Source organism: Ranitomeya imitator, chromosome 7, assembly GCF_032444005.1.
Source record: "Ranitomeya imitator isolate aRanImi1 chromosome 7, aRanImi1.pri, whole genome shotgun sequence".
Lineage (NCBI taxonomy): Eukaryota > Metazoa > Chordata > Amphibia > Anura > Dendrobatidae > Ranitomeya > Ranitomeya imitator.
In genome coordinates, this window is record NC_091288.1 from 177,624,612 (window position 1) to 177,768,790 (window position 144,179).

At 41.8% G+C, this 144,179-nt stretch overlaps 2 protein-coding genes across 6 annotated transcripts in view; one reads left to right on the forward strand and one right to left on the reverse strand.

Annotated features, from left to right (window-relative positions):
- Window positions 1–10,483: 10,483 nt before the first annotated feature.
- Window positions 10,484–91,069, forward strand: PDXDC1 (pyridoxal dependent decarboxylase domain containing 1). 4 transcript variants are annotated; one of them, XM_069734111.1, is made up of 24 exons: window positions 10,555–10,742; window positions 22,277–22,323; window positions 33,598–33,671; window positions 36,504–36,572; window positions 40,699–40,779; window positions 44,474–44,623; window positions 45,026–45,215; window positions 53,239–53,307; window positions 54,532–54,610; window positions 55,904–55,988; window positions 56,302–56,350; window positions 56,751–56,852; window positions 56,952–57,077; window positions 62,483–62,533; window positions 62,801–62,864; window positions 63,736–63,791; window positions 63,881–63,986; window positions 67,770–67,953; window positions 74,952–75,070; window positions 80,233–80,354; window positions 81,482–81,574; window positions 81,681–81,777; window positions 83,855–83,956; window positions 90,552–91,069. In XM_069734111.1, exons 3-24 carry the CDS (start codon window positions 33,598–33,600, stop codon window positions 90,776–90,778), a joined length of 2,295 nt encoding a protein of 764 aa, XP_069590212.1. In that variant the 5' UTR covers window positions 10,555–10,742; window positions 22,277–22,323; the 3' UTR covers window positions 90,779–91,069. The 4 variants fall into 4 exon arrangements, with proteins under 4 accessions (XP_069590209.1, XP_069590212.1, XP_069590208.1 ...); XM_069734109.1 differs by having other exon boundaries at window positions 10,637–10,742; window positions 67,770–67,941; XM_069734108.1 differs by lacking the exon at window positions 22,277–22,323 and having other exon boundaries at window positions 10,484–10,742; window positions 67,770–67,941.
- Window positions 91,070–99,849: 8,780 nt separating this feature from the next.
- The window catches only part of NTAN1 (N-terminal asparagine amidase), a 49,675-nt gene continuing 5,345 nt past the window's right edge, over window positions 99,850–144,179 (reverse strand). Inside the window, exons 2-10 of one of the 2 annotated variants that reach the window (XM_069734112.1) lie at window positions 143,768–143,870; window positions 119,320–119,385; window positions 118,311–118,416; window positions 118,010–118,083; window positions 116,939–116,992; window positions 108,877–108,930; window positions 108,383–108,480; window positions 106,771–106,884; window positions 99,850–100,400 (exon numbers count right to left, since the gene is read on the reverse strand). In XM_069734112.1, the coding sequence (XP_069590213.1) occupies window positions 100,230–100,400; window positions 106,771–106,884; window positions 108,383–108,480; window positions 108,877–108,930; window positions 116,939–116,992; window positions 118,010–118,083; window positions 118,311–118,416; window positions 119,320–119,385; window positions 143,768–143,870 (840 nt within the window). In that variant the 3' untranslated portion in view covers window positions 99,850–100,229. The remainder of the gene's footprint in view (window positions 100,401–106,770; window positions 106,885–108,382; window positions 108,481–108,876; window positions 108,931–116,938; window positions 116,993–118,009; window positions 118,084–118,310; window positions 118,417–119,319; window positions 119,386–143,767; window positions 143,871–144,179) is intronic. The other variant, XM_069734113.1, reaches the window with a different exon arrangement.

The window sequence follows — 144,179 nt, forward strand, 5'->3', positions numbered from 1 at the left end:
ATCGGCTATCGTTGGCTATCCCTTTTGACCATAAAGGGACAAGCTAACAGAAAACCATCATCAACACCAATAACAATAAAGTGCTCAGTGTATCTATTTAGGAGACCATGCAAGTACGTATTAGTCAGTGATCCTCTCTAGACAGTAGCGAATATTGTTGGTTCCTTCCTTATTCGGCAAGCCTTAGCACTTACCGAAGAAGCTGCAACAGGAACCCGGATACTTGGAACACTCCCGATATTCACGGCCTACGGCGCCGCAGCTGCACGTGTGGCGGCTGTGTGACAGACAACTACCTGCCTTCTGAGAAATGCATGTAACTCTATTTTATACTTACGTTAATGGGATAATAATGGAGGTGTGCTCATGTTAAAGGGTGGGATGCAAAAGCTTGCAGTCACTTCCTGCACACCATATGACCCGTTGAAGCGCAGGAGGCACGAAACGGCTGTCATCCACTGTGTATCTCGTGAGTACCTTCCTGCTGTCATGTTGTAACCAGATGAACCGATAAAAGAAGTTTTTACAAAGGGCCGGTGAGTGCCACTATTTTTCTTAAAACTCTAAAAAGGGGACCACACCTGTTTGTACAAAAAAAAACCAAGAAACTCCAGCAAAACCAAATAAATGAGCCGAAACGTAGGTTGGCATAAGTGCAATGTGTGGGAGAACATTCTATTTAAAATCTGAAGCAAACTCATTCTTGTGTGGAGTTTCAATGCGAATTTCACAGTATTTAATGCTTAGTAAATGGAGTATTGTGAAATTCACAGTCGAATAAGCCACAAAATCAGCAAGTAAGAAATATTGATTCATTACTTTTACTAGGCTGGTTAACACCAGTGTTAGCTGATATCCAGGGAATCGACTATCAGACCAGGTAAAGGCTCTGAAGTCCTGGGGCCAGCCATAATCCTCAACCAGGGGTGTAACTACAATAGGTGCAAGGGTTGCAATTGCACCTGGGCCCTGGAGTGGCATTTGCAAACTCAGCGTACCAGCAAGAGAAACTGACATGTTGCGGATTTAAAACACGCACCGCAGGTCATTTTACAGAGCCTAAAATAAAAGTGCAATGAGTATGAGATTTCTAGAATTCCCATCCACTCTGGTGAAACTGTCGGTTGCGTTCTTTTGCGCAACAAAAATATGCAGTGTCAGAAACTCACCAAAAATTTATAGTGAAAACCTCACCTTACTTCCTATCACTTGTTAAGAAAAATAGTCAAATGACATACTGTATATACTCGTGTATAAGCCGAGTTTTTCAGCACATTTTTTTGTGCTGAAAATGCCCCCCTTGGCTTATATACAAATCATTTTCCCAGAAAGACGGCGGGGCAAGGGGAGCGGCGGGCCACAGAGGCAGGAGCCGGTGGCTGCAGCTGTACCCGCTGCTAAAGAGAAATAGCACTGGCAGTGAATATTCATGTCTCTTATAGCGCACACATCTTCCAGCACACATCCTACTTACCTTCCCTGCGAGTCCTCACTGCATCTTCTTCTGGTGCCAGTCTTCCGGCCGAACGATCACGTGTCCCGCTCATTAAGGTAATGAATATTCACCCCTCTCCACTCCCATAGGTGTGGAGTGAATATTCATTACTTTAAAGGGAATCTGTCACCCCAAAATTTGCCTATAAGCTAAGGCCACCGGCATCAGGGGCTTATCTACAGCATTCTCTAATGCTGTAGATAAGCCCCCGATGCAACCTGCAAGATAAGAAAATCACGTTATATTATACTCACTCAAGGGCAGTCCCGGTTCGGTTCAGAATGCTGTAGATAAGCCCCCGATGCAACCTGCAAGATAAGAAAATCACGTTATATTATACTCACTCAAGGGCAGTCCCGGTTCGGTTCAGAATGCTGTAGATAAGCCCCTGATGCCAGTGGCCTTAGCTTATAGGCGAATTTTGGGGTGACAGATTCCCTTTAATGTGCGGAGACACGTGATCGCTCGGCCGGAAGAGCTGCTGGCACCGGAATAAGATGCAGCGAGGGCGAGCAGGAAAGGTAAGAAGGATGTGGTTTTTTTTTAGGAATAAGGAGCCATGCATACAAGGACGGGGATAAGGAGCCATGCATACAGGGACGGGGAGCCATGCATACAACGATGGGGATGGGGAGCCATACATACAAGGATGGGGATGGGGGGCCATGCATACAAGGACGGGGATGGGGAGACATGCATACAACGATGGGGATGGGGAGCCATGCATATGACGCGCCCGCCAGGGCCGTGGGGTACCCGGAATCGGACTGGACAGTTCTATGGGGGAGGTCACGGGGCCGTGATCCATTTCCGTGGAACTGGCCGTATCATAAAATGGAGGATAATTATGTGGTGTTTGGTCATGACGCCACCCGTGGTGTTCGGAAATGGGTGGCCGACGCTGCGGTTTAGGTCCACTAGGGCTGATGGTGACGCAGCAAAGATGGTTCAGCTCCCCACGGGTAGAGCGGGGCGCTAGGGCAAATATATTTGATTGTTCAGATGGTAGTGAACATTTGGGTGCAGAGAATAAGTGAAGGACACAGAGAGGTGCAGTTTTCTTTACCTTTTACCAATTACAGATGACGGATTGAGTCCGGCTTGCCTGGCGGCTTTCAGGGGATCCTCCCAGCCAGGTGAGGTTGGGGACTTTCCTTCTGCGCTCTCTTTTAGGGTCCCTGCTGCTTGTAGTTAAGTGTTATGGTCTGGTGATTAAGGAGCGACATGTGACTAGCTCTGAGCAGGTGGGAACTATACTGACGGCAGTCCCTAAGCTCAACACAACACTACAAATAGCCGTGGGATGCTCCTAACTCTGCCTAGGCATCTCGTCACAGCCTAAGAGCTAACTACCCCTAAAGATAGAAGCAGGAAAACTATCTTGCCTCAGAGAAAAGTCCCAAAGGATAGATAGCCCCCCACATGTAATGACTGTGAGAAGAGAAGGAAATGACATACGTAGTATGAAACAAGATTTAGCACAGGAGGCCACTTCTAGCTAGATAGGAATAGTACAGGAAAGAGCACTGTGCGGTCAGTAATAAAACCTAGAAAAAGTCCACCGCAGAGAAATGCAAAAAACTCCCCACCTAACTAAAGGTGTGGAGGGCAAACTCTGCTGCCCAGAGCTTCCAGCTTAGCTGAATAGATCCATACTGATAAGCTGGACAAATGAGCAAAAACAAAGACAGTACTGAACAACAAAGTCCACAATAAGTGAACTGCAAAGGACAAGCAAGGACTTAGCTTTGCAGAACTGGTCAGAGTGTCAGGAAAATCCAAAGAGCAATGACTCCAGGCTGGAACAATTGACAACTGGCAATGAATGAGGGCTAAGGCCAGACTAATATAGCTGAGCCCGAAAGACGATCAGTGAAAACAGCTGCAGAAGTTAAATCCAAGAAGCAGCCATACCACTCAAAACCACAGGAGGGAGCCCAAGAGCAGAACTCACAAAAATACTACTTACAACCACCGGAGGGAGCCCAAGAGCGGAATTCACAACATTTAAGCTGCGGCCCTCTCCTGCATGAGGATTTCTAACCTGTATGGCACACAGCGTGAGCCTATTTCACGGGCACTGTCCTTTTCACTGTCAGCCCCGGGCTCTTGTGAATTCAGGTGTCCCGTTTCCATGACAACTCCCCTGTTTACTCTCTCAGCTGACTTCTTTCTGACTCACTAACCCCACCTGCTGGCCAGAATTTATAAGGAAGCTGCCCTTTCTGGCCTGGAGCAGGAATTGACATGTACTGTGTTACCTGGCATGGTGACCCCCCCTGCCTCCAGGCATGACATTACCCCTTAGAGGGACTCAATGTCACCATGGCAACCGGACTCTGGGGTGCCACACATACAAGGACAGGGGGCCATGCATGCCAGTAAAGGGATGAGGGGACAGTGCATATGTGGCGCCCCAGGGTCCTGGTCGTCACAGTGGTATTGCTTTCCTCTCAGGGAGAGTGATGCTACGTTTGGAGGCCAGAAAGGATAACTGCATTCAGGTATCACAAACATGCAATGCATTTCATACTCCAGGCCACCAGGGGGAACTTCTGCTCCTATTTATTAGGTCTCTCCCCATATATATAGATAACTGGTAGTCTGTAGGGAAAGTTAGTCAGTTCCTGACAGAGCTCCAGACAGGAGTTCTCTTAGTCAGTTCCAGACAGTGGTCTGAGGAGGACAGAGGGTCAACGGAGCTGTGCCTGCCCTCAGAGCTGCAGCTCCGAGAAAAAGACATTGAAAGGCAGAATTGTATTGCAGCGAGCATGAAGGAAGTCGAAGCAAAGGAGAGGATACCAGAAGGGGACCAGCCCCACTCAGGCTGCCTCCTTCTGAGGCGCAAAATCCCGGTAGCTGGAACACCGAGGGAGTAAGGACCTCTATGCCTTATTTCAGAGACCAGCAGGACAGCTAATTGCTGGTTACCTGTCCGCACCTACACCAAGGAGGCATGGTGACACCTACAGAGCTGGGTTATCTAAGAGACCCTATAAACAGGCTCAAGTCACCAGTCATACGGGTTTTGTCCTATCCTATATGGGGGACAGAGAGAGCGAAACACCACATCTGTGAGACCCTTATGTGAAGCCATAGGCAGTAAGGGACTACACCACTGCAGCGCAAGGGAAGGCTACTGATTTCCACCTGTACAAGGGGACTCTGGACTTGCCTACAAACCGGCCGGACTCTGCATACCCTGTGGTCTGGTGCTCTGGACTGTGGATGCTGAAGTCTTCAGTAAAGGTAAAGAGACTGCAACCTGTGTCCTCATTCTTCACTGCGCCTCTCACCATCCACCATCTACACACCAGGAGCCCTGGGGACATACTTCACCTGTGGGAAGGTATACCATCTAGCTACCATAACATCACCCCAGCGGACTCCTTAAAGCAGCGTCCGTCATCCTGACCGAATACCACAGGAGGCGTCACGAACATAAACTCCATCACTTTAAAGACCTGTCCCTTTTACACGGACGTCCCAGGGCCACGGACCGGGTCAGGTACTGTGACATCCCCCAGTGAACATCGGACCCTGTACTGAGTACCCCACGGCCCTTGGTAGGGCGATCTACATACCCGGCTTATACTCGAGTCAATAGGTTTTCACCGTTTTTTTGCGGCAAAATTAGGTGCCTCAGCTTACACTCGGGTCGGCTTATACTCGAGTATATACGGTAATTCAGATCCAGTGACATTATCCCAGTGACTGAGCAAACGAAGAGTATAAAATATCCATGACTTTCTTGGTTTGCAGAGTCCTTGCTCTGTTTGTTCCGCCCTTCTCTCAGACATATTATTATGGGAATATCCTCTGATGCCAGGTTGGCCCTTTGGTCAAGGACCTTTTATGTGGTCTTTTTAAAAACATTTTTTAATAGCATTAGTGTTTCTAAATTCTGCTATTAACAGTGTTCCCCGCACGAGTGTCTCAGTCTTACATTCGCTTAGTGCATTCTAGAAGACATTAAATAATTCAATACACTTCATTATTTATTACATGCTCCATAACTGGATTTGCTGTTTTTAGTTGTAAAGTTTGCCTCCACCACTTTACTAAGAGTGCATAAGATGTTATCCACCTACCACTGACTATACCGATACATCGGACATAATGATAAGTGCTGCAGGCGGTGCAGATCCCACCAGGAGGAAGGTAATCCCCTTCACGACACAAGACGGATATTTACATCATGAGTCGAGTCCCTGACTTTGATGCCGGCTTGCACACTGAGCCCGCATTTGTCCTGACAGATGATGGCTGATTTAATCAGCCATCATGCGCCTCTAACAACCGCAGGTGGAGATGAACTCAACTGCGGCTGTTAACCTGTTTAATTCTGCTGTCAATGAGACAGCGGCATTTAACACGTGCCGGTATAGGGGTGTGTCATTCTACGCGCTCATCAGCACACCCATGATGTGATATAATATATGAGTTTCACTTTTTGTAATGAAAAACTGAAATAAATTAACTTTTTGATGATATTCTAATTTTGTGAGAAGCACCTATAATATATAGATAGAAAATAGATGGATGATAGATAATAGATAGAAATTGATAGATGATAGATAATAGATGATAGATAGAAATTGATAGATGATAGATAGATGATAGATAGATGATATAGATAATAGATAGATAGATGATATAGATAATAGATAGATGATAGATAGATGATAGATAGATGATATAGATAATAGATAGATAGATGATATAGATAATAGATAGATGATAGATAGATAGATAGATAGATGATATAGATAATAGATAGATGATAGATAGATAGATGATATAGATAATAGATAGAAATTGATAGATGATAGATAATAGATAGATAGATAGATAGATAATAGATATAGATAATAGATATAAATTGATAGATGATAGATAATAGATAGATGATAGAAATTGATAGATAGATGATAGATAGATAAAAGATATAGATAGATAATAGACTGGTATGAGAGAGCCGCACAGATGAGTGATATCCTATAAGACACTGGGCAGACACGTGATATAATACACCCGTGATGAGACACCTGTGATATAATACACCGTGATATAATACACCCGTGATATAATACACTGTGATATAATACACCCGTGATATAATACACCGTGATATAATACATCCGTGATATAATACATTGTGATATAATACACCCGTGATATAATACACCGTGATATAATACATCCGTGATATAATACACCATGATATAATACAGCGTGATATCATACACCGTGATATAATACACCCGTGATATAATACACCGTGATATAATACACCGTGATATAATACACCTGTGATATAATACACTGTGATATAATACACCCATGATATAATACACCGTGATATAATACATCCGTGATATAATACACCGTGATATAATACACTGTGATATCATACACCGTGATATAATACACCCGTGATATAATACACTGTGATATAATACACCCTTGATATGAGATACCCGTGATATAATACACCCGTGATATGAGACACCGTGATATATAACACCGTGATATAATACACCCGTGATATAATACACCCATGATATGATACATTGTGATATAATACACCCGTGATATAATACACCGTGATATAATACACCCGTGATATGAGACACCCGTGATATAATACACCCGTGATATGAGATACCCGTGATATAATACACCCGTGATATGAGACACCGTGCTATAATACACCCGTGATATAATACACCTGTGATATAATACACCCGTGATATAATACACTGTGATATAATACACCTGTGATATAATACACCCGTGATATAATACACCCGTGATATGAGACACCCGTGATATAATACACCTGTGGTATAATACACCGTGATATCATAAACCTGTGATATAATACACTGTGATATAATACACCCGTGATATGAGACACCCGTGATATAATGCACCCGTGATATAATACACCGTGATATAATGCACCGTGATATAATACACTGTGATATAATACACTGTGAGATGAGACACCCGTGATATAATACACCGTGATATAACACACCCGTGATATGAGACACCCGTGATATAATACACTGTGAGATGAGACACCCGTGATATAATACACCGTGATATTACACACCCGTGATATGAGACACCCGTGATATAATACACTGTGAGATGAGACACCCGTGATATAATACACCGTGATATAATACACCGTGATATAACAAACCCGTGATATGACACACCCGTGATATGAGACACCCGTGATATAATACACTGTGAGCTGAGACACCCGTGATATGACACACCCGTGATATAATACACCGTGATATAATACACTGTGAGCTGAGACACCCGTGATATGACACACCCGTGATATAATACACCGTGATATAATACACTGTGAGATGAGACACCCGTGATATGACACACCCGTGATATAATACACCCGTGATATAATACACCGTGATATAACAAACCCGTGATATGACACACCCGTGATATGACACACCCGTGATATAATACACCGTGATATAATACACTGTGATATAATACACTGTGAGATGAGACACCCGTGATATAATACACCGTGATATAACACACCCGTGATATGAGACACCCGTGATATAATACACTGTGAGATGAGACACCCGTGATATAATACACCGTGATATAACACACCCGTGATATGAGACACCCGTGATATAATACACTGTGAGATGAGACACCCGTGATATAATACACCGTGATATAACAAACCCGTGATATGACACACCCGTGATATGAGACACCCGTGATATAATACACTGTGAGCTGAGACACCCGTGATATGACACACCCGTGATATAATACACCGTGATATAATACACCGTGATATAATACACTGTGAGATGAGACACCCGTGATATGACACACCCGTGATATAATACACCCGTGATATAATACACCGTGATATAACAAACCCGTGATATGACACACCCGTGATATGACACACCTGTGATATAATACACCGTGATATAATACACTGTGATATAATACACTGTGAGATGAGACACCCATGATATAATACACCGTGATATAATACATCCGTGATATAATACACCGTGATATAATACACTGTGATATCATACACCGTGATATAATACACCCGTGATATAATACACTGTGATATAATACACCCTTGATATGAGATACCCGTGATATAATACACCCGTGATATGAGACACCGTGATATAATACACCGTGATATAATACACCCGTGATATAATACACCCATGATATGATACATTGTGATATAATACACCCGTGATATAATACACCGTGATATAATACACCCGTGATATGAGACACCCGTGATATAATACACCCGTGATATGAGATACCCGTGATATAATACACCCGTGATATGAGACACCGTGCTATAATACACCCGTGATATAATACACCTGTGATATAATACACCCGTGATATAATACACTGTGATATAATACACCTGTGATATAATACACCCGTGATATAATACACCCGTGATATGAGACACCCGTGATATAATACACCTGTGGTATAATACACCGTGATATCATAAACCTGTGATATAATACACTGTGATATAATACACCCGTGATATGAGACACCCGTGATATAATGCACCCGTGATATAATACACCGTGATATAATGCACCGTGATATAATACACTGTGATATAATACACTGTGAGATGAGACACCCGTGATATAATACACCGTGATATAACACACCCGTGATATGAGACACCCATGATATAATACACTGTGAGATGAGACACCCGTGATATAATACACCGTGATATAACACACCCGTGATATGAGACACCCGTGATATAATACACTGTGAGATGAGACACCCGTGATATAATACACCGTGATATAACACACCCGTGATATGAGACACCCGTGATATAATACACTGTGAGATGAGACACCCGTGATATAATACACCGTGATATAACAAACCCGTGATATGACACACCCGTGATATGAGACACCCGTGATATAATACACTGTGAGCTGAGACACCCGTGATATGACACACCCGTGATATAATACACCGTGATATAATACACCGTGATATAATACACTGTGAGATGAGACACCCGTGATATGACACACCCGTGATATAATACACCCGTGATATAATACACCGTGATATAACAAACCCGTGATATGACACACCCGTGATATGACACACCCGTGATATAATACACCGTGATATAATACACTGTGATATGAGACACCCGTGATATGACACACCCGTGATATAATACACCGTGATATAATACACCGTGATATAATACACTGTGATATGAGACACCCGTGATATGACACACCCGTGATATAATACACCGTGATATAATACACTGTGATATGAGACACCCGTGATATGACACACCCGTGATATAATACACCGTGATATAATACACTGTGATATGAGACACCCGTGATATGACACACCCGTGATATAATACACCGTGATATAATACACCGTGATATAATACACTGTGATATGAGACACCCGTGATATGACACACCCGTGATATAATACACCGTGATATAATACACTGTGATATGAGACACCCGTGATATGACACACCCGTGATATAATACACCGTGATATAATACACTGTGATATGAGACACCCGTGATATGACACACCTGTGATATAATACACCGTGATATAATACACTGTGATATGAGACACCCGTGATATGACACACCCGTGATATAATACACCGTGATATAATACACTGTGATATGAGACACCCGTGATATGACACACCCGTGATATAATACACCGTGATATAATACACTGTGATATGAGACACAGGCCGTTATCACATGGATCTGATATGACAGAGGAGACGAACTGTCTCACTCTCCAGCAGTGATTGGCAGGTTGGCTCCGCCCAATTACTGACGTCATCCACTCCCTCAGCCGTTTACATTCCGGCTGTTAGGTGACAGCGCCAGTACGGTGGCCGGCAGAGGCCATATCGCCTGTAGTCGGCTATTCTGCGCGTTCATGTGCTCCCAGTAGAAGGCGCTGTGGACGCGCAGGAGCGCTGCTTGGAAACGTCAGCGCTGCCAGCGTGGAGACACGGGGCTGACCGGAGCAGGGAAGGAAGGCGGAAGTGCTGACAGGGAAATACTGCTGGGGAGAAATCCGAGGAGCCAGGCACCGGCGGAGAGCAGCAGCCAGCATGCAGAGCCACAGAGCCTTCCCTCAGGTAGAGTGCTGGGTGCCACCTGCTGCCCTGTGTGCCGGGGCACAGTGCGTGGTGTGTGCGGCCACCGTGGACACATCCCAGGGTGATCACAGTGTGATGTGTCAGGTGACCTGTGATAGATATGGGCTCCCACCGGTCGCCCCCGTACCTGAGCTGTGGCCGGTGATCTGCCTTCTTTCCCCCCAGGTGCACGTATTGTAGGTTAAGCAAATACATTGTCTTCTAGGTCACTTTTTTGTGGCTTTTCCTCTTTTTTTCAAAAAGTATATTAAATTCTTTTTATTGTGTTACCCAAACCTCAGCCCTATCTTAGGCCAGGGTCAGACGGGCATAGGAAAGAGAGTCCGGGGTCAGGCTGGCGCAGGAGAGAGTGAGTCCGGGGTCAGACGGGCGCAGGAGAGAGTGAGTCTGGGGTCAGGCGGGCGCAGGAGAGAGTGAGTCTGGGGTCAGGCGGGCGCAGGAGAGAGTGAGTCTGGGGTCAGGCGGGCGCAGGAGAGAGTGAGTCTGGGGTCAGGCGGGCGCAGGAGAGAGTGAGTCTGGGGTCAGGCGGGCGCAGGAGAGAGTGAGTCTGGGGTCAGGCGGGCGCAGGAGAGAGTGAGTCTGGGGTCAGGCGGGCGCAGGAGAGAGTGAGTCTGGGGTCAGGCGGGCGCAGGAGAGAGTGAGTCTGGGGTCAGGCTGGCGCAGGAGAGAGTGAGTCTGGGGTCAGGAGGGCGCAGGAGAGAGCGAGTCTGGGGTCAGGCGGGCGCAGGAGAGAGTGAGTCCGGGGTCAGACGGGCGCAGGAGAGAGTGAGTCCGGGGTCAGACGGGCGCAGGAGAGAGTGAGTCTGGGGTCAGGCGGGCGCAGGAGAGAGTGAGTCTGGGGTCAGGAGGGCGCAGGAGAGAGCGAGTCTGGGGTCAGGAGGGCGCAGGAGAGAGTGAGTCTGGGGTCAGACGGGCGCAGGAGAGAGTGAGTCCGGGGTCAGACGGGCGCAGGAGAGAGTGAGTCTGGGGTCAGGCGGGCGCAGGAGAGAGTGAGTCTGGGGTCAGGAGGGCGCAGGAGAGAGTGAGTCCGGGGTCAGACGGGCGCAGGAGAGCGTGTCTGGGGTCAGACGGGCGCAGGAGAGAGTGAGTCTGGGGTCAGGCGGGCGCAGGAGAGAGTGAGTCCGGGGTCAGACGGGCGCAGGAGAGAGTGAGTCTGGGGTCAGGCGGGCGCAGGAGAGAGCGAGTCTGGGGTCAGGAGGGCGCAGGAGAGAGCGAGTCTGGGGTCAGGCGGGCGCAGGAGAGAGCGAGTCTGGGGTCAGACGGGCGCAGGAGAGAGTGAGTCTGGGGTCAGACGGGCGCAGGAGAGAGCGAGTCTGGGGTCAGGCGGGCGCAGGAGAGAGCGAGTCTGGGGTCAGGCGGGCGCAGGAGAGAGCGAGTCTGGGGTCAGGAGGGCGCAGGAGAGAGTGAGTCTGGGGTCAGGCGGGCGCAGGAGAGAGTGAGTCTGGGGTCAGGCTGGCGCAGGAGAGAGTGAGTCTGGGGTCAGGCGGGCGCAGGGGAGAGCGTGAGTCTGGGGTCAGGCGGGCGCAGGAGAGAGTGAGTCTGGGGTCAGGCGGGCGCAGGGGAGAGCGTGAGTCCGGGGTCAGGCGGGCGCAGGGGAGAGCGTGAGTCTGGGGTCAGATGGGCGCAGGAGAGAGTGAGTCTGGGGTCAGGCGGGCGCAGGGGAGAGCGTGAGTCCGGGGTCAGGCGGGCGCAGGGGAGAGCGTGAGTCCGGGGTCAGGCGGGCGCAGGGGAGAGCGTGAGTCCGGGGTCAGGCGGGCGCAGGGGAGAGCGTGAGTCCGGGGTCAGGCGGGCGCAGGGGAGAGCGTGAGTCTGGGGTCAGGCGGGCGCAGGGGAGAGCGTGAGTCTGGGGTCAGGCGGGCGCAGGGGAGAGCGTGAGTCTGGGGTCAGGCGGGCGCAGGGGAGAGCGTCCAATACTCATTCAGGAAATTCCTGCTGTTTACCCCCTCCTCACCAAGTTTCCGCCTTTTACCCCCGCGTGACATTTAGTAATATGTAGACAATCCAGCTTCCTTTGTTAATAATGGCGATGTATCCATAAAAATCAAATGCTACACGGAAGCTGCAGTTTTTATCTGCTTTTTTATTAGTTTTTTTTCCTATGCATCCATAGACTTGTATAGGTGAGTCTCCTCCACAGTACAGGCGAGTTCATGATGAGAGGGGTTTTTTTTTTTTTGGCCACACAGTACGTGTAAAACCTGCCATCTGAACAGATATATTGCATAAGGTTCTTTCATATCGCGTTCTGTGTCCTCGTCAGGCATACGTTCGAAATCCCCCGCAAAACTGTGTCCGCACGCATGCGCCGACTTAGCCATAGACTCTAATGGTAATGGCAGAGCATATCTACTCTCTGCCGCACACTTTTTACGGAGTGTGCGCCTACAGGAGCAGACGTTCAGACCTGGTAGACTTCTGAGTGTCCACCTCCTGTAGACGTACACTCCCGAAAGTGAGGTACAGTAGCGCGCACATTCGCTCTGGGACCATTCCAGGTTTTTTTTTTTTTTTTTTACGAGACCAATTTTTAAAAAATCTGACCACTGTACCATAAATGTGGAAATAACTCTGGAGCTTCAACATATCCCAGTGATTCTTAGATTGTTTACATGACACATTGTATTTTATGATAGTGGTAAATAAGTTTTTTAGTTTATTTCCCAAAATATTTATTTACAAAAATATCAGAAACTTGACACAAACTTAAAAAAAAAAAAGTATTAAAAAACATTAATAAATATAATTTCCCTCATGTCGGCTTTACATCAGCACCATTTGTAAAACGTTTTTATTTTGTTAGCATTTTAGGAGGTTTTAAAATGTAGCTGCAATTTTTCCAAGGAAATTTACAAAATTATTTTTTTTCAGGGACCTATCCAGATTTGAAGTGACTTTATGGGTCCCATATATTGGAAACCCCCGAAAAGTGATACCATTTTAAAAACAGCGCCCCCTGACACATTGAAAACGGCTGTCAAGTGGTTTATTAACCCTTCACGTGCTTTTCAGGAATTTAATGCAAAGTGACATGATGGGAATGAAAAAAGTGTATTTTTACCACCTAAATGTCGCTAACTTTTGAACAGTTTGCTATAACCGTCAGTCTCTAAGGCCGCTATTTGGTCGTGAATTGCCATTGCAAACATCAGGACCACAAAATCATGATCTCAGGGTGCTGATGGGAATAAAGAAGAAGCCCCCACACTTTGTTAACCATTCATATGATGTAGCCACTATTGACAGCAGCAACTAAGGGGTTCAACCGATATGGACGGTGCTAACACTGATCGTGGTTAATGCAGCCAGTTGTCAGCTATCGTGTACAGCCGACAGCTGCTGGATTGTCACCAGTATGGGGATGCTATTCCCTTATATCTCAGGTCAGGAAAAAGACGTATTGGCGGTCATTAAGGGGTTAAATATACAATTTGGTGCAGTTTTTCCTGCAGCGTCCTCTGGATTTACTGTTGCAGCATATCCGGTCTTTGTAAATCTACCCCTGACACTCCCCATGTGTTGGATGATGGAAATTGTCAGATTTGAGTCTGCAATCCATTGACAGGTTGCCATAAACAGCGGCCTGGATTCTTTTGATGAGTTGATTGGGTAACACAGGGGCCTGTGCAGCTCTTGCATTGATATACAGGGTAGCTTATATCTGCAAGAATGGTAAAATTAAATCCCAGAAATACCTTTTAAAGTTTTTTTTCTTATTCTACAAAGCAACGCCATATTGCTAGAATGTGCTGTTGCTTCCTTTGCTGAGAATTCCCCATACTTTCTCCGTCAGTCCGGTACATTGCCATTGCTCCACTATTGACGGGGCATTTCAGAATCCTGTATTCTGGATCAGCGGTGGTCCTAGCCAGGGCCGATTCTAGTCATCCTGCTGCTTAAGGTGAAAATTGAAACGGCGCCCCTCCCTGCAGTGGATAAGTACAGTTTTGTCATTGTTTTTTGGGGGTTCGGTTTTTAAGGAACTCTTTTTATTTTAAAGATGACCGGTCAGCATGATTCTCCAGGTCAGTACGATTACAGCGATGCCAAACGTGCATAGTTTTTATTTATTTTAGTGGTAAAAAAAAATTCTTAAGTTTGTTAAACTATTTTTTTTTCTCTCCATTTTCTGCAACTCACAACTTTTTAATTTTTTTTCATTGCTGGAGCAGTGTGCCCGCTTGTTTTCATAGTACACGCAACATTTTGATCCCTCTTTTGTTTTTATTTTGTTGAGGTGACAAAAAAATGCAATTCTGAGGTTTTTATTTTTTGTATCTTTTTGCGACATTTTCCTTATGGATTAGTCATATTTTAATAGACCAGGCTTATGTAAATGTGGCAATACCAAATTTGTATTTTTTTTTTCATTGAGGGGGGGGGAAAAGGTGATTTTGAATTTTTAATTTATTCTTGAACCCTCGACCGTCAGATCACTTACTGGTATACTAGATACTACAGTACCATGGTACTGCAGGATATAGGACACATCACAGTCACCTATGAAGCCTATGGCTGAGCTTCACAGGAGAGCAAAAATGGCAGCGACTGGCAAACCTGTTGGTACCCTGCGGTTAGATTGCAGGGGGTGATGGGAGTCGGTGAACCTTGATAACTCCATTTACATACCAATGTCAGAAATTGAGGCGAAATGAGACCCTGGACCCATCAGTCGGATCCACAAGTTAACACCTATCCAAGCTTTTATTGTTGAGAATAATCCTTTAAATCAGTGGTGGGCAATTTATTTTTCCAATGGGCCACATGAGAGACCATGACTGTTGTGGAGGCCGAACCAATAGGCTGAAATTAATTCTGCTCAATATTAATATCAACATACAATATAATTAGAAAGTAATTATAGTGAATCATTTAATATTGAGCAAAATTAAGTATGTTGACAGCCTCGTATATACCATATGAGCCCGCACACCACCCCCTGTATATAGCATGCGCCCTACATAGCCTCTCGTATACAGCGTTAGCCCCCCATATACAGTGTGAGCCCCCACATAGCCCCCCATATACAGTGTGAGCCCCCACATAGCCCCCCATATACAGTGTGAGCCCCCACATAGCCTTCGATATACATACAAACATCCGATACACATGGGAAATAAAAAAATAAATCTCTTCGCTCCTGTCCCCCCGACATTCTGCTCCTGTCTCCAGTGTACTGACTCTCTGCAGTGAACAGTTGATGCGATGAAATAACGCCATCTCGTCTGCTGTCTCCCACGCTGTTTGGAGCCACCACCGCCAATATATTCACCGCTGTCTGCATCCATAAAATGTGTATAGCGGTGACAGCGGGGGAGGGCACGGTGCGGCCCGTGGACCACTGTTTCAGCCCTCCGGCTCTCTCGGACCGCGGTTTGCCCAGGTCTGCTCAAAATAGTCCAAATGACTTTGCAGGTCTCACCCTATAATTAGCTCCAGGAACGGGGAAACCAGTTCCTAATGTGCCACTTTCTGGTTTGGAAACGTCTGATTTATCGATTTTATAATCTTTAGGAATGTCAACTATTTTGACTAACCACGTTGACCTGCAACGTTCCCATTGCCTGGTATTTGCCGCCTTTGCTGACATTTTACATGGGTTTTGTTACTACGATAAGAGGTATGGCTGCAGTCACATCATGACGTTCACGTATAATGGAGGCATGACAGCTGTCCGGAGCAGTTTACAGCTACATACTTGATAATAGTGACGTATATTTGACAGCAGATCACGCTTCTGACTGCACTTTTTTTTGTATTCAATATTGCTGAACATCCTGACAGTCCCCTTGTGAAGGGACCCATGGTATTTCCAGAGTCTTGGGTGATCCGCAGGCCACTGGCAGGGTTATTCTCTTTGAATGCCGTTGTGTACCACAAAAATGAATGGCGAATGGCTCAAATGGACACGTGTATAGTAGACTTGTAGTGGATGATGGCTGTGACCAGTTAGGCTACTTTCACACTAGCGTCAGAATCTCCCCGTCGCAATGCGTCGGGCAGAGATTCCGACGCTAGCGTTTAACGCACTGCACAACGGAGGCAGCGGATGCATTTCTCCGGCGCATCCGCTGCCCCATTGTGGGGTGCGGGGAGGAGGGGGCGGAGTTCCGGCCGGAAAAAGCGGTCCGTCAGGAGCAAAAAACGTTACATGTAGCGTTTTTTGCTCCCGACGGTCCGCCAAAGCACGACGCATCCGTCGCACGACGGATGCGACGTGTGGCAATCCGTCGCAATGCGTCGTCAATACAAGTCTATGGGGAAAAAACGCATCCTGCAAGCACTTTTGCAGGATGCGTTTTTTCTGCAAAACGACGCATTGTGACGGATTGCAGTTAACGCTAGTGTGAAAGTAGCCTTATCTGGTGGCTACAGCAACCTGACCCCAGATTCCAATACGGGGCAGTGATTCCCCGATCGTTCGTTCCTGATCGCTGCTCAGTGTGAACCTGCCCATCCTGCAAACGAGAAAATCGTCCCTTGTAAATAGAGCTCGCACTGCCGAGATCTATGCGCACTGATCGATTTATTACAGATCGCTCAGTGCACATCGTTTCCTTTGGTCTGCCTGTATAAACGATGTCTACTTCCTTATGATCTTGAATATTGAGTACCGTACTTCCTTATTACTGGCACAAAGCTGTGCAGAAAGCAAGGTTCCTCAGTAATACAGGCATACATTGGAGGTTTGTACCTGGGCGCTCTGCCAGTTGGTATAAAAGGGTTACCAGTATATAAAAGTATTATTGGTCTTGGCTCATATTCACTTGGGGGTCTAGAAACTGTGGGCCTGATACATCAAAGCTTTTAATCTAGAAAACTCTCGTAAAATGCTTTGGAAAGTTACATACATGCTAGCCACCTTAGGGAGAGACCCAAGTTGGGCTAAATGTAGCGGGACGAAAGAGACCGAAAAGCCCTCTACTTAAAGGAAATACATAGTGGATGCTTTCCTGAAACGGAAAGTACTTGCAAGCAGCATAATACAAAGAATAGCAGGTTTACCCAGAATCCTTTGCAGTAGGCGGAGCTATGCAAATCATCTATTTCCACCCCAGTCTAATCCACAGCGCTTGGAATCGCCAAGCGTGCAATGCTGCGGATTAGTTTCTAAATTTACACAGCCAACCAATTCCTACCTGTGGACACGTGTTTCGGGCTTTAGGCCCTCATCAGCACAGGGCTGGAATTGGTTGGCTGTATGGAGTGGGGCTCGGTGAGCAAGCATCCACTATGCACTTTGGAAAGTTACAACATTTTTGAGTAAAATTTTGCGACTTTTGCCATTTTTCACTCTAGTTTGAAGCAGCTCTGCCAAGATAGACCGAGCTGGGGAGGGGCTGTGGCGGGACAGGGCATGGCTACACCCGGCCATCAAATTTAACAAATGTGCCAGCGTTCCTTACTCCAGTCCATAACAGTAATAGCGTTTCTGGCAAGATGCACACCACTGAAAAGATGCGGACATCTCTTCAAGGGAATCTGTCAGCAGGTATTTGCTATGTAATCCGAGAGCAGAGAAGGCTGTGCTGTGCGCCGGGGTTATAAATCGCTCAACTGAGCTCTGCTAGATCTGCAGTAGATGAAACTGTGACTCTTATCATAACTGCTGCACCCAGTCAACCGACACATTTCTGGAACAGGGTCTGTACCTCTACGTCATGGTGCTGTCAGTTTACATAGCAAAAACCTGCTGACAGATTCTCTCTAATGAATTTTGACTCCAGGGTACCTTTCATTAAGACTGGCATACGTAACGCCAGCCTTAAAAGGGCTTGTCCCACAGTCAAAGTACATTTTAATCCATAAATCTTTGGAACAATAAGGCTAGGTTCACATTGCGTTAATGGCAATGCGCTGACGGGATCCGTTACATAGCGGCACTAACGCTATGTAACGGATGCGTTAGCGCACCCATTAACTGCCATTATGTAGCGCATCGCTAACACATGTCATAATCGGCATCCGTTAGTGATGTGCCGTCATTCTGTGACGGACCCTCGGACGCAGTCTGCAGCGTTTTCGGGTCCGTCACCTCTAGCACAGATAGAGCATCTGCGCTAGCGTGATCGCATAAACGCGATCTTTTTCGGCACTTGCATTAACGCAGTCCGTTAAACGTATGCGCTGAACGGACTGCACTAACGTAATGTGAACCTAGCCTAAGTTTCACAATTGGATGTGTTAAAAAAAAAAATGTTCCTGTGCTGAGATAATCTTATAAATGTGCACCTGGTATGTACTGTGCAATGGCTGTTTCTGACTGTGCAGGGACAGAAACATTTGCTCCTGTGATAAAATAGGCAGGGTAATGTTTTACCTCACAGAAAGTAGCAGCTGCGAGCCATTACTATGTCATCTATACAATCACGTATTCCTCCTCCCCTGGCCAGGAATTGTGGTATGTGCTGACCATGTACTGGAGCAGCTGTGCATGGTCGGACACAGCCCTTACACAGTACATTGCACATTTATAAGAATCTCACTTTTTTAAATATTGCAATGGAAAATTCACAGCGTAGTACCAGACCTGCAGAAGTGATAAGGTTTGACCAAATCTCCTTTACACACTGTAAAGATTTTCAGTTCTGCATCATGCCGATTTGTTCTGTTTATTTTCATCGTGGATCTTACGTAATTCATTGTAGAGGAGTGAAATCACTAGCAAATTTGCAGCAAAACCCGCATTGTACTTGCATATTTTCTGCTGCTGATTTGCAGAGGAAATGCCATCCTATATAAATTTAGGGTGAATCCGAACTGCAGAATTTGTGGATTTCCCTTGCAGATTTGCACAGTTAAATCCGTAGTGGATTGCAGTATTTTCGCCAAGTGGTTGAGATTTTAGAAATCCAATGCACATACTGGATACCATCAGACCGGAATTGGTGCACATGGATTTGTTGCAAATGAGGTCAAAAGTGAACATATATTACGCAATTAATCTACAAATAATGTAGCATTGCAGATTTAAGGAATCTGTAGTAGTGATGTGTGAGTATACTAGTTGCTCGGGTTTTCTCGAGGATGCTCGGGTGGCCTGAGTAGTTTGGCGTGCTCGGAGATTTCGTTTTCGTCGATGACGTAGCTGCATGATTTGCGGCTGCTGGACAGCCTGAATACATGTGGGGATTCCCTAACAAACAGGCAGCCCCCACATGTATTCACGCTGTCTAGCAGCCGCAAATCATGCAGCTGCGTCGACAAAAACTAAATCTCGGAGCACTCACAAATACTCGGAGGACAGCCAAGCACGCTCGGGAAATCTCGAGTAACGAGTATACTCGCTCATCACTACTACAGATTCCGACCCGAGCGTGACGGCCTCCTAGAAGAATATGCCAGTCCGTGCATTGCAGTCTGTGATCGGACCCAGCTGTACACTCACACGGGACACCGCCACAAATTCCGGACATGGCTCGCTCATGTGCATGGCAGATGGGAACAGTAACCGCATCTATCTGCCCTAGTCTGCTGCATCAATTTAACCCCGTACTGTAATAGTTTGCCATGCGTACCTGACAGATCCATATGTATAATTTCCATATGCACTTACTGAGCTAATGAAGCCTAAATTACTGGCAAAAACACTTCTACCAGAGGAAAATGTTAAACTTAGATCTGCATATTAGGAGATCTGAAAATGAAGGAAGGAACATTGCAGACTGAAACTTGGCGTCATTTTTGTGTCAAAGGCGATCTGCTCTAAAGTGATAGACGTTGCATCTGTTCAACTCTGGGAAGCGACCCGAGTTCACTCTGCCGACGTGATCTCTGGCCGTCCATCCAGTCACGTCCTGGAGATGAGAAATAACCCTACTAGTGATGTCGCTCCATTGAAACCTATGGTATGCCTTGATGGATTACATTGCTAGGATTTCCTCCAAGCGCTTCATCTTCTACTGTCTGACAATCCACTTTGAGCTCCATAAGTGCGCACTTTCCCGTAGGTAATACTGAGCTGCCATTGTGTGCATGCTTTATGCCTGTAGCTATTCTATGTACATTATTATCTCCAAATCCATGGAATTACCCTGCAAGTGTTGCCATGTCTCGCCTTCTGTATGCCAAGAATATGGAAAGGTACAGCTGGGCTTCTTGTGATAGATATATATCCATCTATATCTCTATCTATATATATCTCAAGATCAGAACTAGGGCGCACTCCCTGGCAGTGAGATGTTATTTTCACAGCTGAACTTGAACAAGATCCAAGTACCAACCCCAGCATGACTGGCACAGCGTTCCCCACCAGACATACCGTTACAGTCAGTCATGACTTATCGCTATCACCCTGTACGTTTTCCGCACCCTGCCAGCTTGTATACATGACCTGCATATTGCAGACACCTAAAATAGAAAAAACTTCCGCATTCCTTCCCAGGGTAGTTTTGCACCATGTTCTTCAGTCTGAATAATCTGAATTATTAATCTTTTGCTCTGGTCCGTATGTAGGTCACTGTATTTTCTTCTTTGTGAAACACCTGCGATGGCCTGTTTGTTAGGAGAGGCTTATGAGTGTAGCAGAGCTGAGTGCGCTGTGATCGTGATAGGTCTATTGCGAAAGCAACAGAAAAACGGCACAAGCGATAGTCTTAGGTCTCGTTTATTTTCGGTCCAAGTACAATCCAACAAAACATCGGATCGCGCTCGCACCAATGTTATTCCATGGGGCCTTGCACATATTTTGTTTTATTTTTTTTTCTTGGACCGAGTCTGTACGATTTGTATCCATAAATTTTGATTGCAAACTAATAGGTCCCCCCCAAATTTGTGGAGAAAAAAGTATATCTTATAGTAAAAAAAAAAAATGGTAATTAAAATCTGTGGATCCTTTTTGCTTTTATGATCTCATCACTTATTTTTCAATCATCTACATATTTCCCAAATAGAACCAGTTAATGAAACCCTTAAAAAAAAAAAAAATAATAATTCTGTACATGATCATGAGGGCAGTCATCTTGTCTGCCCCACTACTCGGACAGCCCCATCTCAATCCCTGCTTTCCCCCAGTTCATTAATATCACTGATACTCCCCTCCGGTGCTGAAGCCATTCCAGTGGTGTCAGTGCGGCTTCTCTCGGGGCCCAAGTGTCATGTCACACGATTACTGTGGAAATCAGCGCTGCCTCTGTTCTCCTCTGAACATGGGATCCTTTTAGTCTGGAGATGTTCGGGGAGCGTTTTCTAGATATGCTCTGTGACCAGTGCAGAGGTCATTATGCAGGGAGGGGGAGGAGGTGAGCTGTGACCATCACCTATTGTGAGAAGTGGATCCTATGTTCACCGATCCTCCGAGTCAGGTAACTTTATTAACTTACAATAAAATCTTCACGGCCGGGGGTGTTGAAAATGCATAGTGTCCTGTGTTCTCTATATATGCATGTCAGATGCTACCGTGCCTGCAATTGTAATGAGATGTCTACAGAAAAGTGAACTGTCAAACTTTTATTGTGCTCAGTGGCCAGGGTGAAAAGCTGTCATATTTCAGCTTGGTTTTTTTTTACCTACCATAGATCATACTGTGGGAAACCCCCCACTAAATACGGTATATATTTATACGGTAAGTCATTTTCCAATGACACATTTGTTTTAACTCTTCACACACCTTTGCTGCACTCTGAGGTTGTCATCAGACCAAGGAATACTCGCTCTCATTTAGGCTGCCGTCACACTATCAGTATTTGGTCAGTATTTTACATCAGTATTTGTAGCCAAAACCAGGAGTGGGTGATAAATCCAGAAGTGGTGCATATGTTTCTATTATACTTTTCCTCTGATTGTTCCACTCCTGGTTTTGGCTACAAATACTGATGTAAAATACTGACCAAATACTGATAGCGTGACGGCAACCTAAGACTTTTAGATGATTGTAAAAAAGTAATTCTATACTATTCATTTAAAAGTTCAAATTATTTTTTTTCCCCCTTTGTTATTGTTTATTGCAGCAGCAGATGATAGTCAGTAGTGAAAACTCTGGTTATAGCATTGGCCGTGTCAGAATGACGTATGATCTGTAAATCCCACAAATAGCATTAGTTGCTTCCTTTTATAGGGTACAGATAACATTTACAAGTGTGGAAGTGTCAGCTTCTTATGTCAGCACTTCCAAAAATCCACAGCTCGCCCTCTCGCTACGTCTGGATATACTGTGGACGGATACCTAAAGAATGGAGGAAGAGATGGGACACGGGGGATTGTCTACTATAGGGTCAATCTCCAGGAAACCCCCCCATCGTAGGTGGGATGGCTCTGTACATTGTATAGTGGAAGTGAATGGTACTATAACTTCTCATAAGCCCAGTTTGTATCACTGGCCAGCGTTATTGCAGACTCGTGCGCACTGCTTTCCTGCTAGTGATTTTCTTCTGTGTTTGGCTACTATCCACGTTGTTTATTGGGAATCCGAAATGTGTTTTCAAGCTTGACCAAGGCTCAGGCTTGTGTTGTCTCTCCATGCTTTACACTGCAGCTCTGCTTGTTCAGATTAGGCTACTTTCACACTAGCGTCATACTCGGCACGTCACAGTGCGTCGGGTCGACCTACTGACGCTAACAGTGAATGTGCCGCACAACGGGGGCAGCGGATGCATTTTTCCAGCGCATCCGCTGCCCCATTGTGAAGTGCGGGGAGGTGGGGGCGGAGTTCCGGCCGCGCATGCGCGGTCGGAAATGGCGGACCGTCGGCAGCAAAAAACGTTACATGTAACGTTTTTTGCAGCCGACGGTCCGCCACAACACGGCGCAACCGTCGCATGATGGTTGCGACGTGTGGCAAGTCAAATGGGATGCAAGTCAATGCTAATGCAAGTCAATGGAGAAAAAACGCATCCTGCAAGCACTTTTGCAGGATGCGTTTTTTCTACAAAACGACGAATAGCGACGTGCAGTGCACGACGCTAGTGTGAAAGTAGCCTTAGCTGCTCTGTATAAACACAAGGTCCTCACCGAGTGCTTGGAAAGCTGATTATATTTTTACAAGTCTCTGCAACTTGTGTTTAAAATGACTGTCTTTCATGTAAGGCTCCGACCAGTGATTCCTGTTCTTCCGGGTGTGCAGGGGGCAGAGTACACCAAGATTACAAGAGGCAAATGTCCCTCTCCTGAGATCTGTCACTCTCGAATACTTTAATCTACAAGTGTGCAAAGGAAGATAATTAGAAGCCTTATATGTGAGATATACATTAGTGATTTATGTCATGTATGGAAGGCCGTCTGCGTCACAGGGCACACATGGAAGGCTTGCTGTAATGTCTGGCAAATGCTGGATATTTCCTTGAGCCTCTGTTTACTGAAGGCCGGCGGCTTTGCATGTTCAAGAAAATATTGTTTATTTGTGACCTCATGCGGATGTTACTTCCTTGCACAGCACCCTGTGCCCAACACTCCAGTGATCTCAAAGGGCGAGTCTGCAGAGACTTATCTGTGAGCCAAAGTAGTAATAAAAGCACCGAGCAGAGAGCTGCAACTTATACTGAGATACTTACACTGTTCATTCATGCCTGCCAGTTTTAATCTACACTTCAAAGTAAAAAGGTGGGTGATTGTGACCACCGCTGGGTAATACATTTTTAATAAATTCAGGCGAGTAGCAAAAAAAGGAAAAAGATACTCGCTTAATGGACTCGCGCTGCCGCTCTATACTTCACTGAGTGTCCCCGGCCAGTGTCCTGGCCGCTTCTTCTGGCAAGGAACATCAGATGGCTGCAGTTTATCTGCAGAAGCCATGTTTTGTCTGGATACAAAATTCAAAAAAGGACTGAAATGCAGCGCTTCTGGCAAAACAGAGTCGCAAAGGAACACGGATTCTTAAAGCTTACACTTTGTGAGTGGTGTGCCTGCCACTCACCCGCAGTATACCCTTTATATCTCATTCTGAGACTCTGCATACCATAATAACTATGAAGCAACCGAAAAATAACAAAAAGGAGCGCTAGCCAACCAGAGTAACAATAGATCATGGAACACAGAGAAAAGGTGACACTTCACAAGAGGCGGTGGGGCCGCAGGAGCCTTCCCCGGCGCACGCTGGGGCCGCAGGAGCCTTCCCCGGCGCACGCTGGGGCCGCAGGAGCTGATCTCTGATGAATTAATCCAAACCTACAGTGCCATGTGGAAAACAAGTGTGGTATAAAAAGTTGTCCGTGCACGTCGTACAGATGGCAATGTACAACGCTTTTGTACTGTCACGATGTGCAGGCAATGCGGGGATCTTCCTTCAGTTTCAGGAGGCCTTGATCAAGGCCCAGATATTTTGAAGTCGGGATGACCCCAGTACTTCTGGAACTGAAGGTGCCCATATTGTACCAGGGCAACATTTCACAGGAGGACTCCTTCAAACTGGAAAGAGAAGAGGGGCCCAAAAAAGTGCAGAGTGTGTTATAAAAGAGGAATAAAAAAACACTACTTGGCAATGTGACACCTTCCTTTAAATACCTATACAAAAAAGACTTTCAAAATCTACCACACATTAATGGGTTACTAAGTTTATTTCTAATTTATTCTAATTTCTTGCACAACCTAATGTATATACGGTAACTCACATATGGATTCCTGGTATATTCTACACAACTTGCATATGCCAACATATAAAATGTGCATGCCAGGGAAACACCAGATCAATTCCAATATATTGTCACTTGTGGGGGGGTTCTACTGTTTTCGCGCCTCAAAGAGATGTGTAGACTTTTTTTCTTTTTAATATTAACTATCGATAAACAGCCTAAAAATGAGCCAAATTTATCACAATGGATCATAGTAACATAGTAACATAGTTAGTAAGGCCGAAAAAAGACATTTGTCCATCCAGTTCAGCCTATATTCCATCATAATAAATCCCCAGATCTACGTCCTTCTACAGAACCTAATAATTGTATGATACAATATTGTTCTGCTCCAGGAAGACATCCAGGCCTCTCTTGAACCCCTCGACTGAGTTCGCCATCACCACCTCCTCAGGCAAGCAATTCCAGATTCTCACTGCCCTAACAGTAAAGAATCCTCTTCTATGTTGGTGGAAAAACCTTCTCTCCTCCAGACGCAAAGAATGCCCCCTTGTGCCCGTCACCTTCCTTGGTATAAACAGATCCTCAGCGAGATATTTGTATTGTCCCCTTATATACTTATACATGGTTATTAGATCGCCCCTCAGTCGTCTTTTTTCTAGACTAAATAATCCTAATTTCGCTAATCTATCTGGGTATTGTAGTTCTCCCATCCCCTTTATTAATTTTGTTGCCCTCCTTTGTACTCTCTCTAGTTCCATTATATCCTTCCTGAGCACCGGTGCCCAAACCTGGACACAGTACTCCATGTGCGGTCTAACTAGGGATTTGTACAGAGGCAGTATAATGCTCTCATCATGTGTATCCAGACCTCTTTTAATGCACCCCATGATCCTGTTTGCCTTGGCAGCTGCTGCCTGGCACTGGCTGCTCCAGGTAAGTTTATCATTAACTAGGATCCCCAAGTCCTTCTCCCTGTCAGATTTACCCAGTGGTTTCCCATTCAGTGTGTAATGGTGACATTGATTCCTTCTTCCCATGTGTATAACCTTACATTTATCATTGTTAAACCTCATCTGCCACCTTTCAGCCCAAGTTTCCAACTTATCCAGATCCATCTGTAGCAGAATACTATCTTCTCTTGTATTAACTGCTTTACATAGTTTTGTATCATCTGCAAATATCGATATTTTACTGTGTAAACCTTCTACCAGATCATTAATGAATATGTTGAAGAGAACAGGTCCCAATACTGACCCCTGCGGTACCCCACTGGTCACAGCGACCCAGTTAGAGACTATACCATTTATAACCACCCTCTGCTTTCTATCACTAAGCCAGTTACTAACCCATTTACACACATTTTCCCCCAGACCAAGCATTCTCATTTTGTGTACCAACCTCTTGTGCGGCACGGTATCAAACGCTTTGGAAAAATCGAGATATACCACGTCCAATGACTCACCGTGGTCCAGCCTATAGCTTACCTCTTCATAAAAACTGATTAGATTGGTTTGACAGGAGCGATTTCTCATAAACCCATGCTGATATGGAGTTAAACAGTTATTCTCATTGAGATAATCCAGAATAACATCCCTCAGAAACCCTTCAAATATTTTACCAACAATAGAGGTTAGACTTACTGGCCTATAATTTCCAGGTTCACTTTTAGAGCCCTTTTTGAATATTGGCACCACATTTGCTATGCGCCAGTCCTGCGGAACAGACCCTGTCGCTATAGAGTCACTAAAAATAAGAAATAATGGTTTATCTATTACATTACTTAGTTCTCTTAGTACTCGTGGGTGTATGCCATCCGGACCCGGAGATTTATCTATTTTAATCTTATTTAGCCGGTTTCGCACCTCTTCTTGGGTTAGATTGGTGACCCTTAATATAGGGTTTTCATTGATTCTTGGGATTTCACCTAGCATTTCATTTTCCACTGTGAATACCGTGGAGAAGAAGGTGTTTAATATGTTAGCTTTTTCCTCGTCATCTACAACCATTCTTTCCTCACTATTTTTTAAGGAGCCTACATTTTCAGTTTTTATTCTTTTACTATTGATATAGTTGAAGAACAGTTTGGGATTAGTTTTACTCTCCTTAGCAATGTGCTTCTCTGTTTCCTTTTTGGCAGCTTTAATTAGTTTTTTAGATAAAGTATTTTTCTCCCTATAGTTTTTTAGAGCTTCAATGGTGCCATCCTGCTTTAGTAGTGCAAATGCTTTCTTTTTACTGTTAATTGCCTGTCTTACTTCTTTGTTTAGCCACATTGGGTTTTTCCTATTTCTAGTCCTTTTATTCCCACAAGGTATAAACCGCTTACACTGCCTATTTAGGATGTTCTTAAACATTTCCCATTTATTATCTGTATTCTCATTTCTGAGGATATTGTCCCAGTCTACCAGATTAAGGGCATCTCTAAGCTGTTCAAACTTTGCCTTCCTAAAGTTCAATGTTTTTGTGACTCCCTGACAAGTCCCCCTAGTGAAAGACAGGTGAAACTGCACAATATTGTGGTCGCTATTTCCTAAATGCCCGACCACCTGCAGATTTGTTATTCTGTCAGGTCTATTAGATAGTATTAGGTCTAAAAGTGCTGCTCCTCTGGTTGGATTCTGCACCAATTGTGAAAGATAATTTTTCTTGGTTATTAGCAGTTATCATGATGGATGATCAACCAGGAAAAACTTTTACACCTTTTTAGTCTAACTTTATACCATCTATTGGTTGGCTTACTTTACACAAAAATATTTTGTCCCAAAATTGTAATGTGCTCCCTTTCTAATGAGCCATGTCCAACTCATTGGGTGAAACTTAAGGAGTACGGTATATAAAAGATGTAGTAATAAATGTTATTTATTTACTTTTTTGTAATTTATGTTGTATTTTGGTTAATATTGAGCCATATTTTTAATGTCTTCTATTGTGTCCAGTTCGTTGTCACCGTGACCTGTTGCTGGGTCAAGTGACCCAACCAGAGAAGACTACCTTACGTTAGGTGATAAGAATTCATTATATGGTATAGCCTCACCTGTGTGCACAGATGTGGCTGATGTATACCAAGGGTCAGCTAGTTGTTGGAGCAGTCTATGTAAAATGAGCACTGAGAGTATACACAGATTATGGCTGTTGGACAATGCCGGGAACCTGAGCCTGGAGTCCCTGAGCATGGAGTCGTGGCTATAGCCAGGAAGCAGGCCAGGTATCATGGTATTTGTATAGTCGTAGAGCTGATGCAGATTCTCATTGTCTACCTCCAGTGTGTTATTTTATAAAAGGAATATATATATATTTTTTACATTTTTTTTTTTCCATATTTAAAAGTCTATTGAGTTTTTGGTCCTGTTAAATTAGAATAAAAATAAAATGATCCTGCTCTTTACTGTGGTTTAGTTAGTCAAGCTTGATTAAAAAAAAATAAAAATAAATAAGTCCACATATATGGTACTGGTTCTCTCTTCCTGTGTTAGAAAGTCCCAGCTTTCCTTCATGTTGGCACTGAGAGCAGTGAGCATTGGAATAACTTAAAGCTTCAGAGTTCCAATGCAAAACCTAGAACTGCTTCCTCACCCTCCGGTATCAATGGGACCTCTCTAAAACCCATAGGTTACGTTCCCACAATGTGTTTTTGATGTTACAGATTTTCTGCAGCATTTCTGCACCTATTAGGCTATGTTCACACGTTGCGTTTTTTATGCGCTGCTCTCTTGGCAGTAAAGAAGCTGCTTTCAGGTTTTGCTGCGTTTTTTTTAGGATCCCAAAGTTCAGCTTTGCTGTCACTACAGAAGCATGAACACGGGTCACCAACGGGTCACATGCAGGGGCTTCTCAAAAAAAAATTAAATATCATCAGAAAGTTAATTTATTTCACTTCAGTACAAAAAGTGAAACTGATATTATATAGAGTCATTACAGAGTGATCTATTTCAAGTGTTTATTTCTGTTAATGTTGATGATTATGGCTTACAGTCAGTGATAACACCAAAATCATTATCTCAGTAAATTAGAATAATTAACAAAAACCACCTACAAAGGTTTCCAAAGCGTTTAAAAATGTTCCTTTAGTCTGTTTTCAGTAATAATAATCTTTATTTATATAGCGCCAACATATTCCGCAGCGCTCTCCACAATCATGGGGAAGACTGCTGACTTGACAGATGTCCAGAAGGCAGTTATTGACACACTCCACAAGGAGGGTAAGCCACAAAGGTCACTGCTAAAGAAGCTGGCTATTCACAGAGCGCTGTAGCCAACCATATTAACCCCTTCATGACCTTGGGATTTTCCGTTTTCCCGTGCTCGTTTTTTGCTCCCCTCCTTCCCAGAGCCATAACTTTCTTATTTTTCCGTCATTTTGGCCATGTGGGGGCTTATTTTTTGCGGGACGAGTTGTACTTTTGAACGACATCATTGGTTTTACCATGTCGTGTACTAGAAAACGGGAAAAAATTCCAAGTGCGGTGAAATTGCAAAAAAAGTGCAATCCCACACTTGTTTTTTGTTTGGCTTTTTTGCTAGGTTCACTAAATGCTAAAAATGACCTGCCATTATGGTTCTCCATGTCATTACGAGTTCATACACACCTAACATGACTAGGTTATTTTTTATCTAAGTGGTGAAAAAAAATTCCAAACTTTGCTAAAAAAAAATAAAAAAATTGTGCCATTTTCCGATACTCGTAGCGTCTCCATTTTTCGTGATCTCGGGTTGGGTGAGGGCTTATTTTTTGCGTGCCGAGCTGGCATTTTTAATTATAGCATTTTGGTGCAGATAAGCTATTTTGATCGCCCGTTATTGCATTTTAATTCAATGTCGCGGCGACCAAAAAAATGTAATTCTGGCGTTTTGAATTTTTTTTCTTGCTATGCCATTTAGCGATCAGGTTAATGCTTTTTTTTTTATTGATAGATCGGGCGATTCTGAACATGGTGATACCAAATATGGGTAGGTTCGATATATATATATATTTTTTTGTTTTAAATTATTTATTTTGAATGGGGCGAGCGAAAAGGGGGTGATTTAAACTTTTTTATATTTTTTTTTATTTTTTTCACTTTTTTTTTTTTTAAACTTTTTTTTTTTTCTTTTTACTTTTACCATGCTTCAATAGCCTCCATGGGAGGCTAGAAGCAGGCACAACGCGATCGCCTCTGCTACATAGCAGCGATCTTATGTTCCCTGCTATGTAGCAGAAAATCAGATGTGCTGTGAGCGCCGACCACATGGTGGTGCTCACAGCTATCGGCGATCAGTAACAATAGAGGTCTCAAGGACCTCTATGGTTACTATTCAGAAGCATCGCCGACCTCCATCATGTGACGGGGGTCGGCGATGCGATAATTTCCGGCCGCCCGGCCGGAAGCGGTAGTTAAATGCCGCTGTCTGCGTTTGACAACGGCATTTAACTAGTTAATAGGCGTGGGCACATCGCGATTCTGCCCGTGCCTATTACGGGCACATGTCAGCTGTTCAAAACAGCTGACATGTCCCGGGTTTGATGCGGGCTCACTGCCAGAGCCCGCATCAAAGCGGGGCTTCTGACCTCGGACGTACTATCCCGTCCGAGGTCAGAAAGGGATTAATGGGAAGTTGAGTGGAAGGAAAAGGTGTGGTAGAAAAAGGTGCACAAGCAACTACAGTCTTGAAAGGATTAAGAAAAGGCCATTCAAAAATTTGGGGGAGATTCACAAGGAGAGGACTGCTGCTGGAGTTATTGCTTCAAGAGCCAACTCAGATGTATCCAGGACATGGGCTACAAGTGTCGCATTCCTTGTGTCAAGCCATTCATGACCAATAGACAATGCCAGAAGCATCTTACCTGGGCACAGGAGAAAAAGAACTGGACTGTTGCTCAGTGGTCTAAGGTGTTGTTTTCAGAAGAAAGTACATTTTGCATTTAATTTGGAAATTAAAGTCCCAGAGTCTGGAGGAAGAGTGGAGAGGCCACAATCCAAGCTGCTTGAGGTCTAGTGTGAAGTTTCCACAATAAGTGATGGTTTGGGGAGTCATGTCATCTGCTGGTGTAGGTCCACTGTGGTTTGGGGAGTCATGTCATCTGCTGGTGTAGGTCCACTGTGTTTTATCAAGACCAAAGTCAATGCAGCCGTCTACCAGGAAATGTTAGAGCACTTCATGCTTCCCTCTGCCGACAAGCTTTTTGGGGATGGAAATTTCATTCTCCAGCAGGAATTGGTACCTGTCAACACTGCCAAAAGTACCAATACCTGGTTTAAAAACAACAATATCGCTGTTCTTGATTGGCCAGCAAACTTGCCTGACCTTAACCCCATAGAGAATCTATGGGGTATTGTCAAGAGGAAGATGAGAAACACCAGACCCAACAATGCAGACGAGCTGAAGGCTGCTATCAAAGCAACCTGGGCTTCCATAACTCCTCAGCAGCGCCATAGGCTGATCGCCTCCATGCCACGCCACATTGATGCAGTAATTGATGCAAAAGGAGCCCTGACCAAGTATTGAGTGCATTTACTGAACATGCATTTCAGTAGGACAACGTTTTGGATTTTAAAATCATTTTTCAAGCTGGTGTTATAAAATATTCTAATTTACTGAGATAATGACTTTTGGTTTTCATTGGATAATCATCAACATTAACATAAATAAACACTTGAAAACGATCACTCTGTTTGTAATGACTCTATATAATATGAGTTTCACGTTATGTATTGAAGAACTGAAATAAATTAACTTTTTGATGTTATTCTAATGTTGTGAAATAATTTTTTTTTTTAAAAGGGCAATTTGATCAAATTATTTAGGGGAAAAAGATTACCGGTATGTCTGAAAAACAGTGACTATTCTAAACAAAAACGTTCACATGAGTTTATGCAAAAATACATACGGTAATTACAAATGTAATCTTAGGGCAGCTGAATTGGTTGTGAATAGTTTATATAAGACATTGGCAGAGTATTGAGTTTGTAGGACACTGTTTACTTTCACACTTTGGTTGGCCACAGGTATTGTTAAATCTCACACCTTGGTCGGCCAATGTTTACTTTGTACACGACTAATTAAACTGTACTAATCCAAACTGCCATGCTAATGTGAGGAAAACAAGACATTATAGTTTAAACTTGGGGAAAGTCACAAAAATAAGTGGGTTTCACATACTGCTGTACCCGCTTGTTTTTTTTTTTTTCACTAAAAACACCGCAAAACCTGATACCTGTGTTTTTTACTGCATTTTTTGCACTTATTGCTTTCTATGGGCGAAAAAAAACACTGAACACTGACCTGCTGCAGTTTTCAAAACCATAGCAGTTTTTCAAATCCGTCAGGAAAAAACCTATTGTGTGTGCATGAGATATCTGAAATCTCATAGACTTTGCTGGTACTGTAAAACGCAGCTTAAAATTTGTAACGCAATGTGTGAATGTAGCCTTAGTTTGCTTGTGTTTTTTTCATGCGTTTTAATCACATTTTTTAAAGGGAACCTGTCACCTGAATTTGGCGGTGATCGGTTTTCGGTCATATGGGCGGGGTTTTCGGTCATATGGGCGGAGTTTTCGGGTGTTTGATTCACCCTTTCCTTACCCGCTGGCTGCAATATTGGATTGAAGTTCATTCTATGTCCTCCGTAGTACACGCCTGCGCCTGCCACTGTTTGCCCTGAGACCTTAATAGTTCAAGACATTCTTTTTTTGTTTTTTTTTGTTAGTACATTATCCATACAGAACATAAATACAATTACATTTTACACTGATGTGACCCAAATGCCTCTTACAATACAGTACAGTACAGGACGCCTGAGGGAAGAGAAGCCATTATTAATATATTACATACGTGATAATAACATGTAATTCTGGTGACAATCTATTTCTCCAAGATGGTTCATATTTCTTTTCATTATTTTCTTTACCATGAGTTTTTTACACATCACACGTTGTTAGGAAAAGTCTGTTTTTAGTTTATTCGGTGTATTGGATGTTTATTATTGGAGTTTTTTGCAAGCGTTGCACTCCTGTTTTAATCTATTTCTGTTACTAAACATTATCCTATTGGTAAATCGCCAGATTGGAAATGAGTTCAGGCTCTTTTAGAACTAATGGTGCAAATTACAGGAGGTGAAAGCTGTTGGCCATCAGTTATCTAAGAACCATGGACACCTCAAGGATAATTTTGAGTCCCCAAAGTCGCAGAGGTGACATCGTGTAGAGGCATACAAACTAAAGGATTTAAAAAAAAATCCTGTACTGTATTAAGAAACCGATGTTGTTTGGGTATTCTGTAGTTTTTCTCTTTGATATGTTACATACAATCAGCTGATTGTTACCTATTTGACAACTGATCTTGTATTGTTGTAGATGGTGGACCCAACCTTAGCGGAAATGGGGAAGAATCTTAATGAAGCAATGAAGATGCTGGAAGATGGACACACGTGAGTATTCATGGTTTATGGTTTGTCAAGTTGGCTTCAGAAATGTGTAATACCATCATTAATGCTCGTTATTTGAGGCTTGGCCTACCTGGTTTTTGATCTCGCACCGTGCAGAAATTCACTTGTATAAAACTGACCTCCTGTAGTATTTGCTAATTGTGGAGTGATGGTGGTTGGAGAACGGGAAGCGAACAGTCTAGACTCAATTTCTGCTGCATTATCCAGTCCGGCGGGAGAGCTTAAAGACTCTGGACACCCATGATGTGGAACACATAGTTTTGCATATGTTCCTTCAGTTAATAATATTGCCCTAAGTTCAGGCAGAAAGATTCTTTCTTTAATTTTCGAACCCCCTGATCCGCAGTTTAAAGCCTGTGCCAGATTTCAGATTTTTCACTTGTGGGAGTGTCTCTCCAAGTAATATAGGCTGGATGTGCAGTCTGTGTGTATCAAGGGAGATGCTCTCTTCATTATCGCATGTAACAGCACAGCTTCTATTCCGTACTTATTTGCTTTTCATGGGTTTTCCTTCTTTTCTATAACTCTTGTGTTACATACGTGTGGCATCTGTGTGCCGTCCATGTGCCGCATCAGTGTGGCACGTACCGGCACCTGGGGAAAGCGGTACAGTTCGCTTTGTTCCCAGATGCTGAAGGCAGCTCGGATCATTGTCGCCTGATCTCCCTGAGATCCGCGTGACCAGGCATTAATGATGGGAGTTGTATTCAGCACCCGCTGTGTACATCGTGTGTAAAATGATAATTATTAAAAAAAAAATTAAATAATGGTGTGGGCTCCTGTGTAATTTTCATAACCAGCCCACGGTTGGGGCTGATGTTACTAATTTGGGGAGGGGAGACCATATCATAAAAGGCTCCCTTATCAATAGCAACTCACCAGTGTTTGATTAACCTTTAATGGTTAGTTTTACAAGGGACCACAGAAAAAAAGACGTAGGGTCCCCCTATGAATTCTCATCCGCAAAGGCTAAACAGACAGCTGTGGGCTGATATTAATAGCCTAGCAAGGGGCCCTAGATATTGGCCCCTCTCCCAGGCTAACAACATCAGCTGTCAGTCGCCCCAGAAAGGGCGCATCCATAAGATGCGCCAAATCTGGCACTTAGCCTCGCTCTTCCCACTTGCCTTGGTACAGTGGCAAGTGGGGTAATAGGGTTGGTGTTGTCAGCTTTTTTGTGGCCCCTGACTTCAAGCCCAGGGGTTAGTAATGGAGAGGTGTCTATAAAATGGCCCCATTACTAAGCCCATAGTCATAGTGTACAAAATACACAGCAAGAATAAAGTCCCTTCATTGAAAGAAAGACACCCCACCCTCTTTCTCCCATTTATTACTGTAAAAATTAATCAAAAACCTATTCCTAAGGCTACTTTCACACTAGTGTCCTTTTCAATACGTCGCAACGCGTCGTTTAGGGGAAAAAACGCATCCTGCAAAGTTGTCTGCAGGATGCGTTTTTCCCCATAGACTAACATTAGCGACGCATTGCGACGCATTGACACACGTCGCAACCGTCGTGCGATGGTTGCGCCGTGTTGTGGCGGACCGCCGGCAGCAAAAAAACGTTACATGTAACGTTTTTTGCTGCACTGTGTCCGCCATTTCTGACCGCGCATGTGTGGCCGGAACCCCGCCCCCGCCTTCCTGCACTTCACAATGGGGCAGCGGATGCGCTGGAAAAATGCATCCGCTACCCCCGTTGTGCGGCGCTTTCACTTCTTGCGTCGGTGCGCCGCAACGTCGCATAGCGATATGCAGTGCACGACGCAAGTGTGAAAGTAGCCTTACCTGTCCGACGTCAATTAAGCATCCGGGAACATCGACTGTTTCCACACTCGGTTCAGTGTGAACCGGTCAATGAACTGGAGTAACATCAACATAGGGTTGTGGTTGATGTCATCTATTACCCCACTTGCCCCCGGACCAGGGCGAGTGGAAGAGCGAAGCTAAGTGCCACATTTAGAGCATCTTATAAAAAGCGGACATGTCGGCGTTTTTTGCCCACGGACACACGGTCCGTAGAAACACACTGGCGCGTGCGCAGGCTCTTTGATTTGAATGGGTCTACGTGGATAAGTGTCTCCGGTACTTGTGAAAACTGTCGACCTCACACGGACTGGAGACACTTATGTGTGAAAGAGGCGTTAGTCACGGGCATCATTGCTGGAGCGCACAGACCAGAGTGGCGGAACATGGCGGATATATTGAGCTGCTATTGGGTCTTTCAAGGCTGCAAAGTACACAGATGAAAGGGGGATGTCTGATTACAAGGTGAACATCCGCAGCCTCGTACCATTCCGAGGGTGGCAGATGTTCATAGTCTAATGCAGTGTTCCCCAACTCCGGTCCTCAAGAGCCACCAACGGGTCATGTTTTCAGAATTTCCTTAGTATTGCCCAGGTGAGAATTCCATCATCTAGGCAGGCAACAATTCCATCACCTGGACCATACTAAGGAAATCCTGAAAACACGACCTGTTGGTGGCTCTTGAGGACGGAGTTGGGGACACTGGTAATGATTGGACACTCTGTACTATTATTGGGCAGTGTCAGGAATGATCTGAAGCCCTCACCCTGCTCTGCAGGTTTCTCTTACCGAATCCATTACGTGTCATTTACCGATTTACCTAACCACATTTCTTGTGAAGATATTCAGGTCAGGCATCTCTTATCATACATGATATTATTTAGGAAGCCTAGTGTAAGCGTTTTTCTTTTTGGGTGAGGTGGAGGAGTCATAATGAAATGCCCGACCACATCCTAAATACTCGCCCTCTTTCAGGGGTTTAATGTGTTTTCATCATGTTCTAAATAGGTCGGCAGAAGAAGATAGAGACCCTAAGAAATATACAAGGAAAGATATACCAGGTCCGCTTCAAGGAAGGTGGGTAGTGGCGGTGGTGTCAGGATATTGTATTGCAGTCATAAAAACTCTGAAACCTTGGACTTTTATGCTTTATTGGCCAACGTTTTTTCTTTCCTGTTTTAATCACATCTGTTTCCTCTCTTCCCTATAAACCATTCCCTAGTACGAGGCGGCCTCTTTTAGACTTGCTTGCAATTAAAGGATTTTATTGGCAGAACACGACCAATAAAAATATTAATTTCCATTAATGTATGTGACATAATAGTTAATTTGTGGTGAAAGGTGAGAAGTAAACGGATGACAAGCATTGGAGCGATTGCTGCTTCTTCCAACCCCTTTATACGCATCACACCAAGGATTTGGCTTACTCAGTCGTTCTTTTCCCTGCATTGCAGATTTTAGTAACTTTGGGCCACCCCATAGACTGCCTGGATTGTCAAATGGCTAGGACTAGAAGTTGATATTGCTAAATGTGTTTTTTTTATTACACTGCTTCTATTTCAGCAAAAGAGGCACTTGGACCTCCAGTGGTCCGACCTGCCCCCCATGTACTGCTGCTGTATGGTGATTGCACTAGAATAAATGCCTTTTTTTAGTCGGCTCTGTCCCCCTCTTATATATTGGTTGACACACCTCCTTGAATTGTTCCAAAAGGACTTGTAGATGTAATAATGCTGGAGGCTCCAGGGAAAACTCAATTAATGGATATTTTTTAATAAAGTGCATACCTTTATATTTCTTAAAACTATTACCATTCCAGAAATTAGAGTTTACACTACGCAACTGATGCTTTCATGGAGTCCCTAAAAAATTGCACTCTTCCTAAAATATCTAACAATCGGGTCCAAATGAGTCTACTGCCAGCTGCTATGTAACACTAGTCTCATGGGAGCTTTCAGACCCAGAGGGCATATCTAGAAGAGCGCAGAAAATGTTTACTGCAAAAAGCACTAGGAAAAAAAATAGATGAATTTAATTGGATGCTGTAAGCTGCACCAAAACAACTTAAAATTGTGACATCCAAAAAAATCAAGAATTGCTAAAATATTTTGTTGTTGGTGATCAGACTGTATAGTCTGGATCCTGCATCTGTCGTTTACTTCCTTTTTTACGTTGCACGGGGTGCTCAAATCCGGGGGAAAACCTGTGTCAGAAATTGACATATAATGGATTTTATATCTTCACTACTGGTCACTCTAAAGATATGTGTATTTAGGACACAGTTAAAGCTGTGGATGCTTGGAATTAACCGAATTGTCTGGGGAAGTGCATTCGAGAGAATTGGTGCAGCATGAGAGAAGTCTTGGATTTTGGATTTAGATAATGAAACATGTTAGATCTTTAGAAGAACTGAGAACATCAGTTGTATGGTAGACAGAGATGAGAGAGGAGATGTGGGTCGGTGCAGAACTATGGATGAGACTGATTTGATTGTGATGTACTCTGTAGTGGAAAGGCAACCAGTGCAATGCAGATGTAGGGTACATATGGAAGAGTTATAAACCATAAAGAAGTATTCACAGGAAATTGTATACAATGTAAACTTTTATTGATAAAGGCTAAAACATGATTACACAACAATAAGGAAAATAAAAATAATTATACAAGACATGGTTATACAAGAAAAGAAGAGGTTAAACAACGAAATATAAAACAATGATATGTGAGAGGGTAGGATATGTCACCAAGATTGGCAAAAAAATAAATCCAAATAATACATCAATAGTAACAATCACATTTTATGGGGTCTGCTGTACAAGCATTAATCAGTATCAAATATACCTTAATTGATAATATAAAGTGCATAATGCTGTAATTAATTGATGCAAATACTAATGACCTAATGTATGTTAGAAATAAATGTATCTTTTTAAAAAGATAGTAACATAGTAACATAGTAAGGCTGAAAAAAGACATTTGTCCATCCAGTTCAGCCTATATTCCGTCATAATAAATCCCCAGATCTTGGATAATATGGCAAGAAAAGTAACTGTATGCAATTTATACATTTATAATGTTAACAAAAAGAAGGAAGGGGCATCATGCAATTGACATGTCTTATTGCACTAACAGCAGTCACCACAAGGGTAAAATATATAAAATAAAAACAATTTCGGTGGAAATAATTCATAGTAGTAATTTGATACCAAACAGTGACACACGCCACTGGCCCCTCACCGCACTCCAGCGCGTGTTTCGCTGTCGCTTCATCAGGGAGTCATTAGGTCATTAGTATTTGCATCAATTAATTACAGCATTATGCACTTTATGTTATGAATTAATGTATCTTTAATACTGATTAATGCTTGTACAGCAGCCCCCATAAAATTTGATTACTATGCATCTATTGTTTTGATTTATTTATTTTTTTTGCCAATCTTGGTGACATATCCTACCCTCTCACACATCATTGTTTTATATTTCATTTTTTAACCTGTTCTTTTCTTGTACTATGTCTTGTGTAATTATTTTTATTTTCCTTATTGTTGTATAATCATGTTTTAACATTAATCAAGAAAAGTTTACATTGTATACAATTTCCTCGTGAATACTTCTTTTTGGTTTATGCTTTTGTATTTTGGTATTCATGGTACAAATCAATTGATTCTCATTTATGGGATTTCTTTTCCATATAGGTTTTTGGCTTTCTTTTTACAGATGGAAGGGAGCCTGACTTTAGGATCAGACTGTATCTTCTTGCATGAAGACTCTATGTAAATTTTGCACGGAGTGCTCATATCTGGGTGGTTGGAGGGGTGGGGAACCGGTGTCAGAAATTGACATGCATTGGATTTTATATCCTCACTACTGGTCCGTTTTCCATCCAGAAAAATTCTACAGTAAATTATTTGCTACTTAACAAATCCAAAAATCTTTTCGGTCTTATTGTGACCTACCCGAAACCTCATCGCTCACCTAAAAATTTGCTTCTGTGACAGTCATTGAAGTCACAGCAGGGAAGAAAGAGAATCGTGAGACTCGCGCTGCAGTCCGTCATAGCGTGACTCCATGTGGGAGGGGCAGTAACGGAGACATGTGATTGATCAAAGCTCAGCTGATCATACCCAAATGAGGACTCCGCCCCCTCTGCACAGTTAGAGTGAACTGTCACTACTGCATTATGTACATGAGAAACTTTACTTTTATTCTTATGAGATGACACTGGGAAGTAAGTGTTAAAGAAATGTAATATTAGAGCCAGTGCTGCCATCTTATTGTATTTGTGACATCAAATCCCTCAAAATAACAAAAGCCCCAGGTCATTTTAAATGGATCAGTGGTTTCCTATTGTTTGCGATGATGTACAGAGCTCTACGGGACGTGCTCTTGTGCAATGGTCACAAAAAGCGCCGACGTATGTAGGAAAGATGTGACTCAAACTAAACATAATCCACCGTTTGTTTCTTTTAGGCCATTTTGATTGATTAATGCGATGAAATATGTGGTGCTGGTTTCACCAGGCTGGTAGCAACGTCTAAGGATGGCTTAGTTTTATAGCACGCGCGGCACAACGCCAGCGCTGTGATCTACAGGACTGATGTAGTCATGATATGATACTCTATTATTGGCAGCTTTTTGCTACCGGGTCGCTCAATGACAGGGGTCCAGAGGTAGCATGCATATCATTACTACATCATTTCCCTTTAAATGTGAATTTTTGGCTTTCAGCAGCTGCCACCAGGATGGATTTTGGGATCTGGCGGCGTATGATTTGTGTAGAATTAGCACCACTATCCCGCAGCAATTTACAGCACAACAGACATGGATGAGATTTTCAATGTAGCAGATAAGAAATCTGCGAACAAAACTGTATAAACTTTTTCCATGCGGATTTAACTATAACCAAGGTGGTAACATTAGCTGCACGTTACATATCCAGATTTCACTGTGAATTTACGGTATATCAAAATCCACAGCAGAAATATTCTGCATGGTCTGCAGGTTTATTAAACAGGGGAGCCAAGAGATTACTAGAATTTATCTCATTTATTTCTTTCTGTAAAGGATTTGGAGGATATTGGTTTTTTGACCAACACAAAGCCAAAAAAAATGATTCAGAAAAAGAATCTGCAGATAATAAAGTGACATTGAGCCGTACATGGCCCCGCATGTTAGTAACGTGTCTATCCTTTACCCATTTCAGTGGTCAGAACATGGTGAGCATTCTCCAGCTGGTGCAGACCCTTATGAACGAAGATGAAGAGGAGGAGTCGTCATCTGCTCGGTAAGTATCATGTATGGTCAGGCGCACTGACTTTTGCAGACCCCTTCGTTTCAGGTCTGTGATAGGTCTAGTCTTAGCCTAAGCTAATTTTATTAAAGGGAACTTGTCTGATAGCCATGGTTCGGGCAGCATGGACTATCCTGAATCAGAGCCATTTCAGCCGGGTATGGTTTTTTTTTACTGAAATTCTGTAATTTAGCGAAAAATATAGTTTTAAGAGCCAGCCGAGGACTAAAGAGAGAAGCGACTAGTCCCGCACCCCCACCATCTGCCCTCCCCACATCCATCTAGTTGATTGACGGTGTTTCCCATGTATGTACATCTGGAGGGACCTGTCAATCAACTGGAAACGATGCAGGGAAAAGCGATCCAGGGGCGGTGCCAGACCTAGTGTCTTCTCTTTTTACAGTCCCTGGTTGGCCATATTAGTACATCTTATGTCATATTCCCGTCTTTGATATCGACTCAGGAGCCAAGCTTGTATCAATCCAGACGCTGGCTGTGTTTCATAGCCATCATTTTTTTTTTCTAACAGCATCAAACAGAGCTAAGCTCCACCAGCTGCTGTTAACCACTCAGATGCTGCTATCAGTCTCTGTCCCATGTGTCAACTCTCCCTCCCCTCCCTTCCTGCAATGTTAAATCCTTCGTGCTCTTCATGCATGCAGATGGTGGACTAGTGCGGGATCTCTGTAAATCATTGGTATTGCACCCTCTGTACCAAGACTGACGTCTTGGCATGTGCAGGGAAGGGTAAGAGGAAGTACAAGTTCTTCTCCTCATCCTTTCTGCACCCGCTGGGGTGTTAGTCATGGCAAAATGGGTGTGCTCCCAACCTGCCATAGCATTGATTCATAGAGGTCCTGGTCTAGTCCGCAATATGCAGGCATGGAGGATTTAAAGGGGTATTCTTATAACAAAGATCCTATCCCAATATGGAGTAGGTGTAAATAATAATATTAGCAAATACCTGCAAATAGAAATGTAGTACAGTTCTTCTGATTTGCATTGCAGTAGTTTAGGTATCCATGGTTACGACCACTAAGAGCTAACTGTCACTATATGAGTGCTTGTAACTATGGATGATACCTAAGCTACTGCAATGCTCTACATGGGGAAAGAGACAGAGCAAACCATGAGATCTATACTACATCTAATTGGAGGTATTTGCCAGTATTATTATTATCACACCTACTACATATTGGGATAGGATCTTGGAGATGGGAATGCCCCTTTTAACATAGTTTTTTTTTTTTTTAAATGCACACATGTAGTGTTCGTGTGTAACACAGGGAACCTTAAAAGGGATGTTAGTAGGCTGCTGATAAAGCTCTCCTGATACCTCGTAGGGTAAACCCAGCTGTCGGATTCCCTACAATTACTGAATTTTTCCCAACCATTATGTAAGTGCAGGGTAATACTAATAATGCTGCGTTATTATATAGCAAGCATTAACATATTTGGTTGTATCTGTCCATGCATTTCATGGACTATCTTTTGCAGCTCTTTGCTGCTGTTCATGAGTGGCGTCCTTACCAGTGGCTCCCCCTCTATGATGTCCATATACAGTATATAGAAAATGGTTGTTCTTAAATTGACGCTCCGTTTAATAATAAATGTAGGTAAATAATCTGTTTTTACAGTTTGTAGACCGGATAGCCTTATATTGGCTATGTATCTTTTGGCAACAACTAACCAAAATTTGCCCCAAAATGGAAAAAGACTCTGAACGCCCCTATATACATTAGAGTAACATCGGTCGATCCTGCTGAAATCGATGGGTTCGGCCGACAGTCTACTGTGTATGGGGACCTCCGACAGATGATATTGGAGGAGATCATGATCCAGCATGTCTGACAGCAGATCTTTAGGTACCTTCACACTGAGCGACTTTAGAACGATAACGATAGCGATCCGTGACGTTGCAGCGTCCTGGATAGCGATATCGTTGTGTTTGACACGCAGCAGCGATCAGGATCCTGCTGTGACATCGCTGGTCGGAGCTAGAAGGCCAGAACTTTATTTCGTTGCTGGATCACCCGCTGACATAGCTGAATCGGCGTGTGTGTGACGCCGATTCAGCGATGTCTTCACTTGTAACCAGGGTAAACATCGGGTTACTAAGCGCAGGGCCGCGCTTAGTAACCCGATATTTACCCTGGTTACCATTGTAAATGTAAAAAAAACCCAAACACTACATACTTACATTCCGGTGTCTGTCGCGTCCCCCGGCGTCCGCTTCCCTGCACTGTGTCAGCGCCAGCCGGCCGTAAAGCAGAGCACAGTGGTGACGTCACCGCTGTGCTTTACGGCCGGCGTTTACACAGTGCAGGGAAGCTGACGCCGGGGGACGCAACAGACACCGGAATGTAAGTATGTAGTGTTGTTTTTTTTTTGTGTTTTTTTTACATTTACAATGGTAACCAGGGTAAACATCGGGTTACTAAGCGCGGCCCTGCGCTTAGTAACCCGATGTTTACCCTGGTTACCCGGGGACTTCGGCACAACGACTAAACCGCAACGCTGCAGCGATCGGCATCGTTGTCTATATCGCTGCAGCGTCGCTTAATGTGACGGTACCTTAAGTCCTCATAAGAGATAAGCTGATGTCTGGCAGCAGCTCTCTCATGGAGAACCCAGGAGCACTCGCTCGGCCAGATGAGTGCTCCTGTGTGTGAGACAGGTGGGTGAGAGAATTCCTGGGCAAAGCTTTTTATTAAAGTGTATGAGGGGCTTTATCAGTGCACAGCGGGGTAGTAATTAGCTGGGTGAGGGGCCTTTGACATGGCCGTGGTTCTAAACTCTACTGTTTCTCCTGGCGGAACCATCGGCCGGTGTAGGGAGTCTTAAAGGGTTGGATATTGACTAATGGGGTAACCGCCAGTAATAGGTGGCACTACAGACATCTTTCTTTTTCTGCAGGAGAGCTGATTTGTACACCCTGAGTTGTGCTGGAAATGCCTCATCCTTCCAGTATGCAACTGTTATAATAGGAGATATATAATGTACATATTGTACAGTAATAAGATTACAAGGCCGGCAGAAGGGAAACGTGACGGTATTGCCCGAATTAGATGTTGGAGATATATATGCGTGATGTGTTCATGTTTTTAAGGACATCTGCTCCTCTTTATTTCATTTGCAGTAGTTTTGAAAATTACCTCTAGTTTTTCACAGCATAGCAAATCCTGACCTGACCAGCGGCCTACCGAGAATTGCATGGAAATGTGCTAGGAATTAATATTTCAGGTAGATGTCCCATGTTGGGTTATGTCTCCTCTTCTGCAGACGGAGCAATTCCAGCATAAATTGTGCCGTTCTTGTAGCATGTTCTGCAGCCATACCGCACGGATGGCACAGGAGTGCTCTGTAATCCCATCCATTATTAGATTTGTGTGTCAGATTTACAGAGCTTATCTGCCACTCCGGTCCTGGCGGGCCTGTAATAGGTCAAGTAGTAATGATATATTTGCTGAAGCTCGGAAACGCCAGTCATCGGGGCCGTGTCAGTGACTCATTGAGCTGCGCTATTATCAGCTATATTGTTACAGCATCAGGCAGGATGAAAGGAATGTCACTCATCCGGTTGGGGCCTTGGACTCGCCGGCTTTGGTAGCCTGTTGCCGGATGTATTTTAAAAGCAGCAATATCTTATGCATAATGTAAAATGTATGTGCGTGTCATTATATTTTAGCCGAATTCAGAATGTCGGGGAGCAGGGTCACATGGCGCTGCTGGGACACAGTCTGGCGGCATACATCTCCGTGCTGGACAAGGACCGGCTCCGAAAATTGACCACAAGAATTCTTTCTGACACTACTCTGTGGCTTTGTAGACTATTCAGGTACTGATACTGTTCAGATCATTTATAAGCATGTTATATATTTATATTTTAATATGTTTATTGAGAGATACAGCACGCCGGTCAACATTGTCTTTCACCAGTGACCACATTTTATTTTTAACCTAATTTTTTGTTTTTTTATTTATTAAAATAACAGATTTGTCATTTTCTTGAGCTCTTCTGGACTCCCTTTCTCCTGGATTGCAGTTGTAGATGGTGCAACTCAGTTGTTCATTGTCCTCACTGTATAATTTTGCAAAAATGCAGTGTAGCCTAAGCCCAATGTTAATAGTCATATACTATTTTATTTCCGCATATTTTTGTCTTGGGGCAGTTAAGCCTAGAGTTTAGCTTTACCGCAGTCATGTGTATTAGTGTACATAAGTTTCTATTGTTTTACAGGTATGAAAATGGCTCTGCCTATTATCACGAGGAAGATCGCGAGGGCCTTCTTAAAGTGTGTAGACTTGTCATCCATTCCCGCTATGAAGACTACACAACCGAAGGATTCAATGTCCTCTATAACAGACAGCCTGTTGTCTATATGAGTGCTGCTTCAAGACCTGGCCTCGGACAGTACCTATGTAATCAGGTAGGAAACCTACACAAATGAAGTATACATATAGGCTGTGTGTCTATATAACCCAAAAAGGCATTAACAGTTCATTAGGCTTTTGACTAGATAAGATTGGATCTCTTTTAAATTAAAATTTGACAGGTTCCAGAGTATTTCAAAGAAAAGAAGATTTTTGTGTACTCACCGTAAAATCTTTTTCTCCGAGCTAATCGTTGGGGGACACAGGACCATGGGTGTTATGCTGCTGCCACTAGGAGGACACTAAGTTAACACAGAAAGATTAACTCCTCCTCTGCAGTATACACCCCTTGACTGGCCAGGATTCAAACCAGTTCTGTAGTACAGCAGTAGGAGTATTAAACTAAAGACAATAAAACTGTCAAAACCAAAGAAGTAACAACAAGCCAAAAGGCTAACAGGGTGAGTGCTGTGTCCCCCAATGATTGGCTCGGAGAAAAAGATTTTACGGTGAGTACACAAAAATGTCCTTTTCTCCTACGCCTCATTGGGGGACACAGGACCATGGGACGTCCTAAAGCAGTCCCTGGGTGGGGAGCAACATGGCTGCTAATACCCCATGTCCAATGGCTTACAGCTAAGGTACCACCGTTTAAAGAATGCGCCTGCCAAGGGCAGCGTCTGCAGAAGATAGAGAATGAATGTGGTAATGTTTTGTAAAAGTATGCAAGCTGGACCATGTCGTAGCTTTGCAGACCTGTTGTACTGACGCCTGGTGCCGAATGGCCCAAGAGGCGCCCACCGACCGAGTAGAATGGGCCTTAATCCCTGCTGGGATAGGAACACCCTTGACACGATAGGATTCCTGAATAGCCGATCGAATCCATTTGGCTAGAGTAGCCTTGGAAGCGGGAGAACCCTTCCTTGGTCCCTCTGGAAGTACGAATAGGACATCCGACTTGCGGAAGGGAGCCGTCCGTGAGACGTACCGCCGAAGAGCCCTCACCACATTGAGAATGTGCAGAGCTTTCCTCAATGCGATGGACTGGTGCCGGACAGAACGAAGGCAGAATAATCTCCTCGTTGAGGTGAAAAGAGGAAACAACTTTGGGCAGAAAAGAAGGGGAAGTCCTCAAGACTGCCTTGTCCGGGTGAAAAATCAGAAATGGAGGTCGGCAGGAAAGTGCCGCCAACTCCGAAACACGCCTGATGGATGTAATAGCCACTAGGAAAACTACCTTCCAGGAAAGGAAGGTCAGAGAGACGTCCTGCAGTGGTTCGAAGGGGGCCTCCTGAAGGGCTCCAAGGACCAAATTAAGATCCTAAGCATCCAAAGGCATTTTTAAGGGAGACGCCACATGGAAAACTCCCTGAAAGAACGTCTTAACCGGTAATCTATTGGCAATTTTTCATTGGAACATAACTGACAATGCTGACACCTGTTCCTTGAGAGAGCTAAGTGCGAGACCCGACTCTAGTCCTGATTGGAGAAATTCCATTATGGAAGGAATGGAAAATGCCAGAGGAGATCGTCCATGTGCGTCGCACCATGCGAAGAAGATTCGGCAGGTATGGTGGTAACTGCGCATGGACACGGGTTTCCTAGCCCTGATCATGGTGGAGGACACCTTGGGAGTGAAACCCGCTTGGCCTAGAATCCAGGATTCAACGGCCAGGCCGTCAAAGACAGGGCCCCCTAGTTCTGGTGGTAAATCGGGCCCTGTGAGAGAAGATCCATGCGATCTGGAAGACACCAGGGGATGTCTGTGACCAGGTGAACCAGTTCCACGTACCATGCTCGGCGCGGCCAGTCTGGCGTCACGAGGATCACTGTACCCTCTCTGCCCTGACCTTCTTGATGACCCTTGATAGCAGGGGGAGAGGAGGAAAAATGTACGGGAGGCGGAATTGACACCACGGCAGGACCAAGGCATCTGCTCCGATGGCACGTGGGTCAAGAGATCGGGCATTGAACTGTGGGACCTTGTTGTTTAGCCTGGAGGCCATGAGGTCCACGTCTGGGGTTCCCCAGCGATGACAAATCTGCTGGAAAACTTCCGGGTGGAGGGACCACTCGCCCGAGGCAAGACCCTGGCGACTGAGGAAGTCCGCCGCCCAGTTCTCCACACCTGGTATGTGGATTGCCGAGATGGGCGAATGGTTGGTTTCGGCCCTACGGAGAATGTGGGACACCTCGAGCATGGCCGTCTTGCTGCGGGTTCCCCCTTGACGGTTGATGTACGCCACCGCTGTGGCATTGTCGGATTGGAATCTGATGGGCTGACCTGCTATGAGATGGCGAAAACTGAGCAATGCTAGTCTGATAGCTCGTATTTCCAGGATGTTGATGGGGAGACGCGACTCTCGAGTGGACCACCGCCCTTGTGCTGTGTGGTGTTTGAAAACTGCACCCCAGCCCAGGAGTCTGGCATTGGTGGTCACCACCAGCCAATGGACTGGGAGAAAGGACTCTCCTTGGTTCAGGGAGGACTTCAGCGTCCACCACCTGAGGGTGAATGAAACGGCGGTCGAGAGAGGACAGGTTCTCGTTCCACGCAGACATCAGCGCATGTTGTAGGGAACGGAGAAGGGATTGCGCAAACGGAACTGCTTCCATGGCTGCTACCATCTGCCTGAGAATGCGCATGCTGAAACGAATGGAGTGGGAGACTGGACGGGAGAGACTCCGAGCTCCCAGCTGCAATGCCAAGGCCTTGTCTGGAGGGAGAATGACTAGACCGTGGGAAGTGTCCAGTGTCATTCCAAGAAAGGAGATCCGTTGAGCCGGGATCGGAGAGGATTTTTCGAAGTTTATCTTCCAACCCAGGCTAGAAAGAGTATCCACCGTGAGATCGACAGACTCTTCGCAGGCTGGGTATGATGGGCCTTTTATCAGTAGGTCGTCCAGGTACGGAAGTACCACCACTCCCCTGGAATGAAGAATGGCCATGGCAGACGCCATAACCTTTGTGAAAACTCTGGGAGCGGTGGCGAGGCCAAAAGGTAAGGCCACAAACTGGAAGTGTTCCTCGTGAAATGTGAAGCGAAGGAACTGTTGATGAGGTGGAAAAATTGGGATGTGGAGGTAAGCATCTTTGATGTCTATGGATGCTAGGGACTCTCCTTTTTCCATGGACGTGACGACAGAGCGGAGAGATTCCATTCTGAAGCACTGAATTTTGACAAATTTGTTCAGACGTTTTAGATCTAGAATTGGACGCAACGATCCGTCCTTTTTTGGGACCACGAAAAGGTTTGAGTAAAATCCTTTGAACCTTTGGTCTTGGGGAACCGGAATGATGACTCCATCCTTTTGTAATGCCCGTATGGCCTGGAGAAAAGCCATTGTGTTTGGTGTGGGAGGACACGACTGGAAAAAACGTGTCGTGGGGGGGGGAAGAAGCAAATTCTATTTTGTATCTGGAGGACACCAGCTCCCTGACCCACTCGTCAGAGACAACCGAGAGCCAGGCTTGATGGAACGAAAGTAGGCGACCTCCTACTTTGTTGATGTCCTCCGGATGTTGCAACGAGTCATTGAGTGGAGGATCTAAGGGATCTGGATCCCTTAGACCCAGATGACCGTGGTCTGGGTTTCCAGTTACGGTTAACTTGATAAGGTAGAGATGTCAATGAATGCTTGGAAGCAGAATCTGCTTGCCAATCTCTGAGACACAGGGCTCTTCTGATGGATATTGCATTTGCGGCTGCCTGTGCAGCGCAATTGGCCGCGTCTATTGAGGCGTTAACTACGAAGTCCCCAGCCTGGGCTATCTGGTTAGACAGGTTGATCACCTCTGGAGGGAGATTACTGTCTTGGATGGTCGTGGTAAGCACCTCAGCCCAAGCGACCATAGCCTGAGCCACCCAAGAAACGGCGAAGGATGAAAAGAGAGACGCTCCTGTGGCCACGAAGACAGAGCGAGCCAGGTAGTCAATTTTGCGGTCAGAGGGGTTCTTGACTGAGGAACCGTCTGACAGATAGGATCGTTTTGGAAGCGAGATGCGATACTGCAGGATCCACTGAGGGAGACTGCAGCCAATCCTTGATTAGTTTCTGAGCAAAACGGTGTTTGGCCTCAATAGGCTTTTGCCCCATGAAGCGTTTGTCAGGGCGGTCCCAGTGTTTTTGTACAATTTCTTTAAACTCCGGATAAGTGACAAATACTTTTTGAACACGTTTTGTCTTCTTAAGACACTGCATGGTCCGGAGTGGATACGGATTCCTCGTCCACGCTTCAATGAGAGAATCCAGTGTCTCTTGGGAAGTCGAGGAATCCTGAACGTAAGAGTCCTCGGACTCGTATTCAGTCATTTAGGTTCTCCGGAGAAGGGGAACGAGAAACTGATCTCGCGGATGCTGAAAGGCAAACACGCCCGTGGTTGGAGGGTGAGACATGGGAGCGTTTCCTGGCACCCCGAGCCCTTAGTGACAGAGGACGCCCCCTGCTGGTGGCCGGATCCATACCTTTGCCAGAGTCCTCCGCGGTCTGACTTAAAGAGGGACCCCGGAGGGAGTCAATTGCCTTGGCTAGGGAAGCCATAGATTGGGCCACTTCCCAGTCACACTCAGGGGGACTAGACTCTGCAGGATTGGCGGCGGCGGGAGGCGGCTGCACAGAGGCCGGGTCACAATCCGCACATAATGGGGTATTGTGAGCTCGTGGCAGGGCCATATTGCAAGTGGCACACAAAGTGAAGAACACTGTGTGCTTCTTGTTAGTCTTTTTGGTCTCCTTAGGTTGAGACATAGTCTTTTTACAGACAGAGGCAGGATATGCGCTATGGTACAGGGAAGGGGTTAAGCTTTCTTGATGCAGCTTACCCACGGTCCTGTGCCTGTGTTCCCGGGGAGGAAATGTAGCCGCGGTGGTCCTTGTCAGTCAGCGTGCCACCTTGGGGGTCTTGTTGTCCCCGCAGAGATGAGAGTAATATGGCCCCTGAGATTTGCAGGGGCGCCTCTCATCCTAGACGAGAAGCGCCGGTATAGGGGGCGGAGCTATGGTCGTGGGCGGAACTGCGGTTTAGTCCGGCTGAAAAGCCGGGGACTAAATTTTTGGGCCCTGCCGGCGATGCGTGGCGGCTGCGACGGAACGCTGCTGACCGACGCTGACACCCGGCCGTCGGCGCCTCACCCGGACCGCACCACTGCCGCAGATGGGAGCGCGGTATGTACTCATAGTGCCGCTTGTAAATCGGGCCCTGGCCTCCTGTCACTGTGAAGGTGCTGAATCCATGCACCTTGCCATCCATCTTCCTCTGTCCCCCAAGGGGGGCTTTAGTCGTGGGGCTGTGTGACACCATCAGATGTGGGCCTTGTCTCACGTGTCGGGCCCCGGAGAGGAACATGAGAGCCGGGCTCTATGTGCTCGCCATCTTGCAGGGGGGGGGGGGGCATAAAAGGATCGGGCCATAAAAGGAACCGTCGCCCCAGTAAAGTTAGGCGTGCCCCAGATGTCGCAGGAGAGGGACGGGTAGGTATACTTGCCGTGCTCGCCTTTTGATGGTTCGGGGGAGAGTGGACCCTATAAAAGGAATCTGTCGCCCCCTTCACTCCATTAAGTAAAAAATAGAAAATTACAGAAAAATAAAATTTTAAAATAAAAATTAAAATAAGAAAGTTGGGGTCTGAAAACAGACCCAAGTGCCTCCTAAGGACACTAAGCAAGAACTGGTTTGCATCCTGGCGAGTCAAGGGGTGTATACTGCAGGGGAGGAGTTAATCTTTCTGTGTTAACTTAGTGTCCTCCTAGTGGCAGCAGCATAACACCCATGGTCCTGTGTCCCCTAATGAGGCGTAGGAGAAATTACATTTGCAGGAAATCAATCTACAATGAATTTCAATATTGCAAATATTGCAAAGCTTCCAGTTGCCCTGAAAAGACTTGTATAACTGTGATGAACGAACGTGCTCTGATAAGGTCTTAACCTAGCATGCTCGGGTGCTAACCGAGTGTTTTCGGCGTGCTCAAATCTGTTCGAGACCCCGCAGCTGTTAGACAGCTGTTAGACAGCTGCAACGCATGTGGGGATTGCCTGTTTGTTAGAGAATCCCTGCATGTGTTGCGGCTGTGCAACAGCTGCGGGGTCTTGAACATATTATTTGAGCACGCCAAAAACATTGTTAGCACCTGAGCATGCTCGGATAAGACCTTATCTGAGCATGTTCATTCATCTCTAGTGTAGAACACTCCAAAGTCTCGTAGACCTGTATCCAACCCCATTGAAGCTATTTAACACTAAATAGTCTTAGAAATTTCCGTCATCTCATTGTAAAAACAGATGGTAATCTGGTATTAAGCAGCAGCCCATTTACTAGCACAGGGCATTTGCAGACTTTTCATGTTTTTGTTTTTTAATTTAAAAACGGTCCAAAAATTTATGGTCAGGCTGAACACTGATTCTTACTGACTGTGTCGCTGTCAGTGGTAACATCATACTACTGTGCCTTAGACGAGTCATGTGCCATGTATTCCATAGTACCCCCTGCTTCTACCTCACTAATACACTTGATATAGGCAAAGGAGGCCTGCATTTGGTACTACCTCTACCCTGACGGCTGGTGCCAGTGGTGGTGCTGCTGCTTGTGGTTCCCACATTCTTAGCTGTGGCGTGTGTGTTTTTTTCCTCTAACACTTTGTCCATTAACACTTTTATCATACATTTTGTACAACACTAGTTAACTTCTGAGATTATTTTTAACCGAAAAAGGATGTAATATGAAATGCTACTTTGCATAGGTACATGTACAGAAAGTAAAGCACGTGTGCAAAAGCAGACATGTACAGTGAAATGACTACAAAGTTATCTTTTCTATTTAACAAAATTCAACCCCCTTCTCAGAATTGGCTTAGTAGGAAATACTAGGTAAGTGTACGTCCAAAACGTTGGCTCCCCTAATGGGGCGCTGTATTACTCTGCTGTATACAGATGAAAAATTTGACTAGTAAAACCAATGTGTAAACAAAAATTGTTTGCGACACAAATACTTTTGTGAGGTACACAGTCGTAGTTAAATGTCTGGATATTGGGAAGTTTTCAATTTTCGCATAACAATTTATGCCCCCTTCCTTCTCTCCACAAGGAAAAACGTTACTTCTTGGATCCCGAGCAGACGCCTCTCACTCAGCCAAACCAGGTCTCACACTTTGCACTGACGAGGGGCAGTACCCCGAAGCAGTGTCTGCAAATTGAGATTCTGGTTTGGCTTTTATCCTAAGTCATGTGACAAGGCTCGTTAAGGGGTCAACAGTGACTTTTAGGGTTGATACTTCCAATAGGTCGCACTAGAGTTCTAGTCCTCTTCCTTCTGAGGAGACAATTTGCATATTTCCCAGAGGAGCATTGCTGCTTTAAGTCTCCTCATCTCGGCATGCTTAGCATGTCACTCTCCGCAAGGAGTAATTATACTTCTTGGATCTCCCCTTCACAAAATGTATTGCATAAGAAATGAAAAAGCTTAGTACAGTTGCTTGGCCAAGCAAGCTTTCTTTCTGACACTTATTTCAGATTATTATTTTTTTCTGTGCCACCTTCTAAGAAAAGAAAATGTGTAATTGAAATGCAACAGGACAGATGCTAGCTATAGTATATAATTTATCAATCACACTAGCACTGCTGCTTGCACCTCTCCTATCTCTCCCCCTATCAATTGAATCTCTACATTATTCGGAGACTACTACCGTCATCATCTTCACTGTAACAGTTATACAACATATTTCTGTCTGGAGCATTTGTCCGATGTTTTCAGGCTTTCTCTACCTGTGCCTATTGGATGAGCTGTGAGCTCTTACAATCTCTTACTGTTCTAAGTCGCCCTCAAATAACTGCTGCGTTCCTTGCCTTAACTTTTATACAGGCTAGTACAGTTCCTTCTGATTGGATGGCTGCCAGGCATTATGGGACTTCCCTGTAATGTCTTATGTTTCAGTGTTTTCCCCCACACGATCACGCCTGAGTTCATGTCATCCTCTGTGACTGATGCAATCTTTTGGGCATAAGTTTCAGACCGATTCGATCATCTCTAGTATTCACATAATTGAGTATTTGGTCATTTTTATTTCTTTTCATTCCTTTTCAGCTTGGACTTCCGCTGTCGTGCTTGTGCCGTGTGCCTTGTAATACAATGTTTGGATCCCAGCATCAAATGGTAATTTTTTGGGGGCTCTTCATTGGGGGATATATAGGAAACAAGAAAAAAGTAATGTGGCTATCTTTTTTTTGCTGTATTGAATGATTTGTTGGTCTATTCAATAGGCTATCTGTCATATAAAATGTGATAACCGTCTCCATTCTAACTATAAAGTAGTAAAAGGAAACTGCCTGCAAGTTTTTTTTTTCTATGTAATCCGAGGACAGCATGAGGTAGGGACCAAGAAACAGGTTTCAACGATGTGTCACTTATTATGTTGTGTGCCGTTGTTTGCATACAATGAAGGTTTTACCACCAGGAGATTATCACTGCTCGTCCACAGTGCACACAAGCGCTGGTCTGGCCAGTCCCCCTCATCTGATAAGCAGCTTACTGTCTATTGACAATGTACATACAGAGCCTTGTGTGGGCGGGTGCAGCTTTCTGAGCTCTGCTACATGCAACATCTTAAAAACTGTCACCACTGCTGCATTTAGTAAGTGATACATCGCTGGAATCAGGGTCTTTTTTTCCTACGTTATGCTGCTCTCAGATGAGGTAGCAAAAACCTGCTGTCAGATTCCCTTTAAGGAAGCTGTAAGATCATTGAATATTGACTATGATGCAGGAATATATGGTTTACTCCATTTCTGTGCTATTCAGAGCAATACTTATAGAAGCCGCTAACGGACCAGCAGAGAATACTTGTATAATGTGTCCGCAATGTGTGACCTTAACAGTGCGGGTTATGGTTCACTGTGCAGGATTGTAACCCAAGATCCTGAACAGCTGACTAACATGATGGGCAGAATGGATGTTTGACCTCTGCTGGGGTCACGCAGCGTAATCCAGATTTGCTCGGCTATGTGGCATCTCCTATTACTGATAGTCGCACCATACATGTTACCATTGTTTATAAACATACTATATAATCAGCGTTCATCCCCGATCCGATACCTGTGTATACAATATCTACTTGTACGTAAGAGTTGGTAGCAATTTGGATCTCGCCATAATTCTATGAAGCTGAAAAGATGAGGAACATTGAAATTCCGAAATTCCTTAACTATGTTACAATATACAATTATTAGGTTCTGTAGAAGGACGTAGATCTGGGGATTTATTATGATGGAATATAGGCTGAACTGGATGGACAAATGTCTTTTTTCGGCCTTACTATGTTACTATATAATTTATTGTGTCTGCTTGCATTGATTTTTTTTTTTCTGTCTCTGATTCTAGGATGTGGCATTATTGGAGCGTCTTTTGAAAGAAGACCTGCAGTCCGGGAAGTTACCCCTCTTATTAGTGGCCAATGCTGGTGCGTTCATTTCACTCTGTGTTTTGTAATTCTTTATTGTTGCTTTTATTACCTACTAATGCTTATTGGAGAGAGTACGTAATTGCACATAGCTAGTAATGCAGTAAATGTCCCTGTGGTGTGGACTGTAAAGGGCATTAGGTTGGCTAGAGCAATATCAGTGGTAACAAGAGTCAAAGGACCTCATTCTCAGACACACTTCTGGCAAATGTAGGTTGCCAACCGCCCTGGTGAACTATCGGCAAGGATGCAAGCCGATTGGCAGTCGTTTAATGACCCGTTTATGTAGGCCAACAAACGCATGCACACAGAACGATTGTTAATACGATCGTTCTGTCCACATAGAATATCATTATTTTCGGCAGCACATGTCCTGTCAAGACTGATAATCTCTTAAGAGGTTGTCAAGTACTTGTTCATTGATGTCCTATCCTTACGATAGGTCATCAATGTCTGATTGGTTGGGGTCCGACGCCCAGCCCCCGCTGATCAGCTGTTATTTGCGGCGGCACCAGTCGGACATACTCACTTACCGAGCTGCTCATTCTATTGATGGAGGCCACGGCTGGGTGCTGCACATCTGCCCCTTATTGATTTGAAAAGGAGGTGGATGTGTAGTACCCAGCCGTGGCCTCTATCAGAAGAATGAGCAGCTCGGCAAGTGAGTATTTCCAGATGATGACACCGATAACAGCTGATCGGAGGGAGTGCTGGGTGTCTGATCCCGACCGATCAGACATTGATGACCTATCCTCAGGATAGGTCATCAATGAAAAAGTAGTGGACATCCTCTTTAAGCCTTGCTTAAACAGAATAGCACCCAGTGAACTAGTGTTTTACTCGTTTTTCGGAAATTACTGGCCTGCCTAAATGACCTGTGGTCTGAAATAAACATTCCTATCAACGCTCCTTACTAGTGATGAGCGAGTGTGCTCGTTACTCGGCATTTCCGAGCATGTTCGGGTTTTCTCCGAGTATTTTGGGCGTGCTCGGAGATTGTTTGAGTCCCCGCAGTCGCATGATTTTTACCTGCTAGACAGTACATGTGGGGGTTGTGCTGTTCGTTAGGGAATCCCCACATGTATTCAGGCTGTCTAGCAGCCGCAAATCATGCCACTGCGGGGACTCAAACATAATCTCCAAGAACCCCCAAAATATTCGGACACCTGAGCGTGCTCGGAAAACCTGATTACCGAGCACACTTGCTCATCACTACTCCTTACTCGATTATCTGCCGTCTAAATGAGTCTTTATTCTCACAACCCCTGTGAAAATGTATTATATATTTTGCAGGAACCCCTGGTGCAGGACACACAGACAAACTGGGAAGACTAAAGGAGTTGTGTGACCAATATAATATTTGGTTGCATGTGGAAGGGTATGTCTCTTTTATTTAAGTTTATTTTGTTTTGTTTTTTTATGTGACGACGTCTTCAAGAATTGATGTCACTGACAACTACATTTTTATATTCATTGAAACGTTAAAAAAAATTTCTAGAGCTTTGCTTAAAGTGCAAAATAAGAACCAGCAAACCGAAAAGCAATCGCCAATTTATTCTGAGAAAGCTTAAGGTTTCTTACAAGAACTGAATAGCTGCAAAATCCATGAAATATTTACTGTGAAAGGATTCGAGTCTGACTGGATGGAAGCATTAAATATTTAATTGATGTAAAGATATTTTCTTTTGCAGAGTAAATTTGGCAACATTGGCGTTGGGTTATGTCAGCGCATCTGTACTGGTAAGTTCCTCCATCTCAACCAGGGTCTTGACTGGTGACAAATGCACGTAGAAGAGGAGTCTACCACCTGTCGTTAGGATCTGGCGCTGGTTGCCTCTCAATGGATGTAAATGTTCCTGTACTCTGGTGCCACTGTGTTCTTGGGCTCTCTGTTGTGGACACATATAGATAATCTTAAGTTTCAGGTGAAAATGATTGAAGAGGAACAGTCTGCTTTCCTTACATTCCCCTGAAGTAACAATTTACTGAAACGGACATGGCTGTAGAAATGATAGACCCTCTTAAAATACTAGAACACCAAATGTTTCCTTTCTCATAAATGCAAATACTGGGGTGGTTAATGATCATTCAGTATAATATTCATCAGTTAATGAATTCTTTTTTCCCTTTTATGTATCAGGCTGCCACGAAGTGTGATAGTATGACACTGACTCTCGGACCATGGTTGGGTCTTCCAGCCGTGCCTGCTGTTACCTTGTACCGTCACGAGGATCCCTCCTTGGTAAGATATTTGCAGACTATACTTACAAATCACCTTCATCGTCATTGTGCACATATGACATACCCCTGTCTTACCATTATCTCCTGGGTTTCTCATCAGTCTCTTGCCGCTGGACTCACGACAAGCCAGCCGGTGGAAAAGCTTCGGGCTCTGCCACTATGGCTGTCGCTGCAGTATCTCGGCCACAATGGCATTGTTGAGCGGATGAAGCAGGCATCCCAACTGGTATGTACATTCACATCTTTATATGTCTGATATTCACGGGCTGAAAACTAATGCTGTTATCTCAGATGTGACAGTAATGTCACTTATTTTTTGCACATTTTGTTACACAGTTGTTCTAATTCCTTACCCAATGTTCCAGTTCTGCAATATCTTGCACTCATTATACAGAGAGCAGTAACTTGAATTGGCCATGCACATGGGATATTTACCATCAGAATCATCCCCAAAAATCTAATGTGTATGAACTGACTGGCTCCTAACAACCTTGTTTTTAATCTGATGGCCATGTTATAGCCAGTGACTCTTGTGTGAACGCAGACTTATGAATCCCCCCAACATACGCACTGTGCTCGGCGGGGATTCAGCGGTTTCTTAGCCGGGTCCGGCAGGTACGTATGTGTGATATATACTCGTCTAGTGGTCTTGGCCTCACTCCATTGACACTTGACGGCCAGTCACAGAGTGAAGGCAGGCTTATCATTTCTGACCTAACAACCCATTTAAAGATGGACTGGGAAAAGATTTGCGGCACACCGCTGCAACGTCTGGACCATTCCTTTGGTGTGACCAGATGTCACTTGTGCAACTCCCCACTTCGGAGCGGCATTTCATGGGCACCCCTGTTCCTTCCAAAACCTTGAGGTCTAATTACTGCACAGTGTATTCATGATGTCGCAGACTGTTGGGCCTAGGAAGTGACAGCGGCACCCAGGAAATGATGGGTGAAGGATGCCAACCTCAAAAGTGAAGTCCGGTTATAACAGAGGGACAGGCCACAGGTTGGAACTGGGTACCCCAAATCTTTCTGCTAATCTCTTACTTGGAATATTGACCATCTCCTCACTCATTCCGTGTCTCTGCAGGTGACGAGGCGCCATCAGTTTAGATCAATAACTGGGTATTCCCATATTGGGATGTGACTTGATATTGTTAGGACATGCCATCACCTTTTCATCAGTCGGGGTTCAACCATTGGGATACTCCTGAGTCCTGAAAAAGAAATGGTTTGGTACTGTTGTTGTGCCAAGTCCCCTTCTAAGTTTTGCCTGTTTAGCAGTTCCTGGCTCCTTCTGTGCTGGGGAACGTGAGTGCCAGCTGGGTGCAGAAAATATCCTGCTGTGCTGTTCCAGCAGAAAAATATCCTGCTGTGCTGTTCCAGCAGAAGATCGGAGCTCTAACACAATGTTGGGGGCGGCTGTTCGAATAACCAATGCTGTCGTGCAGTTTTCAGATAACTTTGCTTTTCACCCCAACGTCTATGGACTATGTAGTCTTTAGAACCTCAGTTATTGTGGAAGTCACTGTCTGAAATCCCACTTCATGATTTCTCAATGAAGTTAGTCATTTACTTGAAATGGAAATATGCCATTGTATTGAGCCAGTGTGGGTTGAGGGAGGGTGTTCATTGATTTTGTTTTCCCCAGGTCTTTATAATATAAACTGTATTTTTGTTATGAATGTCATACCAAAATCTTCATCATTCATCTTAGAATAAAAGCAAGTGAGCAGTGGCTGACAGTAGGCAGTAAGTGAGGCTATGAAGCAGGAGGTGGTATTCAGGGTGCATAAATAGAGGCCGGTCTCAAGGTGCCCTCGTGCATGGCTGTGTCATGTAGTCAGTATGGATTGCATATCTAGCAGGTAGATGTAGTGCAGTCGCCTGAATTCTTGTGTATAATGTCCATATTCTGGGCCCTGATCACCTGCTAATTGTTGGGTCTCTCCGTTCAGACCTGTGATCGGTTATTAAAGGGAACCTGTTCTGAGATTTGTGCTGCCAAAACAAGGAGCAGCATAAATCGGATTATGGCTGTGTTATTGCATCCGTGTATGTTTTCCTCTGAATCGCTGCAGAATTTCCAAATGAAACTTACTTTGTAAAGCCAAAACTATGCGTCTGATGACTAGTCCAAGGCCCGTACCCAGCAGCTGCTCCTCACTCTTCACCCCTAGACTGACAAGTCTCTCCCTTTTTGTCTATATTGGAAGTTACCTATCAGTATAGGGGATCAGAGCTAGGAGAAGCCACCAGGGACCTTCCTCTTGGACTAGTCATTAGAGACCTATATTCCCCGGCCGGCTGCAATAACACAACCAGTGTATGTATTTCTGATATCATGAATCGCCCGAAAGGTCCTTTAATTGTATTATTGGAGACATAAAAATGGCTCCCGCGCTTATCAACTGAGCTTGAGCAACGTGATGACCGACTCTTGCAAAAGACATGTCAGAGAAAAACATACGTATATACTCGAGTATAAGCCGAGACCCCTAATTTTGCCACAAAAAACATGGAAAACTTAATGACTCCAGTATAAGCCTAGGGTGGAAAATACAGCAGCTCCGGTAAATGTCCAAAATACAAATAGATACCAATAAAAGTAAAATTAATTGAGACATCAGTAGGGTAAGTGTTTTTGAATATCCATATTGAATCAGGAGCCCCATATAATGCTCCATACAGTTCATGATGGACACCATAAGATGCTCCATATTAAAATATGCCTCATATAATGCTGCACAAATGCGGATTATGACCCCATAAGATGCTCCATATAGACATTTGCCCCATATAATGCTTCAAAAACGTTGATTATGGCCCCATAAGATGCTCCATGTAGACATTTGCCCCATATAAAGCTGCACAAACATTGATTATGCCCCATAAGATGCTGCATGTAGACATTTGCCCCATATGCTGTTGCCGCTGGTGCATCTTCCCCGTCCTCCGCACTGACTGTTCAGGCACACTAATCGCATCATCGCGCCCTCTGACCTGAGCGTCAGTGCAGAGGACGGGGAAGATGCAGCGGTGGAACGGGGAGCAGGTGAATATCGCACACTGCGTTACTCACCCGCTCCTGGCGCAGTCCCTGGTTCCCAGGCGTCTGCAGCTTCTTCCTGTAGTGAGCGGTCACATTATACTCACCTGCTCCCGGCGCGGTCCCTGGCAGCTTCCCTGATGGTCTTCTCCCCGCGCTGATAGCTTCTTCCAGCATTGAGTGGTCACCGGTACCGCTCATTACAGTAATGAATATGCAGCTCCACCCCTATGGGAGTGGAGTCGGGTCCATATTCATTACTGTAATGAGCGGTACCATGTGACCGCTCTCTACAGGAAGAAGCTGCTGGCGCCCGGGAACCAGGGACCTGCAGGGACCGCGCCTGGAGCAGGTGAGTATGATTACACAGCTGCTGCTCCCCCTTCCCTGCCGACCCCTGGGTATGACTCGAGTATAAGCCGAGAGGGGCAATTTCAGCCTAAAAAAAGGCTGAAATTCTTGGCTTATACTTGAGTATATACAGTAGTTAAAATGGTTTGGGTACAAGGGGACTAGTCCAAGGGGTATGTCTCCACCGGCTTCTCCCTGCACTCTGGGCTAGACTGCCAGACCTCTCCCCTATAGTCACGGGGGCATGCCTCTGCGACTAGTCATCTGGTCTCTCTCCATTTTCAGCTCTGTTTTAATCTGAAACACAATTCCCGAGAAAAACATAGATGTTTGTAATGCAGCAGCAGCCTGTGTCTGCTTCACGCTGGCCATGGATCGGGCAACAGGAATCTGCCATTAATATTATAGTGCCAGATAACCCGGATATATATTTCTAATTTCTCTTTTTTCCCCCATTTTTCATTACATTATATGGTAAAATGGATGGTGCAATTCAAGACTACAACTCATCCTGCAAAAAAAAAGCGAGCCCTAATACAGCTTTGTTGGCAGAAAAATTAAAAAAGTTTGAAAAAGTGAAAATGCAAAAATGAGAATGGTCTGCGGAGGCAGGGTTAAATTGATTAGGCGGCCTGTACATCATGGCCATATCTGGTCCCGGCTGCTGAATTATCATTTGTATTCATTATTGTTCTCAATCAGATCTGAGGTTTTTAAAAAATTGCATCAAGAGACCGCAGCAAAGCTTTTTCATTCATGAAATAACAGCAGATGAGACTGAAGGTCCTGGCTGTGATTGTGCGCCAGTAACGTGACGTCACCCAGCACAGCCCACGGACATACAGATTAAAGCCCGCTCGCTCTGGTCACAATATCTAAAAGAACGGATCCTATTTAGCCGAGAGAATTGATTAGTGTTGTGCACGGTGCAGAGTGGCCTTTACCGCTACAGAGAAGGTTGGTCTCTGTTCCCATTACTGGTTTATTTCTGGAAAAGGTAATTTCAAGGGCACTAAACTGGTCACTATGGGAACATTCACGTATCTATCGTTTTGCTTTCAGTGCTTGGTAGTGGAAGGGTTCTCCGGGATTATATTCGTACGGTTAAAAATGAAAAGTTCGAGAAAAAAAACCCATGAAATAGTCCTGTCTAATCCTATAGTGCAAAGTGCTCTGTAGGGTATTGAGCTTCTCCTTTATGGAGAGTGACATGCCGGTGTAAGGAGACTTATAGGCCATGCCACACTCCTCTGAGAATTAAAATAAGCGAATGATCTCTTTATAGAGAAAGAGGGTATGTGTTTTGTTAATAGAATTGTTACCTAGAATTCCCACTCTCTGAAGAGGCTATTTGCTTATTTTAATTCCCAGAGGAGTGTTGCATGGCCTAAAAGTCTCCCGACACTGACTTGGAGCACAAGGAGAAATTTTACCTACAAAGCATTCTGCATATCTATAGGAGTAGGCAGAACCATTTAATGTTTTTTTTTTTTAATTTATTCCCTTTTTTCCCATTTTTGACCATACGATTATAATACTGGAGAACACTTCTAGCCAAGTGCAGTACTGGAGCCTTTTCCCCTTCCACTAACAACGAGTGAGCATAAATCGTTAGATGCGTCAATGTTCCCATAGCGATCATGGTTTATCAACACGCCTTATTTTTACAGAACTAACAGGCCAATGGCTCCTGCCGCGACGCACACGTGAATAATCCCAGGAGGGTCTCATTGTGCAGCTGCTGCTCATGGTTGAAAATTGTGCCCACAAGCGGGGACAAATGAGCGCTCAAGGCTGCCAGTGACATCTGTGTCATCGCAAGCTTGTGTGCTTGCCCTGCGGGTGGACGTGGCATTCAGACACATACAGAACACACATCCCGGGACCTTTGGTTTTAAAGGGACGTCCTTATATTTTAAAGTGATGGTGTATTGATATGTCGTCATTTCATGATCTGTGAAAATCCAACCTTTGGGACCTCAGAATGAAAGCGATAGTGCGGCCCCGACAGCACACAGTTTCACCCCTTGCTATGTACTGAACTGCAGTTACCCCCTTTATTAGAATGGTGATGTCTAGGCTCCTGCCCTGCAAATGCCTCCCTTAGAATTAAGGGAGGTCTTAAAGGTTGGCCCTCCACAAATAATGACGTTTCCTTGCAATACAGTCAATAATGTCGGTGACTGCAGCAGTGCCGCGTTCTCAGACTCTGCACACATTTCTTTCTTTCAGAGTCAGAGGCTGCTGGAAAATCTCAAGGACGTAACTTCCATCAGAACTTCGGTACAGTATGCGGTATTGTCTCTGATCTGTGCTGCGTGCCTGCTGCTGTGTGTGTCACTGGTTTCCATATCTTTATAAGGAGGCTTATGGAGCCATACACCATGGTGTAGACGCAGGCCATCCTTTCTGTGCAGCGTGGATGAACCTCTTCTGTAAAATCTATTGATTGATGGGGAGTTGTCTCTCTTTTTAGAGTCCCTTGTTCCCATTAATGGTAATTATGATATTTACAATATATATCGTGATGCTTTTTTTTTTACATTTTAGGTTGAACATGATGGAAATTCACCGGTAGTTGTGTTCAAATTCTCTTACGAAGGCTCGGGGTCAGGTGTGTAACCAATGTAACCTATGGCTAACGGGACTATAAATTAGCATGGCATCAGCAATTCTGTTGATTTGGTTCTGGCACTCACATGTTAAACCAGTAATGCATATGTGTCCGGTATGAATGGGGACCCCGCTAGTCTAATGGGGACAGCCAGGCCATTTGTGTGCCTTGTAGTCAGTACAACTCTGCCCTCACCTTGGGTTTGTCGGTGAGAAGGAACAAGGGACTGAGGTTTCCTGTATTGGGGATTGTGTGGGTCCCAATTAATTGTGGGGCCTCTAGTAATGTAACAGTTACACCCATCACCAATTTTATGGTAGCAGGAAAACTCTTATTAACCAGTAGACAGTCCTACTCGGTGACTGCTATCTCTGTCTACCTACAATGCACTCTGCTGCTGCCAATTACTGAACTTGGCGGTCAATTTGATCTAGGCAGCATGAAAGCGCTGAACTCAGTGATTGGGTGCAGCGGTCACATATGCTTTAGTTGTGACTAGAGTTGAGCGAATATGTTCGGGTTCCCTCTTATTCGGCAAGCTATAGCGCTTACTGAATTAGCTGCGGAGGGAACCCGGAAACCTGGATCGCGCCGGCCAATCAACTGATCGGCGCCGCAGCTGCATGTGTCGCAGCTGTGTGACAGTCACAATGCATGCATGGATGGAGAGCCCAACACACACAGGTTTTCCATGCATGTGCTGTGACTGTCACACAGCCGTGGCGGAGAGCCATCGCCTGACCAGGAATGAGTGAGTTACTCTGTTTTGATTATTTTAGCATCTCCTTTTTTATTTGCCAAATCTAATTAATTCTATGTAGTCATGGTCCTTAGTGCTGTACGTAACCACAAAATATTTTTGGCCTTGCAGGCTCCACAATAAACTTGAATACTATTGAAAGGGAGAATGACGCCATGAATCAGTGGGTAAGATGGCAGCGAAGGGACCATCCACGTGCTCTGTATTGCTTGTTTTGCTGGGTGTCAGGCTCAGGATTTCTTATGGTTTTCTGCAGCTAGGAGAACAGCTGGCTGCTCTTATTCCATCCTGTGGTGTGGACATAGTGGAATTGGAAGATGAAGGCACATGTGTTCGCTTCAACCCGCTGATGACGTCTGCAGGTGAGCTGATGAGCCAACTCTCTTCATGAATAGGCGCATTTGTTCTTTTTAAACAAGCCGTTTAAAGAGCTGTGAAATATTTTCCCTTTCCGACATTCACAAATACATTTTGTATCTTTTTTTCGTGATACATGGGGCTTAATTTTTCTGTCATTGTCTGACTTTTTTATTTTGACAAGATTGGTAGTAAAATAACACAAAAATATAATGATGACTCCGATGACAAAAAGTTGACATATTATCCATACACTGACGGAAATCTGATCCAAAGCACTAACAAAAATCGAGCCAGTTTTTTTACGTACTAGAAAAATCACTGATATCTGAATAAGCTCTTAATGACATTGCAGGAGAGGGAGCAGGGAACGTGCATTCACCCCCTATAGGTGAGGGAGACGGGATCGAACATGCGTCCCCTATAGACAGTGCAGGTGAGGGAGCGGGGATCGTGCATGCGTCCCCTATAAACAGTGCAGGTGAGGGAGCGGGGATCGAGCATGCGTCCCCTATACAGTGCAGGTGAGGGAGCGGGGATCGTGCATGCGTCCCCTATAAACAGTGCAGGTGAGGGAGACGGGATCGAGCATGCGTCCCCTATACAGTGCAGGGGAGGGAGACGGGATCGAACATGCGTTCCCTATAGACAGTGCAGGTGAGGGAGCGGGGATCGTGCATGCGTCCCCTATAGACAGTGCAGGTGAGGGAGCGGGGATCGAGCATGCGTCCCCTATAAGACAGTTCAGGAGCGGGGATCGAGCATGCGTCCCCTATAAGACAGTTCAGGAGCGGGTGAGGGATCGAGCATGCGTTCCCTATAGACAGTGCAGGTGAGGGAGCGGGGATCGTGCATGCGTCCCCTATAGACAGTGCAGGTGAGGGAGCGGGGATCGTGCATGCGTCCCCTATAAGACAGTTCAGGAGCGGGTGAGGGATCGAGCATGCGTCCCCTATAGACAGTGCAGGGGAGGGAGCGGGGATCGTGCATGGGTCCCCTATAAACAGTGCAGGTGAGGGAGTGGGGATCGAGCATGCGTCCCCTATAGACAGTGCAGGTGAGGGAGACGGGATCGAACATGCGTTCCCTATAGACAGTGCAGGTGAGGGAGCGGGGATCGAGCATGCGTCCCCTATAGACAGTGCAGGTGAGGGAGACGGGATCGAACATGCGTTCCCTATACACAGTGCAGGTGAGGGAGCGGGGATCGTGCATGCGTCCCCTATAGACAGTGCAGGTGAGGGAGCGGGGATCGAGCATGCGTCCCCTATAAGACAGTTCAGGAGCGGGTGAGGGATCGAGCATGCGTTCCCTATAGACAGTGCAGGTGAGGGAGCGGGGATCGTGCATGCGTCCCCTATAGACAGTGCAGGTGAGGGAGCGGGGATCGTGCATGCGTCCCCTATAAGACAGTTCAGGAGCGGGTGAGGGATCGAGCATGCGTCCCCTATAGACAGTGCAGGGGAGGGAGCGGGGATCGTGCATGGGTCCCCTATAAACAGTGCAGGTGAGGGAGTGGGGATCGAGCATGCGTCCCCTATAGACAGTGCAGGTGAGGGAGACGGGATCGAACATGCGTTCCCTATAGACAGTGCAGGTGAGGGAGCGGGGATCGTGCATGCGTCCCCTATAGACAGTGCAGGTGAGGGAGCGGGGATCGAGCATGCGTCCCCTATAGACAGTGCAGGTGAGGGAGCGGGGATCGAGCATGCGTCCCCTATAGACAGTGCAGGTGAGGGAGCGGGGATCGAGCATGCGTCCCCTATAGACAGTGCAGGTGAGGGAGCGGGGATCGTGCATGCGTCCCCTATAGACAGTGCAGGTGAGGGAGCGGGGATCGTGCATGGGTCCCCTATAAACAGTGCAGGTGAGGGAGCGGGGATCGAGCATGCGTCCCCTATAGACAGTGCAGGTGAGGGAGACGGGATCGAACATGTGTTCCCTATAGACAGTGCAGGTGAGGGAGCGGGGATCGTGCATGCGTCCCCTATAGACAGTGCAGGTGAGGGAGCGGGGATCGAGCATGCGTCCCCTATAGACAGTGCAGGTGAGGGAGCGGGGATCGAGCATGCGTCCCCTATAGACAGTGCAGGTGAGGGAGCGGGGATCGTGCATGCGTCCCCTATAGACAGTGCAGGTGAGGGAGCGGGGATCGAGCATGCGTCCCCTATAGACAGTGCAGGTGAGGGAGCGGGGATCGAGCATGCGTCCCCTATAGACAGTGCAGGTGAGGGAGCGGGGATCGTGCATGCGTCCCCTATAGACAGTGCAGGTGAGGGAGCGGGGATCGAGCATGGGTCCCCTATAGACAGTGCAGGTGAGGGAGCGGGGATCGAGCATGCATTCCCTATAGACAGTGCAGGTGAGGGAGCGGGGATCGTGCATGCGTCCCCTATAGACAGTGCAGGTGAGGGAGCGGGGATCGAGCATGGGTCCCCTATAGACAGTGCAGGTGAGGGAGCGGGGATCGAGCATGCATTCCCTATAGACAGTGCAGGTGAGGGAGCGGGGATCGTGCATGCGTCCCCTATAGACAGTGCAGGTGAGGGAGCGGGGATCGTGCATGCGTCCCCTATAGACAGTGCAGGTGAGGGAGCGGGGATCGAGCATGCATTCCCTATAGACAGTGCAGGTGAGGGAGCGGGGATCGTGCATGCGTCCCCTATAGACAGTGCAGGTGAGGGAGCGGGGATCGTGCATGCGTCCCCTATAGACAGTGCAGGTGAGGGAGCGGGGATCGAGCATGCATTCCCTATAGACAGTGCAGGTGAGGGAGCGGGGATCGGCATGCGTCCCCTATAGACAGTGCAGGTGAGGGAGCGGGGATCGAGCATGGGTCCCCTATAAACAGTGCAGGTGAGGGAGCGGGGATCGAGCATGGGTCCCCTATAGACAGTGCAGGTGGGGGAGCGGGGATCGAGCATGTGCAATCTCAGAACTTTAGCAGTGCCCATATAAAAATATCAAGTGGCAGTACATACATATCCTGGACAGAACCATTCCAGCTCTGGAGTGGCGCTTAAATATAAGCCCCGACCCATGTTCTTATACTTGCCTTCCGGCGGCTTCACCTTTTACCGATAACACTCCGGCCCTGCGGCGCCATATTGTGCCCATAACTTCTGAATTGTCCGGAAGTCAGAAGTTGTGTCACAAGAGCTCACTGCAAGTTGACGAGAGCCAGAACGAGGATCTCATAGAGATGTATAGAAAAGTGACCATGAAACACTGCGACTGCTGTCATGTCACTTTTCGTCGGAGACAGACTGGATTGATGCTGGGAAAAGATGAAGGCGGCTGAATATGAGTGAGGGGGCAGGGGAATGGCATTTAAGGCATCACTCCAGCAGTGCAATAAAAAACTGCTGGAGTGGTGCTTTAAGGTAGAAAACCAGGTTTGCGGTGCACTGGAGTGATGTCGCAGCCCACGTGACCAGCACACACAGGAGACTGGCAGAATGTATATATAGTGTACGTACAGTACAAATCACGTTCTAAATGCAGAGGAAAAGCTTATGGAACTATAAAATATAGATGGTTGTGAATAATTTGACTTCTCAGGATGTTGTTCAAACATTTCCACTTAAGCGTTCCGGCAGATGAACAAACCACGGGTCATCGTGACTTAGAGACGCCAGGACATGAACAATACTGGTGTGATATAGATCTTCAGCAACACAGGTGCAAAGCTCTGTATCCTGGCCAGTAATGTCCGTGCCCACACATAATAGGGCAGCGGTATATTGTGTGGTTTACTGGTCAGTTCTGACACCATATATGTGTAACAGTTCTAGGTACAAGGACAGATGATGTCGATCAGCTGGTGGAGTGTATAAAGGTGAAGATCCCCATTATTCTCTACACGCTCCAACTGAAGGAAGAGTTCAGACTAGAGGTGGAAAGAATCGCTGGACTGTCCTACGTGGTGGACTACAGCTGGGCAGGCCTTGGTGTGCTAAGGTATTGGACTAGGTACACAACTACATTTCTGACTTTTCCCCCACAAGTGCATTTATTACCTATCCTCTGACCAGGCTAGGTAATAAATGTCACATGTGGGGGACACCCTATAGTCTGCATGTGCATAGCTTACAAGTAGGGTGAATAAAGCCTGTATTTATCCTCCCTATGTCACAAACAAGCTGATGGCAGTTCACTTTCCTACATTACCTTTTTAGCAAAGGGTTGTCCCATATAAAATGTTACTAATATTTGTGTTATCGATGCTCCACCGATGTCCTGGTTTCAGCATTGGTTCCAGATCTGACAGCTCCATTCCTAGAGTTGAGTGAATATGTTTTGGAATCTGTCGCCGAATCTGAATTTGCCATATTGCTACCCTATTGATGCCGAATTTATGTTTGATGATCAGTTCCGCACATATTCATTCATTTCTACTCCCATTGACTCTGATGATGTTCGGTTGTGTTTGGCGACTATTGCAAAACCAATATTTGCCGACGATCGTAATTGGAACCGAATTTTGAAAAAAAATTGCTCAACTCTATCCATTACCTAGGTGAGAGGTTTCTGCACATCATCCGGTGCTGTGTGTGAAGGGGACTGGCTGACTAACTCATTTCAATAATAAGTCAGCCCCTCGCTGTTCAGTAGAGCTTTAGTAATATATGTGAGTGCATATATATATATATATATATATATATATATATATATATATATATATATATATATATATATATATATATATATATATATATATATATATATATAATATATAATATATATATCAAACATATTAAAAAATGTTGTTGTTTTTTTTTTTCTCTATCGCCTTTCATTGGGGGACACAGGAACCATGGGGTGTATGCTGCTGCCACTAGGAGGCTGACACTATGCAAATAAAAAGTTAGCTCCTCCTCTGCAGTATACACCCTACCGACAGGAAGTAGGATATTCAGTTTAGCTTAGTGTCAGTAGGAGGTGGACACGGGTCTTTCATTAGACCCTTATCTACCTCAATGTGCGTCGTTTCCTTTCAGGTTTTTCCGGAGGGATACAGGGTGAACAGTCACACCTGTAGTCCCACAATGTGGACTATGAGTACGGCGTGTACTGCCACCCCGTATCCTCATAGATCCCTCACCAGGACCAAGATCCTAGCACACAAGCGTGCTTAGAAGTCCGGTCCTGGCTCCGTCCCCCACCCACTCGCCCACCAGAGCCTGTCGGTCGGAGGAGACGAGGACGTCCATCAGCTCCGTGGACGTCTCATTCCTTCCAGGTTAGTACCGGCGGGGGTTGTTTAGGTGAGTATTTTCCCTCCCCACCCTGTGGCTTCCCTGGATCCTAAAAAGGGGGTTCCTATTTAGGGGTTTTCTGATGCGAATCGCATCTCTCTTCAGCCGCGCCACTTCCGTGGATGCGGCCTCCCTGTCCCCTGTTCCGGCGCGGCTGCCTTTACGGAACACCGCGCCGCTTCTTGTCCGGGCACGCTATCTGCGTGGCCGTGCTCAGGGGGGGACATTCCCGCCTCGGGTCCTGCAGGCTTCCCACCCCCCCCTGCCCTCTATCCAGCCCCAGCTTTAGCGCGCCCCTGCTCCGGCCGCTGTAAGCGGCCGTTCATTTCCTTTCAGCGCGGCCGCCGCATCGCTAATCGGGCCCCCTGCAGCTGCGTCCCTCTGGCCGCTTACAGCGCCGCGCATCCTCCCTCAGCGTGGCGGCTTGCCAGACCGCCTCACCGCTTTGGACCGGCGGCTGCGCTACTCCCGCCGCTGTAGGCGGCCGCTCACCTATCGTTTTCTGCGGCGCACTGTTCACCGCTGCGGCCCTTCCATGCCGGCACCGATCGCTAATTTAGGCCCCGGCTTCTGCCCGGGCCTACTTCCGGTGCTGGACTCCGCCCCCTTTCTTCTCTCATCGGGCGGGCTTTTCTCCCGCCCGACATTTTCACTGCGGCCCGCCTTCTCTCCGCCCACTGGCGCCATCTTGGGACTCCTTTACATGCACCTCTCATCCGTCGCCACATCTCAGGAGCCCATACCGCGGTCACATCCGCAGATCGGTCCAATTTGCGGCAGGAGCTCATATCACCCTCCTGCCTAAAAGACGACTTCTTACCGGAGGCCCATCCTATCAAGCCGAACAGCGTCCTCCGGATCCCGTTTTTCGTCTACCGTGAGTAGTTCTGCTCTGCAGACCGACACTCCCCTCTGCCCCCACCCCCCTCTGCCCTCTATCCACTCGGGCAAAAAAGGGGGCCATTTTCGTCTTCCTACTCCTGCAGCAACCCGATTGTGCCCACCGCCCAGGATCCCCCAGCCGATCCGCCCGAGAGTGATTCCCCAGTCCCAGGCTGGGCCTCCTCTCCGTCTCAATCGGTGGCCAATCTAACACGGGTGTCTCAACCCTGGTGTCCGTGCTGGATCGGTTACCCCTGCAGACCCCCGCAGTAGCCACCGGGTCGCTGAAAGCTCCGTCCGAGCCCTCCAAGGCTAGCTGAAAAAGGTCCAGACAGGAATGCCAGTCTGAGTCCTCTTCTCGCTCCATCTCTACACTCGGTCCTCCTCTGCAGTCGGCGTCCTCCCGATCCTCCTCCCCTGAGTCAGGCGAGGCATTCTCTGATACGCCTTCGGAGGATAATTTGCGGCCGGATTCGAACCAAATCGCTAACATGAGGGATATGGTTCAAAGCCTCATTGGAGCGACCAATCAGACCTGTGGCATCAAAGATTCCTCTACGAAACCCGCAGATCAGGCGGTTTCGTTTAGACGGTCCAAGCTACCTCCCAAGGTATTTGCTCCTCATCCTGAATTCAAGGAGCTTCTGTCCAGAGAAAGAGCGAATTCGACCAGACGTTCTCAAAGAGACAGTCTTGGAGTCTCGTATCTCTTTCCTCCGGATCTCATTGCCAACCGGAATGAGAGGCGTTAGAGAACGACCTCTCCCCCTGTGGATCCGTCGGCTGCTAAACTTGCCACCAACACAGTCCTTACGCTGTCCGGTGGGCGGCTCTGAAAGATTCCATCGATAGGATCATGGAATCCTTCGTGAAGTCGGCTCTCAAAACTGCCGAATCATCCCAATGCCCAGCTTGGGCTTCCACTTGGGTTTCGAAGTCTGTATCCAAGGGGCTAAACAACTCCGTTGGGGCATTCAAGCTGGAGCTCCATCAGGTCGGCTGGCGGAACTTGCCTCCCAGATTTCTCACGCCGGGGAATAATTTGTGCCCTGGACGTCGCGTCTTCTGCCGCACAGGCGTCCAGTAATGTTGTTGCCAGCTGTCGCACTGTTTGGCTCAAGAGTCATCAAAGAAGTCCCTTACGAGCCTGCCTTTTCAGGGTTCACGTCCTTTTCGGTTCCAAGCTGGACCAAATTTATTAAGGACGACACTGGCGGCACCAGTCCCCTTCTCCAGACCTCGCCTACTTCCCCTTAGGCGGCTACTTCGGTCTTTTTGACCTTTTTCGTAGTTTTGCGGCATCAGATTCCTCTTCGCAACAGCAGAGGCCTCTGGCACGTTAGATAGAAGAAGGTATTCTTCGACTCACTCTTTCCTGGCTTGCCTGCTACTCCTAAGGTGGATTCTCCAGGTCCAGGACTGGAAGTTCCACCTAGGCATGACCCACGACTAGGCCCCAGCCCGTTTCTCAGACCGGGCAACCGTCTCCTGTTCCTCAGGGACGTCTGGGTCTCCTCAGTAGAGGGCGCATGGGCCAGGGCACTTGTATCCTCTAGATACAAAATCTTCATTTCACGGTCCTGGGATCGTTTTCTTCAAATCCCAACCTCCAAGAGACCCCGCTCTAGTCCCGGGTTTCTTTACAGCCATTGTTTCCCTCCTTAAATCTGGGGTAAACGTTCCTGTCCCAGAACAGGAATGGTTCATCGGTTCACAGGCTTCTCTTCGAATCTTTCTGTACTGACAGAGGACAGCAAGGTTCGTCCCAGTCCGGATCTCCATTTGCTGTACAGGAAGTTTCGTCGGAGACACTTCAGGATGATATTCCCTCGTTCAGTAATCACTTTCATGGAGGCTCAGGAATTTCGGTTTCAGGCTCCCGAAAGTCTATCCATCTTTTCCGACATTCTAACCGTTGCGGGTGGCTCATCAACAGGAAGAAGTTCCGTCTTGTTCAGCGTCTCGTATCTCTGGGCATGTTCTTCGACACTTGTCGGACCAGAGTCTTCCTTCCCGAGGACAGGATATCCCTCCTTTGTCAGGAAGTTCGCTTGCTCCAGGGTTCTCGGCCCTAAGGAGGTTTGGTTGCAACATCGGAAGCAGTTTGCCCTTCGCCCGTTTCTTTCAAGACTTCTTCAGCAGGCTATTTTATCGCAGGGTACAGGTCTGTCTTCTCCCTGCATCGTCCGATCCGGCTTTCTCCCAGGTCAAATGGTTCCTCGACTGGTGGCCGAGGTCACTTCTCTTATCCCAGAGTAGATCCTTCACAGCATATCCTTCCTTCCAGTTCCCTGGCAGGTGGTGACGACGGACGCCCGTCCGCTCGCGGAGGCGCGGGGCTTTGTCTCCTGTTCTTTCAGGGTTGTTGGTCGGTGCAGGAGCCTCCTTTGCCGATCAATGTCCTCGAGTCCCGGATCATCTTTTCTGTCTTTCCTTCACTGGGTAAGGATTCTCAGCAGCCTGCCAATTCGAATCCAGACAGACAATGACACAGCAGTGCATATGTCTACCACCAGGGGTGGACTCGGCGTTCGCTGGCCTCGGCCGAGATTCCAGGACCCTCCTTTGGACAGAGGCAACGGTCCTGGTGAGCTCCGCAGTGCATGTCCCCGGCATGGACATTTAGGCCGCCGACTTCCTCGGCCGTGAGGGCCTCGCGGCAGGGGAATGGTACTTCAGGAGGTTTCCTATCGGATTGCTCTTCGATGGGGGACTCCAGAGGTGGACCTCATGGCGTCCCCATTGAACAGGAGGTCCCTCGGGTCGGCCCAGGGTCCCGTGATCCTCTCAGTGGTGTTGTCTCTCTGGCCATTCCTCGGTCGCAGTTCGGGCTCCCCTATCGGTTCCCACGCCTTCCCTTGCTTTCCAAGCTGTCGAAAAAGATCTGGATGGGTGCCGGTCATTCTGATCGTCCCGGATTGGCCAAGGAGGTCTTAGTTTGCAGACATCGCCAATCTTCCGCGGACACCCCTGGTGTCTTCCGGGCGGACCCGATCTGCTGTCTCAGGGTCCGATCTGCCACCCGAATTATCGGTCGCTCAGTTTAACGGCGTGGCTGTGGACTCCACAGTTCTAAGAGCGTCCGGCCTTTCGGCCCAGATGAGTCACTCTATAATCCAGGCTGGGAAGCCTTTGTCTTCTTCCAGGATCTACTATCGTACCTGGAAGGCTTACTTTCGTTGATGCGAGTCCAACCACTTTTCACCTATGTCCTTTTTCCCTGCCTTCCATTTGGTTTTCCTTCAGGCAGGGCTGGATTCGGGCTTCGCTCTTAGTTCCCTAAAGGACCAGGTTCCTGCGCTCTTCTTCCCTTTCAGAAGACGTTATCTTCTCAGCCACAGGTTAAGACCTCCCTTCAAGGAGTAGCCCACGCTGTCCCTCCGTACAGGGCCTCTGTGGATTCATGGGATTTATAGGTTGGATTGGTTGTGCTTAGGGGTTCCCCCCTTTGAGCCTCTCAGGGAGTTTTCCCTGTCAGTTCTATCTCGGAAGGTGACTTTTCTCAGGTCCATCTTTTTGATCCGCCGCGTTTTTGAGTTGGCGGCCGCTTCTTGCCGACCTCCTTTTTTGATTTTAAACCAGGACAAGGTGGTCCCAGGCCTCTGCCTTCCTTCCTTTCTCGAGGTGGTTTTTCATCTTTCCACCTCAACGAGGACATCGTTATACCTTTCCTTTTGTCCAGCTCCGATTCATCCTCTGGAGTGATCGTTGAACAGGCTGGGCCTCGTCAGGGCAGTGAGGATCTCCCTGGCTAGCACAGCCGTTTTCCGAAAGATGGATTCTCTTTTCGCCATCCCTGATGGCGTGCGTAGAGGCCTGCCGACTTCCAGGGCGACTATTGCTCGCTCTATCAGATCGGCAATGGCGACTATTGCTCGCTCTATCAGATCAGCAATTTTGGAAGCTTTACCGGGTCAAGGACAAGAGTCCCCCTCCTGAGATAAAGGCTCACTCTACCCGGGCAGTCGGTGCTTCCAGTGCGGTACGTCACAGGGTTATCGCTGACGGCTTTGCAAGCGGCACCTGGTCTTCCATCCACACGTTTCGCCGAACTACGGCGGACTCCAGCCTGGGCAGAAGGATCCTGCAGGCGGCAGTGGTGAGTCCTCGGACCTGATGGAAGTCGGTTTTTCCCACCCCAGGGACTGCTTTGGGACGTCCCATGGTTCCTGTGTCCCCCAATGAAAGGCGATAGAGAAAACAGGATTTTTGGTTGCTTACCGTAAAATCTGTTTCTCGGAGCCTTCATTGGGGGACACAGCACCCTCCCAAGTTGAACAGCTCTGTTTACTGTATACGTTTGAGTTCTTTGAACACTCTTCGAGTGTTTGAAACTGTTAATCTATGGAGCGCCGTAGAATTTGTTGGCGCTATGTGAATAAAGTTTATTATTATTATTCCTCTTTTACACGTTGCTTCTCCTACTGCTTTCTCACTAACTGAATATCCTACTTCCTGTCGGTAGGGTGTATACTGCAGAGGAGGAGCTAACTTTTTATTTGCATAGTGTCAGCCTCCTAGTGGCAGCAGCATACACCCATGGTTCCTGTGTCCCCCAATGAAGGCTCCGAGAAACAGATTTTACGGTAAGCAACCAAAAATCCTGTTTTTTTTCAAGTTGACAACCCCTTTAAGTAGAAAGCATACAAGATCCATCAACCACCACTAACCTATTTTTGAGCAGGTACCTTCAGCAAGGAGATAATTTACCAATTGAGCATGAGACTGATGAAAACAGTTTGGATCTGTATCGCTTGTACCGTAGTGGTTCATCTGGGATGGAGCCAGTTTTGTCATAATGTACACTTTTTTTTTTTCCCCACTTCCAAGATATGAACATGTAAGTGAGGAACTGGATGTCAGCAAGCGAGAAGCAGAACTGGAGAAGATTAATGTGTCGCTGCTGAAGAAGCTAAATGAATTGGAATCTGATCTCTCATTCTCTTCCGGTATTGATTATATGTCAGAAACCAGTGTGTTTGCCTTCCTAAAATAGCATGCCATTAATTTTCTTCTTTTATGTTTTCCCACATTTTTCCAGCCCTGCCTTGTAAGCACTTAAATACAGCCATACATCATTGAAAGATTTCCCGTCTATTGAAATGTTCGAACATGTCATTAAAAGGGTTCCCGAATTTGTATATAAAGATACAATACGGCTGCCAATAATCACCTGATCGCTGACTTCTCCAGTCACGCCGCTGTCCGGTCCTGGATCTACCATCGTGTGCCATGTCTCCAGCCTCTTCACTATAGGCCAGGACTCTGATGCATCCAGGCCTCGGAGATTTTATGGTTGTGAATGCAAAACATGCGCCATGATCTTATGTTGTGCAGTGATCTCAGAGGCTAAGAGGCGGACAGAAGTCCTGGCCTATAGTAAAGAGATGTGATGCTTGACAGCAGAAAGCAGAGGACTAGATGGTGGGCAGCAGGGTGACCCAGAGACGGCAAGCAATTAGGTATTTTTTTTATTTTCATAACTATAAATTGTACATAAGCCGAATATTCATAACTTGTGGACTGCCTACATATCAAGTACCAAAAAATATATATACTTGTATATCAATTTGAACACTGATGCATAGCGTAGCGGGGCCCAGATCTGTCACTGCCTGTGCATAGTGCAGAAATCAGAGGACAAACTCTGCACAATTATCACTCTCTGCACAGACCGCAGCAGAAGACAAGGAAGCCACTGCCTGCTTCACTGACTTATGTCCCACTGCAAAAAAGTCAGGTGGGAGGGGTGTAATGTAATATTGGTCATCATAACTGCTGCGAAGTGGAGAAGACCCTGCCTTAGTGATGTGCTGGGAACGTCAGTCTATATACCGGCACTTCAGACGATACCAGCTGTCAGTCATTAGTATTAGATCTGGCTGACTGACGTGCGGGTAAGGGGGGAAGCCTACTGCATAGCACAGGTGCACATTTCAAAGAGGGAGGGAACTGTGAGAGCTCGGCCGGTAGAAGAGGGTTACATGGACAGACAGTGGCCAGTAGTACTAACACTAGGGGGCGTCATATTGAACAACATAAGGACATATCTTTTAAATGGGGCATCATTTTTAATACATTTAAATTACAAAAAATATTTATTTACAAGATATCTGCAGCATTAACAATATATTAGACAAAACAAAACCAGTTTTCATGTTCTTTGCAAAGTAAATTGCACCTAACTGTGCAATGAATGCCAGAAGGGAATAACCAACTCCATAATACACACAAAATAGAGGAGGAAAAGGAGTGATGCGGTTTAAAAAAAATTACAGTTTTGTACGATTTATTATATATTTATACAATTCAATAAAGTGCTGAACAAACCAAAGGGACTAGCCAACAGTAAAGGCTAAGTGATAGGTCACCAGTGTTACAATGGAAATAAGCCATATATATGACAGTATAAGGGTATGTGTCCACGTTCAGGATTGCATCAGGATTTGGTCAGGATTTTACGCAGGTAAAATCCTGACCAAATCTGCATCTGAGGTCACTGGCAAGTCACCTGCGTTGTTCTTACGTTGTTTCAGCATTGTAAGGACATGCTGCGTTCTTAAAAGATGTGCCGCATGTCCGTTTACGCAGGTCCGCTGCATGAAATCCCCTCCACTATCCTGTAATATCTGGATGCTGCGTGTTTGACGCTGCGGCTCTACGCAGTGTCAAACACGCAGCATTTTCTGAACGTGGAAACATACCCTCAGAGATCCATAAGGCGAAATCGCAATATAAGTAGTACATTGCAGGGTATAGCTTACCATAGTTCAAACAGAGCTGTTTGTGGCACCGGACTGGATAATGAAACCCCATCGCACATTTTGTGTGTAATTCACCGCTTTCTAAAGGGGATGCGGTAATGGTGCAAATAAGGACCTTTTTATTTCATTGGTGACCAGTCAGGTGACCGGTCAAATGGTCTCTACGGGCCAATGAGGTGGCTCCACTGGCGCGTGCGTGCCACGCCGCCTCCTCACCCCCCTTTCCCACTGGCATGAGTGCTAATCAGTTAGTGAAAAAGCTGCAATGAAACAATAGGAAGGAACAGAATGAGCGGTTTCCTGTAAGAAAATCCTGACTTAATTGTGAATCTAGGTTCCTCTGAAACAGGATCGAAAAGGCAGAGACCTGACCCTTATGGGAGCTGAGAAACATGCCAGACACGAGACCTGACTGAAGAAAGGACAAAAGGGGTGGGAGAGCGAAAGACATGGGAGCTGCTGGGTTGGATTCACATCAGCGGAAAAGGCCTTCTGTGTGCGATGGTAGATGTGGAAGGAAGAGGGTTTCCTCGCCTTGATCATGGTCTGGATAACATGGTCAGAGAAGTCTGCATGTTTGACAACTGCAGCATGCCGTTATATTGAGAGACACTGAATTCTGATGGAAGAAGGGACCCTGGGAAAGGAGGTCTGGACAAACCAGAAGGTTCCATGGAATGTCTGTGATGAGATTGATGACTACTGCATACCAAGCTCTTCCGTGCCAGTCTGGAGCCATGAGGATGACCAGTATTCCCTCTCCCTCAATTTCTTGATGAGTTTCGGAATCAGAGGTAGGGTCGGAAAAAGATATGGAAGGTGAAACTGAGACCATGAAAGAACCAGGGCATTGGAGCCGAGTGCAAGTGGACGCCATCAGGTCAACATCGCGCGTGTCCAACCTTTGACAGATTTGGTTGAAAACGGACTGTTTCAGAGACCACTCGCCGGAGGAGAGGCCTTGGTGACTTAGGAAGTCGGCGTCCCAGTTGTCCACTCCTGGAATGTGAACAGTTGATATTGCCAGCACTCTGTGATCGGCCAAATCTGGAATCCGAGAGACTTCGGCCATGATGGATCATCTTCGTGTTACACCCTGGTGATTGATGTTTTGGACAGCCGCTGCATTGTTGGACTGGATGCGCATTTGACAGCACTCTAGTAAGTCCTGTTAGTGCCGGAGAGTGAGTTAGATGGCACTGAGTTCCCGGATGTTGATGGAAAGTGAGGACTTTCGAGTTTTCCAGAAGCCCTGGACCATGAACTGGAAAAACACCGCTCCCCATCCCATTGGCTTCTGTCATCACTATCTGCCAGTGCAGTGGGAGAAAGGATTTCTCACAGCAAATGAGGAGAGAGGCTCCACCAGGCAAGTGACTGTCGTACTTGCGGAGGAATTAGAATGGGACTATCCAAGGAGGATATCTTGCCCAGCACGCTCATACAGACTCAAAGTGGGTAGGGCGATGAGTTACTGAGAGAGCGAATCCTGAAATGAACGGTGGAGACTTTTTCTTCCTGGCAGAAAGACCCGTGGTATCGAAAAGAATGCCTAAGAAAAGTACTCACTGGACTGGGATCAGAGATTACTTCGCCATGTTGATCCAGCCCCGAAGAGCCTGTGTGTTGAGCGTTGGAGACTCTCGCAGCAGTCCGATAGGATGGAGCTTTGATCAGAAGATCGTCCAGGTAGCAGATAACTAGAATTCCCTTGAGGCAAAGGAGGGCCATGACTTTCATGAAGACTGGGGGGAGACAATGAAAAACCGAAGGGGAGCTCTGAATTGGAAGTGAGTCTTGAACTGCAAAGCGGAGGAACCTTTCATGTGCCTCACAGATTGGGATATGGAGGGTAGGCGTCCAGGATGTCCACAGAACTGAGGAACTCTGCGGGCTTCATGGAAGCCATTACTGAACAGAGGGACTCCATCCTGAAGCCGCGTATCCGTATGCGCTTATTCAGGAGTTTGAGGTCCAGAATCAAGCGGACAGATCCATCTTTTTTTGGGACCACAAAAAGGTTTGAGTAGAAACCTGAAAAGTGATCTTGAAAGGCAGTGGGAATGATGATGCCAGACTGGAAGAGAGGTAATGGCCTGAAAAAATGCAGGAACCAGAATCAAATCCCTTGGGGGCCGAGACTAAAAAAAAAAAATGGTAGTGGGGAATGGAAGAAAACTGTAACTGGTGAAGACTGCCTCTCACCCAGGTGTCATGGACTAAGGAGAGCCTTGCGTCCATGAAAAGAATAAGACGGCCGCCCACCATGGGAGTATCCCAAGGTGTTAGCGACCAATCATGCAGAAGAAAATCTGTTTCCTCTGGAGGATGGGGCTTGGTTTGGCGACCATGGGGTCGCCAGAAAGGCGCAAGCTTAAAGGAAAGTCTCCTCTTCTGTTCTGGGGAACGGTCTGGACGGTTGGATGTCCCCGAGGTCGAAAATGGGCAAAAGGAGCAATAATGCAGGGTGCATTTTCTAGTTGGGGGTGTTTGGAGGTACTTTCCCTTCCTGTAGCATCTGAGATGATCTGATCTAGCCTGGATCCAAACAGGTGTAGACTCTGAAATGGAAGACTGGTGAGCGATTTTTGGGATGCATCATATGTATTTTAGTCCTTGAGACATAGGACTCTGCGAATGGCCACAATGTTGCTAGAAGCCTACGCCGAGCAGCCTGCTGCATCCAGAGACGCGGTAAGAAGATATTCTCCCACATGGGCAATTTGTTCTTTAAGGTCTGCTAGTTCTTCGGTGAAAGTATGCCTTGACAGAGGAGCTTGGTCTAGGTGGAGACTGATTTGGAGACCCAAGTGGAGGCGAAGTAGGGACAGTGATGCCCCCGCGGCTTCAAACACAGACTTGGCTAAGGAACTTGATCTGTCTGTCAGGATGGTCGCTGAGGGAGGATTGTGTTAGAGGACAGCTGGGAAACCAGGGGGTCCACAATGGGATATCCATACGTAGTCTTCTTTGATAACATTTTTCCAGATTCTTCCACTGCTGGGCAAATGCTGCGTTAAATTCCTTATGGTTGGAAAACACCCAGGGATGGCGTTTCACCTTCTTAAAGGATATTGTGGTAGGGAAGTCCTGAACCTTGACGTTGAGAGTCTGATTGCGATAGAGAAAACCCTTTATCCTTGTATAGCCTAATAAGTTCGGTGTATATCTGCATGTGGCTAGTGAGGTCACATATATAACGCACCATCAGGTGATCTTAGTAGCCACTAGGAATGGTACATCTATTCAGTACCCTTGTAACTCAAAGACTGAATTACTTCTCTAAATCTTGTGTGTGCATTAGATTTCTTGCTGTAATTAAAAATGTTGTCTTATTTTGGTTGCAGGTCCTGAGTTTGGAGCTGAGAAAAACTGTATCTATATTGGAATGGCAACAGAAGACTTGGATGTCTCCGAGTTGGTAGAAACCATTGCCGTCATGGGCCGAGAGATTGAAGAAAACTCAAAGGTATAAACATTTACACAGCTTATTCTATAGCGTTTCTCCAACCATATAACGTTAGACTTGCCGGAAGACGTAAAGACCGTTTACTTTATCTTACACCGAGAGCAATAATGTGAAGGGTCCCATCAGAAAGAAATTATTTTGTAACTGACTTCAAAATAAAGCCGTCACTGTGAGCAAAAAGTAATCGAGTATTGTTACACTAAGCCATCACTTTATAAAAGGAGGGGATTGTGTGCTGGGACATCCATTATTGTGAGAATAAAGGGAGCAGCAATATTGATTAGGTGCTGAATTCCCATCATTGATGATCATGCCTTTTTTCTCAGGATTGGTGGGGCGCCCCTAAAGGAGAACAACTGCTGATCATAAAGTGATGACTGTCTACTTGATAAATTGGGAATACTGCTTTAAATACTTTATCAGATTTTGATTTTGTGCAATATGATGCTTTCTGTAGCAATTCCAAAATTATAATGCTGTGGAGGTAATATGGATTGGGCCTGTTTTGCTGCATCTGGGTCACGCAACTTGCCATCTTTGGAGCAATGAAATCTGAATTATACATGAAAATTCTGTAGAAAAATGTCAGGACATCTGAGCTGAATCTCAAGAGAACGTGGGTCATGCAGCAAGACATGAGCCCAAAACGTACAAGTCGTTACGATTAAGTCAATGTTCTGACCTTAATCCTATAGAAATGTTGTGGAAGGACCTGAATTGCTCATTGTTGAAAATTCACCAACATCAGAGAGGTGATGCGGTTTTGTAGGAAGGAATGGGCTTATTCTTCCAAGCTGATGTGCAGGACTAATCAACTGTTAGCAGAAATGTTTAGATGTAGTTAATGCTGCATAAGGAGGTCACACCAGATTCTGAAAGCAAAAGTTCACGACATTTTGCTATTCAGACGTGATTTTGGAAGTTTTCCTTGTTTAAAAAATGACAGTATAACATTTTTGCCTCATTTGTTTCTTTTTATTTACTCAAAACACTTTTTTGAAAACCTAAAGCAGTTTTAGGTCAAATGTATGAAAAAAAAATTTGAGGGGTTTGCGAACTGTCGAACACCAATGTACATTTATAATTGCATCACTTTCATATTTCCTATTTTGCGTCCATTTGTGCAGCTCCTTGAAAATATGACTGAAGTAGTTAGGAAAGGTATTCTGGAAGCTGAAGTCCAACTTCAGAAGGCCAACGAGGAGCGGCTTTTAGAGGAGGTAAGATGAAGGCTGTGTTCGGTGGTCGCCGGCCAGCACAGTACATCAGTTGTTTCCTTACACAGCTTATACCATTGACCCGTGCCGAATGCTTTATTGTTTGTAGGGAGTTTTACGCCAGATCCCTCTAGTCGGATCAGTTCTTAACTGGCTTTCTCCTGTTCAAGCAACACCAAGGGGCAGAACATTCAACTTAACAGCAGGTGAGATGATGGGAATTGCTCCTTTACCACCAATCTGACACTTTATAAGTTACAATGAATGCTTAGAAGATGGCTGATACTGATGATACTGGGGCTATTTGTACACTGCATCTGTGCACTTGGTCAGTAGAAAACATTAGAAGGTTTCACGATGTATACTGTAACATTGCCATAGCTGACCATTCATGAGATGGAAACCAAAAGTGTGTTTTTTTTCAGCCTCTGTCTGGCCGGTATGCGCAAAGAAACACGTCAGTGATTTTTTTTATTTGCCGCTTTGTTAGTTATCCTGTGTGTAAGTGTATAGAAATTAGTAAGACATTTACCGATGGCCATCTTCTCCTGGTTCTGGTGGTGTACCGGCGCCTTGTGATTACATCTGTAATCTGCCGGATCACTGTGTGGAGTGGCGGTTATTCCTCCAATGTAAGGAGTCGCTCACATAAGAGATGAGTCTCTCTTCCAAGAGAATTGGATCGATGGTAATGACACTTGGTTGAAACTCCGATATAGAACCGAGTTTGTTTACTGCGATCGGTTTCTGTCATATGAGTGAATCTTCTCACAGGTGCAGAGAACTTAATCTTCTCCATTGTCTGTTTGCATAAATCAGACTGCACTAAGAAGACATCTGAGTTTAGTCCGATGTTTTACATGCATCCATATACTTGAATGGATATGCATGATCCGACTTATGGAGCCACTCGCAGAAACTGCGACTTTTTTTTCTACTCCTGCCGAACTAACATGAGAAAAAGACAGATCTGCATTGCCCCATAGTATATATAGATAAAGTAAGCTGACCTAATTAAATGCCATGTCTCACACCTTGAGATAGCCGTAATCCAGTTATCCCTTTAACCTGCCATAAGTCCTTTATGTAAAAAACGAGACAAATTATTTTCATAATAATCTTTATACATATAAATTTCAAGAACAAACATTAAAAATCTTGATAGGTTCATAATAATTATAATAATCACAACTGTGAAAAAACATCCGAACAGCAGGCGCACTTTCCCACGCTAAGGGCTATTGCAAAGAAATGTATACCATGCTGTATATGGTTTTTTTTACAATGTGTCCTTATGGTGGACAGATGCCTCAACATCCAACCTGCCTCTGGGCACTGTCGTGGGCATACCCCCTGAGCCTATGTGCCCAACAGTGGCAGAAATGCAATATATACCTAGCTTTATAGTCCTAGCAACCCAACTTGAAATCTCAATTTTTTTTTTTTTTCAGAAATGGCATTTAGTTCAGCTACATTGTGATGGGCAGGCATGATAATGTAATGTGTCCAAGGCCAAGTGAAAGTAGTAAAGACTCCTCTAATGTCTTTAGTATGGTTAAATAGGCATTTGTAATCGACCCATTAAGACTATTAAAGGGAACCTGTCACCCCGAAAATCCCGGGTGAGGTAAGCCCACCGGCATCAGGGGCTTATCTACAGCATTCTGTAATGCTGTAGATAAGCCCCCGATGTATCCTGAAAGATGAAAAAAAGAGGTTATATTATACTCACCCAGGGGCGGTCCCGCTGATGGTCAGGTCGGATGGGCGTCTCCGGTCCGCTGCGGCGCCTCCCATCTTCTTTCCATGACGTCCTCTTCTGATCTTCAGCCACGGCTCCGGCGCACGCGTACTTTGCTCTGCCCTCTTGAGGGCAGAGGATAGTACTGCAGTGCGCAGGCGCCAGAAAGGTCAGAGGCCCGGCGCCTGCGCACTGCAGTACTTTGTCTGCCCTCAACAGGGCAGAGCAAAGTACGCCTGCGCCGGAGCCGTGGCTGAAGATCAGAAGAGGACGTCATGGAAAGAAGATGGGAGGCGCCGCAGCGGACCGGAGACGCCCATCCGACCTGACCATCAGCGGGACCGCCCCTGGGTGAGTATAATATAACCTCTTTTTCTCCTCTTTCAGGTAACATCGGGGGCTTATCTACAGCATTACAGAATGCTGTAGATAAGCCCCTGATGCCGGTGGGCTTACCTCACCCGGGATTTTCGGGGTGACAGGTGCCCTTTAACTCTATAAGGAGGAATGAAGTTGTAACTCGTTGTCGTTTTGATTTTTAGGATCATTAGAATCAACAGAAAAAACTTATATGTGCAAGGCACAGGCGACTGAATCAAGTCCTCCCTCCACTCCAACCCTGGGACATGCAAAGAGACATCCAGGTACTATATGGAGATATCTTATTTGATGCGCTGTCCCCTTAGCAGCGTTGTGTGTATTTAGAATCCTCTAGGTCAGAACTACACATCTGGTCTGTTTGGACACATACCCTTGGACGTGTCCACATGAGATCCACTACTATTTTGTTGCAGAAATGAAAATTTGCCGCATAAGTAGATTTTTTGTACTGACTGTAAAATCAGTTTCTCATAGTCTTCATTGGTGGACACAGAACCATAGGATAGCCTGCTGTCACCTGGGGGCTAACACCGTTATTGGCTCCTCCACAGCACACTATACCTCGCCTGCTGGAGTCAGGCTTCCTCAGTTTTGTGAGAAAGCAGTAGCAGGAGAAAATAATTAAGGCAAAAAGAAACATAACTGCATGTCCAGCCAGGCAACCAAGGGAGGGAGCTCTGTCCACCAATGAAGAGTACGAGAAACAAATTTTACAGTGAGTACCAAAAATCTACTTTTCTCATTCGTCTCAATGGAGGACACAGAACCATACGACGTCCTAAAGCAGTCCCGAGAGTGGGAAAGAATTAAATAGCATACGGTTACCACCTAGTGTTCCGCCGTAACTCAAGCGGAAGTCTGGACTACCATCACCTGCATTATCTTCCTACCACATCTTGCATCTGTCGAGGTTAAAGTGTGCACCCTGTAAAACTTATGAAATTAATGCACCGATGCCCAAGTAGCTGCTTTACAGAGCTGCAAAGTCAATGCCTGATGACTAACCACCCAGGTAGCTCCCACCGCCCGTGTAGATTGTGCTGCGCCCTAATCCTAAATGGGGCCACCCTGGCCTTAGCTCTATATGCCTGGATAATAGCAGTCCTGATCCAGCAGGCAATGGTCGCTTTAGAAGAGGCCTGGTATAATAAACAAGGAATCAGAACACCTGAATGATTCAGTGGCCGATAAATAGTTCCTTACGGCTCTAACAACATTCAACCTGTGCAGCGCCTTTTCAATAGGATGAGACTGTGCCAGTCAAAAGGAAGGTAAAACAGTGTCTTAATTGTGGAGAAAACTCGAGAGCACTTTTGATAGAAAAGACGGAATTGGCTTCAACACTACCTAATCCTGATGAAGAATAAGGTAAAGCAAGCGACAAGACAGGACTATAAGGAAGGCTACCTTTTATAAGAAACAAAAAGCGCAGAGATCTCTCCAATAGGCTCAAAAGGCGGACACTGAAGAGCCTCCAAAACAAGATTTAGGTCCCAACGATCTAGGGGAGTCCGATGGGTGGACCAATGTGCACCACCCCCTGGAGAAAAGTCTAAACTTGCGGTTTAGATGACAATACCCTAGTTACTCTGTTTCAAAGGGATTACACCTAACCCTTTAAAGAGTTAAAGCACCAGTCCTGCTACCAATCTGTACTGTAAGAAGGAGAGCAGCGCTGGCAAAAAAAAAAACTTTGGCGAAGTACTGGTAGACTCTCACCAGCGAAAATAAGCCTTTCAAGTGTGATTGTAGACTCGGAATCAGGATGGCTTCTGGGCTCTATCATAGTCTGGATAACCAATTCAGACAGATCTGTTGTACTCAAAATCGCGTCTTCAACAGCCACGTTGTCAAATTGAGCAACCATAAATTTGGATGGAAGAATGGATCCTGGGACAGAAGGTCCAAGCTGTCTGGAAGAGATTGATCATTTCCGAATAGCAGGTCCATCGAGGCAATGAGTGACTGAGTACTCTCCCCTGCTCTTCTTGAGAAGTCTAAGGCAGAGCGAACAGGGATCAAGAGATTGGTCAATCGTCTGAGGGTCCCAGCACCTTGCCACAAATTTGGGCTGCTTGTCGTTTACTTTGGACGCTAATAGATCGACAACCAGTGTACCCCACCGCCGACAAACCCGCATGTACAACTCCGTGTTAAGAGCTCACTCTCCTGTAAGTAGCTGCTGGCGATTTTAAAAAGTCTGCCTCCAAGTAGTTTGTCCCTGGTATATGAACTGCTGAGATTAGAGGAACCTTGTCCTCTGCCAGCTCCAAAATCCCTGCGACCTCCACCATGGCAGATGGGCTTTGTGTGTCCCTTTGGTGATTGATATGGGCGACAGCCGTGGCGTTGTCTGATTTTAATCCTGATCGGCATCCTTCAGACTAAGTTCTGATAATGTAAAAGTGCTAGACAGACAGCTCTGAGCTCCATCACGGTGATTGGGAGAAGTCTCTCCTGACTGCTTCTGGCCCCTTTGGACCTTCAAGCGACTGAAGATTGCTCCCCAGCCGGAAAGGCTGGCATTTGTGGTGAGCACCTGCCACTGAATGGGATGAAAACCATGACCTTGAGTTAACAGGGGTGACCTTGACCACCACCTGAGAGACTGGTGACAGCAAGGGGCTGTATTAACCTGTACCAAAAGGCTAGAAGTGTGTTCTGTAGAAGCCTTGACCGAAATTGAATAAACAGCACTGCCCCGACCGTTGTCACCATCTTTCCAAGGATTTTCATGCAAAATTGAAGGTTGAAGAAATGCATGCCTGGACACTTCAAACTTCTGAAGGAATGCTTACAATTGAACAGTGTCGAACACCATTCCCATAAACCGTAGCTTCTATGTGGGAACCAAAATAGACTTTGTCCATTTGACAATCCAACCAAATTGCTCCAGAGCCTGTAGAACGATCTCCAAGCGCTCTAGATTCTGAGAAAAGGATGGCGCATTGGCACGAATATTGTTCATTATCACCCTGGACCGTAGCAGCGCCATAAAAGAATCAGCTGTGATACCCTGATGTAATGTCTGTGTACTCTCTTTTGCTTCCTCCCCTGCCCAGGAGATGTGGTACGATCAGACCATGTTCCTGTACGGTCAGACACAGCCATTACACAGTACACAGCAGGGGCACATTTATAAGATTATCTCGGCACAGGAACATTTTTGTCAAACACATCAAATTATGGAACTTATTATTATTCCAAGATCTGTTGATTAAAGTGAGCTTTGTTTGTGGGAAAACCCTTATAATATAAGTTGGCTCATCTTTCAGCTGCTCTAAACCACAAGGAATGTACTACTGTATGTATGCCAGTTGGGGGATTGCCGTACATTTCTGTTGTAATTTTGTGGCGTAAATTTGATGAATCTGTTGGCTGCGCACGTTCCCTTCTAAACAGTTCTCACTTGCAAAAAGCTGAGCAGCTGGCTGGGACTGGTGTAAAGTAAGGCAAAAGCTGTTACATTTTTGTACAACTAGGAGTTGCACAAAAAGTTTGCAACATTTCAGATTCCAAAACTCTGGTGAAAAGGGTCCAGTAATCATGGCCTTAGTATTAGGGCTTGCTCAGACGTCCATATTTTCTGTCATTGTGCGGTCCTTGTGCTCAATAGACACCGCACTAATCCAAAATAACCAGTGTGTCTTTGCACATCAATGATTGTTTTACATGGATCCATGGTCCATGTGAAAAAAAAGAACCGCCTGTACCAGTGTGGACTGATTTCTGGCTTGTCAATTAATGGCAGCTATTAATATTTAAAAAAAAAAATCACAAAAATAAGAATAAAAAATATATTGTACCTATGAAATATTTCTTTTCATAAAAATATTTAACAAAAAAGTACACACCTTTTGTATCGTCGCTTCTGGAATGACCGAACCTATAAAACTGTCCCACTAGTTAAAAAAAAAAAAAAATTAAAGAGGCAAAAAACTGCTTTTTCATCAGGCCGCCAAACAAAAAGTGGAATAGAACTGGATCAGAAAGATGAACGTAAATAAAAATGGTATCTCTGAAAACATCATCTTAGCCTGAACAAAACAAGCTGCCATGCAGCTCTATCAGTGGAAAAATTAAAAAGTTATAGCTCTCAGAATAAAGTGATACAAAAATTAATACTTTCTATAAAATAGTTTGAGTGAAAGCACCAAAACATAAAAAAATTATATAAATGTAATCTTACTGACCTAAAGAATAAAGCTGCCTTATCAATTTTACCACACGTGGAACGGCATGGAAAAAAAAATCCTTAATTGCCGTTTTTTGTTCATTCTGCCTCCCAAAAATTGGATACAAATTGATCAAAGAATGGCATGTGCCCAAAAATGATGCCAATAAAAACGTCAACTCGTCACGTAAAATTTTACACACGACATGACTAGGCCGAAATATTATGGCTGTCTAATTGTGGGGATGTAAAAACTAGTTTTTACAAAACAAAAGCGTCTTTTAGTGTGTGATAGCAGCCCACATAAAAAAAAAAACGATATAAATCTTGTATCGCTATAATTGTTCTGAAGCGAAGAATAAAGTCACCTGATCACTTATACCCCACAAGGAACGGAGTAAAAAATAAAACCAATTCTTCACCTGCTGTTGATTTGTTCATTCTGCCTCCCAAAGATCGCAGTAAGGCACGGCGCACATTTATCCTGTGCTCTGTGCTGAGTGCTTATATCGAGGTTTCCGTGTAAATCTCTGAAATGCGTGATTCTGACTAAACCCCCAACAGAAGATTCCCTATGAGGCAGATGGAGGCACTGTGGACACTGTCTGGCATATGATCCGGCGGTGTGCATAAAAGCGTGGTCCGCCACATTTTTGTGCACTTTTGAAAAGGACGGCACCGCTGAACAGAGACCAGTTAGAGTGCAGAGTAACTCTGCTGCCTCATTATAGTGATTGGATCCCTCGGGGGTTTTATCTGAATCATGTCATTTAGAGATTTAGATAGAAACCCCAGATATAAGTGCTCAGTATGGAGCGCAGGATAAATGTGATCCCAAATGTTATGTAAAATGTCCCCAATAAAAGTTTCAACTCAATCCACAAAAAAATCAATGTCAATGGAAATGTAGGGGGCTTCCACGTTACTGGTAGTACAAAGGATCTGGAAAAGTGCTATGGCTCCTCGCCCCTCAAAAGAAATCCAGCGAATTCTGCTCTCCAATATCAAAATGCCACCCTCCCTTCTGAGCCCCATTGTGCATAAACCACATTTAGCATTTCTGTAGCGATGAGAGCCAGCCTAATTTACAGATGTATGTCTCCAAAAGCGTGAGCTGAGCACCACAGCGTACTGGGCACTACAATAGCAGATTTGCAATTTTCACTCAGCAACATCTACTGCTGCTTGTTTCCGGAAAACACTCATGGAGTCTAAATAGTCCACTTGTAGATAAATTCCCAAAGGGGTATAATTTCCAAAATGGAGTCACTTGAGGATGGATTCTGCTCTTCTAGCCCTTAGGGACTCCGTATATGGAGTCTGCAAACTATTCTAGGGAAATCTGCGCTCTGAGTCTAGCAGTATGGCTAAGCAGTTCTGTACAGCCACTTGTATATTTCCACGGTCCACAGAAATTGTATGACCAATTTTTTGTGCCATTTTTACCCATTTCCCCTTGTGAAAATGTAAAATCTGGGGCTAAAACAAAATTTGTGGTAAAAATGTTTTTTTTTTTTCTTCACTGCCCAATGGTATAAAATTCTGTGAGACACATGAGGTGTCAATATGATCACTGCACCCTAGATAAATTAATTGAGAGGTGTAGTTTGTAAAATGTAGTCACTTATGGTGGGTTTTGCTGTTCTGGCACCTCAGGGCCTCTCCCAGTGGGTCTTGGCACCCGCAGACCATAACAGTAAAATCTGCGTTATAATATGTCGCTCTTTTCCATCTGAGTTTTGCACTGTACCTCAAAAGTAGTTCCCGAATACATGTAGGGTATCTGGTATCGGTACACTGAGGAGAAATTGCACAACAGAGAGGTCCATTTTTTCCTATTAGCCCTTATAAAAATTAAAAATTTGGGGGCTAAAACAGCATTTTAGAGGTAAAAATGTGGTGCCAATATGCTCACATCATCTCTCTGTGAATTCATTGAGAGCTGCAGTTTGTAAAATGGTGTCACTTATGGAGGGTTTCTGCTGTTCTGTCACCTCAGGAGCTCTGCCAATGTGACATGGCACCCTCGAATTATTCCAGCAAAATCTGAACTCCAATATGGTATTTCTTCCTTTTAGCTTTGCAGTGTGCCTCAAAAGTAGTTTTCGACCACATATGGTGTATCCACGTACTCAGGAGAAATTGCACAACAAATGTTTATTGTGTAATTTCTCATGTTACCCTTTGTGAAAACAAATAAACTGGGGCTAAAAACATTTTTTTTTCCTTCTAATTTTCTCAACTTCTGTGACACACCTGTGGGTTCAAGGTGCTCACCACGCATCTAGATAAATTCCTTGTGCGTCTAGTTTCCAAAATGGGGTCACTTATGTTGAGGCAAATCAGGGGCTCTCCAACACGACATGGTGTACACTAATTATTCCAGCAAATTTTTATTTCAAAAAGTCAAATGGTGCTCCTTCCCTTACGAGCCGTGCCGTGCGGTCAGACAGTAGTTTTCCCCCACATATGGGATATCGGCGTACTCAGGAGAAATTGCACATCAAATTTTGATGTCCATTTTCTCCTGTTACCCTTATGAAAATGTAAAATTTCCGTGATAAAGTTAAATGTTATTTTTTTTTTCCACATTGCTTCAGTTCCTGTGAACCACCTTGAAAGGTTAAACTTCTAGCAAAGCTTACAGTGATTATTTTTTTTGCATGTTCTTGTGGCTCTATCAGGTCAAAAGTTGTTCAAAAGACTGTCCCGGAACTCTGATGCGATGAGCGAGACAAGTTCAATAAGTCACCTGGAAGAAGTGGAGAACCTTGAGGCTGTACCCACACCAGAACCCCAGCTCTGCAGCTCCACCGAGGCACCCACCCCATCTGTGGAGTCGAACAGCGAGGGATCCAACGAGGCTGAAGCTCTGGACATTAAGACAGTGGAATCCGAGAGTCTAAGATAAAGGCGAGCGTTTTCTTATCAACCCTCGGCCCAACATGAACTCTCTTCAGCTATAAGGGTGTTTACTAATTTGAAATGTGAACAGTGCCACGCAATCTTACAGTAGAAATACTGTACTAAATTATTAGCCTGTCTGCACAAATAATCTAAATTAAAACAAAAGGTTGTTTTTTTCCACTGTAGGGAGAGGTTACATCATAAAACTACTATTTTTACCATTGGTAACTTGAGTTTACTGCACTACTTATAATTATGAGAGTTGGGTTTTATAATCAAGCCTTTTATTTTCTAATGATTAGTTGCAGCGTTTGTTCTTATAGTTTGTCTTAAAGTGAAACTGTGTAAATATAAGAAATGATATCTCGCCCACAGATAACTAATTAGAAATGGTATCCTAATGCCTCTGCACATTGCCTTCTGAGGCTTGCTATTTGCACAGTCTATGTATTTTTAATGAACGATTCAGTTAGTTTTTCAGGTTCAGAAATGGAAGCTTTGGGGAAAACTGAGGATCCAAACTTCACACTGAAATACGGAAAGGGCAAGGCCAGCTTTAACACTTAGGGATTAGTGATGAGTGAACGTGCTGGGATAAGGTGTTATCTGACCATTCTTGGGTGGTAACCGAATATCTGCGGCGTCCTTGAAAAATATATTCGAGTCCCCACAGCTGCATGTCTTACGGATGTTCAACAGCCACAACACTTGCATGGATTGAATGTGTTCCGGCTGTCGAACAGCGGTGAGACATGCAGCCGCGGGGACTCTAACGTACTTTTCGAGCACGCCGAAGGCACTCAGCACCTTATCCTAGCACATTCACTTAACAACTTAAACTTCCCTAACAGTGATAATCCATGCTTTCCCACCTGGTCCAACATCATTGGTGAGAGACAATTGTAGGCTGGCACGGCTGTTGTCTAACACCCACCGGCTCTTGTGCACTGCTCCTTTTCTAATCAATGTGACCTGTGCCCAACGCTCACGGGGCAACCTGTACTATCCATGCTCTTCACGGATAGAACATTTATTCTTTAGTCGATGGGGTTGTTCTAGTGTCTATTTTTCTGCAGAGGGTGCATAAAAAAAATACCATATCTGATTTTGATCTGGTGCACAGATGAAATGTGCCTATTCGAGTTAATAGGTCCTTGGACACAAAGAAAAAAAATGGACTGCATGCAGATGCCATCCATGCTGCGTGTTTCTTGCTGTCTAGTAGCTTGGCTGATTTATTTTTTTTTTGTGTATACAAGCAAGATAAATGCCACACGGATGAAAAAAGGATGAAACTGAAACCTATTTTTTTCCTTGTACACAAAAAATTTTTGCATCTGCATGAGGCCTTATTTTTTTTTCTTATATAGCGTAATTACGGTATAAACATTTTAAAGGGAGTTGGTCAGCATAAAAAGACTGAATCGTCCCTCCTGTCTCCGTACAGCTGCTGTGCTTGGTTGGAACACTGAACTTTTGTCCATACTAAGGGTGCACCAAGCGGCTGTGTTCAGTTTCAACAGTCATTCTGTGCTAACAGATTCCTTCTAAGGCTTGTTTCACACGTCAGTGGCTCCGGTACGTGTGGTGACAGTTTCCTCACGTACCAAAGACACTGACTCACGTAGACACATCAAAATAAATGTGTCTCTGCACATGTCAGCGTATTTTCACGGACCGTGTGTCCGTGTGCAAAACACGGAGACATGTCCACGTTTCTCCGGCAGCACGGCCCGCAAAGCGTCCTGCGCACGGAGAACAGTGTGCACTCTCCTGCGTGTGCACGTACCGCCACAGGAGAAACAGCGCTACAGTTAAGAGCTGTCCCCTGCTTTTGGTGTTGAAGCCGGCATTCATTCCTTCTCCCCAGCAGCGGTTGCTGGAGAGAAGGAATGAAAAAATCAAGTTTATTTTTTTGTGTTAAAAATAAAGTGGGGTCACCTCCCGCCCCCCGTGCGCCCGCCCCCTAGCAGAGAAATACTCACCCAGCTCCCGCGATGCCTCCTCTCAGCGCCGGCAGCCAGTCCTGTGTGAGTGGTCACATGATACCGCTCATTACAGTGATGAATATGCGGCTCCACCCCTGGTGCTGCCACACATGTGCCACACTGAATGCCACGTGAGCACACGGACACGGATAACTCCGGTACCGGAATTATCTGGACGTGTGAGACTGGCCTAAAGGGACTGTCAGCACAGAATGACTGATCAAACCAAGCACACGCGCTCGGAGCAACAGGGCGTGGCTCATCCTTTATATACACTTTTCCACCTGCTTGTTTTTCCTCTCTCTGCAGTCTTCTTTGATTAACAGCTCCGACTCAGAATCCTAGAATGTTAGAGTAGGAAGGGACCTCTAGAGTCAATGCAGGATTCACTAAACCATCTCAGACAGATGTCTGTCCAGCCTCAGTTTGAAGACTTCCATTGAAGGAGAACTCACCATCTCTCGTGCAGCCTGTTCCACTCATTGATCACCCTCACTGTCCATACTTCATAGCACCAGAGAAGGATGGAGATAGATGGCAAACAAGTAGGTGGGAAGGTGTATATAAATATTTGGCCCCACCATGGAGCGCTGAGTATCTGCACAGAACGGCTGTTTAAGAACAGAGTCCCTAAAACATTGGCAAACTAATGATGACCACACTCCCATGTATTCAATATCCGACCATCCAGGCAATGTCTTTTGGATCAAGGCCTTTTTCAGTTGAGGAAAATCTACAGGGCTCCTGTGATCGGTTTCGTTTTGTTTTTTTCCATTTTTTTTTTGACTAGGGAGCTTATATAGCTCTTGTGTCCCACCAAGCCTACATTAACCTCTTGTGGTTTTCTTCCAATATTCATGAGGTTTGGATTACATGCCTACTCCATTAGCTGTCACACAATGTGTAGTTTTGTGTAATCTATGCCTTTCTAACTGATCTATTTTATAGTTTACAACTTTCGATTAAAAAAAAAAACACCTGGAAGCAATAGGCAACTGCAACACTATTCCCTTCCACTGGTAGCGTTCGATCATCTTATAACTTTTCCATATCTCATGCACACTGATACAGAAGGGAATGAGAAGTTGTGCAACGTTTCGCTTTAAAACACCGAATGACTGTTCAAACCAGGCACAGGCGCTCAGTGCACCAAGGCCAAACATTAATGTGCCCCTTCCCACCTCCTTGTTTTCCCTCCCTCTCTACTTTGATTTACAGCTCTGGCTTCAAAGAGGCAAATAAAGGCAGAAATGGAGGAAAAACAAGTAGGTGGGAAGATGGTTTGAACGGTTTGGCCACAGCAAGGGTATACCAAGCGGTGTGTGCTAACAGGCTCCATTTACCTTCTAAGAAAGTGTGGCTTAAAGGGTTAGGCTAGAGCTGCTCTTTTCCAAAGCAGAAGATGCGGGCACAGTCTGCAATTATGGTGCGCTGCTCTTTTCTAATGTGCACGATACCTGTAGGTCACACATGCAGCAGTAGACATCACAAGGCCCGATTTGCTAAAAGGATTAGTAAGGCTCCGTTCACTTCCAATACTTGTATGATTTGAGACTTTGAACGATTGCTCTAAAGGGAACCTGTCACCACGTTTTTTCAGTATGAGATAAAAATACCGTTAAATAGGGCCTGAGCTGTGCGTAACAATAGTGTATTTTGTGTACCCTGATTCCCCACCTATGCTGCCGAAATACCTTACCTAAGTCGCCGTTTTCGCCTGTCAATCGGGTGGTCTGGTCAAATGGGCGTGGTAACATAGCTGTTTCTTCCCCTAGATCTTGCTCATCTTTCTGCATCTCGGCTTCAGAAAAATGGCCGCCGCGATCTCCATCTGCGCACGTGCGGCATCCCGTGGCCATTTTCCTGGAGCCCCAGGCAGCAGAGCACTCCATCTGCACACGTGCGGCCTCAGGAAGATGGCCACCCCCACCGATAACCAGGGGAATAGCGCAGATCGTGCTCTTTTTCTTCACCTGCGCAGTGGATTAGGCAGTTGGGCATGCGCAAACCACTACGCCACCGACGGAAAGATGAGCAAGATCTGGGGGAAGAAACACCGATGTCACCACGCCCATTTGACCAGACCAGCCTGATTGACAGGCGAAAACGGCGACTTTGGTAAGGTATTTCAGCAGCATAGGTGGGGAATCAGGGTACACAAAATACACTATTGTAACGCACAGCTCAGGCCCTATTTAACGGTATTTTTATCTCATACTGAAAAAACGAGGTGACCGGTTCCCTTTAAGTAAATCCAGTCACGAGCTCCAATATCGGCTGTGGCTGCAAACTCACGGTGCCAAAGGCTGTTTCTCCAACTTCACCATCCTGCAAGCGTGGCTGACCATGAATGTTTACTGCAAGGAAGAAGCAGAGTTAGGCCGGCAGCATTTTACTTCACTAATTAGAGGATGTGGCAATCCATCCTGCCATGGAATCAGGAAGCTACAGTTTGGCCAGTTTTTCTTTTCTATGTAAGGCCAACTTTAGCCCTACCCTAAGGACTGCTATGGATTCTGATTAGGTCTCCTGACTAGTGATGAGTGAAAATGCTTGTTACTCTAGTTTGCCTAGGGTGCTCGGGTGACGTTCTAGTCCCCACGGCTGAATGTTTTGAGGCTGTTGGACAGCCAACAAAACATGCCGGGATTGCCTAGCAAACACGGGCAATCTCCACCTGTTGTGGTTGTCGAACAGTCGCGAAACATGCGGCCGCCTAGGACTCTCACTCAAGCAATTAAGTTTTGCGCTCATCACTACTCCTGAGCTGAAGGCAAGAGCATCATAGACATATATCAGGCTGTCCAGTTCTGATGAATCACTCCACACGTTGGTCCTTCCTAGGTGCACTGGTGTGTGAGCTGGGCCCGAGCCTCATGGATTCAATCTGTCCAGATTTGTGCATTGCTATAAATACCGAACTCCTAAAAAAATCAAATTATATGTCTTTTTCACACTTTACGTGCCCACTCTGACCCTCAGTGAACTCATTCCCTTAATGTTAACTGGATCCATAAATGTTTGTCCTGTGGTAGGAGGCCGATACCGGATGAAGAAAATGCACTGTAAATACTCGCACAATGTTCCGAGCTGTATTTGCAAACCAAAAACCAAGAGTAAATGTTCAGGACAGAAGAGGTGAACATCTTTCCATTGTCCGATCGATTCCTGGCTTACAAATACTGTAAGAAGAAAACGTCCAGCTTCACCGAATCCGTGAAAAAAAGTTTTCTTTATTCACAAACTTAAACATGGAGGATACAAACTTCAGCACAAACCATATGGGTAAGAATCTCAACGCGTTTCAGGAGACATATCTCCCTTAATCATGGGATTCCTGGCTTACAAATACTGCGCAGAATAGTGTGACGGGGGCCTGTACGGCCTTCTCAGACTCAGTCCCCATTCAATATGTACAGGTTCACACTTGTTCTAATAACTGCAAGTAAATAATGTTCAAAACAGAGCACCGAGTAAGATACACCGGTCTGTGTAATACATCTATGGTGCTTTTCACCAAGTGCACATGTCTGTAGGGGGGCGATATATTCTCACGACGCATTATTACACACTAGCGGCATAGTCACGGTCACACTATTTATTCTGAATGTTATGGTTTTTGCACTTCATACAGTCATTGCTTGTAAGTGGATAATTCTCAGATTTAGTGCTAGATACTATACTCCTGAAGTTCATGTACCATGGCTGTAGCTATGACATTACTGCTAAGCCCAGTGATCGGCTGCAGTATTCAAGAGTTGCAGTTGTGACAGGGGCGTAAGGTTTATTTTGTTATTCTATACACTCGTGTATAAGCTGACCCGAGTATTAGCCAAAGTATCTAATTTTGCCTCGAAAAACTGGGAAAACTTATTGACTTGAGTAGAAGCCGGGCCTGTATTGTATCCTAATCCCTATTCTGGTATGCATGGCTCCTTATCCCCATCCTTGTATGTATCACCTCCATGAGAAAAGCATAAAAAAAAGTCAAAAATCCTACTTGTCTTCCCTGTGCACCATCTCGTTCTGGTGCCAGCAGCTCCTAAGGCCGGGCGATTGTGGGTCACCACTCATTAAGGTAATGAATATTCACCTCTCTCCAGCCTATGGGAGGGGAGAGAGGTGAATATTCATTACCTTAATGAGTGTGCACCCAAGAGAGGCCAACACCTGCTGATGTAACTGTGCTCCCTGTAAGAGAAATTAATATTCATTGCCAGCGCAGTGAATATTCATTTCTCTTTAGCCACAGCCACTGGCTTTTGCGCCTCCTGTGACCCCCTCCCCCGCAGTAAACTGGAACAATGACCCCCTTGTATAAGCTGAGGGGGGCATTTTCAGCCCAATAAAAAGTGCTGAAAAACTCTGCTTATACACGAGTATATACAGTAATTTTATACACACCATGCCTATGGAATAAAAACAAATGGACAACCCCTTTTAAAATAATCAACTATTAAAATGGCCAGAGCAATTTAGTCCTTGCAAGACCTGAAGGATAAAGTCCCTTAATTTGCATCAGTCTGTGTTCCTTCACTGTAGCAAGCGCAGGTTAGTTGATGGGCTCCTGATAAACCAGGCTTCTGTTATCAATACTGCTACATGGAAAGAATTACCAAAATAGAAGTGATTTGAGATCAGGAGAAAAATCTGATTTCATTGTAGACAAGTTAGCGGCCATGGGCAAGGTCTGGTAGTAGCGGCTCAGCCCAGTTCATGCCTAGAGCTGTGCTTTATCACCATATACACATCCTCTTTTCTTATCTTGAGCAATGCGTTTAAGATTCCAATCCTGTTTTAAATACCTGCATAATACAGCTGTGAGTGCTGTTTGGGTCTGTTCACATTTAATTCTTTTGCTAGCGTCATCAAATGGACACGCCAGTACTCAATTTTTCCTTAAAGGATGTTGCTTTGAATACGCCGGGGCTCATAGGCGACAGCATAATCTGTGTCCTCCGGTATAGGAAAGCTTATGTATATTGTGCGTTAAGCTACACGGCCTTTAAATCCACTGCACGCGGCACCGAGGATTTAGTGTGAGAACACGTTATCCACACGGCAGCAAACATTGACCTGTGGCACAGATTTTGCATCCCCAACATGTCCACTTTTGAAGTTGATCAGGAGCAAAATGTTGCCATATAGCGGCACGATAGGGACTACACCAGACAAATACTGCCAAAGAAGTGTGAACAGGCCCCGACGTGCTCTTCACTTGTATATTATAGGGAACCTGTCGCCTGAATTTGGCGGGCTGTTTACGGTCCGATGGGCGGTGTTTTCTCTCCTTTCATGCACCCCTTCCTTTCCCGCAATATGGTCTTGAATTTGATTCGGTTTCCTCAGTAGTACACGCGTGCGCAAGGAAATCTTGCCTTGCGCAGTATGCTTTGCCCAACTGCGGGCAAAGCCGAAAAGCTTTAGTGCGCATGCGCCGGCACACTATGTCCTGGAACACAGCGAAATACTTCCGGGACATAGTGCGCCGGCGCATGTGCACTAATGCTTTTTGGCTTTGCCCGCAGTTGGGCAAAGCATACTGCGCATGCGCAAGGCAAGATTGCATTGCGTACGCGTGTACTACGGAGGAAACCGAATCAAATTCAAGACCATATTGCGGCCAGCGGGAAAGGAAGGGGTGCATGAAAGGAGAGAAAACGCCACCCATCTGACCGTAAAGAGCCCGCCAAATTCAGGTGACAGGTTCCTTTTAAGCCGCCGCCACAACTTTGCAGCTTGATGATTCGTTGCTAATACATTCAAGTCTTCCTCCTATTTATTTCACTATTTACTGGTGCAATGAAGTCTACAATAACTGTTTCTGTTGGGGTAAATTTTACTCTGTAAAATACAAATTTTTACTGTTTTTATAAATATATAAGATTGTGGACTACGGTTTACCTATGTTTGTTGGATTACATGTGTATGCTTAATGTTTAATTAAAATTAAGACTTTCATCTGTGGGGTAACAGATACCTATGACGCGCGTCTGTTTTTTTTTTTCGGATTCATAAATGCCAGCCCAAACCGGTACCATAGATATGACAACCGCCATTATGAGAGCTTACATTATATAGCATTTGTACTGGAGAGGACATGCTCCTATGCGTTGATGTAGCTGAGCTGTGTTTTTGTGGATAGTTCAATGCCATCCATTTTTTTTCACTGTTTAGTGGGCAGGAGAAACTTGGAATTTTTTTCCCCATGCTAGAAAATGATTTAGCAATTACAGTTTTTTTTCCCTCAAAAAAAAAAAAAAAAAAAGTTACGCAGCTTTTTCAACCTACTATCAACCAGTCAATGATAAACAGGCAGCAGTAAAATGGCATCCTTGTGCTCAGTTCTTCCACAAACTCGACTTGCATTGGCGAGTTAGACCTTTGACTGATCAAAAATTAATTTTTTTTTTTTTTTTGAGATCCAGAAAAAAAAAAAAAAAAAACACAACATGTAAATGGCCTCATAATGGAAATGTCTTCTTGCTCACGAGTGGTGGTCCAGTCGGGGCTTGTGTCCAAAATTGGGCGTATGCACCAACCAAGGGCCATAGACTAGAATTGTACTGAAAAAGAAGATTTGGGGTTCTTACTGTAAAGTCTTTCTCAAAGCCTTCATCAGGAGACACAGAACACCATGAGATTGTCCCAGTGCATTTCCATACAGCCATGGCTTCCCGTGTCCCCCAATGAAGCGATAGAGAAAAGAAGTTTGGGTTGTTACCGTAAAATCTCAGCCTTCATGGGGGGAACACAGGGAACCATGGGTGTATGGAAATGCACTGGGGCAATCTCATGATGTCCTGTGTCCTTCATGAAATGTTAGAGAAAAGTCAACGTGTGCTCTGCTATGCATCATTTTTGGGTGTATTCGCCAACTGGAAGCTCGAGTAGGTGTATCTGACCCAATTCAGTTTGGTGGTGGTTGGGGGACGCACGTCCTCACGGGACCACTGAACATGGGCAAGAACGCAACGTGGAAGGAGCCTTAGGCATATGTAACGTAGGAGATGGTGGGTGGCCATACTATGAGCGTTCACTTCTGAATTCAGTCAGTCACAGTATATAGATCAATACAATCCATACATAGATCCATAAGTCCAGTCCTTTATTGAACACATCTCCATTCACAATGGAAACCATCAGTACATGCCCAATAATATCAGTACATTTATAGTTTTCCTCTACAGCCTGTTATTTAGTGCATAGCTCCTGGAGGAAAAACTCAAATGGAAGCTGCAAGCCGGACTGCAGAACTGTGAATGCTGCTCTGAAAGGAAAGTTGCCACAATGTTTTTTTTTTTATTTTTATATAAACACAAAGTGCTTTTTCTTCTGCAAAATCAGAGTCACGTCATTGATCTGCAATGCCAAACACCACCGATGGGCAAGAGTGGCGCCATTTCCAGGGGGGAAAAAAAAAGTTGAGCTGTCTGTTTATTTCTCCATAAATTCTTTAATAATGAGTCAGTTGTTAATCCGTTCCCATTGGCCATCGGCTTGCTTCTTGTAAGAGCGGGGCTTTCCGTCAGGAAATACAGATACTTGTGGACGTGGATTGTCCTTTAGATACTGGAGTGAAGACTTCATATGTTGGACAAAGTGTGGAGGTTCTGCTTCTGGAGATGTGGAAAAATACTGCAAAATAGAAGAAATGTACGGTAAGTGGAGTCCAGCGTGGTCATGTAATGTCTGCCTTGCTACTAATGTACTCACTTTAGTCATGGCCGGCACCAAGGCAGATAGCGGCCCTGACCGCGAAACCTCTACAGGAGACCACCCTAGATCCAAGAGACCACCCTATATGCAGGCTTTACATTTCACCATAACACTTTTTTTTTGCAGGGGTGGTGAGAGTGAGGGTCAACTAAAAAAGACCGCACTGTATTTGCAGAATAGCCCAATTGTAAAACCAAGGTGATAAAAATCATCTTTATTATATTGTAAACTTGCATTATACTTCTTTGAAGCCAACGGGGCTCGTTTTGGAAATTAGAACATTTTTGTGGGGGGAGATAAAATTGGCACCAAACTATATATTGATGTTTGCGGTGAAACACATTCTTTAAATTGACATCTTATCCCCTTAGTGATGGAGCCAATTTTTTTTAAAATCTGACCCGTGTCACTTTACGTGGTAATAACTCTTGAACGCTTCAACATATCCCAGTGATTTTGAGATCGTTTTTTCGTGACACATTATACTTTATGATGATGGTAAATTTAGGTTAAAATGTTTTGTGTTTATTTATAAAAAAAAATATCAGAAACTTGATAATTTTAAATAATTTGCAATTTTCAAACTTTAAATGATTATCCCTTTAATTCAGATAGTCAGCCCACAGCAAACCATTAATAAATATTTCCCACATGCCTACTTTACATCAGCACCATTTGTAAAATGTTCTTTTTGTTAGCATTTTAGGTGGTTTAAAAATGTTGCAGTCATTTTTCATTTTTTCAAGGAAATTTACAAAAAAAACAAACTTTTTTTTTTTAGGGACCTATCCTTTGTCTTTAAGGGTCTCATATATTGGGAAACCCCCAAACGTGATACCATTTTAAAAACAGCACCTCCTGACATATTGAAAACTGCTGTCAAGTAGTTTATTAACCCTTCAGGTGATTTTCAGGAATTAATGCAAAGTGGCATGACAGAAATGAAAATGTGTATTTTTACCACTTAAATGTCTCTAACTTCTGAACAGATTACTACAGCTGTCTGACTCTAAGGGTATGTTCACACGTTCAGGATTTCCATCCTTTTTTTTTCAGGACAGTTTTTTTAAAAAACTGCAGCTCTTGGCAGAAAACGCAGGTCCTTTTTTTTGTCCTTTTTTGATGCGTTTTTTGATGCGTTTTTTTATCCTTTTTTTACTGTGTGTTTCCTAGGAAGCTTTTTAGGGCTAAAATGGCTGAAAATACCTAACCCTACCCCTAACCCTACCCCTACCCCTAACCCTAACCCTACCCCTAACCCTACCCCTAACCCTATTCTAACCTTAGTGAAAAAAAAAAAAAAAAAATTCTTAATTTTTTTTATTGTCCCTACCAATGGGGGTGACAAAGTGGGGGGGGGGTGTCATTTACTATTTTTTTATTTTGATCACTGAGATAGGTTATATCTCAGTGATCAAAATGCACTTTGGAGCGAATCTGCCGGCCGGCAGATTCGGCGGGCGCACTGCGCATGCGCCCGCCATTTTGCAAGATGGCGGCGCCCAGGGAGAAGACGGCCGGACGGACACCGGGACGCCGGGTAAGTATAAGGCCATGTTCACACAGTGCGTTTTTTACCGCGGAACCGCGGCGGTTTTGCGGCTGCGGTTCCGCAGCTGTTTTCCATGCAGGGTACAGTACACTGTACCCTATGGAAAACAGGACACACTGTGCACATGGTCCGGAAATTGTAAAAAAAAAGACGCGCTGAATAGCTCCCGGAAAAAAGAAGGAGCATGTCAATTCTTCTTCCTGAACCGCAGCGGTTCTGCACCCATAGACCTCCATTGTGAGGTCAAAATCGCAGTAAAACCCGCAGATCAAAAATATATCTGCGGGTTTTACTGCGATTTGATGTGCAGAACCGCTGCAGCAGGAAGTGCGGGGGAGCGGGCGGAAGTGCGTGGGCGGAGTGTGGCTGCCCCCCCGTGCTCCGATCCCGCCCCCCCGTGCTCCGATGCCCCCCCCCAGTGCTCCGATGCCCCCCCCCGTGCCCTAATCTCCCCCCCTTAGGGTATGTTCACACGTTCAGGATTTCCATCCTTTTTTTTTCAGGACAGTTTTTTTAAAAAACTGCAGCTCTTGGCAGAAAACGCAGGTCCTTTTTTTGTCCTTTTTTGATGCGTTTTTGATGCGTTTTTTGATGCGTTTTTTTATCCTTTTTTTACTGTGTGTTTCCTAGGAAGCTTTTTAGGGCTAAAATGGCTGAAAATACCTAACCCTAACCCTAACCCTACCCCTACCCCTAACCCTATTCTAACCTTACCCCTAACCCTATTCTAACCTTAGTGAAAAAAAAAAAAAAAAAATTCTTAATTTTTTTTATTGTCCCTACCAATGGGGGTGACAAAGTGGGGGGGTGTCATTTACTATTTTTTTATTTTGATCACTGAGATATAACCTCTCAGTGATCAAAATGCACTTTGGAGCGAATCTGCCGGCCGGCAGATTCGGCGGGCGCACTGCGCATGCGCCCGCCATTTTGCAAGATGGCGGCGCCCAGGGAGAAGACGGCCGGACGGACACCGGGACGCCAGGTAAGTATAAGGGGGGGAGATTAGGGCACGGGGGGGGGCATCGGAGCACGGGGGGGGGGGGGGCATCGGAGCACGGGGGGGGCGGGATCGGAGCACGGGGGGGGCAGCCACACTCCGCCCACGCACTTCCGCCCGCTCCCCCGCACTTCCTGCTGCAGCGGTTCTGCACATCAAATCGCAGTAAAACCCGCAGATATATTTTTGATCTGCGGGTTTTACTGCGATTTTGACCTCACAATGGAGGTCTATGGGTGCAGAACCGCTGCGGTTCAGGAAGAAGAATTGACATGCTCCTTTTTTCCGGGAGCTATTCAGCGCATCTTTTTTTTTACAATTTCCGGACCATGTGCACAGTGTGTCCTGTTTTCCATAGGGTACAGTGTACTGTACCCTGCATGGAAAACAGCTGCGGAACCGCAGCCGCAAAACCGCCGCGGTTCCGCGGTAAAAAACGCACTGTGTGAACATGGCCTAAGGCCGCCATTTGGTCGTGAATTGCCATGGCAAACATCAGGACCACACAATCATGATCTGAGGGCACCGATTGTGACAAAGAGGAAGCCCCCACACTCTGTTAACCATTTATAATGATGTAGTCACTATTGACAGCAGCATCTAAGGGGTTAAACAGATTTGGACGGTGTAAACAGTGATCGTGGCTGATGCAGTAAGTTGTCAGCTATAGTGGACAGCCGACAGCAGCTGGATTGTCATCTGTATGGGGAGGCTATTCTCTTATATATCAGGTCAGTTAAAAGACGTATTGGCTGTCATTAACCCCTTACCGGCATCGGACGTACTATACCGTCCGATGCCGGCTCCCCTGCTTTGATGCAGGGCTCCGCGGTGAGCCCGCACCAAAGCCGGGACATGTCAGCTGTTTTGAACAGCTGACATGTGCCCGTAATAGGCGCGGGCAGAATCGCGATCTGCCCGCACCTATTAACTAGTTAAATGCCGCTGTCAAACGCAGACAGCGGCATTTAACTACCGCTTCCGGCCGGGCGGCCGGAAATGACGTCATCGCCGACCCCCGTCACATGATCGGGGGTCGGCGATGCTTGTGAATGGTAACCATAGAGGTCCTTGAGACCTCTATGGTTACTGATTGCCCGTCGCTGTGAGCGCCACCCTGTGGTCGGCGCTCACAGCACACGTGCAATTCTGCTACATAGCAGCGATCAGCAGATCGCTGCTATGTAGCGGAGCCGATCGGGTTGTGCCTGCTTCTAGCCTCTCATGGAGGCTATTAAAGCATGGCAAAAGTTAAAAAAAAAGTTTAAAAAAATGTGAAAAAAAAAAATAAAAAAAACATAAAAAAGTTTAAATCACCCCCCTTTCGCCCCAATCAAAATAAATCAATAAAAAAAATATCAAATCTACGCATATTTGGTATCGCCGCGCTCAGAATCGCCCGATGTATCAAATAAAAAAAAGTATTAACCTGATCGCTAAACAGCGTAGCGGGAAAAAAACTCAAAACGCCAGAATTACGTTTTTTTGGTCGCCGCGACATTGCATTAAAATGCAATAACGGGCGATCAAAAGAACGTATCTGCACCAAAATGCTATCATTAAAAACGTCATCTCGGCACGCAAAAAATAAGCCCTCAACCGACCCCAGATGATGAAAAATGGAGACGCTACGAGTATCGGAAAATGGCGCAATTTTTTTTTTTTTTGTTTTTTTTTTTAGCAAAGTTTGGAATTTTTTTTCACCACTTAGATAAAAAATAACCTAGTCATGTTTGGTGTCTATGAACTCGTAATGACCTGGAGAATCATTATGGCAGGTCGTTTTTAGCATTTAGTGAACCTAGCAAAAAAGCCAAACAAAAAACCAATGTGGGATTGCACTTTTTTTGCAATTTCACCGCACTTGGAATTTTTTTCCCCGTTTTCTAGTACACGACATGCTAAAACCAATGATGTCGTTCAAAAGTACAACTCGTCCCGCAAAAAATAAGCCCTCACATGGCCAAATTGACGGAAAAATAAAAAAGTTATGGCTCTGGGGAGGAGGGGAGCGAAAAACGAACACGGAAAAACGAAAAATCCCCCGGTCATGAAGGGGTTAAAATGCCACCCTCACCCCTATAATATTAGTATGACTTTTACATAACTTAGATTTATTTTTCTTCAGGTCACATTCCAGCATTTTGTTTTTATTTCACCTGTTACATTAATGATAATGCTCATTGTGTGCACTTACAGACTGCTGTCATCTGCCGTTTCCAGCGCTGCGCCGCTCATTCACCGCATCAAGTAACTGCAGCTTTTTCTTGCCGGCTTACACCACAGACCGTAATTCATTTCTTAATGCAAGTCTATAAAAGCCTGGTTCCGAGTCTCAGCCTTAGGCCACGTTCAGTATTTTACCTCAGTATTTGTAAACCAAAATCAGGAGTGGAACAATCAGAGGAAAAGTATAATAGAAACACGTCACCATTATTGTATTTATCACCCACTCCTGGTTATGGCTTAGACTCAACTTTATCAGCAGCAATTTTTTTTTTTTACCCCTTTCCGACATCAGGTGTAATAGTACACCAATCGGGCTCAGATGCTGAGCCTGCACATTTCTGGGCACATGACGGCTGATCTATAGAGCCGACTTGTGCCTGCAACAGCCGTGGGTGGAATCTCCAACAGCAGCATTTAACTCGCGCTTCCAGAAGTGTGCCAGAAATCCCGCCCATGGATGACCCCGGGTTACAGATGGGTTGGCATGACAACCAGAGGGCTGCAGCAGACCTCTATGGTTGTCACAGCCAGATTGCTATGAGCGCCGCCCAGTGCTCATAGCAAGTGAGCATTTCTGCTACATACAGGCGATCTGATCATCGCCTGTATCTAGCAAAGCCAATCCGACAACAGCAGCTTCTATTCTCCCATGGAGACTATTGAAGCATGCAAAAAACAAACAAAAAGAAGAAGAAAAAAAAAAAAAATGATATCTGCACCAAAATGGTATTAAAAAAAAATCAGTTCGGTGTGCAAAAAATAAGCCCTCACACATCCCGAGATAATGAAAAATTGAGACATTATGGGTGTTGGAAAATTGCAATTTTTTTAAGTTTGGAAATTTTTTTTACCATTTAAATAAAAAAAAAGAACTTATACATGTTTGGTGTCTATGAACTCGTAATGACCTGGAGAATCATAATGTCAGGTCAGTTTTTGCATTTGGCGAACATGGTAAAAAAAAAAAAAAAAAAAAAAATTTTAAAAAAAGTCATGAAATTGTACTTTTGTTTTGCAATTTCACTGCACTTGAATTTTTTTCCCGTTTTTTTTCCAATACACGATATGTTAAAACCAATGGTGGTGTTCAAAAGTACAACTCGTCTCTCAAAAAACAAGACCACAACATGGCCATTTTGACAAAAAAAAATAAAATAAAAATTATGGCTCTGGGAAGAAGGGGAGCAAAAACAAAAATACCTCTGGTCGTTAAGGGGTTAATAAAGTCAATGCCCTCTAATGATGAGAGCAGTACACAATACTCATGCTGGGAGCGCCCTCTTGTGGTAGCTATAAGGAAACACCATGATAGTCTGATGGGTGGCGGTCCAGGCTCCACAGTTGTCACATCGTCGGTCTCCATGGAAGATGCATCCACCGATAAGCAGAACAGCAAACTTTCAAGCACACAGAACAGGATGGATCTTACATTTAACAAGGGTTTGATACTACCCAAAGTCACCATAGGAAATTCCTATACTTAGTAGTGCTGGCATTAATATACTCACATCCAGTATCTCCTTGTCCTCCTGATGCAGCCAAAATTCCATGTTTGGGAGAGGCATCCAGGAATAAGGCCCAATGTTTAACTGCTCCATTTCTGCGTCATAGATATTCACCATCTAAGACCAAGACACCAACACCAGTGTTACTCCACGATTAGCGGGCCAGCTAAAATACTTGGTGTCCGGTTAGCAGAAAACAATGTGGGAACTCCAATGATAACACAACATATTTGGAAAGTTACCCTACTTATGTACACTGAAATTGGTAAATTTAGACTTGTGTATGCCTTCATAAAGGGGCAGCCAACTATTTGACCTAGTTCACACTGTTGTTGGAGGATTAGTTCGGAGCCCCCGCTAACGTCTGTGTCAGATAGGAATTACTCTGCATTATTCCTCCCTGATTAGTCAATATAGTGGAATTTGTCAGCATCAAATCCAGAACGGCTTCGTTCTTCCCATGGTTTGGGCAGAAGGTATCAGTCGCGGATTGTTCGATCACAGTCATGTATGTTTGTCTCAAATGCTGCGGCGTTTCAGAGAAAAACATCCTTTTACCAGCCACCACTAGCCATACTGGCGGGTCCCTAGCAGCTTCTCCCCACCGGCTGACAGTGACTGCCAAGTCTCTACCTGCATATAGGCACAGACTTGTCAGTCACTATCAGCGGGCGGGGAGAAGCCATCAGGAACCACCTGTAAGAATAGTCACCAACGTGCTCAGTCCACGACGACTATCAATAGTATCCTTTTCTCTGAAACATGTCGGCTGGTACATGCTGCCCACTGATTGGGAAGTATGGATCAGGGTTAGTCCATCTCTGGGAACACCTCTACTTAAATGTATGTATTTGGGATGCAGGATAGCCAGGTGGGACTGGGTTAGATCCTAGCACTGCTTATCTTTATCAGATGCACCTGGCTAGCTATGACTAAGAACCAGGACAGTCACCTTGCTCTCTGTCAGCTGGGGGAACCCGAGCAGAGTGGGCTGCGGTGAGTCTCTCTGCACAGGCCGTGTTCACCAAACTGCAAGTATCAATGGTTGCCTTGGATAAAAACGGTTTTGTTTCACTGAACTGGGACTAGCTCCACCATGTGAGAGTAGCCAGGGTGTACTTGGCTTAGTTGGCGCCTGGACAAAGCTAGGGATTTGGGGTTTATGGTTTTGTTTTTCGAAGCTATGCACCATGTCGAAGTAAGCGTCACACTGTTTTGACAAAAAAGTCCAGTTCCTGTGTGAACGCACCCTACTGCGGAACGTGAATCCCTACGGAGCTGTAAAGCATTTTTGCAATTCGATTTCATTGATCATTTTGCACCGTTCGATTTTTTTGTTTTCTTGCATAAATCAACCGAGAGGTACTCCATTAATGGCAGACAAAAGGTTAGAAATTCTTAGAAATATTTACTGCAAATGCACCTGAAATATGTAAATTCATGTAGGTAAAAGGAATTATATAGACCTAATTATAAGGAAATTTATATACCTTCGACAGCAGTTTAATTAAGCGGAACAAAAATCTAAAACACATTTTCTGCATCCAATACCATCACGTACAGAAAAAGGATAACCTAAGCAATAAATAGACGAGTGTAGATAGTTAACCCTTACATCTCCTCCTGCAAGAATGTATGCACAGCGCAAATCCTCATCCGGTTGCCGATCCTCAAATTTTGCCTTGCAGATTTCTCCTGTTTTAACATTTACTGCTGAATTAAAAACAAAACAAAACAATGAGCCATTGCAGAATTCAGGCTGATTTCCTCAAAACCTCCGATATCTGGATGGGCAAGGAGAACACCCAAGAGGAGCTTATGGGGTTAAAACTGAATGTGCATGCTCCCATGTCTTCTCTTCTATAAATGCTGACTGCCATCTGCTGGTAAAAAATGAATACTTCAGCCACATCGTGCCCTCCTTTTCCTTAATAGAGGAAAACACGCAGAAATGATAATTGTGATGTATGTAGGTTTGTGTGCAAGTGTGTCTGATGTGTTCGCACGGACCACATAAGTGTCTGCATATCGATGTGTTCACAAGTTCATGGATCAAAATCCAGCTTCCACACTGTGCATACAGGGGTGCTCAACTGAGCAAGAACTTACCTAGGCCATAAATAATTGGGAGGTGAATACCGTCCTCTTTCCGGTCATTTATATCTGAAAAATAGAAGTTATATTGGGTCATCTTAAACACAAATAGATTTCTGAAAAATATATTAAATATACTCTAAGGTGCCATTATTGCATCGTAAAAAAAAAAAAGTAGTGTACCCAATTATATGTATTAGGTACAGAATATATATATATTCTGTGCTGATAAATTCTGACTGTCTGCAGCCACCGCTAAAGGAAAAGAAGGCAGTTAATGAACAAAGATGTTTGTTGATCTCAGTGGAGCTGTATTAAAAGGGTTATTCCCACAATGGTGATATTTTTCACAGAATACAGTTAATGCAGACTTATTGTTAAACTACAGATCAAGCCCAACAGTAAGATTCTTTCTTGAACGTTTGTGTCTTTTTTTTATATCTCCCACTATGTACAACCAGCAAACACTGCCAAAATTACATATCCGAGCGGCACCTTGCTTCTCCTCAGTGCTGCAGGCCCCTTCCCCTGCTCTCCTGTGTGTTTTTAGTCTCATCTCTCTGAATTGTCTCAGAGCGAAAGCTGTATGAATCTGTAAAACTGCTCTGGCTTCCAGTACAACTCGCCTGTGACTCCACCATGGATATTTGTCACAGCAAACTAATATATGTTTAAAATTCACTCTATGATTCCATACCCTGTAAGGCCATGTATAATACTGAGCCAGACAGAGTTCATCTTCTGCCATATGCATCAATATAGCGACAGGTTGGTTTTTATATCCATGATCTGTTAGTCGGCATCAAGCGCAGCTCATCTGTCCTCCACTCTGCTGTGCATGTACTACTGAGCTTGAAATAACCATCGTGGAAGCATGGTGAAGGCGAGTGTAGGACAGCTGAGCTGTGATTTGGACAGATCGATGTAAAACTGAAAATGTTGATCTATGAAATGCATAGGGCAGAGGATTAAATGGGTGATTTTATCTTCTGGACGTCAGCTACCAGATCAATGATGTAAAAATACACATGCAGATATATTAATATAAATGGCAGAAGGCAAAAAACAGGATTTTTGGTTGCTTACCGTAAAATCTGTTTCTTGAAGCCTCCATTGGGGGACACAGGAACCATGGGTGTATGCTGCTGCCACTAGGAGGCTGACACTATGCAAATAAAAAAGTTAGCTCCTCTGCAGTGTACACCCCACCGACTGGCATTAAACTCTTCAGTTAGTGAGAAAGCAGTAGGAGAAAGAACAAGGTTGAAAAACCATAACCACAAACTTGAGAACTGTAAACGTGAGAACAGTCAGAGAACATATAACAAAAACATTGGGAGGGAGCTGTGTCCCCCAATGGAGGCTTCAAGAAACAGATTTTACGGTAAGCAACCAAAAATCCTGTTTTCTTTATCGGCTCTCATTGGGGGACACAGGAACCATGGGACGTCCCAAAGCAGTCCCAAGGGCGGGAAAAACAGACTTCCATCAGGTCAGAGGACTCACCACTGCCGCCTGCAGGATCCTTCTGCCTAGGCTGGCGTCCGCCGATGCGTAGGTATGGACCTTGTAAAATTCGGCGAACGTGTGGATGGAAGACCAAGTTGCCGCTTTGCAAAGCTGTAGGGCGGAAGCCCTGTGGTGCACCGCCCAGGAAGCACCGACTGCCCAGGTAGAGTGAGCCTTAATCCCAGGAGGGGGCACTCTGTTCTTGACCCGGTAAGCCTCCAAAAATTGCCATTCTGATCCATCGAGCAATAGTCGCTTTAGAAGCCGGCTGGCCTCTGCGCGTGCCATCAGGAATGACGAAAAAGGAATCCGTCTTCCGGAAAGTGGACGTTCTGTCCAGATAGATTCTCACAGCCCTGACAAGGTCCAGCTTGTTCAATGATCGCTCCAGAGGATGAGTCGGAGCTGGACAAAAGGAAGGTAGAACGATGTCCTCGTTGAGGTGGAAGGTGGAAACCACCTTAGGAAGAAAAGAAGGTGGGGGCCGGAAGACCACCTTGTCCTGGTGAATGACCAAAAACGGAGGGTGGCAAGACAAGGCCGCCAACTCGGAAACGCGGCGAATGGACGTGATGGCCACAAGAAAGGCCACCTTCCACGATAAAACTGATAGAGGAATCTCCCTAAGAGGTTCAAAGGGAGAAACCCTCAGAACGTCCAGTACCAGGTTTAAGTCCCATGCCTCCACAGGGGCCCTGTACGGCGGGACAGCGTGGGCTACCCCTTGAAAGAAGGTCTTAACCTGTGGCCGAGAGGCCAAGGTCTTCTGAAAGAGGATGGAAAGCGCAGAGACCTGACCCTTCAGGGAACTAAGAGCCAGGCCCGAATCCAGTCCTGCCTGAAGGAAGGCCAAAAGAGAAGGCAGGGAAAAAACCATAGGCGGAACGCGGTTGGACTCGCACCAACGGAAGTAGGCCTTCCAGGTGCGGTAGTAGATCCTGGAAGACGAAGGCTTCCGAGCCTGAATCATGGTGTGAATCACCCGGTCCGAAAGGCCGGACGCTCTTAGAACCACGGTCTCAACAGCTACGCCGTTAAACTGAGCGACCGAGAATTCGGGTGGCAGATCGGACCCTGGGACAGCAGATCGGGCCTGTCTGGAAGGCGCCAGGGAGCGTCCGCGAGAAGGTTGACGAGCTCCGCGAACCAAGCTCTCCTGGGCCAATCCGGGGCGATCAGGATGACCGGCACCCCTTCCGCTTTGATCTTCTTCAACAGTTTGGGAAGTAATGGAAGGGGTGGGAACAGGTAGGGCAGCTCGAACTGTGACCAAGGAATTGCCAGAGCATCGACGCCCACTGCGAGAGGATCGCGGGACCTGGAGACGAACTGCGGAACCTTCCTGTTGACTCGAGACGCCGTGAGATCCACATCCGGAGTTCCCCATCGAAGACAAATCTGATGGAAGACCTCCGGATGCAAGGACCATTCCCCTGCCGCGAGGCCCTCGCGGCTGAGGAAGTCGGCGGCCCAGTTTTCCACGCCGGGGATATGCACCGCGGATATCACCGGAACCGTTGCCTCTGCCCAAAGGAGGATCTTGGATACCTCGGCAAGGGCCAAGGAGCTTCGAGTCCCCCCCTGATGGTTGACATATGCCACAGCCGTGGCGTTGTCCGTCTGGATCCGGACCGGAAGGCCCCTGAGGATCCTTTCCCAGTGGCGGAGGGACAGAAAGATGGCCCGAATTTCGAGGACGTTGATTGGCAGAGATGACTCCTGTGGCGACCAACGGCCCTGAACCGTCAGGTGGCGAAAAACCGCACCCCAGCTGATCAGGCTGGCGTCCGTTGTCACCACCTGCCAGTGAACCGGAAGGAAGGACCTGCCCTGGGAGATGAGAGGTGACGTCAGCCACCAGTTGAGAGACCGCCTGACCCGAAAGGAGAGTCTGATCGGTCGATCCAGGGAGAAGACCGACCTGTCCCACAGACAGAATGGCTTGCTGAACGGGTTGCGAATGGAATTGGGCGAAGGGAATCGCTTCCAATGTAGCTACCATCCTCCCCAGAACCTTCATGGCCGAACGGAGGGAGGGAGGTCGAGGACCCTGGAGCAAGCGTATGTCCCGACAAAGAGTGAATCTCTTGTCTTTGGGAAGGAAGACTCTGCTCTGACGAGTGTCGAAAAGCATGCCCAGAAAGATCATGCGCTGAGAAGGAATAAGGCAGGACTTCTTCCGGTTTACCAGCCACCCGAAACGGGCTAAGGTGTCGAGAACAATGGACAGGCTTTCGTGGGCCTGAGCGAAGGACGGAGCCTTGATGAGGATGTCGTCGAGATATGGAAATAGGACCAAGCCTCTGACTCTCAAGATGGCCATCAGCGCCGCCATGATCTTCGTGAACACTCTTGGCGCGGTTGCGAGACCGAACGGCAGGGCGACGAACTGAAAATGATCTCGTTGCACTGCGAAGCGCAGGAAACGGTGATGTCCGGGAAATATCGGGACATGGAGGTAGGCGTCCTGGATATCTATTGAGCATAGAAACTCCATGGAAGCAATTACTGAACGAAGGGATTCCATCCTGAAGTGTCTCAGGCGAACTCTCCTGTTCAGCAATTTGAGGTCCAGAATGGGGCGAACTTTGCCATCTTTTTTCGGTACCACAAAAAGATTCGAGTAGAAACCCGTGAAGCGTTCTTTTTCTGGGACGGGAACGATTACCCTGGATTTGAGCAGAGAAGCGATGGCTGAGAAGAAGCCCGGAACTAGAGCGGGGTCTCTTGGAGGACAGGATTGGAAGAAACGATCCCGAGGTCGGGAAGCGAACTCTATTTTGTATCCCGAGGATACAACTTCCCTGACCCATGCATCCTCTACTGCGGAAATCCAGACGTCCCTGAAAAGGAGAAGACGGCCGCCCAATCTGGGAGTTGGGCTAGAGTCTTGCCGAGAGTCATGCCGAGGTGGATCTTCCAGTCCTGGGCCTGGAGGATCTACCCTGGGAGAAACGAGGACGCCAGGACGGAGTGGGCCTAAAGGACACCGCCTTCTTCTCTTGACGTGCCTGTGGCCTCTGTTGCTGCTGGGAAAAGGAGTTTGACGCAGCGAAGCGACGAAAAGGCCGAAAAGAACGAAACTGTCGTCTAGGAGGAGGGCGACGAGGCTTAGCCTGGGGGAGAAGAGAACTTGTACCCCCGGTGGCGTCCTTAATTATTTGGTCCAGCTGGGAACCAAAGAGGCGAGAGCCCTGGAAGGGCAGACTAGTGAGGGACTTTTTGGAGGACAAGTCCGCCTGCCAGGCCTTGAGCCAAACGGTCCGGCGGATGGCAACGGCATTGCTGGAAGCTTGAGCCGCACAAGACACAACATCCAGGGAGGCGGAAACCAGGTAGTCACCAGCGTGGGAAATCTGGTTGGCAAGTTCCGCTAATTTCGCGGGAGGCGCCCCGTCCAGGATACCTCGCCGAAGATCCTTGGCCCATTTTGAAATGGATTTTGAAGCCCAAGTGGACGCAAAAGCTGGACATAGAGCCGCTGAAGCCGCTTCAAAAGCAGATTTCGCGAAGGATTCTATAACTATCGTTAGAATCCTTCAGAGATGCTCCGCCGGACAGAGGAAGCACCGTGCTGGTGGACAGCCTGGACACAGGTGGATCCACCGAGGGAGAGACCGTCCAATTGGCGGTAAGTTCTGGAGAAAAAGGATATAGCACACCCAGGCGTTTCCCCTCTGAAAACGCCTAGTGGGGTTCTCTCTCTCTCTGGACAAGATTTCCTCGAATTCAGTATGAGGAGCGAAAAATTTAGAAGGTGGTTTGGCCCGTCTAAACGAAACCGCCTGATCTGCGGGTTCCGTAGAGGGATCCTTGATGCCACAGGTTTGGTTTATTGCCCCAATGAGGTTCTGTACTGTCTCACTCATGGTGGCGATTTGGTTAGGATCCAGCTCCGAAATATCCTCCGAAGGCGCATCAGATAATGCCTCGCCTGACTCAGGGGAGGAGGATCGGTGGGACACCAACCGCGGGGGAGGGCCAAGCGGCGAGATGGAGCGCGAAGAGGACTCAGACCGACGTTCCTGTCTGGACCTTTTGTGGCTTATCAAGGAGGGCTCGAGCGGCGGTTCCTGCGACCCGCTGGCCACTGCAGGGGTAACCGATCCAGCGCGGACACTAGGGTTTGAGATACCAGTGTTAAATCGGCCACCGATTGTGACAGAGAGGCGGCCCAGCCTGGGATGGGGGGGATCACTCTCGGGCGGAACAGCCGGGGGATCCTGGGCGGTGGGAACAATCGGGTTGCTGCAGGACTGACTCAGCGGGGAGGACTGACCGGAGGGAAGTTTGCTGTTACAGGACGAACATGCAAAGTACGTGACTAAGGCAGAAGATGAAGAAGTCGGAGGACGAGAGCAGCCCCCTTTAGAGTTAGACATTTTGAAGAGGTCCCTTAAGAAAATGCCAGCAGGTTAGGGGACAGTGGGGCAGAGGAGGGTGTCAGTCTGCAGTGCAGAGCTACTCACGGCAGACGAAAAACCCCGGATACCAGGAGCTGCAGGCCTGGAGGAAGATGCTGTGGATCCCCAGCGCAGATGGCGTGCGGTGTTCCCAGAAAGAGCGCTCTGCGAAGTTCCCCCGGCGCAGGAGCGTGGCACGATGAAGAAAACTCGTGCCCTGAGCGTCCAGCAGCGGCGTGGAGGAAGGGGCGGAGCCAGCCGAGATGGCGCCGGTGGGTGGGGAATGCAGGGCAGAGTTTGTCGGGCGGTCGAAAGCCCGCCCAATGATACCAGAAGTGGCGGAGCGCGTCACCGGAAGTAGGCCCCAGGGGAAGCCGGGGCCTAAATTAGCAGCCGGTGACCGCTGAAATGGGTGCCGGCGCCGAGGAAAAGGTGCGGGCGTCCCGTCTGACAGGCGCGGCAGCCGCCGCATGAACAGAGGAGCGCCGGTGTCGGAAGTAGGAGGGACCGCGGCAAACTTAAAAAAGGTACCACCGTGGAGATAAAAACAGAGCGGCTGTCTGTAGTGGGGCCGCACCGCAGAGGAAAGGGTCTGCGGCACCGATTAGAGGTGCAGAGCCATCGTGGGAAGGCAGCGCGGCCGGACATAAGAGCCGCCGCGCAAAAGATGGGCCCCGGTAATTGTCCCTAATTGCCAGTACAGAACGGGTGCGGACGCAGGGATAGCAGTGCGGCCGCAGAAATAGCAGTGTGGCTGCCTGTAAGGTGCCTCGCCGCAAAAAAATAGCAGGAAGAAGGGAATCCAGAGGCCCCCCAAATACTCACCTAATATCCCACGCCGTCTACTAACCTTAAAAACATGGAAGATATTAGACGTCCTTGGAGCTGATGGACGTCCTCGTCTCCTCCGAACGACAGGCTCTGGAAGGCGAGTGGGTGGGGGACGGAGCCAGGACCGGACTTCTGAGCACGCTTGTGTGCTAGGATCTTGGTCCTGGATAGGGATCTATGAGGATACGGGGTGGCAGTACACGCCGTACTCATAGTCCGCTTTGTGGGACTACAGGTGTGACTGTTCACCCTGTATCCCCTCCGAAAACCTGAAAAAGAAACGACGCACATTGAGGTAGATAAGGGTCTAATGAAAGACCCGTGTCCACCTCCTACTGACACTAAGCTAAACTGAAGAGTTTAATGCCAGTCGGTGGGGTGTACACTGCAGAGGAGGAGCTAACTTTTTTATTTGCATAGTGTCCGCCTCCTAGTGGCAGCAGCATACACCCATGGTTCCTGTGTCCCCCAATGAGAGGCGATAAAGAAATCAGTCTGACTAACCCCTCACTTCTACAATAATGCTCATACGATAACAATAATGCTCGTACTACTAATGTGGATTAGATCACAGATAGACAGAAAAAGGCCTCTGTCCAAAAACAATATATGGGCCCTTGGCAGCCAAAGAGCTCCGAAAAACGCAAACTGCACCTGCTTTGGAGGTAGATATGGGTCCCCTTACCTCTTGGGTTCCTGTGCGGCCGCTCAAGTTGCACCAATTATATGTCCGCCCCAGATGTCACACATTAATATCTGTGGATAATCTAATTTCACAGTCCAGCCTGTCCTGCGTGTTGGGTTATAAACAAGCCAGCAGCTTACACATACACACATGGCCAAAATTGATAGCACCCTTTTGCAGCTAAAGGTGGTGCAACAAAATATTAAGTTAAGGGTGCCATCATTTTTGTCCAGGCCATTTTCAACAGTTTTGTTTTTTTTTTTATTATTTTTATTTTACAATTTTCTGTTGAGCCACAATTCAGAAGCAATGTTAGATTCTCATTAGTTGATATTGAATAGATTTACCGTAATTGAAAGTGTTGTCAGTCTCACGTTATTTCAGTGACCACTGTGGGTTTTTCTTACTATACCAGGAGGGTAGCAACAATTTTACCTACATCTGTATATTGCTACACCACACACATACAATTCATTAAAGCGCCAAATTGGGCATCCAAATGGGTGTCATTTGCACCAGGCCCAAAGATGGCATTTTGTATTGCACGTGGGTTCTACCTTAGTCTGGCCAAACAATCAAAAGAACAAGAATCCAAGAAACCGTCAAGATTATCGGCCTAGCAGATAGGAAGCAGTGGAAAGTCACATACCTGTAACACACAATGTGACGAGGTGAACGTCCTTTGCTTGTTGGTGAAACGCTTCTACAAAATGGGATATAAAAATCTGGTTATTAAAGTCATTACAAACTGAAAGGAATCTTCGGCGACAAAACGCTGTGTAGCTGCAGGTGTAGCTCGCTGCACGGTCCCACCACTAGCTCTGCAGGTTGATAACATTTTTTTGTAGTTGACACATTCCCTTCAATAAAGGTTATTCCACTATATACATTTATAACATGTAGACTAATCAGTGTCAGTCTGACAACGTCAGACCGCAGACAACCATTTAGACAGGAAACATCCATTGGCAGCATGCTGGAATGATTTATCATGGTGTTAAAGGGTACTGTTCAGAAACTTGTACCCTTCCAAACCATCTATATGGCTGTATAGCCCTTTAAAAGATAAGCAAGTTGATCACTTTAAGACCCAAATATTGATGCTCTGGCAGCAAGAAATCATGGTTTGAAATTCAGTACAGTGGCGGACAAACCATTGGTGCAACCGCCTCCTCCCCCCCCCCCCCCCCCAAGATGAACGGGGGTCAACACCCATCTCAAAAGCAGGGGATAAACATTGATCCATTGGACTGAAAAGGACCAAATATTGTTCTTGCACAGGGGCCCTCTTCTATCTATGTGTCACTGGTTCAGTATCTCTGTCTGGAAGTGCACTGGGGCGTAACGATGCACTTACAGCTCTGGGGCGTAACGATGCACTTACAGATCCTCAGCCCCACACTATTACCTGTCGTGTATCAGCGCCAACGACCTGTCAAACGAGATAGGAGTGGTGCTAAAAAATACAGCGTGGGGCGGAGGAGTGCACTTCCAGACACCAAGATAGAAGATTTATTGCTGTTGAAGGATCGGTTATAAAAGAGATCAACTTGCTTATTTTTTTTAAAGGGCTAAAAAGAGATATGGTAAATGTTTTAGAATTTTCTATCTAGTTCTCTTTAAATGATATCAAGTTGTCTGACAGTACAGGGACCATTCAGTAGGGAATTACGGGGACCATGATTGTCAGGTGTATATTACTTACAATGAGTGAACTTACTAAGAAGCTGACGAGACAGTTTCAGTGATAATTGGCGTTGGTCATTGAACCCTCCAACCAAGTGCAGCTCCAGTCTAGTAATTAAAAAAAATATATAATTTCATTGGGACAAATTAACATTGTATGGAGAACGGCACAGGCCATAGAGATGTGTGGCTGTCCCCAACCTCTGGCTCTACACCCAGAGCAATACTACAACTCCCAGCATTGCTTCTCAACAAATCCAACTTCTTGTACAATTCAAAGTCATTTCCAATGGAGGTTACAAAAAATCCTCGTGTAGGTAAGAATAATGACCCACCTTCCTTCTGTGGTCTTTGTTAAGGACTCGACAGCCTGAATAATGGCTGCCACCTCATTTTCAGAATCTGATCCATCGAGGTGCGCTAAACAAGTGGCCCCACTTCCTACATGGGAAACACAAATGTGGTTAATGGGCATTTAATATACTGAACACGTCATCTGCTGGGGATCAATACTACTGGCCGCCCAGCCTGCAGAGGACCAAGTTAGTAATGAAGAAAAAAAAAAAAAAAAAAACACAGATTGCTGTTTCTTTTACATTACAAAAAAAACAAAAAAAAAAACATACAAGAATCCTTAAAAATAAAGCAAAACAAAAAAAAGACTATACATTTTATTCCTTTTGTTTTATTTTTTAAAAATTTTTTATAGCGATCAGTATAATATATATATATATATATATATATATATATATATATATATATATATATATATATATATATATATATATATATATATATATATTTTTTTTTTTTTTTTACTAACCCTTTAGGAAGTTTACAACAGGATCTGCGACACCAGAATGAGAACATCTGACCTGTACAAATCATGGCTTGCCTTACATTGGAGGCACGGGTTCTCATATAAAGACATTACTTTGGGTAAGTTGGCGCTGGGAATTCTGTAATTGGCTCCTGTCCACATCAGCCACATATTCCTTCATAAATCATGGAACAATAAATTAAGGATGCCTCATCAGAAGCCAGCTATAGCAAATGGGGCAAGTGAAGCGCCCATGGTATTCCATGTGACAGATCCGGCAGAATTCTGCGGTTTCCATTGTAAACAGAAGCCAAAATGCAGATGTGGAAAAAGCCTTGACTTGTACAGTCAGTGGGGGTCAGGCTGATTTATCTGCATGGTACCTTTCCACCACAAATCAACACTATGGCCTCTTCACAATCAGTGAGGATCCCCCGCTGTTCATAAAGTGATTAACCCCTTCAGTCTCCAATATTTGGGCCATCACCGGACAATAGCAGAACTCCTGGATGCTTCTTCCATACCTGTGTGTCTAAGAACAACAATGTGACAAGTAGTTGCATCTTCCGACCCGAGGATGGAAATTGAACCTGGATAAAAAGGAGAAAATACACAGATTTCTGTATAACAAATTTACAAACCAGAAGTTTTTAATTTGAATTGATATAGATATATACATATACATACTATACACACACATACATATATATATATATATATATATATATATATATATATATATATATATATATATATATATATATATATATATATATACATATACATATATATACCGGTATATATGAACACGGCAGCACATGTACATGAATCTAGGCCATGTGAAAACACAGACAAATGTTCGATATGAATCATACTTCTCAAAATTATTTTTTCATAAAACTTACAGTTATAGATAAAATGAAGATTCTTAGCGCATAAATTGGCCAATTCATGTGTGCCCATCAACCATGGCAAGGTGATCTCCCTCTGATGGGTCCTACTCTACTGTACATGCCACTCTTGGGCCACCAGCCTACAACTTTGGACAAACATGTCACTCTGGGCTAAACCTACAATTTATGGGCAGGTAGAGTTGATTACCGCCACCTGCAAGGTCAATGGGAAGAGTGCAAGATCAGTCTGAATGCAGCCACATCCATATACTAAACAGAGAAAAAAAAACCAACCAGCACTCCCAATGTGAACACATGCAAGCTGGCCTAGATTCATGTACACGTGCTGCTGTGTTCTTTTATATCCACATGATACAGCTTGCAGCTTGCATTAGCCCCCATACGCAAATCTGGTCATGAGTGTCCTGGAGGAGGACCTCGTCTATGTGTCCCACCACTTCCGGCATGTGCTGGTGTGGTGGAGATACATAGACGATGTCTTCCTCCTATGGAAGGGCACGGAAAAAGAATTGGAAGATTTCCATCAATATCTGAATGGAATAGATGAGACCATTAAGTTCACAGTAATCTCTTCCAGAACAAATATACAATTTCTGGATGTGTCGGTCAAATTGAGCAATGGAGAACTGACAACTACTTTATTTGTGAAAGAAACTGATAGAAATAATCTCCTTGTCTATGATAGTCAACACCCCCGTAACATGGTGAGGTCAATCCCTCTTAGCCAACTTCTAAGGGTACGTAGAATTGTGAAAGAGGAAGGGGAAATAGATGGTGTTATGGATACGTTAGCAAAAAAATTCTTGAAGAGGGGGTATCCACAAGGAGTGATCAATATTGCTAAAGAAGCTGCCTCAAACAAAGATCGGAAAGAGCTGCTGGAAAAAGACAGACAATATAGAAAGAGACCACTGACTAGAATACCATGTGTAATGACATATACGGAGGAAAGTGGAAACATAGCGGGGATAATTAAAAAACACTGGGGTATGTTAACAAGCTGTTTACCAGAAATAAAAGAATTTAAAGAGCCCCCATTGTTCTCGTACCGTAGGAGTAAAAACATTAAGGACTATGTGGTAAAATCGGATATTGGGCCCCTGAAAACCAAAAGCCAGACCACTCTAACTGGGGGGAGACAAAAGGGCTGCTTCCCGTGTTTATCGTGTGTCAATTGTAAATACATGCTAAAGGGATCTACATTCAAACACCCAGGTACAAACAAAGAATATACTATCAAACAATTCCTAACATGTAACTCAGATTATGTGATTTATCTGTTGGAGTGTCCGTGTAAACTATGGTACATAGGGGAAACGACTTGTGAATTGAAGGTATGCATCAATAACCATAGACACTCAATTAGGAAAAAACGAGTAGACCTCCCAGTCTCAAAACACTTCACAGAGTTGGGACATACCGAGAAAGATCTCAAATTTAGGATTATAGATAAGGTCCCCATACAAAGGAGAGGGGGAGATAGAGTGAGCCTTTTAAAAAAACAAGAATTAAAATGGATATATATGCTTGACACCCTGAAGCCAAAGGGGCTGAATGTAGAATTTAAAATCCACCCTAATATGTACTAGCCCTATAAGTATACCCCTAAGAATCGGATATATGGGGATCCCTAGTGTTGGAGTATTGTATACAGATGAATTATATGAATTTGATATGGAGCTCCAATTTTAACATTATTTTATATTATCTTAGCGATATCTTCACACCTAGCAACTTGCAAGTAGTCCTTGGCCTGCCAACAGGTGGAACATAACCACATGGAGGAAGAAAGAATAATAAACAAAAATATAATACCTTTATCTCATATCTTCATGGATTAGTTGTAACAATTTTTTTGTCTCATCTCTGTTCATAATTAGTCATGGTTGTCGGCCGATCACATTGTCTCAGTAGTATAAATAAAGCATGCGTAATATTAAACTGTGGTACATGGAAGTTTATTTTGGGAATAGGATGGGTGGCAACAAAAAAATCACTTATGTGGACCCCCCTAGGACGACAATATGGCCGCTAAGGGCTGTGTGTCAAATAGGAGGGACATGGACAAGCGGAGGGGCCTGAAGAAGGTGTCATCCGTTGTGTCAGAGTGAAAAGGAATGCCGTATAACCAGTACTCACCATTAAAAAACAAAATATAGTTTATAAATGAATCACTTATATGGACCCCCATAGGGTGACAATATGGCCTTGAAGGGCTGTGTGTCAAATGGGAGGGACATTGACAAATGGATGTAGCCTGAATAGGGTGTCATCCAGTATGTCAGAGTGCAAAACCACATTGTAACAATCAGAGACTATCAATAGAATATATCTCACAACTGAAATAGATGTACCGCAGCATAGGGATTAAAAAACTGATAGTGGCTGGGCGACTGGCGTTGAGAGACGCATCTTGCCACATTCAAGATGGCGTCCCGGCGCTGACGAGCGGCGAGTGCGCATGCGCCAAGAGAAAGCGGTAGATGTAGCGTCCTCCATGTGGTTTTGACCGATGTATGGTGGGGTAAGGAATATAAACAAACATAAGATATACTATGAGAGAGATGTCTATTGAAAAGAAATATGTATGAAATGATCAAAATAATAGTGAAGATGTTGGAACTTATTAGCACTTTGGCACTATGCACTTTATGAGATATGGATTGCACATATGAGATTTTTTTACACAATTGTTGATCTATGTATGTATACATGTATTTATGCTTAATGACCAATGAAATATGCAAATGTATGTAGATTATGCCTATAAAAGCACCATTGTTAATGACACTCACTGCTTGAAAAAGGCTCAGTGAGAGCCGAAACGTCGCACAGAGATGTGGGTTCAATAAAAGTCACATTCTTAGGCTACGTTCACATTAGCGTTCCGCTAATGTGCGTCGCTGTTGCGTCGGCGACGCGCCCCTATGTTTAACATGGGGGACGCGTGCGTTTTTTTTGTTGCGTTTTCCGACACGTGCGGCGTTTTCGACGCTAGCGTCGGACGCAAGAAAATGCAACAAGTTGCATTTTTCGTGCGTCCGATTTTCGTCAAAAAACGACGCACGCATCGCAAAACGCAGCGTTTTTGCGTGCGTTGTGCAACGCTAATGTGAACGTAGCCTTACCTGCATGAGGATTTGGAGTGCTGCCTTCATTTGCTGATTTTTGTATTTGATGAGTGGACCATTCTGCCCAGGAGGCCAGGCACCCACCGGTGAGGATATAAGATATAAGATATAAGATATAAGATATAAGATATAAGATATAAGATATAAGATATAAGATATAAGATATAAGATATAAGATATAAGATATAAGATATAAGATATAAGATATAAGATATAAGATATAAGATATAAGATATAAGATATAAGATATAAGATATAAGATATAAGATATAAGATATAAGATATAAGATATAAGATATAAGATATAAGATATAAGATATAAGATATAAGATATAAGATATAAGATATAAGATATAAGATATAAGATATAAGATATAAGATATAAGATATAAGATATAAGATATAAGATATAAGATATAAGATATAAGATATAAGATATAAGATATAAGATATAAGATATAAGATATAAGATATAAGATATAAGATATAAGATATAAGATATAAGATATAAGATATAAGATATAAGATATAAGATATAAGATATAAGATATAAGATATAAGATATAAGATATAAGATATAAGATATAAGATATAAGATATAAGATATAAGATATAAGATATAAGATATAAGATATAAGATATAAGATATAAGATATAAGATATAAGATATAAGATATAAGATATAAGATATAAGATATAAGATATAAGATATAAGATATAAGATATAAGATATAAGATATAAGATATAAGATATAAGATATAAGATATAAGATATAAGATATAAGATATAAGATATAAGATATAAGATATAAGATATAAGATATAAGATATAAGATATAAGATATAAGATATAAGATATAAGATATAAGATATAAGATATAAGATATAAGATATAAGATATAAGATATAAGATATAAGATATAAGATATAAGATATAAGATATAAGATATAAGATATAAGATATAAGATATAAGATATAAGATATAAGATATAAGATATAAGATATAAGATATAAGATATAAGATATAAGATATAAGATATAAGATATAAGATATAAGATATAAGATATAAGATATAAGATATAAGATATAAGATATAAGATATAAGATATAAGATATAAGATATAAGATATAAGATATAAGATATAAGATATAAGATATAAGATATAAGATATAAGATATAAGATATAAGATATAAGATATAAGATATAAGATATAAGATATAAGATATAAGATATAAGATATAAGATATAAGATATAAGATATAAGATATAAGATATAAGATATAAGATATAAGATATAAGATATAAGATATAAGATATAAGATATAAGATATAAGATATAAGATATAAGATATAAGATATAAGATATAAGATATAAGATATAAGATATAAGATATAAGATATAAGATATAAGATATAAGATATAAGATATAAGATATAAGATATAAGATATAAGATATAAGATATAAGATATAAGATATAAGATATAAGATATAAGATATAAGATATAAGATATAAGATATAAGATATAAGATATAAGATATAAGATATAAGATATAAGATATAAGATATAAGATATAAGATATAAGATATAAGATATAAGATATAAGATATAAGATATAAGATATAAGATATAAGATATAAGATATAAGATATAAGATATAAGATATAAGATATAAGATATAAGATATAAGATATAAGATATAAGATATAAGATATAAGATATAAGATATAAGATATAAGATATAAGATATAAGATATAAGATATAAGATATAAGATATAAGATATAAGATATAAGATATAAGATATAAGATATAAGATATAAGATATAAGATATAAGATATAAGATATAAGATATAAGATATAAGATATAAGATATAAGATATAAGATATAAGATATAAGATATAAGATATAAGATATAAGATATAAGATATAAGATATAAGATATAAGATATAAGATATAAGATATAAGATATAAGATATAAGATATAAGATATAAGATATAAGATATAAGATATAAGATATAAGATATAAGATATAAGATATAAGATATAAGATATAAGATATAAGATATAAGATATAAGATATAAGATATAAGATATAAGATATAAGATATAAGATATAAGATATAAGATATAAGATATAAGATATAAGATATAAGATATAAGATATAAGATATAAGATATAAGATATAAGATATAAGATATAAGATATAAGATATAAGATATAAGATATAAGATATAAGATATAAGATATAAGATATAAGATATAAGATATAAGATATAAGATATAAGATATAAGATATAAGATATAAGATATAAGATATAAGATATAAGATATAAGATATAAGATATAAGATATAAGATATAAGATATAAGATATAAGATATAAGATATAAGATATAAGATATAAGATATAAGATATAAGATATAAGATATAAGATATAAGATATAAGATATAAGATATAAGATATAAGATATAAGATATAAGATATAAGATATAAGATATAAGATATAAGATATAAGATATAAGATATAAGATATAAGATATAAGATATAAGATATAAGATATAAGATATAAGATATAAGATATAAGATATAAGATATAAGATATAAGATATAAGATATAAGATATAAGATATAAGATATAAGATATAAGATATAAGATATAAGATATAAGATATAAGATATAAGATATAAGATATAAGATATAAGATATAAGATATAAGATATAAGATATAAGATATAAGATATAAGATATAAGATATAAGATATAAGATATAAGATATAAGATATAAGATATAAGATATAAGATATAAGATATAAGATATAAGATATAAGATATAAGATATAAGATATAAGATATAAGATATAAGATATAAGATATAAGATATAAGATATAAGATATAAGATATAAGATATAAGATATAAGATATAAGATATAAGATATAAGATATAAGATATAAGATATAAGATATAAGATATAAGATATAAGATATAAGATATAAGATATAAGATATAAGATATAAGATATAAGATATAAGATATAAGATATAAGATATAAGATATAAGATATAAGATATAAGATATAAGATATAAGATATAAGATATAAGATATAAGATATAAGATATAAGATATAAGATATAAGATATAAGATATAAGATATAAGATATAAGATATAAGATATAAGATATAAGATATAAGATATAAGATATAAGATATAAGATATAAGATATAAGATATAAGATATAAGATATAAGATATAAGATATAAGATATAAGATATAAGATATAAGATATAAGATATAAGATATAAGATATAAGATATAAGATATAAGATATAAGATATAAGATATAAGATATAAGATATAAGATATAAGATATAAGATATAAGATATAAGATATAAGATATAAGATATAAGATATAAGATATAAGATATAAGATATAAGATATAAGATATAAGATATAAGATATAAGATATAAGATATAAGATATAAGATATAAGATATAAGATATAAGATATAAGATATAAGATATAAGATATAAGATATAAGATATAAGATATAAGATATAAGATATAAGATATAAGATATAAGATATAAGATATAAGATATAAGATATAAGATATAAGATATAAGATATAAGATATAAGATATAAGATATAAGATATAAGATATAAGATATAAGATATAAGATATAAGATATAAGATATAAGATATAAGATATAAGATATAAGATATAAGATATAAGATATAAGATATAAGATATAAGATATAAGATATAAGATATAAGATATAAGATATAAGATATAAGATATAAGATATAAGATATAAGATATAAGATATAAGATATAAGATATAAGATATAAGATATAAGATATAAGATATAAGATATAAGATATAAGATATAAGATATAAGATATAAGATATAAGATATAAGATATAAGATATAAGATATAAGATATAAGATATAAGATATAAGATATAAGATATAAGATATAAGATATAAGATATAAGATATAAGATATAAGATATAAGATATAAGATATAAGATATAAGATATAAGATATAAATATAAGATATAAGATATAAGATATAAGATATAAGATATAAGATATAAGATATAAGATATAAGATATAAGATATAAGATATAAGATATAAGATATAAGATATAAGATATAAGATATAAGATATAAGATATAAGATATAAGATATAAGATATAAGATATAAGATATAAGATATAAGATATAAGATATAAGATATAAGATATAAGATATAAGATATAAGATATAAGATATAAGATATAAGATATAAGATATAAGATATAAGATATAAGATATAAGATATAAGATATAAGATATAAGATATAAGATATAAGATATAAGATATAAGATATAAGATATAAGATATAAGATATAAGATATAAGATATAAGATATAAGATATAAGATATAAGATATAAGATATAAGATATAAGATATAAGATATAAGATATAAGATATAAGATATAAGATATAAGATATAAGATATAAGATATAAGATATAAGATATAAGATATAAGATATAAGATATAAGATATAAGATATAAGATATAAGATATAAGATATAAGATATAAGATATAAGATATAAGATATAAGATATAAGATATAAGATATAAGATATAAGATATAAGATATAAGATATAAGATATAAGATATAAGATATAAGATATAAGATATAAGATATAAGATATAAGATATAAGATATAAGATATAAGATATAAGATATAAGATATAAGATATAAGATATAAGATATAAGATATAAGATATAAGATATAAGATATAAGATATAAGATATAAGATATAAGATATAAGATATAAGATATAAGATATAAGATATAAGATATAAGATATAAGATATAAGATATAAGATATAAGATATAAGATATAAGATATAAGATATAAGATATAAGATATAAGATATAAGATATAAGATATAAGATATAAGATATAAGATATAAGATATAAGATATAAGATATAAGATATAAGATATAAGATATAAGATATAAGATATAAGATATAAGATATAAGATATAAGATATAAGATATAAGATATAAGATATAAGATATAAGATATAAGATATAAGATATAAGATATAAGATATAAGATATAAGATATAAGATATAAGATATAAGATATAAGATATAAGATATAAGATATAAGATATAAGATATAAGATATAAGATATAAGATATAAGATATAAGATATAAGATATAAGATATAAGATATAAGATATAAGATATAAGATATAAGATATAAGATATAAGATATAAGATATAAGATATAAGATATAAGATATAAGATATAAGATATAAGATATAAGATATAAGATATAAGATATAAGATATAAGATATAAGATATAAGATATAAGATATAAGATATAAGATATAAGATATAAGATATAAGATATAAGATATAAGATATAAGATATAAGATATAAGATATAAGATATAAGATATAAGATATAAGATATAAGATATAAGATATAAGATATAAGATATAAGATATAAGATATAAGATATAAGATATAAGATATAAGATATAAGATATAAGATATAAGATATAAGATATAAGATATAAGATATAAGATATAAGATATAAGATATAAGATATAAGATATAAGATATAAGATATAAGATATAAGATATAAGATATAAGATATAAGATATAAGATATAAGATATAAGATATAAGATATAAGATATAAGATATAAGATATAAGATATAAGATATAAGATATAAGATATAAGATATAAGATATAAGATATAAGATATAAGATATAAGATATAAGATATAAGATATAAGATATAAGATATAAGATATAAGATATAAGATATAAGATATAAGATATAAGATATAAGATATAAGATATAAGATATAAGATATAAGATATAAGATATAAGATATAAGATATAAGATATAAGATATAAGATATAAGATATAAGATATAAGATATAAGATATAAGATATAAGATATAAGATATAAGATATAAGATATAAGATATAAGATATAAGATATAAGATATAAGATATAAGATATAAGATATAAGATATAAGATATAAGATATAAGATATAAGATATAAGATATAAGATATAAGATATAAGATATAAGATATAAGATATAAGATATAAGATATAAGATATAAGATATAAGATATAAGATATAAGATATAAGATATAAGATATAAGATATAAGATATAAGATATAAGATATAAGATATAAGATATAAGATATAAGATATAAGATATAAGATATAAGATATAAGATATAAGATATAAGATATAAGATATAAGATATAAGATATAAGATATAAGATATAAGATATAAGATATAAGATATAAGATATAAGATATAAGATATAAGATATAAGATATAAGATATAAGATATAAGATATAAGATATAAGATATAAGATATAAGATATAAGATATAAGATATAAGATATAAGATATAAGATATAAGATATAAGATATAAGATATAAGATATAAGATATAAGATATAAGATATAAGATATAAGATATAAGATATAAGATATAAGATATAAGATATAAGATATAAGATATAAGATATAAGATATAAGATATAAGATATAAGATATAAGATATAAGATATAAGATATAAGATATAAGATATAAGATATAAGATATAAGATATAAGATATAAGATATAAGATATAAGATATAAGATATAAGATATAAGATATAAGATATAAGATATAAGATATAAGATATAAGATATAAGATATAAGATATAAGATATAAGATATAAGATATAAGATATAAGATATAAGATATAAGATATAAGATATAAGATATAAGATATAAGATATAAGATATAAGATATAAGATATAAGATATAAGATATAAGATATAAGATATAAGATATAAGATATAAGATATAAGATATAAGATATAAGATATAAGATATAAGATATAAGATATAAGATATAAGATATAAGATATAAGATATAAGATATAAGATATAAGATATAAGATATAAGATATAAGATATAAGATATAAGATATAAGATATAAGATATAAGATATAAGATATAAGATATAAGATATAAGATATAAGATATAAGATATAAGATATAAGATATAAGATATAAGATATAAGATATAAGATATAAGATATAAGATATAAGATATAAGATATAAGATATAAGATATAAGATATAAGATATAAGATATAAGATATAAGATATAAGATATAAGATATAAGATATAAGATATAAGATATAAGATATAAGATATAAGATATAAGATATAAGATATAAGATATAAGATATAAGATATAAGATATAAGATATAAGATATAAGATATAAGATATAAGATATAAGATATAAGATATAAGATATAAGATATAAGATATAAGATATAAGATATAAGATATAAGATATAAGATATAAGATATAAGATATAAGATATAAGATATAAGATATAAGATATAAGATATAAGATATAAGATATAAGATATAAGATATAAGATATAAGATATAAGATATAAGATATAAGATATAAGATATAAGATATAAGATATAAGATATAAGATATAAGATATAAGATATAAGATATAAGATATAAGATATAAGATATAAGATATAAGATATAAGATATAAGATATAAGATATAAGATATAAGATATAAGATATAAGATATAAGATATAAGATATAAGATATAAGATATAAGATATAAGATATAAGATATAAGATATAAGATATAAGATATAAGATATAAGATATAAGATATAAGATATAAGATATAAGATATAAGATATAAGATATAAGATATAAGATATAAGATATAAGATATAAGATATAAGATATAAGATATAAGATATAAGATATAAGATATAAGATATAAGATATAAGATATAAGATATAAGATATAAGATATAAGATATAAGATATAAGATATAAGATATAAGATATAAGATATAAGATATAAGATATAAGATATAAGATATAAGATATAAGATATAAGATATAAGATATAAGATATAAGATATAAGATATAAGATATAAGATATAAGATATAAGATATAAGATATAAGATATAAGATATAAGATATAAGATATAAGATATAAGATATAAGATATAAGATATAAGATATAAGATATAAGATATAAGATATAAGATATAAGATATAAGATATAAGATATAAGATATAAGATATAAGATATAAGATATAAGATATAAGATATAAGATATAAGATATAAGATATAAGATATAAGATATAAGATATAAGATATAAGATATAAGATATAAGATATAAGATATAAGATATAAGATATAAGATATAAGATATAAGATATAAGATATAAGATATAAGATATAAGATATAAGATATAAGATATAAGATATAAGATATAAGATATAAGATATAAGATATAAGATATAAGATATAAGATATAAGATATAAGATATAAGATATAAGATATAAGATATAAGATATAAGATATAAGATATAAGATATAAGATATAAGATATAAGATATAAGATATAAGATATAAGATATAAGATATAAGATATAAGATATAAGATATAAGATATAAGATATAAGATATAAGATATAAGATATAAGATATAAGATATAAGATATAAGATATAAGATATAAGATATAAGATATAAGATATAAGATATAAGATATAAGATATAAGATATAAGATATAAGATATAAGATATAAGATATAAGATATAAGATATAAGATATAAGATATAAGATATAAGATATAAGATATAAGATATAAGATATAAGATATAAGATATAAGATATAAGATATAAGATATAAGATATAAGATATAAGATATAAGATATAAGATATAAGATATAAGATATAAGATATAAGATATAAGATATAAGATATAAGATATAAGATATAAGATATAAGATATAAGATATAAGATATAAGATATAAGATATAAGATATAAGATATAAGATATAAGATATAAGATATAAGATATAAGATATAAGATATAAGATATAAGATATAAGATATAAGATATAAGATATAAGATATAAGATATAAGATATAAGATATAAGATATAAGATATAAGATATAAGATATAAGATATAAGATATAAGATATAAGATATAAGATATAAGATATAAGATATAAGATATAAGATATAAGATATAAGATATAAGATATAAGATATAAGATATAAGATATAAGATATAAGATATAAGATATAAGATATAAGATATAAGATATAAGATATAAGATATAAGATATAAGATATAAGATATAAGATATAAGATATAAGATATAAGATATAAGATATAAGATATAAGATATAAGATATAAGATATAAGATATAAGATATAAGATATAAGATATAAGATATAAGATATAAGATATAAGATATAAGATATAAGATATAAGATATAAGATATAAGATATAAGATATAAGATATAAGATATAAGATATAAGATATAAGATATAAGATATAAGATATAAGATATAAGATATAAGATATAAGATATAAGATATAAGATATAAGATATAAGATATAAGATATAAGATATAAGATATAAGATATAAGATATAAGATATAAGATATAAGATATAAGATATAAGATATAAGATATAAGATATAAGATATAAGATATAAGATATAAGATATAAGATATAAGATATAAGATATAAGATATAAGATATAAGATATAAGATATAAGATATAAGATATAAGATATAAGATATAAGATATAAGATATAAGATATAAGATATAAGATATAAGATATAAGATATAAGATATAAGATATAAGATATAAGATATAAGATATAAGATATAAGATATAAGATATAAGATATAAGATATAAGATATAAGATATAAGATATAAGATATAAGATATAAGATATAAGATATAAGATATAAGATATAAGATATAAGATATAAGATATAAGATATAAGATATAAGATATAAGATATAAGATATAAGATATAAGATATAAGATATAAGATATAAGATATAAGATATAAGATATAAGATATAAGATATAAGATATAAGATATAAGATATAAGATATAAGATATAAGATATAAGATATAAGATATAAGATATAAGATATAAGATATAAGATATAAGATATAAGATATAAGATATAAGATATAAGATATAAGATATAAGATATAAGATATAAGATATAAGATATAAGATATAAGATATAAGATATAAGATATAAGATATAAGATATAAGATATAAGATATAAGATATAAGATATAAGATATAAGATATAAGATATAAGATATAAGATATAAGATATAAGATATAAGATATAAGATATAAGATATAAGATATAAGATATAAGATATAAGATATAAGATATAAGATATAAGATATAAGATATAAGATATAAGATATAAGATATAAGATATAAGATATAAGATATAAGATATAAGATATAAGATATAAGATATAAGATATAAGATATAAGATATAAGATATAAGATATAAGATATAAGATATAAGATATAAGATATAAGATATAAGATATAAGATATAAGATATAAGATATAAGATATAAGATATAAGATATAAGATATAAGATATAAGATATAAGATATAAGATATAAGATATAAGATATAAGATATAAGATATAAGATATAAGATATAAGATATAAGATATAAGATATAAGATATAAGATATAAGATATAAGATATAAGATATAAGATATAAGATATAAGATATAAGATATAAGATATAAGATATAAGATATAAGATATAAGATATAAGATATAAGATATAAGATATAAGATATAAGATATAAGATATAAGATATAAGATATAAGATATAAGATATAAGATATAAGATATAAGATATAAGATATAAGATATAAGATATAAGATATAAGATATAAGATATAAGATATAAGATATAAGATATAAGATATAAGATATAAGATATAAGATATAAGATATAAGATATAAGATATAAGATATAAGATATAAGATATAAGATATAAGATATAAGATATAAGATATAAGATATAAGATATAAGATATAAGATATAAGATATAAGATATAAGATATAAGATATAAGATATAAGATATAAGATATAAGATATAAGATATAAGATATAAGATATAAGATATAAGATATAAGATATAAGATATAAGATATAAGATATAAGATATAAGATATAAGATATAAGATATAAGATATAAGATATAAGATATAAGATATAAGATATAAGATATAAGATATAAGATATAAGATATAAGATATAAGATATAAGATATAAGATATAAGATATAAGATATAAGATATAAGATATAAGATATAAGATATAAGATATAAGATATAAGATATAAGATATAAGATATAAGATATAAGATATAAGATATAAGATATAAGATATAAGATATAAGATATAAGATATAAGATATAAGATATAAGATATAAGATATAAGATATAAGATATAAGATATAAGATATAAGATATAAGATATAAGATATAAGATATAAGATATAAGATATAAGATATAAGATATAAGATATAAGATATAAGATATAAGATATAAGATATAAGATATAAGATATAAGATATAAGATATAAGATATAAGATATAAGATATAAGATATAAGATATAAGATATAAGATATAAGATATAAGATATAAGATATAAGATATAAGATATAAGATATAAGATATAAGATATAAGATATAAGATATAAGATATAAGATATAAGATATAAGATATAAGATATAAGATATAAGATATAAGATATAAGATATAAGATATAAGATATAAGATATAAGATATAAGATATAAGATATAAGATATAAGATATAAGATATAAGATATAAGATATAAGATATAAGATATAAGATATAAGATATAAGATATAAGATATAAGATATAAGATATAAGATATAAGATATAAGATATAAGATATAAGATATAAGATATAAGATATAAGATATAAGATATAAGATATAAGATATAAGATATAAGATATAAGATATAAGATATAAGATATAAGATATAAGATATAAGATATAAGATATAAGATATAAGATATAAGATATAAGATATAAGATATAAGATATAAGATATAAGATATAAGATATAAGATATAAGATATAAGATATAAGATATAAGATATAAGATATAGATATAGATATAGATATAGATATAGATATAGATATAGATATAGATATAGATATAGATATAGATATAGATATAGATATAGATATAGATATAGATATAGATATAGATATAGATATAGATATAGATATAGATATAGATATAGATATAGATATAGATATAGATATAGATATAGATATAGATATAGATATAGATATAGATATAGATATAGATATAGATATAGATATAGATATAGATATAGATATAGATATAGATATAGATATAGATATAGATATAGATATAGATATAGATATAGATATAGATATAGATATAGATATAGATATAGATATAGATATAGATATAGATATAGATATAGATATAGATATAGATATAGATATAGATATAGATATAGATATAGATATAGATATAGATATAGATATAGATATAGATATAGATATAGATATAGATATAGATATAGATATAGATATAGATATAGATATAGATATAGATATAGATATAGATATAGATATAGATATAGATATAGATATAGATATAGATATAGATATAGATATAGATATAGATATAGATATAGATATAGATATAGATATAGATATAGATATAGATATAGATATAGATATAGATATAGATATAGATATAGATATAGATATAGATATAGATATAGATATAGATATAGATATAGATATAGATATAGATATAGATATAGATATAGATATAGATATAGATATAGATATAGATATAGATATAGATATAGATATAGATATAGATATAGATATAGATATAGATATAGATATAGATATAGATATAGATATAGATATAGATATAGATATAGATATAGATATAGATATAGATATAGATATAGATATAGATATAGATATAGATATAGATATAGATATAGATATAGATATAGATATAGATATAGATATAGATATAGATATAGATATAGATATAGATATAGATATAGATATAGATATAGATATAGATATAGATATAGATATAGATATAGATATAGATATAGATATAGATATAGATATAGATATAGATATAGATATAGATATAGATATAGATATAGATATAGATATAGATATAGATATAGATATAGATATAGATATAGATATAGATATAGATATAGATATAGATATAGATATAGATATAGATATAGATATAGATATAGATATAGATATAGATATAGATATAGATATAGATATAGATATAGATATAGATATAGATATAGATATAGATATAGATATAGATATAGATATAGATATAGATATAGATATAGATATAGATATAGATATAGATATAGATATAGATATAGATATAGATATAGATATAGATATAGATATAGATATAGATATAGATATAGATATAGATATAGATATAGATATAGATATAGATATAGATATAGATATAGATATAGATATAGATATAGATATAGATATAGATATAGATATAGATATAGATATAGATATAGATATAGATATAGATATAGATATAGATATAGATATAGATATAGATATAGATATAGATATAGATATAGATATAGATATAGATATAGATATAGATATAGATATAGATATAGATATAGATATAGATATAGATATAGATATAGATATAGATATAGATATAGATATAGATATAGATATAGATATAGATATAGATATAGATATAGATATAGATATAGATATAGATATAGATATAGATATAGATATAGATATAGATATAGATATAGATATAGATATAGATATAGATATAGATATAGATATAGATATAGATATAGATATAGATATAGATATAGATATAGATATAGATATAGATATAGATATAGATATAGATATAGATATAGATATAGATATAGATATAGATATAGATATAGATATAGATATAGATATAGATATAGATATAGATATAGATATAGATATAGATATAGATATAGATATAGATATAGATATAGATATAGATATAGATATAGATATAGATATAGATATAGATATAGATATAGATATAGATATAGATATAGATATAGATATAGATATAGATATAGATATAGATATAGATATAGATATAGATATAGATATAGATATAGATATAGATATAGATATAGATATAGATATAGATATAGATATAGATATAGATATAGATATAGATATAGATATAGATATAGATATAGATATAGATATAGATATAGATATAGATATAGATATAGATATAGATATAGATATAGATATAGATATAGATATAGATATAGATATAGATATAGATATAGATATAGATATAGATATAGATATAGATATAGATATAGATATAGATATAGATATAGATATAGATATAGATATAGATATAGATATAGATATAGATATAGATATAGATATAGATATAGATATAGATATAGATATAGATATAGATATAGATATAGATATAGATATAGATATAGATATAGATATAGATATAGATATAGATATAGATATAGATATAGATATAGATATAGATATAGATATAGATATAGATATAGATATAGATATAGATATAGATATAGATATAGATATAGATATAGATATAGATATAGATATAGATATAGATATAGATATAGATATAGATATAGATATAGATATAGATATAGATATAGATATAGATATAGATATAGATATAGATATAGATATAGATATAGATATAGATATAGATATAGATATAGATATAGATATAGATATAGATATAGATATAGATATAGATATAGATATAGATATAGATATAGATATAGATATAGATATAGATATAGATATAGATATAGATATAGATATAGATATAGATATAGATATAGATATAGATATAGATATAGATATAGATATAGATATAGATATAGATATAGATATAGATATAGATATAGATATAGATATAGATATAGATATAGATATAGATATAGATATAGATATAGATATAGATATAGATATAGATATAGATATAGATATAGATATAGATATAGATATAGATATAGATATAGATATAGATATAGATATAGATATAGATATAGATATAGATATAGATATAGATATAGATATAGATATAGATATAGATATAGATATAGATATAGATATAGATATAGATATAGATATAGATATAGATATAGATATAGATATAGATATAGATATAGATATAGATATAGATATAGATATAGATATAGATATAGATATAGATATAGATATAGATATAGATATAGATATAGATATAGATATAGATATAGATATAGATATAGATATAGATATAGATATAGATATAGATATAGATATAGATATAGATATAGATATAGATATAGATATAGATATAGATATAGATATAGATATAGATATAGATATAGATATAGATATAGATATAGATATAGATATAGATATAGATATAGATATAGATATAGATATAGATATAGATATAGATATAGATATAGATATAGATATAGATATAGATATAGATATAGATATAGATATAGATATAGATATAGATATAGATATAGATATAGATATAGATATAGATATAGATATAGATATAGATATAGATATAGATATAGATATAGATATAGATATAGATATAGATATAGATATAGATATAGATATAGATATAGATATAGATATAGATATAGATATAGATATAGATATAGATATAGATATAGATATAGATATAGATATAGATATAGATATAGATATAGATATAGATATAGATATAGATATAGATATAGATATAGATATAGATATAGATATAGATATAGATATAGATATAGATATAGATATAGATATAGATATAGATATAGATATAGATATAGATATAGATATAGATATAGATATAGATATAGATATAGATATAGATATAGATATAGATATAGATATAGATATAGATATAGATATAGATATAGATATAGATATAGATATAGATATAGATATAGATATAGATATAGATATAGATATAGATATAGATATAGATATAGATATAGATATAGATATAGATATAGATATAGATATAGATATAGATATAGATATAGATATAGATATAGATATAGATATAGATATAGATATAGATATAGATATAGATATAGATATAGATATAGATATAGATATAGATATAGATATAGATATAGATATAGATATAGATATAGATATAGATATAGATATAGATATAGATATAGATATAGATATAGATATAGATATAGATATAGATATAGATATAGATATAGATATAGATATAGATATAGATATAGATATAGATATAGATATAGATATAGATATAGATATAGATATAGATATAGATATAGATATAGATATAGATATAGATATAGATATAGATATAGATATAGATATAGATATAGATATAGATATAGATATAGATATAGATATAGATATAGATATAGATATAGATATAGATATAGATATAGATATAGATATAGATATAGATATAGATATAGATATAGATATAGATATAGATATAGATATAGATATAGATATAGATATAGATATAGATATAGATATAGATATAGATATAGATATAGATATAGATATAGATATAGATATAGATATAGATATAGATATAGATATAGATATAGATATAGATATAGATATAGATATAGATATAGATATAGATATAGATATAGATATAGATATAGATATAGATATAGATATAGATATAGATATAGATATAGATATAGATATAGATATAGATATAGATATAGATATAGATATAGATATAGATATAGATATAGATATAGATATAGATATAGATATAGATATAGATATAGATATAGATATAGATATAGATATAGATATAGATATAGATATAGATATAGATATAGATATAGATATAGATATAGATATAGATATAGATATAGATATAGATATAGATATAGATATAGATATAGATATAGATATAGATATAGATATAGATATAGATATAGATATAGATATAGATATAGATATAGATATAGATATAGATATAGATATAGATATAGATATAGATAGATAGATAGAAAAAAAATGAGTGCAGCACAATGCTCACCAATGGGTGCCAGGCCTCCTGGAAAAGACCATCCTCATGTCCATCCAAGTAATATACCAAACAAAAAACGGAAGGCAGCACTCCAATGGATAATGAAGGTGAAAAAAAGCTGTGAAGTTTATTTCAGACCCACATCTCGCGACGTTTCGGCTCGCACTGAGCCTTTCTCAAGCACTTGAGCTTGAGAAAGGCTCAGTGCGAGCCGAAACGTCGCGAGATGTGGGTCTGAAATAAACTTCACAGCTTTTTTCACCTTCATTATCCATTGGAGTGCTGCCTTCCGTTTTTTGTTTGGTGTGTATATGTATATATATATATATATATATATATATATATATATATATATATATATATATATATATATATATATATATATATATATATATATATATATATATATATATATATACATACACACGTATATATCTATTTTACACATACATATATATATATATATATATATATATATATATATATATATATATATACACATACACACGTATATATCTATTTTACACATACATATATATATATATATATATATATATATATATATACACATACACACGTATATATCTATTTTACACATACATATATATATATATATATATATATATACACATACACACATACATATCGTATTTTTCGATTTAGAAGACGCACCTGATTATGAGACGCACCCCCAAATTTGGTGAAGGAAAAGAGAAAAAAAAATTTTTTTTATGTTAAATGGGGGTCTGTCTTATAACCCCAGTGTCCGTCTTACAAATCATATGTCCCTTGTGCAAGGGACATGCCCCCTGTGCTGCTATCAGGCACATACCCCCATGGGTCACTATATGCCCTCCTGTGCTGCTGACAGGTTCAGCCCACCCCGGTCACTATATGACCCCCATCACTATATGCCCCCCGTGCTGCTGGCAGACACATGCCCCCCCGTGCTGCTGGCAGACACATGATAAAATAACAAACAATAACTTACCTTCCTATGATGGCTCTGTGCTCACAGCTCCTCGGTTGCGCTTCCTGTTTCCCAGGTATCGGATCATGTGACCTGGGCACACAGTGATGTCATCACTGAGCTGTGCCGATCACATGATCGGATGTCAGCACAGACAGGAAGCGCAACCGAGGAGCTGTCAGCAGGGAGCCATCATCTGAAGGTGAGTTAAGTGTTTGCTATTTTATCATGTGCCTGCCAGCAGCACGGGGCCTGCCAGCAGCAGGGGGGGGGGGGGGGCATGTGTCTGCCAGCAGCGGGGGGGGGGGCGGGCGGACATGTGTCTGCCAGCAGCAGGGGGGGGGGCGGGCATGTGTCTGCCAGCAGCCGTGGGGGGGGGGGGGGGTGGGGGGCGGGCGAACTTGTGTCTGCCAGCAGCAGGGGGGGAGGGGCGGGCATGTGTCTGCCAGCAGCAGGGGAGGGGGGGGGGCGGGCGGACATGTGTCTGCCAGCAGCAGGGGGGGGGCAGGCATGTGTCTGCCAGCAGCAGGGGGGGGGGGGGGCGGGCATGTGTCTGCCAGCAGCAGAGGGGGCGGGCATATGTCTGCCAGCAGCACGGGGGGGAGAGAGATTAAAAAATACAAGAGTGACCGGGGAGCCATATCCATGATGTGGGGGGGGGGGGGGGGGAACAAGTTCTAAAACTCCCAGACTACCTCTATTTTGATAGACTGTGCGTTCATAATTGACCAACTCAATCAAAGACCCGTGAGAGGGGCAAAGGCTAACCCAACCAGCACAAAGCCAATAGTTTCCTTGCTAAGAATTTCCCGTAGGAAAACCTTAATATAGTGTCCCCATATTCCCTCTTCCAGGATATTAAATAAGCCAACAAAGGGAATTGGGATAGATATTAGGGAAAATAATGAAATTACTCCCCCCCCTCCCCCAGAGGATAAAATAATTGAACAACGCCATATTATATGTGCAAAATCTGCATTCAGCGCACGACACCTCAAACATTCTGAGGTCGGCGATCAGCCCATTTTATATAGTCTTAAAGGGGTTTTCCATTACATTGTATAATACATCCACCGATTTAAGCCTTGTAAACAAGTATCTTTGTAAATTCCTCTTCTTGCCATCTGTGCCTGTGAGCGACGCTATCGCTGACCGCTCACTCGGCATCAAGTGAACCCCACTGCAATCGCCGCTGATGTCACCTCAAGTTAGGGATCTCCTGCATTCCCTCGGGTGTCAACCAGTCTCCCGCACCCCCCTGATTGACTGTACTGTGGGCAGAGTTTCACCACCCGTCACAGCCCAGTATCCAGCACGCGCTCTCCCTCTCTCCTCTGATTTCATTAGCCTCAAGCGAGTAGTATCTCTATCTTTACAATTCAAGAAAGGCATCAAAAACGTCAAGGTGAGACGCCTGGAGGAGGAGATCGTGTAGGTACCTTTCCACTGTAAATGTAGAGGAGAATTCGTCTCCTAGGGTAGTTTCGTCTGGACCACAAAATACACATATATAGGGCTATTCCTGTAAGGCTGCATGAAATGTATGTATCAAGCCAATTTTGGGGGCTAGGCTGAATATGTGTTGCAGGGTGTCATGGGGTCCTTCTCCGGTATCACACAATCAACAGAGCAAGAGAAGAGCGAACAATCCCAAGACCTTTATTTAGGCAAAAATACGAAAGGTCCATATACGATCCACCAAAGGATAAAATAGTCCAGAACACGAATGCAGTTCAGTAACAGGATCAAAGTCCAACAATACAGCAGACAGAGGATAGCATAGTCCATATACTCTTCTTTCTCTCTGTGATGCTGTGAACACATCATCATTCCACACAGGACTCATCTGTGTCTCACCTCACTGATATTTTAAAAGTCTCCCTCCTCATTCACAGGTCAGGAGGGGGAAGGTCTCAGGGGCTCATTGTTTCAACAAGTTAGGTCAACATGTCATTAGCATATTAGCAAACAATACAGTACTGTGGGGGCTGATATCAGATGGCAGCAACAGCCATTCATCAATTAGCAAATAACTCATCCTACAAGAGAACACCATGAAAATAAGTAAAATAGAAATATACACAAAAATGATACCCACATAGCATATCACACCGTCACACAGGGTGTTCAAACTTTCCCTTGATAGATGTCAGAGGAAAAAAAAAAAAAAAAACATTCAGCATGTTACATGTCAGAGTGATCAATCCTTTCACTCCCATGGGAAATAAGCTGCTGCCAGAGATGTCTGGCAGCAGCTTCCTCCTTCGTCCCCATTAAGTACATGTCTGTGGCCACCGTAGTCAAATCTTCCCATTCAAGGTCTGTGACTTTTCAGAAGTCAGTGTGTCCTGCATTATGGTTGGCCACCAGTGCATAAAACATAGAACACTGCAAGTGAGGTACCACACAGGGCTGTGGAGTCGGAGTCCATTTTTGTGGATCAGTCGTTGTCATGGAAACTGAGGAGTCGGAGGTTTGGCTTACGGAGTCGGAGTCCATTTTGATGGAGTCAAGAGTCATGGAAATTGAGGAATCGGAGTCAGAGGTTTGGCTTACCGACTCCACAGCCCTGGCCACGTACTGTGCACATAGTGCAAGCGTATTCATATTCTTGACCCGTGAGACGCCATGACTGCGGGGTCCAGATTACATTAGCCAGATTGTGACATCATCCAAATGATGACTAACAGTCACGTAACTGCACGCTCATCACAAGTGAGTACGTGGGATAACACGGTGTGAGACACGGAGATACGTACTGTCGCCTGGTGTCGTCGCAGCCAGTTCCCGCTGTTGCACATATAGAAATCCATTTGCCCCGATGACTTGCGCGGGCTGACTGGTTAAATTTCTGGCTCGTTCCTAGAGATTACAAATATTAGACATAAATATAACTATTTTTGTAAACTTTTCTACTATGAATAACTAGAACTGGGATACTTCATCCATTACATGACATCTACAGCAACAGGCGCTCCGCTCACTTATGAAAGCACAAGGCGGTGGTGGTGGTGTAATACCCTGAGAAAAAACCCTCAGTATAAAACCATTCTCCAAGACTGTCCTTAGGCCGACCCCTGTTTATAAGTCGAATGGAGGAGCGGGGCCTTGTCTCTTCATTATGTACACAAGCATAGCGCCATACAGAAGAGTGTGGCTGCGCCTGGTACT

Coding starts and splice junctions, on each gene's coding strand:
- PDXDC1 (XM_069734107.1), top strand. CDS start 10,716: ATGCAGAGCCACAGAGCCTTCCCTCAG. Junction 33,672..36,503: donor ATGCTGGAAGATGGACACAC/GTGAGTATTCAT, acceptor TGTTCTAAATAG/GTCGGCAGAAGAAGATAGAG. Junction 44,624..45,025: donor TGGCTTTGTAGACTATTCAG/GTACTGATACTG, acceptor ATTGTTTTACAG/GTATGAAAATGGCTCTGCCT.